This window comes from Pleuronectes platessa, chromosome 7 (assembly GCF_947347685.1).
Source record: "Pleuronectes platessa chromosome 7, fPlePla1.1, whole genome shotgun sequence".
Taxonomy (NCBI): Eukaryota; Metazoa; Chordata; class Actinopteri; order Pleuronectiformes; family Pleuronectidae; genus Pleuronectes; species Pleuronectes platessa.
In genome coordinates, this window is record NC_070632.1 from 5,187,978 (window position 1) to 5,320,550 (window position 132,573).

The 132,573-nt window shown below is 44.2% G+C and overlaps 1 long non-coding RNA gene across 4 annotated transcripts; it reads right to left on the reverse strand.

Annotated features, from left to right (window-relative positions):
- Positions 1-9,831: 9,831 nt before the first annotated feature.
- On the reverse strand, positions 9,832-107,671 carry LOC128444847 (uncharacterized). 4 transcript variants are annotated; one of them, XR_008339190.1, is made up of 4 exons: positions 107,549-107,671; positions 52,960-53,193; positions 23,568-23,615; positions 9,832-10,058 (listed from the first exon to the last, which is right to left on the reverse strand). It is a non-coding gene; the product is annotated as an uncharacterized LOC128444847 (long non-coding RNA). The 4 variants fall into 4 exon arrangements; XR_008339192.1 differs by lacking the exons at positions 9,832-10,058; positions 23,568-23,615 and adding an exon at positions 11,005-12,500; XR_008339191.1 differs by lacking the exons at positions 9,832-10,058; positions 23,568-23,615 and adding an exon at positions 35,994-37,872.
- Positions 107,672-132,573: the final 24,902 nt, after the last annotated feature.

Sequence of the window (132,573 nt, forward strand, 5' to 3'; positions counted from 1 at the left end):
TCTCACTGAAGCTGCTACATGCGGGTCGATGGTTTATTTCTTATGAATGAACGGCCCCCGAATGAAAGTGCATTCCTGCCGCGGCCCCGAGAGGAAGCAGCTGGCTGTTTGGTGACTCCGTGTCAGACGTTGGTGGTCTGCACAAGAGAATAAGATGAAGTAAATGATTGAGAGTGCAGATATAGACGATGGAGGAGGAGGAGGAAGAAGAGAAAGAAGACAAACACGAACAAGAAAAACATCAACAACTAGAAACGGGGGCCCCCGGAGGATGATGTGCAGAGAACTGCTGTGGAATCGCTGCCACGCCACCTGAGGTTGCTCCCTCTGTGAACTGTGCGCCGGGACAAAGGAGGAATTGAGGTGGATGTCAAGGCGGAGGGGTCAGAAGGCGGAGCTAATATCTGCTGGGATGAGTTGGACACAAACAAGTTTCACATGTCTGTGTCAAAGTGGCCTCACGGACAATTCTGCTTCCTGTTCACTCCATGGCGAACGAATTGGGATGTGCAACAGTCTTCGACACACGACTCAGAGCAAAGGTTTCAGAAGAAGTCGGAGGCCTTTTCCTGCTACAGCCCCCGGAATGAGCGGCAGGGCTGAAAGGATCCTTGTTGTTGTGAAGTCTCCGTTGTTTGTTTAGAGATGGTATTTGCTGTAAATCTGTGCAGAGAGAGTTTGGCTCCGGTGTGTCGCGGGCTGCCAGACGCAGGCAGGCAGGCAGGCAGGCATGTGGGGCACGCAAGTCCCTCTCCATTTCTCTCTCTGCCAGCTCCTAATTATGCCCAATTACACCTTTAACACAAGTGGGCCGCTGTAGACATTTCTCAGGGTGTGAGGTCAAGCATTTCCTGTGTCTGTGAATGACCCAACGCCAGGGGAATTGTCTTGCAGGGGCCTCCACCAGCCCCCCCCCCCCCCCTCCATCATTCACTCTCTTCATCTTTACGACCCCTCCTCCATAAAAGCCCAGATCCCAGACCTCCACCATTCTCCAATGAGTCAGATAACTGGGGCTTAACCTCTGCGACTTGCTGGGGCTCTCTTCTCTTGAACACAAACAAACAGGAAAAGGCATGCACCCCCCCCCCCCCCCAAAAAAAAAAAATTGCACACATGCCTTGACCATGCATGTGCACTCCTGCATGAAAATAGAGGTTGCACCAACAAATCAGACGTGTTCTCAAAACAACAAACACACAAAATGCTAAACTCATTGTAACTGAAAACCCCAATCGGAGTTTTGGGGAAGCTTCCACCTTCTGAGAGCCGTGTCCTGCATCCTGCTCGACGCTCATCCTTCTCCGGTTACACACGTTTTCCGACTCCAGTTGTTTTCCGACGGTTCGCTCCATTCCATCTTTATCCTTCCACTGTCAACACAACACCTCAGGGTGCAGCCGGCGTGGACCTGAATGTTAATTACATATCTTTTTTTCTAATCTCTTCCAACACATGTGAGTCACGGCTCCAGCGGTAACAGCAACCCACCTCACAATGGTATAGTGTACCAACAGGTTGGGTTCCCACACCCAGTAGGAAAATAAATACTTCATAATCACCACCTATCAAAACAGGCAACGTACGCGGGATGAACCGAAAATGGTGCATTCCATGGGAAATCCATAGCGAGCAAGTACACGCTCGCTCCTCCACGCCGACATTTCAGAGACACAAGGGAGAGATTAGAAGCACATATGGGAGGGCCACAAAAACCAGGATGAAAGATGGCTGAGGGATATGGGGGTTAAGCCCCATATTTTTACAAGATGGATCCGCGGTTGAAGTGACACTACGATGAATGAATTGTCTGCAGGTAAAAATCAGCGAGTGGCTCAAGTGGGCAGGTTGGACTCGGGTGGATGATTTATTTAACATGAAAGATCTGGAAATTGCAGAGCAACAGTATGTAGGAGGTGACAGTTCTGTAACATGTATGTTGTATTGTTTCTGAGTCCAGTGGCTGCACGGTCCCCTGCAGGAGAAATCCCACATGCACCAAAAAAAAGAAAAGAGCCTGAGTAAGAAGTTGTTTCTCCATGATTGAAGAACCTCAGTGGCAAAGAGAGTCTATGTTTTGAAGATCTTTAAAAGCAGCCATCTGCCCACCCACCACCTCACACAACCCTGCAGGCCACCAGGCAGTGGATACAGTTACTGCAATGACCTAGCAGTTCACTCTGCCAAAAACACAGGAGTGGAAACAAATACGAGAAAAAAGTCCTCCGAGAAAAAAAAATGTCAGGGCTCCTTTTTTCCTTTTTTTCCTCAAATGCTGAGTAGAGGAGTTCGGTTGTTATTGGAGGTGGGGAAAAATGAAAGAGGTCATTCATGACAAAGAGCCAAGATATGAGGAAACCACACTTGTGTCTGAAACAGGCCGAGCAGAGGCCGAGCCAAGTCTTAGTCTCAGCTGTTGTTCCAAGCCACACATTTATCACACAGGCACTTCCCCAGCAAGCAAAGCCCCCTCACAGGCAGCCACGGAGGGGTGCAGGCTCGCTTAAGTGACTAGATGACCCCGAATACCGGAGAGTGGCAGGTCTGTGGGATGAAAGGGGACCTTGTCTTGGCCTCTGTCCGTCCATGGGACTTTAAGGGCTGTCCCACGTTAAGGTAGACTGATCCTGCCGAGAGACACAAACTAACTTTGCAAATATTTGTGTGCTGGATCCACATTGTGGGCCCCGCATGAAGAGGCGGAAAGCCGAACTGGGCGGAATATGGCCTAAAGCTATTAAACACACTGCGTTCTCCTCCTGCACATTCTTCACCTTGGAAAAAATGAACAGGATAGAGAAGGTGGAAGCAGTGGGTGAGAGAGAGAGAGAGAGAGAGAGAGAGAGAGAGAGAGAGAGAGAGAGAGAGGAACAAACTCCTCTATACTAAAGAGCATTGTGTGTAGCACGTCGGCGGGCTAACGATTATAGCAAAGCTTTTCCAGGTTTTCGCCATCTGTCACTTTTATGAACGCTGCCGTAGGAAATTGGGTCTTTGGGTTGTTTGGCCTGGGAATAATGAGCCACTGAAAATGATTGTTATAGATGACCTCCTGGCACTGTTCTCATATGGAGCCAATCGAGGAGCAGCTCCAGAGGCCTCCTAACAATCAGGGATAAATCAATTGGATGTTACGGGTCAGGGGCACGGGTGCCACAGGAGGAAGCCCTGGGAACAAGGTAACAATGTCTTTCCTGCCTCGGCTATGATGTGTTTCTGACAGGAAAAAGGCCCGGTGCCAATCAAAGCAGCCGAAAAAATGCTTTAATGCGATACCTGAACTCTTGACAGGCGCTGCATAAAACGACTGGGGAGGTACTCCTCCAATTAACTCCCAGACAGGGGGAGAAGAAGGGGGTCTTTAATTTTGGGTGAAGTTAAGAAAAAACGTGGACAGATGAGGGATGTGAGGGGAAGAAAAGGGGGGGGGGGGAGAAAGAGAGAGAGAGAGAAGGCGAAGGAGGTGGGGAATGATACGGGATGAGGGGAGGGGGTTGTGTGAGGAAAGAGGAGAGAGGTGTGTATTCCTAAAAGCCTATCAGCGGCAACGCCAAGCCCTCTTCGGATGCCCCTCAGACAAAACAGACAAAGCACCTGATAAGGTTGATTGTGAGAGACATTCCTGAGCTGAATGTGTGTGTGTGTGTGTGTGTGTGTGTGTGTGTGTGTGCCGATGAGGGCATGTTGTGTGGTCAACAATGTTCACACAACTGATACCACAAGTCCCCAGAGAGTTTGCAGGCGAAAAAATGTCACACAGGTAAAATAAACACAAAAACAACTCATCGATACAGAAACTTTACTGCACGTAAAAAAAAAAAGGCAAATTTCGTGAAAATCTAGGGTCTTACAGAAACACTGTAAAGTTTACCTGAGATTATGATAACTTTCCTTCAGACATGAACTGAGGCTGTGTGTGAGAACGCAAATGTCCGAGTCAGTTGCTGCCGACATTTTCCTGCAAGGTCCCCGAGTTAGAATCCCGGAGAGCGTCCGAGTGAGTCTGTGTGAGAAAACTATCTTTAAAATTCACAGCAAAGTGAGTTAAATACATAAAAGAATACAAATATCTCAGGATGAAAAAAAAGAGGAACCATACGTGTGAAGGACACGGACGTCATAAGGGAGTGAATGTGCTATAAAACAAAACAACACATGATCTCTGCAGTTGTGTAAATATATAATGTCGTAAAGGCACCCCCCCTACCCCCCCCCCCCCCCCGACACACCCTTCCTGATGTTTGAAGATGTTTGGAAATTAGACATTACAAGTTTCACTTTACTATCAAGTCATGTGATCACTACTTATAAAAGTACAGAGTAGTGGTAGAGACCTATTTGAAATTCTGTGCTTCAGTCCCACTCATGCTTTGTGTGTATTGGACATGTTGTTGGTCTGGGAGGTGTTAACGTGGCCAAACTGGTCTTCAAACATGCGTCTGACTCGACATCACCATGACCCCTGGGTTCAGTCGACAACCTTACATGTAATAACAATGTAAGACTCCACTAAAGGGCAAATACACATACAGTCATCTGTAGTGAATTCCATTTTTAAAAGTAACCCTCACAGCCCTGATTGCATTACCATCATAGCAGATTTTTTGAGATGATTACATTCCTGTACAGCAACTTCCTGATTCTTGGTTAAGAAGCATCCGGAACACAACAGGGCTTTTTACGTCTATCTAATAAAAATGGATAAACCAAACCCCAGAGGGCGTTGGAACCCGGTCGGTCGTTTCCTCGTGCCGCCGACGTCAGGTTGGTGCGGTTCCTCCGGTCATTTTAGAATCGGTTGGAACATCCTGAACATCACTTGGCTCTCGGTGAACTTCCTGATAGTTTCCTACCTCGGGCCTTTTGCATGAGAGCTGGGACGGCCAGTATATCCCCAGGGGGATGCAAATTTCGGAGGGTAATAAAAACGTGTGATTTATTGTTGCAGCAGCTCCTCCTGAGGACAGGGATGGGTTCCTTATTTCCATATCTCTTACTGTCCCAGATACCACGTGTCCAGATTTCTATCTCATCTCATACCTCGTCTCGTTGGAATCTTTGATCCTGTTGACTCTCGAAAACCAGTAACTGGATCTGTGTAACTACTGGTCTGCTGCAACGAAACGTCATTATGAAGTAGTAAGAGAGGGAATACCTTGTTTTGACTACTTTAAATGACACCTCACTGGGATCAGAGTAACCTTTTTGCATTTGGAAGAAGGAGGAGGGAGCAGGTGATGAGATTACTTCTGTTCTCTTCTCTGGTTTCTTCCTCATTCTTTCTCTTTCTATCTTACGTGCTGCTCTCCCGGACGGCGTTCGTGAAGTGAACCCATGACGTAGCCATGTTCTGTGTCCAGTGCATGATGGGAAACAGACACCAGCCCAGAAGTATTAAGCCCGGCGGAGAAAAACGAAAAGAAAAATAAGCTGCTAAAAATCGCAGGAGGATGTTTGACGTTTGAAAATGAAACGAAAGCGGGATCGGGGTCATTTTTGAATGAGAAACTCTCCCCAGTCCGATGGGCGCTCGAGCATTAAGTATATCAAGTTCCTCTCTCTCCCATTCTCTCGCTGGAGCTTGAGTTATGAGGTGCCACAATCACTTGCTGCATGAGGACAGCTGCCCTGGCAAACTGTCACAAGCAGGGCAGTGTACGCAGCGTCCTGCTGGAGGGAGCAGGGGGATAACTGGCCAGGACGACAGGGGTGCCGAGTTAATCCAGCATAACAATTTGATAAACACATAAAGGATTGTACGAACAAACACCTACATGCGAAGACGCTCTCTCTCTCTCTCTCTCTCTCTTGCACGCACACACACACACACACACACACACACACACGCTCACTTGCAGCTGGTCCGGACATGAAATAAAAAAGAGCCCTCAACAAGCTGTTGGCTACTTCTGTCCTACACGTTGACCATGAAAGACACAGATTAGAGGCCACTGTATAAAAGTGCCTGTCAACAGCACATTGTGTTCGCGTCTCAGAAAAAAAGCCCATATGTTCAGTTCCCATTAGCACGGTCACTCTGATGGATCCCTGTATATACATGTGTGTGGACCGCAGCATAAGGAGACGCATCACAACAACTTTGAGGACAGTTTCACAGGGATGTGCATTATGTGGGTTTATGGACAGGAGCTGGAGGAACATGTTGCACTGGAAACCAGTGGCATTCAATACAGTGGCTTAAAAAAACAGCAACAGACGCACAATCTGTTGTTAGAGTTGGCAGGAGATAGTAGTTTATGGTGTTTTAAACGTAAGGTAGCATGTGAAACACAACAAAGAACAAATGGCTGAGTGCATCCCCGACACCAAACTGTGCACCTCTGCAGCCGGTCGGCTCCGTCAACAAGAAAGCGACATTTTCTGGTCTTACAAAGTAAGTTGACAATGTGGCTGCGTCTTTTCTGAAGGAAGACGAGGGAACAATCGGCCCGAGCAGAGCGCGGAGCCGCAGGGAGCGTGTGCGTCACGGTGGCAGCTGTACAGCGAGATTTTGTCTAAATTTTGAGGGGCACATGCTTTGTCTTTCGATTATGTAACCTCCAAAGTTTGCTGCACGTCTCTCCGGCGTAACGACAAAGCAACGACCACGCAGCGGGGCTCGAGGCTTTCCACAGGATCCTTTGAAAAGAGGAGCTGATGAACTGGAGCTAAAGGAAAAAAAACATTCCACTTAAAGCTCAGAAAACTGTCTTTACGTTTGAGATTTGTCTTTATCTGAAGTCTGATTAGACTTTAAAAAGGTTTGTTAATGAAAACACACAAATTCAAAATAATAAAAACAGCTGTGTTGGAATTAGAGTCATTATTTACGCCAGGGTTAAACTATTGCAAATAAATTCACAAACACACGCTTAATCAATTAGCCAGTCTTTAAATGCATATTTTGGAATGTGTGTCTTTTGATTGTGATTGTCTTTAATGAGTTGTTCTCTATAACTGCCATGACACCATGTTTTATATATTTACCTATTAACTGTAAATCTGCACGCTCTGAAAGGACATAGGACAAATTCCTCGATTACATGTGGTCTGCTCACATGAGGTTTCCACCAGCAGTCGTGCAGATGTTAGGTTTTAGACACACAGACAGTTAGACAGACAGACAGACAGACAGACAGACAGACAGACAGACAGACAGACAGACAGACAGACAGACAGACAGACAGACAGACAGACAGACAGACAGGGAGATGGGAACAGTCAGAGAGTAAGAGAGAAAGTAAGAGGAGACGAGGGGAAGGGGAGGGCGCTCTGCACAAAGGAGAAGCCTGGATTAAGTCATGAGTGGCAAGCGACATAGGTTGGATTTTTAACGAGTGAGATCACATCCTTTTCCCTAAACAGAGGAGGAACTCATCCTCTGGTGGACAGGACGGCCGCGCTGAACCACTGTCTGTCTGTCTGTCTGTCCGACTGTGTGTGTGTGTGTGTGTGTGTGTCTGTGTGTGCATGTGCGTGTGTGTGTGCAAACGGGACATCCATTACGGAACTGAGACAGTGGCATGCAGCTCTGGCCTCGCACACAGGAGGCTCCACACATGTCAGCAAGCTGCACACTGAGGGACACATAACCAGTGTGTGTGTGTGTGTGTGTGTGTGTGTGTTTGGGGGATCCTGTGTGTGGATGTGTGTGTGCTTCAACATAGACTGAGTGTCAGCATGTATTGTAAAATGAGTATTTGTTAAGAAGCATGTAGAAGCATGTAGAAACATACTGACTGTTATGTCATGTGAGTGTTGTGTCACTGTCTGGATGAGGCGATGTTTGCATTACCGAGCAAAAGTCTTTACTTCAGCTCCTTTATGAAAACACGACCATATGGTGCAGTTCAAGTTAATACACATAAAATAATAAACTGTTAAACTATAGAGCTGTGAATTGACATCTCTTAAAAAACATGCTCAGCTGTGATTGTAATCAAAAGGTCTGTTCGGTGAACCTCATCTGACTTAAACTTGAAGTTTGCATTTAATACTCAAACTTTGTGTGTGTGTGTTTGACAGTCTCAAAAAGTAGTGACCACTTAATACAATGCCTACACTATTGTCTGTCTCTGCATGAAAACAAGGGAAAGATAGGGATTATTGCAAAAGTTTAAAACAAACTTTAAGATTATATCAATATTGAAAAAACATGGATATATTTGGTATTTCTAAAGCAAAGATCTCTGAGTTGAGATGAGGTATTTGACCTTTGAAACTGGACAATGTATTACTTTGTCCAATGGGTTGTCTGAAGGAAATATAAAATACATTTCAGTTAGATTTTTATGAACCGCAAACCCTTACCCTCCTTCATTTTGCAAATCTACAAAGAGTGAGAACATTTTCTTGTAAATTAGGGGTGTTTTGTGAATTCCCAAAATATGACACAGTAATAACAATGTGTTTGGTTACATTAAATGTGAAATGCAGCTCTGTGACAGTAAAGAACTCCAGAAGTTCTGTGTGTCCAATATCCATAAGGTCTTGTGTTTTACTGGCACCTTTATGTATGTAACCACAACCTGAAGTGATACTTTAGAGCTGTGCCTGAATGCATCATGGGTGCACACTCAGAGGGCCGATGCTGTTCTGCTAACATGCTACTTTCACTTTGCTGCTCATACTTTGTGCCCTGGCACCATAACGAGCAGCGCCTACCTAATTTCTCAGGATAGTCATCTGGAAAATAAATAAAAAACCATCATAAAATGCATTAAATGACCTAATTACAAAAACGCTACATAATGGAAATCTTTGGTTCCCAGTGCAGCACCTGTCTTTTCACTATTGCTAAACAAACTACTCATGCAAAATCCTCTCACACTGTCCTCAGCCGTAGAGGTAGCAGCACCGAGCCATGGATGCAAGACAGAGCTGTGGAAAACGCAGGCAGAGCTACGACTTTCCTAAAATATGGACTCGCTGATAGATCAATCACTCGTGGAAAAAAAATATTTCCCATCCTGACTTTGTGTCCCAGTGAAGCTTCTGGGACTACAAGGTTCCCACTGTGCTTCTTCACTTCTGATGCTAGAAACTATTTGAAAAGATCAGTTCTTAACTTTCCTGGAAAGCCGGCAGCTCGGGGTTGTCAGGTCTCGTCGTCTATAAATCTCCTTTCTTGAGGGAATTTTATCACTTGATCGGCCTTTTTTTTTATTTCCTAAAGATTTATGTGAACAATATGGGCTTGTTTTTTTTTGTGATGCAAAAAGACAAATGCAAAGACGCTGGAACACACCAGGAATGCAGGTCTAATCTCGATCCCTGTCACACATGTTAGTTACCTATCCATTTCAAGACTATCAATCACGCTTACTGCATGGCCTACAAGACGGAACCCACACACACAGCCCGTATACACTGCTGCCATTCCTCTTCATCTCCCACTCTCAATTCTGATGTAAAGAGAAACAATATATGAAGCCGCCCCATGTTTCTCTTCCTCCCACACACTCATCCCTCCCCTCCTTCCTGCAACCCACCTCCCAATCCCCGACCAGACGTGACCCCCGTGTGCAGAATGCAGGGTGGAGTAGTAAAAGTCTAGGCCTGGTGAGCTGAGGGGAGATGGTGCACAGATGGAGATGCTCTCCCCTTACAAGCCGGGAAGAAGAAATTAAAAAAAGATAAGAGGAAGGAAGAGAGAGGAAGGAAGAGTTAAAAGAAGAGATGGAGGGAGGAGGGGATCGGGTGAGCCCAAAAGAGAAATAAAAACACTTGCAGCTTGTAATGGGAACTTTCCTCCCTCTTGGAAATATTTCCTGCATGACTTTAGCTGAGTATCGCTTTCTCTCTCTCTCTCCCTCTCTCTATCCACCCGCATTCTACCCTCCCTCCGCCCCTTCATCACCCCTCTGCAGACTGGGCTTTCACTTTGGGGGGCCCTCCGCTTCCCTCTCGGCTGACCAGGGAGCTTTCAAGGTACCCTGATGGATGCTAATGCTGGACTCTTTCAGATCGTTTTACTGCCGCGGTCTTTGATCTGCCAGCAGGCCTCTCTCCACGGGCTGCCTGTCCTGAGAAAATGTAAATCCCCGCCTTACAGACACCTGTGAAAAAAATACAGCAGAAAGAGGGTCGGAGAAAGAAGTTACTCTAAAGAAAAAGGGGGAAATAAAGGATACAGTATTGTGACATTTTGAAAAAAAGGGGGGGGGGGGGGGGGGGGGGGGAGACATAGTTTAGATTGCGGCAGAGCCACAAAGAATGAGATGGAAATTCTGCCGGAAATAAGAGCGATTGGCGGAAAGAAAGAGTGGGACAGAGCTGCAGAGAAAGGAGCGAAGAAACCGAGACATGGCGAGCAACAAAGACGAAAAAGAGGAATGGGCCGCCACACAACACAGAGACAGAAGGGACATGGATGGAGGCAAAAGAAAAGCTACAACAGCAAAAAGGAGGAAAGTTCATCTAAAGACCCAGCATGGAAGACAGGAGGAGAATGGGCGAGAGGAGGAGAAAGCAGGATGGAAATAGCGGCGTAGAAAGTTGGTAAAAGCAGAGACAGATGGACGATTTGACTCGAGGAAGAAAGAGAGAGAAAGACGGAGCGGCAGCCCAGACAGACGTATGAGGCCTGCTGCGCAGCTCAAGGGCGGATGTGTCTGTACGGTTGAAAATTTAGGAAGGAAGAAGTGAAAAAGAAAGCGTGTTGAAGGGGACTCCAGTCAGCAATGACCGGGGACAGCAGTGAAAGAGGCCTCCCCTCTCCAGCGGCAGCAGGGCCACGCTCTGAATAGTGGGACTGCTGCTGGACAGCTGGGTGCAGCTGATGGGAGGACAGACTCTGTGGAAGAGCGCTTGTCTTCCTGCAGCCAGCTGCTGTGTCCAGAGGCTCGCAGTGACAGCACAAGGCTCAGAATTGATTGCCAGAGCTGGCAGTTCAATGGGGTGGAGGGAGTGCAGCGAGGTTGACTTCTCTGAAGTAGCACTGTACAGCAGCAGCAGAGCACAGCTGGCACTTACTGTATCCTCTTCCCAGAAAAAAAAAACAGAAAGAAGAAGAAACAGCGCGGAGGGGAGGGAAGAGAGATTATTGTGATCTTCCCCTTCTCTCGTTCTTTCATTCTGGGTCTTTCTTCTGCTCCTCCAGCCACTTGTGGTCAGTCCACTCTTTCTCTTCCACCTGAGAACGATGGAGGACGTGTCCATCTTGTCTTCCAGTGGAGACAAACTGCATTGAGAGTATGCACATTGCGTTGTGTCACTGCGGCTCTTCCTGTTTGAGGCCCTACGTCTACGTTCAGCTGATCTCAGACATGCACTGAACTCCCGACTCTCTCCTGATTGGTTGCTCTTCCTGTTTGAGGCCCTACATCTACGTTCAGCTGATCTCAGACATGCACTGAACTCCCGACTTTCTCCTGATTGGTTGCTCTTCCTGTTTGAGGCCTTACATCTACGTTCAGCTGATCTCAGACATGCGCTGAACTCCCGACTCTCTCCTGATTGGTTGTATGTGAGAACGCAAATGTCCTTTCGATGGAGAATCTCCTTCAAGCTCCCCAGTAGTTCACCTCCAGTGACTGGGGGTATTGATGGCCCTCTACACACATGGTATTAAAATCTGTCCAGAGAGACTTGATCACGAGTGGCCAAGTATGAGTTCACACCTGATACTAACATCCCTCCTGAACGTGTCTCATGTGTCCACTTGTGATAGAAATCTCACCTCCATGCTGTTATGGCCCGGGCTGAGTTTACAGATGTGTTCGATGTCACTGTGTGTGTGTGTGTCTGTGTGTGTCAGGAGGCGCTGGATGAATCAGTGAAGACGGATTTCACCAGTTTTGAGAAAAGCATCAGTCACGATGTCGTGGTCAATGCACTTGCACAGATAAGAGTAGAAAGAGGTTCAGTTCATAGTGAAACTGGAGCCGGTCGGAGGAAAGTCCCTCGAATGTGGCCCAGACCACCTCCGAATGTGGTCTAGTGTGATTGGATCTGATTCCGAGTGCGTTCACACCTTTACCCAGAGCTGTCCGCTTGAGATCGGATCAGAAAACCACATGTTAATACCAGGGTTCCAGCTCGAGGCTTAATTTGCTTCACTGATTTTATTACTTTATTAGATTCAGAAGAAGAAGAAGAAATATGTATGTGATCTAGAAATAAAAAGATTCAGTGGGTCACATCAGAGCCACCTCCACTTGCATGAAGCTCCGCCTCCTCTCTGATCAACACTTGTGTTTCCCTTTGTTTCCTCGCACTCCTTCATACTCCTGCCTGCACCCCCCCCGCTGCTCTCCATCTCCCTGCACCTTCCTGTTGTCCTATCAAAACAGCCATGATCTCATCCTCATTGTGGCTCCGGATGGGAACAAAACCGAGCCCAAAGTCCACAGTAGCCGCAGCATCCTCCTGTCTGCATGTCTGCTCCTTGTCAGTCGGTCCGTCCGTCCAGTGTGATCGGGGCACATCCGGCCATCCTGACTCCCCCGTGACTCCCCCAGGCCTCTGTGTCAGGAGGAAGGAAGGAAGGAAGGAAGGCCCTGCGGTCACACAGGAGGGAGGGTTAGGAGAAAGGGAGGGAGGAAGTGTGAGAGGGTGTCTTAGCTGGAGCGGATCCACTCCATTGGAGGCGCTCACTATAGAGGGGCTGTTTGGACAGGGACAAGGCCAAGGCACGAGTGTGTGTGTGAGTGTGTGTGTGTGTGTGTTGTGTGTGTTGTGTGTTTGTATGAGTGCATCTATGGCTACAAACCAAGATCATCACAGGAAGGGAAGGAAAATTGTGTTCTGTTGAAATTATTGATGGCTCTGCTGAAAAAAAATTCAGCGTACAGTGCAATCCATTAGGTGTGTGTGAGTCTCTGTGTGTGTCTGTGTCTGTGTGTGTGTGTGACTCAGTGCTTCTGTGAGTTCACTGTTCATCGGAGAGTGACTGCTTACCTCAGTGGAAAATCAACTGAGTCATCATGTTCAGTGACTGCGATGAACATGGAGGGTTTAACACCTCTTTCTTCACAGCCGACATACAATTGCACACACACACACACAAACACACATATGCAAACACACACACACTTCATCTTCAAAAGCTTTTACCCAGCTCTGCGTGGGAGAACTTGTCTGACCTGTGTTTGTACCATGCAACGAACAAACGGCCCGGAACGTCGCCACCTTGCAGATTTTGCTGAGCGATCTCATTTTCAAAGCCGCATTTGACACCTGCTGATTTAATCTTTAACATTTCTGCAAGAAGGAAAAAAATGGAAGTTTGCGACGTCTCGCCCCAGCAGCTGATCTCTTTTACTCTCAAGCATTTGTTGCTGGAGAGCCGGTCGGAATTAAGTGCACCGGAGACCGAGTTGGAAAAAGACATTTCCTGGTGTGAGGGGAGGAGGAGGAGGAGGAGCGGCTGGGAGGAAGACAGCTCAGTCACACAGGCAGCCACCGTCCACCACTTCACTTCCCCGCTGCTGCAGGTGCTGTGTCTGTTTTCAGATCCCTGGAAGGTAGGAGCCGGATGCGGCCTGGTAATCGAGGAACGGCTGGCAGCTATGCTTGGAGCACGCTGCTGAGGAGCCTTTGGGAACAGCACTTAACCCGGCCTGTGGCTCGGCCTGTGATTGGATCTCGAGTCGGGAAGTGCATTCGCTGTGGGTGGTGCATATCATGCATGTGTAAATAGAGAAATTTGTGATCAGGTGTCTCTCAGAAGGGGGGGGGGGGGGAAATCCAGTTGGTGGAAGGCTGGCGTCGGCAGCTGATCACTTAAGACGCCATGATCACAGCTAAAAGAGTACAATGCCATTTCTTCTTTTCAAGCAACAATAAAAAGTTTATGACACCTCTACTGCGTGTGCAGCATCCGAATTGAAAGAGAAAACAGAGATTAGCAACATTCTCTTCCCAACATGTAGAGCAGCCGCCCCCTTGCATTGTGTGCTTTACAGTTGAAAGTTAAACCATAAATCAACACATCACTTCCTGCATCGGGGTCATTATTGTTTTATTTGATTTATAATTTCTCTGTGTTTGTTCCCTGTGTGCTCAGCTGATAAGACTTACAGTCGGGGCTTGAGAAGGCAACACCCTTAGCTGCTCTTGTTCAGCTACTAAAAATAAGCGGTGAAGTAATGTGAAAAACACTGCTCTATTTACATTCTGGTAAGTTACAGCCTCGACGCTGCCGGCCTGCAGTGTTGAATCTGGGCTAAATGACTGAGGGGGAATTTCGCTGCATGTTTTATTTTTTTTTTCCCTCTGGCAGAGCGAAAAGGGGACGGGGGGGGGGGGGGGGGGGGGAATGGTGAGAAAGTTAGAAGAAAAAGAAAAGTTAAGAATTACAGAAGAAAAAACTGACGGCAGGAGGTTTCAGTTGCCTCTTGAGAGAATATTGTGTTTTTAAGAGATGAAGGTGGAAACCGAATAGTCGACATGAACAGAAGTGAGAGGATATGCCAGAGATGCCGGAGCGAGATGCCGGGCGGAGACAGACAGCTGTCACCACCCCCGTCGGACGTGAGAGTGTGTGTGTGTGTGTGTGTGTTTGTGTGCGTACGCGCTGTGACATCCCATTCCTTCCTAATAGCCACAGGGAGGTGGAGGAAAGAGATAACAGACACCGCTGGGCCGACGGCAGATACAAATCTCCCTGGCTGAATTTATGAATGATTGGGATCAGAGGGGCACGTGGACGGATGTGCGCGCCCGGGCTCAGACCCTGCCTGCCCCCCCCCCCCCCCCCCCCCCTCTCTGACGACACCGGGGTCCTCGAACGCGCAGAGCGAGGCAGGCAGAGAGGGGACACAGAATGCCACAGTCACAAAGCAGCTGCTATGTTTGATGACGTAGATTTGTTGCATATTTTTTTGCTAAATACCAGCAAAATGTTTTCCCCCCCTGGTGCACACATCACACATGCACGTACGGCTTTTGTCCCACGGTGACTGACTATAGCTCGACACCAAAACAATGCACTCGGGTGTGAAGGTGTGGGCGTGTGACCACAGTGCACAACTTATTAAATGACAGAAAATGACGAGTTGGGATTTTCTCCTCTGAGCTCAGGTGTTACAGTAATGCTGTCAGAAATTACATCTACGGGAAGTCTTCTCTGCATCATTAACTGTAAAAATGAAATAACCCCAAAAAAATAAAACGTGACCAAAGTATTTGTTTATGTAAATTTGAATGATCTCCTTGTTTCTGCAACGACCTGCAGCTTGGGGTTGTGCACAGGTCAATGACTCCTTTCCCATTGCCAGTTGAGGAGTTTACCTCCGTTTATTTTTCCCTGGTGAGTCATAACACATGTACTGGGAACCAATGTTCATGTTTATCTTGCACAATAAGAGAAAAAATAAATAATTAGATAAATATATCCCTGTTGCACTTTGTTCTCAAGATGTAATAACGTTCAACGGCTGAAAAGTCGCCAACGCCTGGAAGTTCAATGAGCGTCATACAATAAAAGATGCACAGTAAGAATCTAGCCTGACAAGAAAAAGAAGAATAAAAGAATCTGTGAGTAATGTTTCCGAAACTGAAGAATTGTTGTTTGTTACGTTCTGTCGCCCTTGTGATGGACAGGCGATCTAGGGCGTTTACCCGCCTCTCACCCAATGTTCGATGGGACCGCCCCCCCCCCCCACCGTGACCCTAAAAGGATAAGCAGTAAAGATAATGGATGGATGGATGATAAGAAGGATGGAAGGATGGATGGCTAGAATATACACCCTCCTCCAACCACTGACCATTTGAACATTTGCACTAGACTGTTTTTTTTTTTACTACTGTATTATCCCACCTATAGTGTATTCATATTTATATATATTTATCTTGCTCATAGTGTATTCATCGTTTTTATATCATGCTATACCTCTTAATACTGTACTATTCCATATATATTTCCTACTGTACATATCTTATGTATTTACGTATGCACAATACTCTGCACTTTTACTGCCTTTTTTTGCACTTCTGGTTAGATGCTAAACCGCATTTCTTTGTATAAGTACTTGTACTGTGCAATGACAATAAAGTTGAATCTAATCTAATTTTATCTAAAATGTGCACTTGCGTACATTCTACTGGCTAACACGTTAAATCGCTGGATGACACTGCACAACTTCTAAAACTAATCCTCGCATCTCTGGTAAAAAGATTTAACACAATCGACCACACGGTCCTGATAGCTTGATATACAGAGCGAGTTGTTCTGATGAGGGCTGCCCTGACAAGTTCAGATATGTCGTGTGTCTTGTTTTTGATAGATGCTCGATGGATTACACGAGTTCCTTTGAAAACACAGGGTTGTATCGGTGGCGTATCCGATGACTGACAGATGATCTCACTTACATTGGGTGATGTTATTTTAACCGACTTATCCAAACAGAATTTTTTTATGAAATTAGTAATAAGGTTCTCCCTCGTGTTCTCGTCACAGTTTATTTCAGGCACATGATTCAGATTTAGGATTTCTAAAAATTCCTTCTCTCTGATATCAAAGAACATTGAAATCCAGGGATTAATTTGTTTCTTGGGTATTTTCCAGAAACAGCGTCAACCAATAGAAATGTTTGCAGCGACAAAGTTTCTAATCCCTAAATCTCAAAGTAAGACAATTTGTGACAACGGTGGCAAAACAGGAGACCGAGTTACGTGCAGCATGAATATCTTACAAGATCTCCCTTTGAGCTGGAAACCATTTAGAAGGTCTTGGGTGAGTAAAATAATCGTGTAACACAGCCATGATTAAGCCACTTTGGGAGTGATGGCGGGCAAAGTGGTTCGATGTGGATAGCTCAGAACTTCAAATCATTCCGTCTCCACTTCATCTATCACTTCTCTGACATGTTTTAAATCAGTCCAATGTGACAGCAGGCACGGTGGCAGCTAGTAAAGCCAAGCAACACCCAACCAAGCTGATGATGAAACAGAGCATGGACTCAATCACGTATTTCACCACGGCTCACCCTTCCCTCACCTCCCAAACGTCTGATGGGGAAAAAGAAGTAAAAGGAGCTTGTTTGCATCTTATCTGCAGGAAATAGCATTAGCCAAAATTGGACTCTTGGGTTGGGTCTTGAAAGGGATGGCATGGCTCGGGCCATCATTAGTCCTGTCCCCCGACGTGCGGCCTGCCTCTGATCCAGAGCCAGGGCTGGGCAGGAAGGTAGAAGCTGGGCAGGAGAGGGTCTGCGGCCCTGGGTGGGCTCCACCACTTGGGCCTGGCTAATGGTCCCGGTCGACCATCAGGCTGGTATGTCGGTATGCAGCCGCCACTACTCGTGCCGGCAGGGGATTTTAAATCGGCTGGGAGCAGACGACTGTAAGAAGCGAGAGCGGCGACCCGGCCCACCTCGTCACACCCGCTGCCACGATCACTGACCATCCACTTCTCATCTTCCCCATCTCTGACTGAAGCGAAGCCAACAGACCATAAAGTGCAGTAAGTTAGTTCTGCTTGGACGGGTCTAATCTCGGGGCTTTTTGTGTCAATGTTTCCATGTTTCCTCCTTCTCAGAAGAAGAAAAACAGTCTTTCTCAGCTCGCTCACATCCCACAATGCCCTGCACTGCTACCAATGAGAACGCAGCCTTTTTCCCAGCAGTTTCCACAATGACAGCTATTTTTCCCATGCTCTCGTTTCAGAGAACCTATTTGGGGCATAGAGGACATCAAACTAGATGAGAATTGAAAAAATAGAACTCTTTGAGAAGTCAAGGAATGAAAACGTAAATTTAACAACCCTATTGTTTCTTTTTGCATGTTTTCTTATCAACTTTCTCCCAGCATAACTCTCTTTTTTGTTTATCCGTGACTATAAACTGAAAGTGTGACATGATGTTTCCTGTGCTTTAACAAACAATGAGCTAATCGAAAAAGCAGAGCACCCGTATTCACGGCTCCTTTTGTGACCAACGTGTCGGGGTAAATGCTTCATCAGGCCCTCAGGCAAACACACAACCGGCCATTCAGGCCAACGGCTGTGTCAATGACAGAAGCATATCACCTTTGCTCCAAGTATTTCTTTTACGACACAAACCTCCACTGCTGACACAGCTCTGGGGCAGCGGGCGGCATCAAACCCCCGACGGAGAGCCGAAGACAAAAACGATCAAAGACGCAGTGTCAAGTGTCTATTGAAGGGACACTCGAGTGCTCCCTGTTGTACTTTAAAAACGTTGTAATGTACAGTGAAGCATGAGGGGCTGAACAAAAACAGGAAAAGGCTCAGAAATGTATATTCTATAAGAGCCCTTTGATACCAAAACAAGAGGTTCTCACAACCAGACGAAAGGCTGTGACACCACAAGGCAGCGTATACTGGCCCGGCTTATCACAGGACTACTATTAATACCAGCGAGACTTTGTCCCTCTGTCCCCTGAGGGAAAATGATGGAGGAAGTCATCGATTCTTCCCACCATAATCTCTGGGAAGGACAGACCTTGCCTTTTCCCTTTTGGGTGACGAGGGTTATTATTCTGCAGTTTTTGAAAGGCTCCACACAAGAGCTATTTCTGTGTCTCAGTGACGGGCGAGTCGGAGCCACGGCAGCGCCAACAAACAGGCGTTGTAATGGCCTCGCAGCACTGTGGCCTTAATCTGTGAGGATCGTTTGACTCTTTAGAACCTCTGTCCATCCAAACACATCTAGTAAATACCCTCCTGTCCAGAAAAATAACAGCTTTGGTTGTTCATGCTAATGCCAGTGACCCACGACTAGCTAACACGGACCTCTAGTGGCAGTGTGAGTGACGACAGTTGTCTCTCAGTAGTAAAATGCGCAGCTAGCATTATGTTATAAAAACCGTAAGACCTCGTGCTTAATGTCAAATATCCACGGATTTCATTTTTTCATCCCGTCCATTCACCCAACCCTCACGCTAATGTGGACGTCTGTTTCTTTATACCAAGTCACCTGACTTCCTCCTTTGCTCGCGTCATAATTTATACGACTGGTAGAGGTCGCCCAACAATAAAACGTAACTATGAATCGTAATGAGGTGCTTGCACAGACGACCTGTGACCATTACTGGAGGATAGTCCAATACAAACACGGTCAAACACATCTGTGACATACTCTATTCATCTAGATGAGCAGGAAGTAAATCAAATATATAAATCATGCAACTCACATTCTACCTTAAACTCTTGAATATGATGTTTTTACATTTTTATTTATGAAAAAAAAACAATACCACACAGATAACTGAACAAATTTGTATCACTATCTTTTCAAAACACTGTACAAACTCTTCTAAGTAACTTCTTTTAAGTCATAAGTGTTATTACTTTCTGTGTTTGCTTCATCGTTGTACACACATTCCGAGTCACATTTATTTTTTGTGCTAACCAACAAGTATCACTTGTTTGGTTTTTTCTCTGTGTGTAACAAAGTACCTAAAAAGTAAAATTTGAGCAAATCTTGAAGTTATTCACATTGACACTTTGCCTGTGAAACACAGACAGAGAACCAGCCTGATGGATTTGCATGCAGAGCAGCTGTCAGAGCAGGTCCTGACAGCGGAGACGGTGGGTTGGAGGACAAACTGCACAGTGGTTGTTACAGGATGAGGATGAGAGGAAGACGCAGGCTGCATCTGTGAGTGCGCTGGTGTGTGTGTGTGTCTGTGTAATTATCAATGCATGTGTGTGCTTTGTGTAGGAACACTCTTCCTTTGGCACCACTAGGACTGCCTGTTTGTGTGTGTGTGTGTGTGTGTAGATCTGGAGCAGTTAGAACAGCAGTAAAGCAGATGTTTCCTCTGTTTGGCCCTAGAACATGAACATGAAGAAAAACAAGGGCCTAACCTAGAAGAGGAAGCTCGTACTACAGTAATCACCACGTTTAATCTTTAATACATATACGATAAGATACAAAATAAGCACGTTCTACATCTTAATATGCAACTGACACAATTCATCAGTGATAGATCATCTTATTTTCACCACCAGGGATTAACATAAAAGCAGTGTTACTGATTATACCAGGCATTTGGAAATAGTTTGCCTTAATATCTGTACACACACACAAAGCCACACAGCCACACACACACCAATTACAGCAGGGATCATATAAAATTGTTTATTAAGTATTGATGATATTTCATGCTGCGCAGTTTACTTATTTAATGTTTGCTCGGCTAATGCAGGGAAATTAACCAAACAGGTTTTATGTCTATACTAAATTCTCAATTGAGTTATAGTGAAATAATTAGTGGAGCTGGTGGTTATGTCATAATTGTGTATCACCAATAACACAGACTAATGCAGCCACCCTCTCTACAATAATGTTTATTGATTAGCACTTGTTAAAGGTGAACTTTCTACTGAGCATTTAGAATAGTTACATAATGTATAGAAGGAGCTAATTACTGTATATGTAGTGCTGACTTCTTACACTGCAGGAAACACTCTGTTACAGGTGTGGATCAACCAGTAAAAATGAGTCAGCACTTGTTTGTGAATGAATACGCGTGAATGTGGGTGAGAACCGCTGTATGACTGGAAAGTGGTGCACGGCAAAAGATCCACTGAGCTCCACCTCTGTCTTCATAGACCCATGTTAGGTCAGCTGTGAGCAGCAGGGCAGCTGCACAGTGCTAATCCCAACAGGCAAACGTTGTGAACACAAGTGTTGTGCTGCTGCTGCTGCTGCTGCTGAACGGTCAACCACATGTCAAAAGTGTCGAGTCACCCTTAGAGCGGCCACTTGACCCAGGAATGCTCTCTCACACTGGAATACACTGTATGCATATGTATTTCACAGCCTGTGGCCAATTAGCATTGAGAAAAACGTTTGAAGAGATAAAGTGTGAAACGAGTGATGAAGATATGTTTCTTAATGTACACGCGAGATAATGAAAGGTGAACTGGTTTATCAAACTCCCTTGCGGAATAATTTAAAAGTTTTTTACCTCTTAAGAAACACAACCAACACTGTATTTAAACATCTACTATTTACCTACTATGTATGTAAATATAGCACTTTCAAATTTTCTGTTTGAGGAATAGGGTTTGATCGTTTCTGCCCGAGGACCTTAAATCTTGACAGGTGAAATAGAACTAGAACATAGCCTGGGGGAAATGCACACACGTTTAATCATCTCCATCTCAGCTATCTATGGACACAATGGGCCTGAGTTTAGCAATATTTCCTACCTGATAGAAACAGATCGATGTCTGCGCAACAATGGTAGGAAATAGTGTTTAAAAATAATAATCATCTGCCCAAGAGGAAGCAAGTACAATGCAAACAGCATCGGACCAAGGACAGAAGCCTGGGGAACACCGCAAGTCACAGATTCAGTGGCTTTTGGCATAATTATGAACTGGAACTGAGAAAATGTACAAGGAGAACCAGTCCAAAGAAGATCCAGAGATGCACCCACCCCAAATACCCAACTCTCAAAAGAAATGCTATACCTGTAATAGTAATATAGTTTCAGTAGTGCAAGTCAACATGGAATAACACTAACCAATTGAAAGCGTATTAAAAAACCTTTAAGAGTTACAACTAGGTAGTAAATAACATAACAACACAGATTATCCAAAATGTATCCATTTGTTTTAAATTAAATTCAAATAAAATAAATACTTTATAATAATACTCGTGTATCCATCATGTTTCCTCAGTCGGACATTAGTTGTTCACTCCATCTGATTGTTGTGCTTGTGATATACCATCGTGTCTGCACTGATAGTGGAGGGTATAATAGTCGCTAAATAAATGATAAATAAATGCGTATTGTTTTTATTTCAATTGCAAAATTATTTTAATAGCATTGTCCAATTTATGGTGACTTGTACATTTTATTTAAATGTTATAATACATATAAAAGATCATCTTATCATCATCAAATGTGGCAGAGCAGCATATCTTTAAAAAAAATCTGAATCAAGACAAAAACAGGTCTTGCAAAAGGAGCGCAACAGAGAATCATCAAGTCAGGGTCCTTTCCTCTAACCTCACGTCTGTTAAAAAGCACAATGCAAGACGATTGTAATGCAGCCTGTCAGTGCAAAATAAGTTTTGATTAGCAATTCAAAAAGTAAATCAGTCATTGTGCATGAGAAGATAGCGATAGAGAAACCACCTAGAGCTAACGTTTACAGGAATCCGCGCCTGTGGGGTTTCAGCGGCAGAGAAAGACACAGTCGCGGTATCATATCACTGTGATACTGAAAATGACAGTAACAAGGTCAGTAATAGATTATGTGCTGACCTTTACCTGAACTGAAAGCTACTTTTATTTCCCTCTATCAGGAAACCATACACCTGCAGATGGCCCTGGGAGCAGATGCAGTGTTTGTCAGTGGAGCACAGCGTGAACTGGGTAAACCTGAGCAGGAGATGACACCGGTCCAGAAACTTCAAAACACCACGGTGCAGCAAACGTCAACACCAGCACAACTGCAGGCAGCGTAATCCCAGCAACATTAGGTTTCATTTCTAAAGTAAGATCACTTAAGAGAGCAATGAGCAACAATTTCCACTACTCCCTCATGAAGTCTTTTTTTTTTTTTTCTTTCTCTTTGACAGAAGACGACTTGAAGCAGGCAGAAGAAAAGCTTTTTCAGGCTCCTACACGAGACAGACAAGCCAGCAAGACTGGTTCCAATCAAAACACAACTACAAGCCCAGCAGTGCTATGAATCTATTGTTAACAGAGGTGGTGGCATCTATACAGGGGGGGGAATCTACACTGACAGAAAACGACAGCTTCATCTGGAGGCATTGCCCCAAAAATATGATTAATTTATCTACTGTAATGTATCATCCTTAAGCCCATTTCTGCCACAGGTCCTGTGAGTTGTTATGTTGTTTTTATAACGACCTTGAAAGACTCAGAGTAATGACTTACTCACTCAAAATAATAATGATAAATAATGATTTAGTGTCCCAAAATACAGACATAGTATCTCAAAATAATGACTTAGTATCTCAGAATAACAACTAGTGTCTCAAAATAACGACTTCATATTTTAAAATAACAAACTAATATCTCCAAATATCTACGTAGTGTCTAGAAATGACCACTAGTGCCTTTAAAATAATGACTTAGTATCCCAAAAAAACATCTAGTCTCAAAATGACATCTACTGTCTCATCAAAACAACGACTAGTGGCTCAAAGTAAGTGAATCACTTAAAAAAAAAAAAAACTAATATTTCTTAATTATGACTCAGTTTCTCAAAATAAGAATTATAGTATTAAGTAATTTTTGTAGCTCATAATTTCGATTTACTATCTCATAACTATGACTTACTTTATCATAATATTGCTTACTTTCTACTATGCAACTTACTTTCTCATAATTATGATTGACTTTCCAATCTCATAGTTTTGATTTAGCGTTTCTCCTTTTCTCTCACTGGCAGAAATGGGCTTCAGACTTCCGCTTCAACAGACCAGAACAAGAAACGCACAGCTTGACTCGTGTCTGTTCACACACATCCAGCGACGCGTTCAAGCCATGTTAACACAAGCTAGTGTGGCTTGAGGAACCAGCAAGTTGAAGCCCAGCTCAGATGAATACCTGCTCACATGAATCATCAGCCAACGTGATCACAGTGGAAAAAAAACAAATGTAATCCCTCTTACCTGAGATCACCTTCTGAGGCTCCTGAGCATAACCCCGGGATCCGGCTCCTAGGAGACATGAGACAAATGAGACGTTGGATGAAAGATGTCAAGTGAAGTGTGAGAACAGGACAAATGACTTCAGATAAATTAATATTACTGACACTTAAATAAGCTCCAACACATTCTGAACAGTTTTTGTAATTGTTTATTTCATGCAAGTTGAACATGTCTTCTTCTTCATCCTCATATAAACCACATCAGCTTTTTCATAATCTGATTATTTGTATTTCCTCTATATCAAAATTACATTCATGGGAGTTGTGGGTGCTGATCTCCGTCATGGCAACATCCTTTATAGAATCACTTCCACATTAGCGAGTTGTCTTCAAAAGTAAAAGCACAGCGTTCGTCTTGTTGCTGTGATAGTCTCTATCGGGCCGAAATACAGAGCTTTTACTTTGAAAAGTTGTGGTTGTGGGTCTGAAGATTGTGTGGATTGCCTAACAAACTTTTAAAATAGACAAGACGCAATGTATGAACAAAATAACACATCATTCAAACTTATATAAACCACAAACATGAACAGGGATGAAGTTTAAACCTTCATCGTGGATAAACCAGGTAGGATGAACACATTTTTTCACAAATTTCACTCTGCAGCAAAAACCGCTCATAAAAAGTTCTGCACACAACGTCCGACACATTATAAAAAGCAGGCCTTTCAAAACAGGCAGGTTTAGGACCAGTCACATTAAAATAAAATGGAACATCAGGACAGAAGCTGCATTAAAAAAACTACTCTGCTATTTCTGTTAGGGTTATACACACTTGAGGCCTTATCACTCATCACAATGACTTGGATGGGAGGAGCGGATTATTCCACAAAGGAACCAACTGACTTTATTATAAATCTCCTTCCTATCACGTGTAATCAGGTGTAATCTCCAGCTTCCCCCCCCACCCCCCCCCCCCCGGGAGCTCATCTTATGCAGCGAAGCCCAAGGGTCCTTTCACCACGACGGGTCAGAGAGCTAGCTTCACTTCCGAAAAGGTAAAGCCTCACCCCCTCCCTCCCTCACCCCCTCCCTCCCTCCCTCCCGCAGAACTTCATTTAACGGCAGGACAAGGTTGGATTCACTCCGAGCGACCACAAGGAAGTGGGAGAGGAGCAGAGGGGTGATGGAGCAGGGGAGGGGGGGAGGCGAGGAAGTTGTAGCATGAAAGCCAGCGAGATGTGAAGTTGTCAAAACACATATTCCCTTCTCTTTTTTCTCACACAAAGTGACTAGAGTGGGAGTTCAAAGCATGTGAAAGGGAGAGAGGTTTGAATTACAGTAGATCCCCTCAATCTTTAGAAGTCAGGAAATGGGATCAGATGAATGATGAGCAAGACATCCAGGACTTAAGATCCTGCATTGTCTGAGATGTTTTTTTTTAAACGTCTTCCATTATCCGACCTTGTCTTTGAAACCTGAGCTACTGTCGGAGGCCATCAGTTACCTGCCTCGGCATCCACGCCCGTCGCAGGGCGATACCAGGAAACATAATTCAGTGGAACCCGACTCGACTATAATGTTTGCGTTGGAACCGAATAGAAACCAGTCGGATTGTTTCAGTGACTGAATAACAAATCATAACAACTTGCAACTTCTCCTTTTTCTATTTGCTGTTATTTCCCTCTGTCTCTGTCTCCCTGTCGGTCCACGGCAGGGAGAGTTTGCTCAGAGCGCTCTACCAGCTTTGATGGTCTGCGTCTTGTCCTGAAATGACAGCAGCTGCCGGGACGGGCCACACCGGGAGCAGCCGAACGCTTCAGTGGAAGGGGAATCTCCCGCTCTGAACAATGCCACACTCCTTAGTGCTTTAAAGAGCCTCTTCTGGGCCCCATTCAGTCCCGGAGCAGGAGATACAAACAGCTGCATTTTATCAGGGTATTCGAAAGTTTCTCTGGCGAATGTCCTCGTCTTGTTTGGGGGCGTTACGCAACGCTAACAGCTCATCCAGGTGGGTGACAACAAAGAGACAAGGGTGCAGGTAGAGTCTCAGACCTTTTCTGGCTCCCTAATCTCTCCATTCTGACACACACTTTGATTTGTGAGTCAGTCCAAAGCCTGAGTAAACAGCCCGTCCTGTCGCCACCCGGGGAAAGACTGCAAGTAACTTTCTATCGACTCTTTGGTCTCCTCAGGATTTGTTCAAGGTGGTTCATTTATCTTTTCAACCCCCGGGTTAATTGAAAACAAAATTCAGTTGATTGGCAGACCACAGTGTTCTCCCCGCTCCTCATTGTGGAGCTGGTTGTCTGAGGCCTGTTAAGAATCTGCCCTCTCTGTTTGCCCCATCGCGAGCATGAGCAGACAGATGTTCCCACACAGGTCAGGACACACACAGACACAAACACACACAGAGAGGTATAAATGCATGAAAACACACAATCATACAATGTTAACAGAGATGTTTCACATCATCAAACACAAGAGCGAGACAATGACGACAGATAGTTTGCCAAGAAGTAAAGACAGGTGAGAGGAGAGTGAGAGGAAGGAGAGACGCTGCAGGTTCAGAAAAGGACAAAGCAATGGATTCCTGTCCTGTTTTTGCAAGTTAGTGTCGACATGCATCAATGCGTGTGTAGTGTTCTGTCTGTGTCCTGTATGTGGTGCTCAGGAGAAATAAACCAATCTTCCTTCTGATAAACATAATCATATCACAATTGAGAAGAAGTGAGTTTATAGTGTGATTATATTATTTTTAAAGTCAAACTAGTAATTTTCTAAATAGCAGAGCAATGGAGTTCTAGCAGACACAAGCACGAAGGTGTAAGTGGTGCATTTTGTAGTCGACTATTTTCAGCAATCACACAGTAATTAGTATTTATATTGCTGGGGGGGGGGGGTGGATGTGGGATTGACTCTAAAAATACAGTGTCCATGTCTATAGCATTGAAGGGAAATGTCACACACGTTACACACAATCAGACTCACTTGTGTGTTTTGAAAGTTTTTGGTGGTCTGTGGCAGAGAGGAATAAATAGTCAGCAGTAATTATACTGAATTAAATTCATGCACAAATCCATTGCTGAATTGAATCGCTGGTTATTACATATAATTCCATTTTTCGCAACAGGAACTTAGCAAAACTTCACTTCAGGTTAAAATCCAGCATCATTAGTGACTGTGTAAAACAAACAATGCCACTATTGTTCTTACAATCCCTAAATGAACCTGAAAGGCAGAGGAGCTGTATGGATGGGCCCGATGATGCAGAGAGCAATAGTGTCACATGGAAACCGAATGGGAGAGCGCCAGGCGAGACAGAGGGAGGTGAAGAAGTGATGGAGTAAAAAAGAACACAGAGTTCACGGTGATAATAGCAATAAATCCGATGTGCTGTGACCCCACACCGAGTCCTGCAGTGTCTGTGCATTCCGCCCCGATTCCTCACAGGCTCCACTTAAGACGTGAAACCTGTGCTGACAGCTCAACCTGCTGACCCCCGTGACCCCGGCTATCCCTTCCCCCCCGGGGTGGGACACCAGCGGAGAGAGGAAGTGCCACGGCCGAGGAGGTGAGAGGTCGATTCAGAATATGCATTTCGAACGTGAGAGAACAAGATGGATGGATGGTTGTGACAGTTGTGGAAGCAACGTGTTTTCACAAGTCAAAGAATCTCAAATAGGTAGTCTTTTTTTACTGTGTATGACAAATGTGTCTTGTTGAAACAACGGCGTAGTGACAAGGAGACAAGCGGACAAAGGACCTGACATGATGAATTATCAGTCAATAAATAAAGAAAGTAGGAGAACGTAGTCAGACTTATTTAATCCTGACTGACTCGGTACAGAAGAGACTCAAAGTGAGCCAGTTCATTATTGTTGTCATCATAAACACTGCATCTGTGCAAAGACTTGAACACTCACATATCTTTATGACACCGAATGTGAGAAACTTGACATTCGAGGTCAGTGGGTTGTGATATTGGCCTCGTTTCGCCCTGGGGCTGGGGGAGACTGATTGTATGAGGAGATCCAGGGTGGTGACAAACAAATATCTTCACACTATCGGTCTGACCTTATGGTTGTGTGTGTGTGTGGGGGGGGGGGGGAGAGAGTAAAGGGCCTTGAGTGACTTGCAGTGGGAGCCCCAGACCTAGTATTAAGAGTTTTCTACCCCATTGCATCCATTTTCAGGGTTTTCTTCAGGTTTCAACAACTTGAATATAAGACCCTTGAAAGACCATAATCAACGAAAGGTGAAACCTAGAATCTGCTTGTCCCCCCCGCCCCGATTGGCTGGCAGATGCCTTTTTCATGTAGGGAACCTTTCATATAGAACACTGAACTGATTACAGCCCAAACAGACTATTTAAGACCTGTAAGGTTATAACTGAATATTTTTAAGACTTCTTACATATCTACCTAAAATAAAGAGGACTTTTCCAGATCCACTGAAACCCAGTTTTTCTCTCGATATTCTAGATCTTCTGTTCTTTGCTTCAGCCGCTGTTCTTACCCTTATGCAAAACAATCAAGAACATCTTCCTGCGTTTATAATACCTTTTGGAAAATGTTTTCCAAATACACAGCTTATTGATCTGATGATATCAGACGTTTGGAACACCTTTTACCTTTTACCGTCCTTCTCTGAATGTTGAACTGACAACGTTCATTCCCTTTTTTCTTGATCTGCTCCGTTTCAGGTTGTAGAATGTGTGCCAAATGTTTTATTCTCTTTTGTGTGTTGTCTTTTTTTTTTTTTTTTTTCTCGTTAAACCCACAAGCCATTATCAGCTTTATGCTACAACCCAACAGACCTTCAATCAATGCCTGTCAGAGTAAGTGGACGTACATATGGGACAGCCAGTTGCAAAGTCTGTTTCATGTTTCCCTACGACTTTACGGGCCTTCTTCTTTCTCTATTCAACCCCCAGCTGTCACGGTTTTGGCAGCAGGCGCAGGCACACCTCTAACGGTAGAGGATTCCAAGCCAAAGAAGGTTACCAGAGAAAACTCGACTTTCCTTTTTGTTATTTATCTTAATGCAGTGTCTCTTTTAGGGAGCAATCTGTCGGACATGACGTTTTATGCAGTGAACATGAAGCTCAGTAAAACTTTTACTGCAGGCTGAAATTCAAGGAATGCTTTTTTGCCCTATTTTTAGCAACAAGTTAATAAATATTATTCAGGTCAGAAAACTATCTAATTAGTTTTTCAAAGTGGATGCATCAAAACCAGGAAATGTTTTTATACCTCTGCATTTGTTGTGCGTCTGTCCATCCACCCTCCCACCCCTTCTTGTAACTCAGGAAAAAATAAACCTGTACCCCTTATTAATACTCTTTTATTAAAGCTTTACTGAATATGTGTATATGTGAGTGTGAGTTTGGACAGATTTTAATTCAACTTGATGTTTTGAAGGAGGTACAACCAACTGCAAGGATGTAATTCTAGTCTAACTCTATACCTGTGAACTCTGGCTCTCTTGAAGACTAATGATACACAAAAATTGCAACACAACTTCAGAACTTCATGAGCCATCACTTTCTTACTGATCTTACCCTGTCATGAAAATATTTCTCAAGCAGAAGCTTTAACTTTAAGATCATTGTGATTATTCAGGATCTGCTTTTGAGATATTTCAGGGGAAAACGTTGCAAAATCTCTGCTGGTTAACAATTCGGTTTTGTTTAGTGGATTATATTGTCATATCCGTCTATCCCACCGCTTTCCCACACTTTCAATAAGGTATTAATGACGATACAGTCACCCTAATATGAGTTGCTTAAAAGTTTTGGAAAGATGACTCATGGGGAAGGTGTGGGAAACTCAACACTGAAAGAAAGTATATGATGCAACCACACAGTATTGCATTTATGAAGTAATCTAAGTATATCAATTGAAGTGCCATGTGGAGTTTGCCAAAACATGGATGGGACCTTAACCCTCTGCAGCCCCCGTTTGAGCTCTACTCCTCCACTTTCATTAAATATTGTTGGTCTATTTTAAATAAGTTGCACTGTGACCTAGAACTATGTCAACTACACAACATAGATCTTTTTACATTTGTTACAACTGCCGACATTAGCGACGTTGATTTATTAACATAAAGAACTCTACTTAAAATACATCTGCCAGCTGAGGAGTGGAGCCGACATGCATTTAATGTTGTATAGTGACATTTTAACAGACATCAGATTCATTTCTTAGTCTTAAAATATCTTTCATGCCCAATAGCATGCCTCATATTCCTCTGTCTCTCTTTCTCCGCCTTTTACACACTGAATAAACGGAAGCTGAGTCTGGGGCCACATTCTTGCCCTTTCCACACTCGATTGCCAACACAGCACGTGGCTTTGTGCTGGCTTCGCCGATGGCTCCTTTTAGAAGCTCTTAATGGGTCACACACACAATATACTTTGTGTTACCGAGCAGTGAACCTCCACTGAGGGGATCGGGGGTGTCACCAAGGTTCAGGTGATTGAGAGGGAGAGAGGGAGAAGGAGTGAAAGAGACCCACTGGTCTGATGACATATCATGCAAACCTACCGGACCCTCAGCTCCTCAGTGTGTTTAAATTCAGATGAGTAATAATTATAGTTACACAGTCGAGGATTGTGTGATTTTATTTAGTTCTTTGGAAAATGGCCGTTCATAAATTATAAAACAGTTTTATGATAACCAAGGATATTAACTGTCAAACCACTTCTGACACATGGGGCTTCTCAGACAAGTTCTTCAATTTGTGGCGAGGGGGAAAAAAGAACGGTGGAAAGTTTGAATAGTAGCAGCTCCTCTAGAAAGGGCTTCAAGTCCTGGCAATATATCACCTTCAAAAATTCAACTTCGAAAACGTGCAACGCAGGAGAGTCAACGGGCAAAGAAATAAAGTGGGACTTCAAGTTCAAGTTGGAAGGAAGATCATCTAAACACAACGTTAAAGATGTACACAAAAGGGGACGAGGCCCCTCTGTACGAAGTTTGCGATCAAGTTACCGATGTGAGCAAAACAGAGGAAACAGAGCAGTACCACAGGAAATCATGGGGGGGCAGTGTAACCAATAATTCCAGCGAGACGACCATAAGAAACTAGCTAGAAAATTCAACAATGGTGGATCTTTAAGAGAAGGTGAGAAACTACACTAGACACTTCTTTCTTTGCTCCGTTTGTTGTTGTTTAAAGTCTCGACTCTGCGCTGCCCTCTAGTGGATGTATTGCTTGACAACCCTGCTTAAATTAACGTTGTGGAATAGAGTGTTGAAATCCTCTCTGTTATCATAAGTTACAACAACATAAATGGGGCGTATGTTTCTATCTAACATCGTAGAAACATGTGGGACTGGTTTTGCTCTTCACTTGAATTTCGCTACAACCGTTTTTCGCTGCATTGTTCAGCAGCTCATTTGCATCTACCACAGCAATGTGGTTGACAATAGTAGCGATGGCTTAGATTAATAAATAACATAGAATTCATAACAATATGCATTTTATATACATTGAATGGGAAACTACACATAAGTGGAATTTTGTGTGCCATCCATTTGTCTGATATTCGCGCTGATATATTTTCAATGTTTAATTTGCAGTAATGTGAAAGGAATCCAAGAGTATTCAGGTCAGATTCTATATTTTTTTGTAACACAATGGATTGCGTTACTAATTGCAGAAAAAATGGCCATGTCATTTCCATTCAGTAACCGACATTTCTTAGTAATCTGAGCTAACTCTGTACAGTACATGCATACAGGCACACATATACACATGCACCCACGCACATATATACACACACAGACGCACACAAAGACACACACACACATCGATATGTCCAACAGTGGTGAACAGCTGCATGGGTCGGTCTGGAGCGAGACCAGCCACCTCTTGGCCACAAAGGGCTGCTTGTGCCCCCGGCTCGCTAGGAACATAAAACACAAGAGATAAGACCAGACACTGTTTGCCAGGACCAGTGGACCTCCCCAAACAGGAACTGCAAGTGCAAGTGTTTGACACACAAACACACACAAACACACACACACACAAACATGCACGGAGGGATGCGAGGAAGCACATACATGCATGTGAATTACACACACATGTACAGGTTTGAGTGTGTGTATGTGTGGAGAACATGTAGATCTGTGGATTGGTCGAAGCCTCCTTCTCCTGACATTCTTTATCTGCTCTGTATTTACTTACAAATCATGTTTAAAATACTTCTGGGTTGTTGATAAAGTTACTAATCACTGACAGAACGTAAGTTTCATTTCATGAGAAAGGGTACAACCAATCAGGGACTGTTGAGGGAGCTTTGTTTAGTTTTTTTTAACCACTTGTTCTCCGGTGCAATCTACTGTCCATTTAACTTATAAAAAACACACACTTGGAGGTTTTGTCACTACAACTTCTCTCAGTCAGAAACTTTTTGGTGGCTAATGTTAGCTCATCTTAGCAAACTCTTAGATAAGATTTGTTGCACAACTGACATCATTCATAACTGGCTAGACCAACCCGCTGCACTTCTGACATCTCGTGACTCGTCCATGTGAAGTTTAATCACAAACTAGCAAACGAGTTGTAACAGCCACAAGTTATTCAAAGTGACTTTAAAGTGGTGCGGTGATACTTTTATACAAAAAACTACTGCAAAGGAAGAAATCTCCAGCCCTGTGATGTGAAAGGACTCCGGGATCTATTGTGTTCTGAATGGTCGCTAATGCGAGGCTGAAGAAACCTCCTTCAACAATGAGGCCGTGCTCCATTCTTTCCTATGTGGCTCTATTTCTGCCGAGTCATGGTTGGTCCAGTCACCACTCGCAGGCCCACACAGACACAGGGCCACACACACCATGACACAGTAGAGTCTGTGTGGCTTGGATCAAGGTCCACTCGCAGAGGGGGGGGGGGGAGGGGTTGAGGGAAAAGCCCCTAAACGTGACTGATGTCTTTGTCCTTATCGCTGCCCTTCTTCTTCCTCTCTCTATCCATCTGTCTATCCATCACCAGGCCTGTCTCTCTCTCTCTCTCTAACCTCCCTGTCCCTGTCCATCTGTCCATATCACCACTCTTCTTTAATGCTCACATATCTGTCTGTGGTCTCGGTCTTGTTCTCCTTTCTGTCTTTGTCGAAGCTCGTTTCCAATGACCTTGCAAAAACATCACTCTTATAATCTTGTGCTCTTCCTTTTAAAATGCAAGAACAAACTTGGTGGCCTCTCTCGGGTCTTGAACATGTGTGTGTTTATCGCGTTGACAGGGTGTGTGTCTCTGTGAGGCCAGATGTGTGAGGAAGATACTGGACCTGCTGCATCAATGTTGCCGCGTCACCCAGACAGTTTATTTTATTATTTATTATTATTATTATTATTATTCATCAGCTGTCCATAATGACATTGGGCAATACAGCTGTAGCTCATTCATAACCTCAACTGGCCTCACACACACACACACACACACAAACACAAACACAAAGATATATAACAAAAGCAAAATAACTTAAATCTCCATCGCGCAAAAGAAAAGATCGACATATGCAAAATAAAAATATAGTGCACTCAATGGCCTCTTGAGTGAAATATCAGGTTTGCAGGGTTTAGAATGACACTTGGGGGATTTTGCAGAACTGCAGGATGTCTACAGAAGGTGGAAGCTTCAACATCTGTGTACGCAAATAAGAGCGAGAGAGGATGATGTTGTCTGAAACACCTGGGACTCAGGGTCTCTTTTGGGAACGGTCTCAGCTTTAGATCCACAGAGGCAGCCTATCGTGAAGGAGATCACTGATATAAAAGGCGGGGAGGCGTCGATGGTCACACATGTACGAACACACATGCAAACACACAAATATATAACTGCTTCTTTCTTTAAATACATATATCTGAGACTCGTGCCCCAACAATTTTACCAGAAAAACAACAATCTTCAGAATCATTGTGATGGCACACAGATTTTTTTGATTGGGAGAAAGACGTGTGTACCTGAGAAGTGGTCATCTGCTTAAACTACAAAAAACACACAAGGCAAAGCAGGTTCAAGAGTAAACTGTCCATCCGTTAATAACAGTGTTCGTCTGCAATACTGAGTGAGGAATCTTTTTAAAAACTGTTTAGTGTGTTTTGTTCTCAGAGCTGAAATCCTTCAGGAATGCAGGGATCACGATGAATATTCAACAATCTGTGGTGTTTTTTGTTCAGTTAGTCACAGCTTCGGTTGAGCGATTGATGGAGTTTATGATCAGGAAATGACAAACGCTCAGAAACCAATGATTTCAACTTGTTACTCAGGAAAAGTTACATAGTGTTGCTTGAATCTCTGGTTCACTGAAGGTCGTTAAGACCTGAGGCACGACGATTAGTGAGAGAAAGATTTTTAAACAGCCCGGGCCTGGACTCTGAATGATTCGGTCACAGGACATGCACATTGTACAAAAGAGAGACGTGCATCCATGTAGGGTTGTTTTCATACCAGTAAAAAAAAAAAAAAACTATGGTGTTTAAGTGAGTGAAACTGAGAACATCATTATGTGACACTATGTGATGTTCTCGGTCTTATGCATAACAGACATCATGGGTGTCTGTAACCTGTAGGGCAACTGACTGCTGCTGTGGTCGTCTGTTGTCTCTGGGAGGATTAACTGGAATGTGTGGCCTGTCCATTGCAAACTCATCTACGGGAGTGATGCTCACATTTATAAAAAACATACAATATGTGTTGGTGTAAAAGGAATTATGTATTTCAGATATGATTCATACGTATTAGCAAATTTGGTTTTACTGGTTTTAAATTTCCAAGGAAACAGGAAACAGATTAGAAGTGGGTTCTCAAGAATCCAGTTTCCCATGATTAAATATGAATACTTATCAATACTAAGCAAAGCGGTGCTGCAGCATGCAAACACAAGGTCCCAGACGCAGACTGATAAAGTACCATAGCTTTATTTATTGCTATATGAGCGTCAGAATGTAGAATACTGTTGCTTTAATGATCGACTGACTCTCGAGGGGGTTTGTTTGTGATTAACTCACTGGCAAGCGAGCAGCAGCAGCATTCTCCAAGTGTTTCTCTGATCAAGGCTAATTCCTCTGTCACCTCCTCGTGCCTGCAAGACATTCCATCGCCATTTTCTATTCTGGATTGTGGTATTTGCCAGTTTCTCTCTGCATTTGGCCACTTGAGACGGGTCCTGTGAGTGAGCTGCTTCGCTCCCAGAGGAGTTTGACTAAACTTTAACTTTAAAAAAAAAGAAATCCCCGGCATGAGGGGGACTGATTCACATGTGATTGGTTGATAATTGCCATGTTTGGAATGATGGAAAGATTCTTTGAAATCTGTGTCAACAGTGTTAACGGGCAATGTAGTGTAAGTGAAAGAGGAAAGGCATAGGTATCACTGATTAACAGAAGCCAGTGTGTCAGACGACTAACTCTACCTTTGGTGAACCCTGATCCAGATACAATATATTAACTAAGCATCTAGACCTAGAGCCCCTCACTCTTTTCAAATGCACATTGCGGATTTAGCTTTCCTGCATTGAAAAGACAATAGTCGTGCAATTAAAGTAAAAGTAATCAAACCTTATCATCGTTTAAAGGTTTAAAACTTCAACTTCAGTGCTTTCAGTTTTGCTATGACACTAAAGACAACTTCCTGCTAAAACCTGTCAAATGAAGGCAAGAGGACACAATGGTGCAGAGATGGCCTCTGATCCGCAGCAAACAGGATGCGTCTCTGGAGGATGTGTATCTAAAGGTGAGGTGTGGCGAGCGGCGAGCTGCAGGTTCTAGGACAGCTGAGAGCTTTCGTTCTGACTCATCATGCCGACGCTTTTTTCTGCTGCATCATGAGCGGAGCCTCAAGACCCTAAGACTCTCAGACCCATGTACACAATATAGGACTATGTGGGGATGTGTTGTAAAAGTCCTGAAGTTTGTTATCTAGGCATCATTAGTATCTGGTTATCAAGTGAAGTCCTTTTGATCCTTTGTATTATATTGATTAAATTATCTACTTTCTCTTTCACTTATTACACGATCTAAAGACACCGATACTTTGTTCTTGCTCAATAAATCAATAAAAAGAAGCAATATCTTATACAGATACAGATAAGCTGAGCTCTAAAGTGATGTGAAGACATTAGAGAGTTGCTGATCTTGAGCAAGCGCTGTTTATAATTGTGTGAATCCACTGTAGGTCCTGGATTGTGCAGCTTCAGAAGAAGTAGACTCTGAAGCACTGTACAGCAGCCCCGCCGGTCTGACTAGCGCCCTCTATGGGCAACAGGCGGATGTGCTGGATGTCTGTGCACATTGCAGGAGAGCAGCTGGACAGGGAGAAGTGCAGCACAGCCACCAGCGACAACCGGGGCATGAGCAGCGGTGCAGCCCCCAGGAAACAGCTGCTCGGCCATCAGTCACACTTACGCCACAGACACGGGATGGAGCACTTTACATTTCTGGAATCATATTTTCTGTGATTTTAGAGGGGGGGAGGGGGGGGGGGGGGTTAAATGGTTTAATGATAATGATGTGTGGGAAGGTTTGTGTAAAATGTGAGGTGTGCAATGGTTTATCAATAACATAACAAGGTTGTCATCTTATATAGATAATTGTCACATTCTGTGCACACAGCCCACCCTCTTATTGTGTGTGTGTGTGTGTGTGTGTGTGTGTGTGCCAGCTGTGTGTTAACCGCAGAACAACCAGCCAACTGAACAACAGCACAGAGCAGAGTTTAGGACGTTTTCAATCAGAAACCTGTGGCCGATGAGGGTGAGGACCAAGTGGAGGTGTGACAATGTGAAAATGATCAAATTCAAAACAGGAAAAACTGACTCGGAAACATGGGGGTGATAGGAAACACACCGACAGTCTTATTATGTGCAGAACGTGGGAGAGAGAACATTTGAATATAAGGATTAAACGTGTGAGCGGTGGAAACTTCAAACTCACTGAATCAAGATTAATTTCTGAAAACACCTTTGTCTTTTCTAAACACAAAGAAATTCCCACAGCTTAACACCTTAAGAACGAGAGCATGTGATTTGAACAGCAGCTTCAGTTTCTTTCACCTGTTCACAGACTTTAAATTACTGATCATACTTTCATGTCCTGGTTACAACTCATGTTTTCACTTTCTGGACCTTCAGGGGTAAAACCCCCATTTTCATTTAAGTTTATGGTTTAAATAAAAAATACGTGATCGTCTGTTTCCATTCATCGAACACAAGCTTCAATTGTGCAAAGTCTTACGTATCATTATGAAAATCTTATCATAAAAAAGAAACCTTCAGACTGTGAAAGACCAAACTGTGGGGCGTTTTAATTGTAATAAAGTAGGCGGGGAAATTTGCTGCTTGATTTATTCGCTATGATTTGATTTTGATTCATTTGAAATTGTTAATGCATGATAGACGGGGGCGTGTGTAAAAGGAGTTCATAAAAACAATTGCATTGAAACAGAAATATAAAAAATCAACAATTATAACCACGTCAGAACTCAGCTAAAGGTCAAACTAAGTACGTGTGCAGCCCTTGAAGGCTGTGTCGCTGATCCGCTGCCTCTTATTCAATTATACTGTAATAATAATCAACATTATTTTATTGCCCAGCCCTAATGTGTCATCTCAAACTTCAGTCGTATATCTGTTAAAAAATTAGCCATCTGTTATCAATAAAGCACGAGACTGGTGCTGAACAATTAGGACCAGAGTTGATAGAGGCCACAGCGGCCTAATCTTATCAGCCGGGGTGGAGAGAGGAGAGGACGGGCGGCTGGTGTTATTTCCGTTGGCTCCCTTTCACATCAGTGTTTGCAGTGGCATGACCGCTCCACATCAACCGCGGCAGGGAAAGGTGTGTGGACACTTATCAGTCTGAACGCAGCGCCTGAGACCAGGAGTGTGACTCGTTCCAAACGGAAAATAAAAAGTTTGAAACGGTTCCTGTGATTCAAAGCACGACGGTTGACGTACAAGTCATCCATTCATCTTTTATTTGACGTGACATCTCGGGTGAATATGACGGTAGAGTCAAGGATTAGTGAAACCTTCCCCCGTACAGCGAGCCTATAAAACAGCTGTGTTAAATTCTTTAAAAAGCACGAGCCGCTGCTCATGTGTTAACATGTATTTTATGGATAACAGGCCCGATCCAGGTGTGTCTCTGGGAATGTGGGGTCCTGGTGGGGCCACAGTTAATATCAGGAGGGCAGGTGGGGAGACAGGGTGAAGAATAGTGGGGTTTCATTTCATTGTCTTCAATCTGTGTCTGTCTGACATTCCTGCTCCAACAAAACCTGGAGTTCCCATCCATCTTCATTCAGAGGCTGGCTGCCACCTACATAGAATATACACAATGCCACATATATGTCCTTGTCTTTTATTTTCTTTAACACACGCACACACACACACACACACACACACTTCATTAGTGTGAGAAAAAAAGTGTCTAACTAGGGTCGCACCCATTAGAGCACAAACCTCCATCCAAGACGAACTCTGCACTAAATCAGTCACCTATGTGTGGACGTGGTTCTAATAATATTGAATTGTATGAACTGGTGACTCCCACTAAATGGTAATTGTCTCATCTACCCATTGGTTGCAGTTACATGTTTCTAGTCCTATTTGTTACCATACGGTGGCAACAAAATTGCCTAGCGCCCCATTAATATCATGTTTAACTCCAGATCAGCCACAATTAAATGAGTTAGTTGTTCGCCCATCCTTCAAACAAGTTTAATAGAAATCCATTCAGTAGTTTGACAGTAATCCGTCAGACAAACACACAAACACAGAGACGAAAACATAACTTAACAATTCATACGTATTCTAATTCACCAAATTGTTGTGAAATACACTTAAAAACTTCTAGAAACTAAACTACTGTTCCACTGAGCCCCCCCCCCCCCCCCCCCCCCCGTCTGTCGTTTCTCTTCCAGGCTCAGTTCATCCCACTACGGCCTCATGAAGGCCCACACCTCACTTCTGGACTTCCTGGCTACTGATTGCAGCATCTGACTCACAAAAGGCAAAACATAAGCTGCTGGTGTCTGTACCAGGTACCATCTGGGTCTGGTTACCCGGGGGTGAAGCCAGTAAAGGAGGAGGAGGAGGAGGAGGAGGGGGCAGACAATGATGGCAGGGCTAAATGTGTTCCCCCCCTCTAAAGCTAACCGAGGGGCCACAAGAACAGAACCTACTGAAGACCATGGCTGCACGTGAAACACAGTTATAATAACTTTATTATAACTTTAATTGAATTGCTTTCACATCAACCTGCAGCTTTTTTTTTTTTACGCGCTCAAAATCCAGTTGCATGAAGAGTTCCTTAGAACTGGCCCCTTTAGAAGGAAGCTGTAGCTCATCACAGGCTGGATGTCACTTCATCATATCTTCACGCCTAAAGAACTGTCAAACATTCCACAGAAAACCAACATCACAGATTGACAGGAGATTAAAAACATACAACCCATGTGGGCATCATCAGCAGAGTGACACATCGCTGAAGAGTAACATGAGCAGCTTACATAGTAATTCTCTGGAAAAACGTTCACACAAACATTCATGAACTAAGGACTGCACATACCTTTGCCGATGCCCTATCTTGCCGTGAAACAGAAAGTGAAAGAGCCTCAAAACCATTTATCTGGATCATCTCCAAAACTTGAGGTGATGTTGTTCCACCTTTCCTCAGAATTTCTTTGAAATCAGTTCTGTAGTTTTTGATTAATCCTCCTGCCAGACCGACAGCAATGAAAACACAACCTCCTCAGCGAAGGTCCTATTGTATCTTTACCACCAACTGGTGTGTCAATGTATGTGTGTGTGAAATAAAGAGACCAACACTGACAAAGACACAAACAGAGAGACAGTGAACAGCAGTGCTATAGCTGCTCGACACTCTGTCCACTGTCCTGTCTGTGTGACCCCAACACCACCTTTATCTCCAAGTCATTCTGTCGGGGGACATTACTGGATGAAGGATGTCCTGGACAGAACCGATAACACGTTCCTCAATACTGAGGTAATTTCCTCTACCCACAATGCATCTTGGCCAGCTGGGGAACTAGTTTGTGCATGCTACTCCTATAGCCCGCTCACCAACCTCAGGTGCTAGGCTCTACGAGTGGACCAGAGGTTCCAGCACCAGCACTATTAAAGACAATCTGGGTCATCAGGGAGGTGGAAGATCAGGTAGGACACCAGGAGAGGAATATCTGCGAGGAGGTTGAGGGGGCAGACAATGATGGCAGGTTCTTGAATGTGTTGCCCCTCTAAAGCTAATGGAGAGGCCACAAGAACATAACCTACTGAAAACCATGGGTGTAAGTGAAACACAGTTCTAATAACACAAAAACTTTGTTGATGTGCTTCTTTGTCTTGGGTTTGAAACACAAGTTTGTCTGGTGAAGAAAGATCTAACAAACGGGTCTTTAATATACTTGATTTCACATTTATTTACGCTCTCAAATCCAGTTGGATGAAGAGTTGACGCAGGTATCTACATGTAATTTAGAATTTGTTATGAACGATAAGCAGTTTTCCGATTTGTTTTCAATATCCTGGCCCCTTAGAATGAAGCTGTAGCTCATCACAGGCTGGATGTCGCTTCAATCAATCTTCAAGCATAAAGAACTGTCAGACATTTCACAGAAAACAGACATCACAGATTGACAGGAGATTAAAAACATACAACCCTCGTGAGTATCATCAGCAGAGTCACACATCGCTGAAGAATAACATGAGCAGCTTACCTAATAATTCTCAGGAAAAAGTTTAACACAAACATTCATTAACAAAGGACCGAGCATACCTTTGCCGATGCCCTATCTTGCCATGAAACAGAAAGTGAAAGATTTATCTGGATCCTCTCCAAAACTTGAGGGCAATCTGGGACATCAAGGAGGTGTGATGGGAAACTATGGCCATAACATGGCTTCAGGTTCAAACCCAGAACCTTCTAACTATGAGGTGATACCAGTTAGAACAACTCGACCACAGTGCCATGAACATTTAAGCCTGGACATTTAAATATATAAGTTGTATTTGAGTTAACAGTGTGATTAAGGCACCAAAACATTGCGTCACATGACAATAACCGTAAGGAAATTAATCTTAAAACATCTTTTACACTTGACTTGAAAAACAAACCTTTACTTTTGTAAACAAGTGATGTTTGCACTGTTGTGAAGCAGCACCATGCTAACGTCCTACCCTTTGCCTGGCTGCTACTTCAACTAGAGACCACAAACACAGGACTGCCTCCACCTCTCTGCAACAACTCCACCACTTTAAAAAGTGATGACCACCGCAGCTCCTGATTTGACCTGGAGATAAATTTAAATGCTAACACATAAATGCATTCAGGTGATGAGCTAATTAGTCAACGATACACTGACTGGATTGACCATATGGACTGTATGACTGACCGGAGAGGGGCAGGGGAGGGTGGGGTTTTTGAACTGGAGGCCAGATCGAGAGGAACTGCTGCTGTTGGCTCTGAAAGGAAAAGCCCAGTCAGGGTGGCCGAGGATGATTCCCCTTTTGTTCCATCCCTGCCACCTAATCAATTTTCTTTGGCAAGTCCTAAATAAAGTCATATAGTGGTACTAATGTTTTAATATAGCGCCATGTGTCTGTGGCACAGTTATGGCCCCAGACCTCCTGATCCCCCCCTCTGTATCTTGATTCATTAGCAGGCTAAGGGAGGGGGGGGGGGGGGGGGGGGGTGCATTTGTTCTGCGGTTGGGATAGAAAGAAGAGGGCGAGGATGAGCAAAGGAAGAATTTTGACCTCGGGAGGGGGTGGAGTGGACAGGGAGAATAGAGCAGCAACTAGAGAAAGAAAGAGAGACATAAAGAATCAAAGAAAAGGCAAAGACTGACAACGTGGTCCATCCATTTTACCCACCATGCAGAAGAAACGAATTATCATCAAAAGCTTGAAAGGAAAAAGGAAGAAAAAGAGGGATTGAGAGTCGAAGAGGGAGGAGGAGGAGGAGGAGGAAGTAGACGAAGCAAAAGATGAAGATGACGATGATGAAGAAGAAGGGGTGAAAAGCAGCCCATCTGAAGGGGACTGCTGGGCTCAGCAAGTTAGCGATTACTGATTAGCCAGCTCGGTCCTGTCGGGAGGCCTGTCTGTCCTTGGCTTGGGAAAACAACATAAAAGGGAGCCGGCTGTTTTGTGACGGGACTTGAAAGCTTGGTAGCTATCGGTAGACATTAGCCTTATCAATGGCCGGTCACTAGAGCCGAGCTATATGAAGCAACAAGGGCACTGCTTTTCCAGAGGGAGATAACCGACGCATACCTCGGCCCACATTTGCATGCACCGGGGCAACAGGCAGACAGAGACACACACAATATGACAGAGGAAAAAAATCACCAAAAATTGTGTGAGGCTGGAAACGGTGGCTCTGCCAACCAGCCAGGCAGCCAGTCGGTCAATCAGTGAGTCCTGCCCAGTGCCCAGATGGGTGTGGTAAACTGGCAAGAGCTTTTTAAAACCCACCCAGTCGTCTCGTGTCCTGTGCTTCCACGTGCACGAAAGTGAAAGGTTAACAAGTGCAACGGCACCTTTCAACCACTGGAAAGGACACACTGACACTTGGTGTTTGTGTGAGCTGGGTTGGTTTTGCTGGGAAGCGTTTTCCATTGCCTTATGTGCAGTAAACCAATCTGATGAACTGGGGTCAGTGGAAAAATGAAGCTTTGAAAGTGCCGGCATGACGATGGTGAGCTTTGACAATATGACAACAAAAAAAAACATCAATAGTATTTCTTGAAAGGTCTATGCTCACGGTACATAACACATTGGACCGGCCACTTGAATATGTGCACGGAGCGAGAGACCCTCACACACACACACACACACTTCCCCGTCTTTACCGCACAACTACCCCACAGTAGGTTTGTGCTGATTGATTTTCGTGGGGTAAGGTCATTCTGAACAGCTGCTGATAGACATGCTCGGGTCGGTCAGTGCCGTTACTGTTTGTACTTCACCGAACCGCAGCGTCATCACCCACCCTGTCTTGTCAACAGCGTGGGTGGCAGGGCAGCTAGTCCGTCTGTCGGTCGATCCTCTATCTGCTGTCACTCCCACCTAATCAATGCAGTGAAGACACAGGATTTCATAATAATATAATAGTAGTGATTCTACATGATCTTAATTGCCCTTTCTTATCGTCACTCAGCTTCATTATCTGTCTATGACTAACCGGAAAAAGTGATAAAGATCAAAGAGATGTTGGATTTTAGTTCCGTGGACATAATACACCTGCCACACACCTTCAGCTTGTACCCGTGATGTTATGTTTGCAATATTTGCGGTGCACAAACATCTGGAACGTGCTTCAAAGCAACACACTCCGCACACAGGCGCCACTTTTCTGCATTCGCCCCTCTCTCCCTCTCTCTCTCTCTCATTCTCTCACGCTCTCCCTTGTTTTCTCTGTCGTTTCCGTCCCAGTTCCGACGCCATGGCCTGCTTCAGACCTTGTTGTCCTCTCTCTCTCAGCTGACTGGCTGGCACACCTTTCAGGGGACAAAGTCCCTGAGTGAGAAAACAGAGGAAAACCCACACACACACACACACACACGGGAGCACAAGTGCACATATATGTAATCATATGCAAACACAAGCATGCGCGCAGGGCTGCGGAAACATCTTACACACAAGCCAATAGACAGATGAATACACGCACAGTCAGGCAAACCTGCCGCAGACACACACACACACACACACACACACACACACACACACACACTTCCAAAGTCCTCCAGCGTCATGCCTTCCCACCCTACACTTGATAAACCCTTGTGTGAGGCTGACAAAGCAGGAGAGGGCACTCAGCAGCCTTTGAACACTGGAGCATGTTGCATAAGCTCACTGTACCAATGGACTGTATTTACACACTGGACTGTAACGTACTGTATTCTGCACTGTGATGACTCAGGAAAAACCCTCAAAGACCTATATCTCATGAGGTTTCCTTAAGCCTATTAATTATGATCCAAATATTTGGGATTAAAGTTTGGGAAATTCATGTTAACTCAAACAGAAAGAGACAGAGAAGTGGCAACTAGCTAGGTAAGAAGGATGTTTTGAATCTTTAGTTTTAAAACAATGCTGTTCATTTTTCTCTGATTCGTGAAACAATTTAAACAAGTTTTTGGATTCAACCATAAAAACCAACTCATCCCAGAGAAGCCTTGTGTGTGGATTCGGTAGCTTTTTCCCCATCTTTGGTCATGAGCTGACAAGAGAGGTTGGTTGTCCTGTCGCCATCTTTTACAGATCCCAAGTAAAATAGATAAAACATAAAAGATAAATAGCAATATTCCAGCAGTAGTTTTCCACAGTTTCCGGTCGTAAAAATCTAGGTCTGGCCGGAAGGAGTGATAAAAGGACACACAGCTGTTTGCAGGTCAGCAACAAGGTAATAAACAGCATATTGTGTTTTGCTGTATGATTGATAACTGATAACTGAGAGATAGTTTTATACAACCGTACAGTTACCGGCCGTAAATCGCTTCGTCTGATCTCACCGTCTAATTCCCTTTCTATTGTTTTGAAGCATTTTAATAGTCGTGCATTTACTGGAATTGCTTGTCTGTCACACAGATTATGAGGGGCTGAGAGTTCCTAGTATCTCCATCCATAAGGAATGAATGGAGAAGTTGTTGAAGTTCAAAGCAGCGGTTTCCAACCCCGAAGAGGAAACCAGAGTGCTCTGTTTGTCATTGATGTCATCGCCAGCAAACCACACTTCAAACTGCTAATAAGGCAGCAGGGGTATTCACTCCAAAACACAGAGGGCCTTATTTGTTCAAGCCGCACACCCCGTGTGTGCCTCCATGCTTCTACTGACGCTGTGCACTAATGGTTCCCACATCAGACTCTCTCAGTGGCCTCAGTCACATATGACTGCCATGCATCACCATCTCCATCCACCTCACCTCACCCCCAAAGGGCTCGGTCAATTAGTACGTAGCATGGAGAGCGCGGAGCAGGCTTCCGAAGGGGCCTCCCAGTGGGGGGATGTGAACAGGCTGAGGAAGCAGAGCAGTGTTTACTGAAAATCACATTTGGGATGCACCGATAGTAATCTGACTTTAATTTAACTGGTGAAATGGGGATGTGAGTGTATGCATGTGTGTGCTCATATGTGTGTGTGTGTGTGTAAAGCGATGGGGTTGTGGGAGCCCCGCACTGCATAATTGAGACCGTATTTTCAAACTGGCCAGACCAGATCTTGACTCAATCACGTCTGGCCCCATGGATGGGGTAGACGAGGGTCTACATCTTTGTTTGACAACGTGTATGCTGCAGATTGATTTTCTGGTTCTGGTGGAACGGAGCAAACGGATGTGAAAGGGAGGAACAAGATTTTTTGCCTCATGAGGAAGGAAGTATAAGGAAGCGTAGCATTACGAACACGTGCTGCGCTAAAAACGTTTTTTTTCTGCTATTTTAAGGATGGCCCATTCCATGAGTCACCAAAAAATATTTACAACACGTTCCCATTTGAAGTAATATAATATCTTGTCAGCAGGTTTGTATGTTGCTGTCTATAACAAGATCAATGAAATGTGAAATGGTCGGGGGAAGCACACCAGTAAATGTCACAGGTGGGATGAAGAGAGTTCGGAGGGTTGAGAGAGAAGCAGTGAGAACAACTTATCTGGTAAAACTGGGCCTGGTGTCTACTGCACAACTTATTAATTATTATGTAGATTTAATCTAACACAGCCACTGATTTTGCTTCTGTAACTAGGACTCTGGTTTCCTATGTCTTAAAAACCACATCTTTCTAGTTTAGTTAGTGTTTTGTTGACTGGGTTTTACAGGACTGCCTCTTATACGTCACACGACCTAGTTTTAAACAGATAGGATTAACACTGAAGGATGAAAGAAGCTACTTGACACACTGAATCACTGGATAATGCTGGAGGATCCTTGTTTACATCAAGAAAAAAATCTGTGATTCTATTACATAGAGTATAAAGGGATTCAGATCTATTATCTAAAAATAAATACTTTCCAAATGTCATATCTGTTTTGCTGGTTAAACTAGTGTACAATAAAGTTTATTTGAATCTTTCTACATTAAATTCAAGCAGCTTGATGATCACTAGATGATCGTCTATTTGCAGCCGGTTGCTCAAACCAGCGAAGTCTCCTTTCGTGAGCAAAGTGGTCGTGATCATCATTTCCAAATGTCTCCGTCTCTGTCCAGACACAGCACAATGCAGACAAGACGTGTGGATGTAGCCTCAATGTTGTTTTCATCCTTTATCTTATGAAAACGAGGGCATTAGCTGTGTTTCTTTCATAAATAACACAACATTTTACTTCTTCCTGGTGAAGCGAGACACATTTCAAGACGTTCTTTGGGTATTTTCTCTCATGAACTACTGCACTGGGATTGAAACAATCCCATACTTGTGTGTGTGCATATTCAGCAATGCAGATCTATTATTATAATAATCTATTACCGTCATAAATTTAGGAGATTGTTTCAGTCTCTGTATACGAATGCTTTCTCCCACAGTCATGTCTATCTGCATCTGTTTTTGTTTTCTTCAGTTTTTTTTTTGTGATGCCACAGCGGAGCGATGCTTGGTTTTTTAGAGGAAGTGAAGAACTTAACATCACACACACTTTCCAGTGAGTCTCTGGAAGGTCTGACGTCAGCGCACAATTAATTGCGTGCCACAATGAAAATATGATTTAAGCATTCATCAGCTCATCACTGTTGATTATCTCCCAGAGATGCCTTTTCTTTAATAACAAGACACATTTTTACACAATTACAACAGCTGACAGAAATGTTAGCATGTCGTAATTTAATGTTACCACACTTGGCGCAATTAAAATTATACAATAAAACCATTTTTCCTCCTGCGTTCTTGGGAGTCACCACATATTCACCATCTGATGTCAAACTCATGATCCAAACCAACACACAACTCGAGTTTGAGTTTCACATCTTCAGGGATCAACCCACACGGGCTGGGAAACTGAATGTGTGTGTGTGGGTGGTTCATACTTCCAGTTTAACTGCTTTACTACCTGTAGGCCTTGGAGTTTTTGTTCCCTCCCGTGTTTGATCTCTGCGCCATTGTGGCAGAATGACTGACCTCAGTCAGACCTGATAAAACAGTCCCCACCTACAATCTCTCTTGCAATTAACACGAAGAGCACGTTATTCACAACAGGATCTGGAGAGTCGTGTAAAACCTCCATTAAATCCAGGCGTCGTATCAAATTTCAGCTGCCGGGTGAAAATGCAATTCACTTTGCACTGCAGGAATGCAGCACAGATGCAAGTACTCAGCGGGATAATGTACAGTATACAATGTGAAACCAAGAGAAATAAATATTGTACAAAAGAGGGTTACCAGTTTTACGGGAAGTTAATTTAAACTGAAAAAAAACAAAACATAAAGAAACATACAAGCGGCAGCCGGGATGAGATGAGATTGAATATATGCATACGTTACCCACGGTTTTCATAATGTCGAGCAAACATATGAAAACAGTTTTGCTCCAGTGTGACGTCAGATTATAATACACACACAAAAAAAAAATACCATAACATCCTGAATGCGCTGTGCACTCAAGGAGCGGGCCGCTGTACTGACTGGGGGTGCAGATCAAAAGCGGTGGCCTGGGGCCGATTAGATCCAATTCCACTTTGGTACCAAGGCCTGCATTTATTCGCTGACATTTACCATACAGTAAAGTCAGACACAGCCCTTGTGGAGGAGGCCCCTCGGTCGGAGTCTCCTAAACCTATCAGCGGACAAAGAAAGGAAAGGGGCGACTTTAGACGGCCAGAAAAAAGCAAGGGAGCATCTGACTTCCATTGCCGAGCTCAGCCTGTGTGTTCCACTTAGCCACTGGTATTTTGAGGAGATGCAAGGCACCGTTACCAGAGCCCCGCACTCAAACGCTCATGATGTCATTGAGGTTCTATCATTATAGGCTGCAGATGATGCTGCACTGAGGCCGGGTTAATTCCCACGCTTGTTTCTGCAAACTTTACTTCGGGAGCAGTAATGCAGAGAGGATTCCGGCTGAGACTTTTGAGCTGTGAGGAAAGAGATATACTTTTATTTTATTTAAGTTTCAAGGTAAAACAAAGCAACTGGGGCTTAATGCATGTACATTTTAGTTTTAACGTAAAACAAGCTCCATCCACACAATCCCCGTCCACCTTAAAACACCCATCACATGATCATTCACATACAGCGGGCATGTGGGTGCCGGTTTAAACAGGAAGCAGATTGACTGCACTGCTAAGTTACAGAAAGAAATACTAAACGAGGACCAGCATTGTTGAAAAGTAAGTTGAGGGATTTCTGATAACTGATAAGATCCAATGAGAGATGATTTTCTAAATGTCTGTCCACACTACAAAGCAGCCCCAGAGGTTTTCAAACTAAAACGAGGATGGCAGCAGTTCCTAAACTTCTCTGTCTTAGTTATTACAAGTGAGTAGTGTTAACGACAGGTGTAAAAGTAACAATTCTTAAATTCTTAACTTAAAAATGCCCATTTCTTGTTTCAGCTGCAGAACAATTGAAATCTGCCCCAGTACATAACATATACATTGTGAAAACATGAGTGTTTTACAGATTTACTGTATAAGTGGGTGTTAACTTCCAGATAAGCTCAACTGTGGCGCACTACATCCATAATGTGGACAGGCAGCTTTCTTGAAACATCTGAGCACTTGCAGTGAATTCTTCACTTAAGATAAGGAGTATAGGTAATCTGGTCCAAATAGGCCATCTGCTGTTCCCACAGCCAACAACAGAGGCTAATAACATGCTGCATCCAATCAGATTGGACCAGAGTCAGCCGAGATAAAGGCAAAGCAATAAAATGAAACAATCTGGTGCTTTGACACTACAAGGAAGGGAGCTTGCTATTCCGCTGCTGGGCCGGGGGCAGGAATGTGCTCTTTGAACCAGCTTTCTTTAACAGCGGAGCAGCATGCGCACAGCACGCCCTGAGTCTCCGAGCTGGCCCGGGGACCGTGTGCTCCTGGCGTGGGTACGTCATACGCGGGGGCCACCAGGTCAGAGAGCTGGCATCCTCACCCCTGGCACAAGTTGCTCCCCTTGGGGGCGTAGGGGCTGACACCGGGCTCATGGGGAGCACCAGACAGACAGGGGCCTACCAAACAGCTTGTGACCATAACCAACAGTGGCGGAGAACAATGAATGCAATTATTTACAAGAACACAGTCCAAGTCTCTTTGGGTTCTCTCCCTATTACGCCTGTTTACTCTCACTCTCCTCTTTGCGGAGCAGCGTGGAGGGGCTGTGACCCTGTCGCTACAGTCGTCAGCCGGACTGTTTCATAGCGCCCAGGGCTACCCCCGCTATTCATCCTCCATCGCCATCAGGCCCGATCGGTGTGCAGCTGCAGCCTCTTCCCCACCAACTGTACAGTTTGATGGAAAGGTCGAGGGAGACACATGAAACCAAGTGGAGCGGAGTTTCTTCAAGCTTTGTGCAGGAGAGAAAAAAAACCAAAAGTTTTTCTTTAGGTGCAAACGTTGAGGTAATGTGGAAAAGATCCACCGCAGGTTCAAACAATAATATTCTGGTGAATCATTACTTTCATGCACCATTAGGAAGGAATTTTTTTCTTTTTCTTTGGGTTTTAACTGCTGAGAACCTGGTGCAGACCCGAAAAGGTTCCTGTCAGCGCTGTGGCTGCGAGGTGCTGGGAGGAGCCGAGGCCTGAGCGGGCAGAACCGACGGCCCAACGACAAGACGCTATATATTCAGCCTCGTAAAGTGGAATCATAAAATAAAATTGAGTGCAATACTTGTAATGTAATATTTTTTACACAGCACAACCAATGAGTGGTGCCATTGACTGAGGTTCCTTTTGCTAACGGAGAAAAAAAAACAAATTAACGACTATTAACACCCGACAAAGGTCAAACCCAGTGAAGTTTCCCGGAAAGTGCTGCTAATAAGTGAGTTTTCCAAACATCTGCAGACTCTTTTTAAGTAATAGCAAAAATCCAGCTCTGTGATCACTGCACTAACATAACAGGTTATTCTGGTTTACCTGATTTCAATATAAGATAACACTTCCCTTCTTCTCCTTCACCTACTTTTCCATCAACCGAACACACAGGGGCATCACACGCACACACATACAGTAGATACAGTAGGTTCCATCTTTCCTTTCCCCCCGTGGCTCTTGGCTGTGGCCCTTGGAGTCTCCAGATGAAGAGAGCGTGGAGTGTGGCAGAGGGTCCTTCCATAAACAATAAACAACAGTTATCTTGTGTGCGGCCGTCTGTGTCGAGTGGCACACGAAGCCAAGGCCCCGGCATCTGAGGGGCGGCATCTCTCCGCCTTTGGTCTTGTCTCTTTCAATGGCTTATAAAAGTGTGGATGTGTGTGTGTGTGTGTGTGTGTGTGTGTGTACGCCCAAGGGTGTGTGTCCACAGCACAGCACAGGGCTCCTCTGTATTGTATTCTGAAGCTGGCTGGAAGTAAAAAGGCAGAATTAAGAGTGGCGGGGGCAAGAGGAAGGGAGCTGCCAGCACACTGCAGAACTGCGGGGAGCTCCCCCAGATCCCAGCTGCCCGGGGCTGGCTGAGAGCATCAGGCGAGTGCCAGGCTTCCTCGGCCCTCGTGGAGGTCGGCCAGAGAGAGTGGGAGGAGTGGGAGGTGCACGTCAGAAAAAAATGCCAAAAATAATGTCTGGGCCTATATAAAGTTGGCCTTGGGAGACACAAAATGCTGACATACACGAGAAAAACTCAATCTGTTGGCCGGTGAGACCCACCGGGGGCAATTTGTTTTCAGAGAACAAAACAGAGTTTCAAGTAATAATTGCTTATATAAGGTGTTCATATTTTATGAAGCACTGGAACATAGAAGGCAAAGAACTTCCTCAGTAGCCCAATAAAATGCTCTTTCATTATTGGTGGCCTGAATGCCTCTCCTCCTCCTCCTCCTCCTCCTCCTCCACACGGGCTGGCAACAACGTGGAAAACAAAGTTTATCTGGAACGGTTTAATGCATTATTTGTCTAAAAATCAAGGAAGTGAGTTTATTTTGCAGATAATTATAGCTTTTGTTGTGTCGATGGCCAAGATAAGCCAGAGTTCCGAGCCATTAACCGGTCGTGCTTTTTCTGGCAGACGCCACCGCTGAGTTTGTAACGCACAATGCTCTGTTAGAGCTCTGGCAGCGAGCTGGAAGATCTTAACTGTAGTGGGCAGGGCTCCTTCCACTGCACATTGCAAATCAATCAATCAATTTAATATATGATTATAAATATAATTAGTATAAAACATGTTTTTCAGCCTTAATAAGAGCGCACTGGTTCCCACCCTCCTATCTCTTGACCCACTGACATCAAATATGACTCAATGCAAAATCAAAGCCATCAACTATACAATAGTCAAACCATATGTAAAACCTAAATGTCTTATCCCAGTACACACTGTATGTCGGCCCCTCATTCTACTGTAAGCAGCAGTACTAACAGCGCAGGGAAATCCCCTGACTGGTCGAGACCCTTTTCGCCCTCGGAGCTGACCCAGGAACAGGCTGGGGGCGCTAATCATGGCACTTGGCCCACATCAGAATTTTTCCATAGGTCCTCAGAGAAATGCCCTTCCTCTGCAGAGGCAGGTAATCACAGCGAGAGCACATCCCGCCCAGATGAGGCCGATGAGCGCACGCCTGCTTTGTGCCGTGCAGGAGGAGTCGGGGACTATTTCTGGGCTTCTGACAGAAACAAATGACCCCTGTGTCACCCGGCCTGTCAGAACTGCCTGCCTGCTGGGGAGCTAATGTGGGTGTTGTCCGTCATTGTGCGTTCCAGCCCCGGGGCCGGTGACAGGAAGTGAGCTCCGACATGACAAGGGAGAAATCCATTTACATCTACAGGCTGTTTACTCATGAAACACTATGTGAGGGCGTTGGGCAAACTCAGCCCTGAGGTGTTGACAATTCAGGAATGAGGCTGCATTTGGCATATTTTGCATGTGGGCTCCTCTGATTCAACAGAGTAAAATTAGTCCTACAAGTGGGAAAGGAAAAAATAGACATACTGTATATGCAGGCCTCCCTCTGTTTCATAATGTTTCCTGCCCTGCAGGATTACAGCATTACCTCCAACTACAAGGGTCCCCAGGTTTGCTTCCCGGGTCAGAGTCCTGACGTACGTTGTCTGTGTTTTCCACAGCGGAACCTTTTCCTCTGGACACCTGAGGTTTATTATCACGTCCAGAAGGGGCCATTGGGATGCATTTCATTACACTGTTCTCTCCAACACCTTATTACTGCTACGGTAGCTGCCCTGTAAATTTGAAAATGACTATGTCAGAGATGCTATTGTTGGACTCATTGTTCCATCGCAGGGAGGAGACGGAGAGTGAAAACATCTGACAGTGTGAAAGAATACTTGGTTCTCTGCTGTGTTACACGTTGTCTGGTCTGAAAAGGGACAAAAGTGAAATTATAAATAAACTACAGAGAAGTATCGCACATATGTCCAATTATAAGCTTATTTTAAAAGTTGTAGAAATTGATAAATGTTCACCACATTCTTGGATTTATCATTTTTGCACTATAGGTGAGGATGTTAGGAAAGGATCACAAAAGTTGTGTGTCTCGCCAAGACGAGCCTGAAATATTGGTCGATGCTGCACCAACTGCCAACAGTTCCCACAGTCTAAACAGGAGGTCCCAATTTAAGTGGCCACCAAATGCTTTGGTGACATAAATGTGGAGGACTTAGCAACTGTTCTCATGCCAGACCACTTTTTCCTCTTTATCCACAAACGTGACTGATCTGAGTGATAAATGTTCATGTGTGCACGGGCGGGCGGAAAAACTCATTTCCTCTGAGGGCTGAAAACCAGAGACAAGCCCAGAGCAGGTATATGGAGATCAGGTGGGGTCTGACGGGGGGGGGGATTCGTTCCCATGGTTTTGATGTAAACACAAACTTATCAGAATGAATCCAGATCTACTGGAGGGACGATCATCAACAAATTGCACAGGCTTCTAAATATATAGTCCCCAAAATATGTTTTTTATTTCCCCATCAAGATCCATTCATTATTCTCTGGGAAATCACCTTCTTGCACATGTCGTCATAAAAAGTTAAAGAAAAATCCTCGATCTTTGTTCCTTAGTCGAGATTCAAGCCATATTTAATGGGTTCTTCCACCAAACCCTTCCAGGAAGTTACAATAAAATTGGTTTAGTAGTTTTTGCGTGATCCCGCTAACAGCCATGAAAACATAAACCTCCTGTGCAGAGAGGAGCTGCTCAGCGGCGGGACGCGACCTGGTGACTAGTTTAAAATCCAAAGGTCAAACACTTGTCTTCATAAATTAAAAGATTAAAGCTCTATGACTTACATTGAAGGCTCACACGTGGGGTCAGATCTTCTTCTTCGCTTATTTCCGCCATGTTTATCATGACACCCAGGTGTGCCAAGAGGGGGGGGGCGCTTGACCCAGGCATGAGCTCCTATGGGGGGTGAGCCACAACTGGCTGGCAGGCTCTTTGGTGCTGCTTATCCTTCTGCTTTCCATCATATTATTCCTCTGTGTCTTCATGAATACTGGTGTTTGATTTCACATCTGGATTGTCTGTGATAAAAGAATAAAGAGAGCAAAGTTAAAATACAGAAGAAGAAGAAGCAATTCCCTGTTTATCATGTGCCCATTAAAGTCCTCTTTCCTTTATTTGACGTGTGTGTCATTTGAGGCTGGCCATGATCAAGTGCCTCTGTGTACATCCCCCCCCCCCAGCCCTCCAGACTCCCAATGCCCACAGTGATCGACTCCCACTCAACCAAACGCAACAGGCCTAGCCCACCATGGCTATTGGCAGTGGCACAACCAAGCTGACATTTATTATCTACCTCACTGCCCTTGCTAGCAAGCTGACGGGATGGGCACCATTTGTCTGGCTGCAGAAGAAAGCATCTGTCCGCGCCTGTGAAGGGTCAACGAGGGCAAGATGGTGCCCGGTCGACCCGATGTTACTTTAAATCCAAATCACAACCAATATGTTTGATTTGGTCTAAAAACCCTAATGCATTGCATTGTTTTTTTGTTTGTTTTGTGGAAATCAGATGAAAAATGCAGCAAGTAAACAGCTTATAATAGACAGAGACTCAGACCTAAGCAGTGTTGCAGATGTGTGTTTGCAGAAAAAAACCCACGACAACTGACAAGAGCTGAGATGTGATTCATGCTGGGATCTTCTGATTATGTGGTCTCCCCTAAATCCTCCTCCACCTCTCCAGCTCAGCGCTCAGTGATGATAAACCTGCTTCCTGAAATGAACCACCGCCACTTCCATCGCACCGAGCTCTGATCCAGTCATTTTGTACCTTTATGACTCAACCGCAAGTCACAAACTGTTCTGACCACAGCGCTCTGACTCAACTCTGAGTTTATACAAGAAAAATCATTTCTACCGCTGTCACCGAAGACGAGCTCATCCACCCGACCTCTGTGACTCATCAGGTGGAACGCAGCGACGGGGACAGGGGGACACAGCGGAATAACACCAGCAGCAGCACCATAGGGAAAACAATAAAAAGGCAGATAATGACAGATCTGGCCTGTGACACAGATGGGCCAGGACTGTTTTAGATAGACACCCTCCTCATCAGGCGGAAAATTGCAGAGCTCCCTTGAAGGAAACATGACTGGAATTGAGGGATCAAAGAGGGAAGACTTATGGACTTGCATTATAGCCTACAGATGCTGCAAGCTGGTGTTTTGGTGTGGCTCTTAGTCATATGTGGAGGTGGCTTTTTAAAATTCTATTTGTGAAGGATCTTTTCCTGTTGTTTGTCATGCAACCTTCATGCCTGTCACAAACCTCGTTATACTTGTACTAAAGCGTTTGGCCCCCGAAACTATTAATATCTGAATAGTCTCCCACGGCACATATGTCTGTTCTGGAGAATGTTCTGGTTGCACGCATCATTCTGCTTGTTTGTATCTCTCGCATCCAATTAATCCCAGGGCGGCGCTAAACCAAGGATGCAGAAATGTTGCCCGTGCAAAAATGATTTCAGCGGGGACTTGTTGTGGTAGAACATTCATTGTCAATAACATGGCAAATTCTCCAAAGAGAAAACATTACAAAAAACAATACAAAAAATACAGTATATCAGCACATTTGTGATTGCACCAGTCAAATCCGTGTAGGTTCTCGCTTTTTTCAGATTTCTTAAATGTTAACAGGTTGGATGCCATGTTAATTAGCCAATAATAACAATAATCAAAGAATGCACCAACACTCTTGACTTCTAAGAAACACAAACCCAATCCGCTGCACACAAACATCCACATGAACCCGACTGTTCTCCGAGGCGTGGCACCAGTGGTCTTTCTAGAGGTTTTTGGGGCTGTGGTGACGAGTGGGTGGCCCGGCCCTGACCCCTATTCATCTCAATGAGATACAGTAGGCAGAGTTGTGAAGGGACGTTCAAAGGAGTTGCATCCCCACAAACACACACACACACACACACGCGCGCGCGCACGCACACACTCCGAGGTCAGAGAAATACGTTTACCACAGTAGCAAGACTTGTTTTAGACCATTAATCTAGTCCCTCAAGCATCTCTGCATACGTCTAGATATGGGAAGTGAATGCTAGATAAGGAAATTCATCTAAAAGAAATGTCCCTTCTTTTCCTGCCCTTTACATGCCCCTTGCACACCAGTCCACTCTCCCAATCCCACCATCACAAATTTACCTATGACCACTGTATTATTTGTTTACGATGACGTCTTCTCGACAGATCCGTGTGTTTATGTCAACAACTGAAGCGCCTTCTGTCTGCTCAGTGGTTCAATGCAGAAAACTCTGGTTTGATTTCTCATGGGGAAATTTCAGAGACAAAATGGGAAACCTTGCAAAAGAGACGAATTTGTGACGTGTTAGATGATTTCCCCGAGACAGTTCATTCAACTGTAACCGCACTATGTCAACTGGAAAATATTCTGAAATCACAACTATACGCAAAACACCATCTCGGCCCACAAGCATCCCCCATTCATGAAGATGCAACACCCGTGATAACCCTTTCTGTGTCGCCCCATCTCCAATCTTTCAGAGCTGAGACATCAAAGCTTGGAGCGGTGCCGCGGTCTCAGGCAGAACGACCACTTGTCTCAACTTGGACGTGATCCTAGAGAGTTTTTGACGTCGGTGTCCACGGGACAGACAGGCTCATTCACACGAGCTCTCTCCTTCCTGGCTCGGCCCTCTTGTTCTCACAGGATCCAATACATTCATAACCAAACAGTGGTCAGCGGCACAAGAGGATCAAGAACATCCAAAAAAAAAAAAAAAAAGAAGTCTGTGTTTCATAAGCAGTGCCAAAGGGTTTTCCATGAGACTCAACACTAAATTGCAACAAATCAATAGCGCGCAGCTGGTAAATATAATTCACAACTTTAGTCGACCATTGTTCCTGATGCAACCCCTCGTGAACTCCGTGTCCTCAAAACATGTGAATGCTATTCTGTTCTATTCCGTTTGGTTTCATTCTATTCTGGTGGTTCCCCGGTTGATTCATTGGATAATGCATGAACTACAATCCCTTCATCACTCACAGTAAGCTGAAGTTTATTCGTACCAAGCAAATGTCCTTCTGGAAGTAATGATTAATTGCAAATTAATTAATTGACCTGTCCATATCTGTAATTATCTGATTAATGGTTTTAACCAGACAAACCATAGAGCCGCACTGACACATGGGTCTGCACCACTGCATCAAAGATAAGCCTCCAGTGTTTAAAAGGCTCCTGTAATAAATTATAATGTTTGGTATTTGACTTAATGGATAAAATTAGGCTGCAGATTTGTCGAGAGAAATCACCATTAGCTACAAATTCATTGACCTTTGAGGAAAAGTATGAATTATTGCTTCCAGACGTGGAAGTCTTAAAACAGTGCTTGACAAAGGGGTTTCCTCCTCCAGCAGCCTCCTCTTGTGGTCTCCTCCAGCAGTGAATCTTAGGCCCTGTCTCGTTTCCTTTTTGTGACCTGCCCCTAGGTCATGACTTTTGTGTCCGATGGACATTCTACAAACAATCAGTTCTTCAACCAAGACCTGGACAACCAGTCTATATCATATCGAACCATCATATCTCCTTCTTTTCATTACCGGTTTCCTGCAGTTTTTTGATTATTTATTTATTTAAGCCTCGGAAAACACATTGAGGAATAAGACCCTCATTTACAATGGTGCCAAGGGTATAATGAACAGTTAATGCATTGAGAAAATAAATAAATAAATAAGAAGTAATAGTAAAAGTTTACAAAAAATGTTTTATCTGCGGAACGATTTCTGAACACATGTTGTTTCTTGCAGCTTCTTTCATATTCTTATGAAGGTTGACACAAACTTTTCTGGTCCCACTTCATGCTGAAACTTTTTGTTTTTACAATGTTCGACTTTAAAATTATATTGCATAACATAAATTTCATTATAATACATAAATATAAATCACATATTTAATCTAGGTCACACGTTCTCCCCTTTTCCTGGACATGGATCCTCCGCTATCCGTCACTCTCATCTCTTCCTTTCTGCCGCTCACTGGCCCCTGGCACCATCTTGAATATTCATAACTGTCCTCTGATGAGCATGCTAAATGGGTGTCAAGATGATTTGGCCACATGACAGAACTGGATTGTCTTTGATAAGCCCCGACTTGAGCCAGAACAAGGCGGCAAGGAGGAAGAGAGCGACAGAGAGAAAAATAGACATTGACCCCAGAGGGGATTCGGGGGGTTCTGTGTCGGACCAATCAGAACCACGTAGCAGGACGGTTGGAGAAAGGCCTGGGCAGCAATGGAGAGGTCAGTAGGGGGGCGGACCCCCGCGGTGGCCCTGGGGGTGAAAGTCATTGTCACCCGGCTTTAATGGGTCCTAAAATTCCTCAACTGACCGAAACCTGTGAACGATTGAGAAATGAAAGACATTTGTGATTCAAATGGGGCCTCTGGGGGATCCACCATGAGGTCTGCAGTTGGAGAAGCTTCTCAGAGGAAACAAACACTCTCGAACCCACAAGGATAAGCCAACCTGGTTCCCCCCCCCCCCCCCTTTTTTTGCTACAACTTCCCATTTTCATGATTTTACATCACAAAACTGCAGGATTTAGCTCCATTTACTTTGACTCGGGCACAAAAGCAGCTTCCGTTTTGAACATAAATTATTTCATTCGTATTTGGCAAATTGAATAATTCAACGTTCAAATCACGGTGGGAAAGGAAGCACTGTAACGTGATTTGATGTCTTTCCTGCAAAGAGAATTCCATTATTAACAAAATGAAGGAAGTCTTGTAAAATGCAAAGAACATTGTCAAGACTTGAATTAATTCTTCTGCAGCTATAAATAGAACAATGTGTAATTTCAGAGGGTAGAAATTCCCCTTTCTTTGTTGATTTATTTATTATTCTGCTCTTATGGGTTTGGCCTAAGCTATAGCCTTCAAACCGCCGGCAATCTCCACAGCAGCAATAACAGGAAACACTGATTTCTTAATTCGATAGCCCCGTCGGAGAAGTCCAACTTTCCTATAGGCACTTGAGAAAAGGGCCAGAGAGCACGGCTGTATGTTTGTTTGTTGTGTATATGTTGCACTTCACGCTGCTGCATATCCATTTCTAAAGGAAAACACTTCTTTCAACTGCTAATATGTTAATTTGAGGACAGAGTTTTAATAAAACGAGTTGGGCCCATGAGTCGTTATAAGGTACAGTGGGAGCTGAGATGTGATTTTTATTACGCATGTTCTCCTGAAGGTTTACACGTTTTTCTGATTTGTATACCCAGCATTGATTTTGTCCATCTGCACATGTAGAAATCCTGGACACATTTAACTTTGGCCGTGTGTAAGCTGTGTTTACTCGCGGAGCTACTATACCCCTGCTTGTTACATAAATCTTTTCATCCCCCGGGAGGCATGGAGGCCTGGCACTACATGCATTGTTTCCTCTGTCAGCACTGCAACCTCATCTGGCCTCACTGTCCTGGCACACCGCGGACCCTGCCCCGGCCCACATGGCAGACAAAGACCCCCGACCACCCTCAGACCACCTTACACCGCCGCCTCCTATTGGGCACCCCCGCGTTTATCAGGGCGCATATAAACATGTGCGTGCACACTCACACATGACACAAGCCTCAGTGGAAATCTCAAACCTGCTCACTAATCTTCACTAAATCTGCCCCCCCCCCCCCCCCCCCCCACACCCCATTTGGCTTTATCTGTCTTTTGTTATCAGTGCTGGAGCTGGAGAATGGGAGGGGGTCACAAGGGTAAGACTTCTTTTCCAGCATCTGCCTAAAGAGTGGGGGGGGGGGGGGGGGGGGATAGGAGAGGAGAACTAGGCAGGACAAGGGGCCTCCCCTTACTCAACTCCTCAACCCTCCACACCCCAGCCCCCCGGCTCTGATATATTTGGAAGTCTTTTTTCCTTTTTCCTTTCCTCTAAAACCCAAATAAAGTGTGTGATGGATGAGTGAGCAGGGGCAACACCTCCCCCATCAATCTACAGCCAGCCGGCTTTAGGAAGGAGGGGGAGCTCTTCCCTTCACATGCCTCCAGAGGACCCAGCAGCATGCCCCCCCATGTCTCCCTTACACACACACACACACCTCCACAATCAGCTTTCTTTACATGCACAGTGTGCTAAGATATCCGCTAAAGGCAAAGGCACGATACAAACCTACAATATATAAGCTAGCAATTACACATGAGCAACACTCTCCACCCTCAGCCCACCACAGCACAGTTTAGTATCCCCTTAACAACCCAATTGCACCCCCCACCCCCCCCCAGTCTGCGGACCCCCTGTGATTACAGGGAGCCTGATTTCAAACCAAACACGTAAAAATTGCCACAGCCCAGACAGGAAAGAGAACGAGCGAAGGAAGAAAAGTCAGAGAATAAATGCTAACAGAGAGAGAGAGAGAGAGAGAGAGAGAGAGAGAGAGAGAGAGAGAGAGAGAAGAGGACAGGAGGGGTAAAGCAAAGAGTGTGGAGAAAGGAGACACCAACTGGTCCTGGTTAGTGGCTGCAGAGCACAAAGATCTGAACAACACAGTCTCTCTCTCTCTCTCTCTCTCTCTTTCTCTTTCTCAGAGCACCACCAGCACAAGGAGTGAATTCCAAGAGCGTGTCGTCACCTGGAGCAAGGGAAAGGCAGGGAAGTGGTTTTAGAAGAAAAAAGGAAAACCCTGGTTTAAGCTCTGGGTAAGTTAGTGGGTGGTTTGTTGGGTGGTGTTGTATATATGCACTCCGTCTATATATACATATATATATTCTCGGTGTATGTGTGTGTAGGTAGACTTTAGGGGGTTACATTGCATGGGAGCTTGCACATGGAGACGCAATCAACTTTAGAAAATCAAAGTTGTGCATCATGAATTACATTGAAGACACACAATCCGCAGGTCAGTGCAAAAATAATAAGCTGACGACAACCTCGTGACTGATGGACCGACCACTACCAGCATCTCAATATCCTTACGTGCCAGTCTGAACACTGTACAACAATTTAACACAATCCAATGCAAAATACCTGCATCTAAGTCTTCCTTTGTGAAATTTGTTGTTCTTGTAACAGGGTTTGTTTAACTTTATGGTAATTTTGTTTGAGGTCATAGTTGGTAGTAGTGTTGTATTTGGATTTCATACCTAAATCGGGCATATCCTGATGTCTTACGTATTTGGCTGCAGGTGTTTGGAGGATTTATTATCAGGACACCTCAAACATCACTGTTCCACACAAATCATAAATGGGGTTGGATACAAACATTAGTATCACATCTCAAGGCTGTAATGGACCCACAAGCTCCTGCAGCCGAACCACTCAGCTCCTCTTGCATCTTTAGAAAAACAAAACCGATAATCAAGGATTGTTTTGAAGATGACAAGAACGAGGAGGCAAGAAGAAAACAACTGCACCCAATTAGTCACTGTAAACATTGAGTTCAGCTGTAGATCAGCCACAGTAACACCATCACTAGCGCTGAAAATGGATCTAATTATCCTGTTTATTTCAAAGAGTTTATTGTAGATTATTACATTGTATTAAATAACATTGTACAGATATACCTGTTAGATGGAATTGGTGCACACACACACCAACACAAACACACACCCACACACAACCTGTTGGTCAAACATCTGCAGAAACATCTCAATGACCAAACTGACTTGAATAAACAGGAGCAGATATTATATTACACCTGTGTGCTGGTTTCATCTTTCAGGGAAGGTTTCTGCTGCTGGGAAGTGTGACGCGCTGCACCTGAGGTCATGGTTATTGAAGTCCTTTGTCACAGAAATAGTTTTCACATCATACCCCTAACTATCAGAGAGGCTGTTATGTCACGTGGCCATTATGCATGAGCAGAGAGGGGTTGCTTTAAAGAGAGAGAATTTAAATGTTGTAGGTTTTCAGGCAAATCAGCAGGTTCCACTTTACATTAAACAACTTGTTCAGTTCACTTGTCATGCCCTGAAACCTCTCGTCAAAAGCCTGAAGGAGTTTCGTGAACTCACCAGCGTATCAATTAGCTAAAGCATTTGTTTCTTTGGTTTGTTGTTTTTAATTTATCGTATTCTTGCAGCTTTGCCAACAAGACACAACTTCTCCTCCTGAATGATGTTCCAGCTTCGCAGCTACCAGCTAGCTTACCACAGAACTCGCCCACATAACCTAATCCGGACATGTGCCTTTTCAATCACTGTGAGCATGTTCAGCGCACTGCAGCACACTACATCGTGTTTTTACTTCAACACAAATACACAAGTGTTTGTGCGTTTCTCTTGGAAAAACATTCCCAATCTACTTTTTCTCTTCCTGACAGTTGCCAAGATACTTCTCAACAACGACACCCGACAGCTACATGTGGGCTTCATTCACCCGGACTGTGACACGCAGCACACAGACGGGGGGGGGGGGGGGGGGGGGGGAGACCACCCTGAAGTACACGTTACTCCACTATATCATTGTTATTTTCTTACATGAGAAAATATTTGCTGTCATGAGGATGTTTTTTGCACTTCTAAGATGCTTCTTGTGTTTTTATGAAGTGACTTGCGGGCCGTGCACAGCTCAAAGGCCAGAGGTTCCCCACCCCTGACCTAACCCTTTAACCACAACCACTACTTGCCTAACCCTAAGCCCCTTAACCTAAGCTTCACCACTGACCATAAAAAAATCATCTTTTTCCCTAATTGGGTACGTGCTTTTGTCCATATTTGGAAAAGCCCTCCCCAATTAACCAGCCTTGAAATTTTGCATCCAAAGGCAGAGTACACACAAACACACTCACACAAATAGTTTGCATTGTAGTGTGAGTGTGTGTGGAGCAGAACCTCCAACCAGCAGAATTACTGAAGCCGGGCCTCTATCGCCCCAAACATGTGGAGATCCAACTCGTTTGCAGCCAACCAGACTCATCAGGCTCCAGACAGTTTGATGTGGTGACGGAAACCCCGTGTTGTCGTTGTTGTTGTCATTTTTGTTTGTGGGTCAGGCGAGGGCTTCCGGTATTTTCCATGCCACACATTGTCAAGTGTGTGGTTTCACAAACGATGTTTTCGGATACAAAATACACTGCGGGCCGTTAGCTATCGGGCACCCACATGAAAAGACTGCTAATATGTGGAATCGGCCGGACTTCCAGGACAACACAATAAAAAAAAAAAATATCCCATGTTGGAAAACTGATGAGTAGCCTGTGTTGTGTGGGATTTTAAACCCAGAATTCAAGGAAAAAAAACAATGAACACGAAGCCACAGCGGAGCTAAAAATACCGTTTGTCATGAGCACACAAGGAGCTGAGCTAAGCATAGCAGCGAGCGACTGACACAGTGAGAGAGATGGATAGACAGAGATGGAGAAATGGAGTGAGAGAGATAGCCTAACTAACAGCTGTGAACATTTTCCATTTGAAGTGAAACATTCCTGTGTGCTCACAGCCCTGCACACTCCCAGCGGGGCTTCCTCTCAGCTCCATGTGGTATTTGTCCCCAGCTAAGATCCAGGGAGTGGGAGAGCGAGCTGCAAACTTTCCACAAGGATACCAACCAGCCACATGCCACTCTCGCCCTCCCTCTCCGGACAGCACCGCCTCTCCTCTCTCCTCTCTCCTCCTCTCCACCGCCTCCTCGCCACCTCCTGCCGCTAGAATAGTCTCCTGATTGGAAGGGTTTCTATTTATAATCACAAACAACACGGTAATACTTGACCAGCGCTGAAAACATGTAGCCATACCACAAACACGACTTTATCTATATGTTGTGATATCTCATGGGAGTGATTCATCGTCTTTCTTCAACTGTTCGGTGAAATATCTCAGCATCCGTAGATCTAGATAATTCATCCCAGTGACATCACGGGTCTGCAGCCCCGGGATTGTTATCGTGCAATATTCTCATTTGGATCTGCATGAAATTTCACACACTCATAGATAAGATTCCGCTTAATAAGACTCATTTATTTATCAAGATCAGTGTATCATTTCCTGGTGAAAAAACACCCTCTTCTCAATAGTTGAGAAAGTGATGACAAATGTCTGGTTCTGCCTCTATGGGTCTTTTCCAACCAACCAACCAACAATCAATCAAACACACAGGGGTGAAAACGTAACCTCCTTAGCAGAAGTAAGAAAGGCTGGGGTGACCATGCCCTAACTTTCATTTTATTGTCATAATCAACATTTTAAAATATGGAAAACTACTTTCCCCCCTTTCCCTGCTCTCTCAGGATCTATCCCCTTCCTGAATTCTTCTTGGCTGCTACTCGCTGACTAAAACACGTCCTTCTGTGAATTTCCTTCCAGGAACATTTTGCCTCTTGGTCCCACCTTTTGTGTCCAACTTCACAGTTACTACCCTGGACTCCTTCCTGCTCTCCTCGCTTCTAGAGCTCACGGCCGTTACAGTTGTGAATAGCATGAGGTGTGTGTGTGTGTGTGTGTGTGTCCTCGAGGTTCTTGGCTGTGCTTGTGTGTCCTCAGGATCATGGGTCCTCCAGTTGTGTGGGTAACATGACGCTTCGGCCCCAGCCAGTTGCCGCAGATGGTAAGAAGCACAACAAGCGGAGCGCGAGAGGGGAGCGGGGAGGAAGTGCTGTTATCACCAGCTGGCTCGGTGGCTCAGCCCGAGCCCTCGGTAAGACGAGTGCAGCAACAGGAACGCGTGGGTGTGCATGAAGGCTGAATGGAGGCCCACTGAAGTCTGAGAGGGCAAGTGTTAGGAGTGTGTGCATGTGTGTGTGTGTGTGTACATGCGTGGTGTGTCTATAGGCGCAGTTTGTGCATCTACATCTGCTTGATGTGTGGGTGGGTGGGTGTGGGTGGGTGTGTGTGTGTGGCCTTTAATGCTCGTCGACGCGGTGGCCCACACATGACGTACATGTAGCCCGGAGCACTTACTTTTTCGACCTTCATCTTGTTTGTTTGTGCAGCCTTCAGAGCGGACGCGGAGAAACTCATTCTTGTTGCTGTGTTGTTTTAGTCCCTGATTACCCAGCAGTTAATGTTTAAATGCTACAGCAATTTGCAAACACATGAGATAAGGCCATACTGCCAGGAGAGAAGATAATCTGTACTTTTACTTTTCTCATTTTAAAGATGATCGGGTAAGTTCTTTTTTTTTGTTGATTTTTTCTTTTCAATGCAGACAGATGATGAGCAGACACATCAGCCAGATTTGATTGGAAGACCTGAAGTGTGAGTTATTTTGATGCTCTTCATTAACGCCTGTCTCCGCTGGTGCGTCTCACAGTCTCTGAGGGATTCAGACCTGAAGGAGCAGGGGCCTCTGACAGTTGGGAGGATGCAGCCATGAGACCTTGCCTTCCAGTAAAACTAAAACAAGAACACATTTCCCGTCACATACATTGATTCCCCCCTCCCTCATCTTTATTTTGTGTGTGTGTGTGTGTGTGTGTGTGTGTGTGTGTGTTTCTGTGTGTGCGGTGAGTGGCCTTGTGGTGTCACTTAGTTCACACACTCACAACCCATGCAACATACTGTATGAACTTCTCTCGATGACACAGAAAGCTCCAACATGTTTGCCTGTTTTACAGTTTGAGGATGGCTGGGACTCCCCTGCACGTCTGTGACAGTTTGATAACACATCATTTTCCAAGCACGCTCTCGTCTTTCCACATCGATAGTTCCATATTTACATCTCAATTAAAAAAAAAAAAAAAAAAAAAGCCCAAGGCCGACATTCCCTTTCTCTCATCGAGCCATCCCACCCTTTCCTAAAAAACAGTCATTGTTAGCACGGGACATGATTGCAGCTCTGGACAACAAAAGGGATCCGGCCCCGCACACGGACATGAGACCAGAAGCTGACATCATCATCTCTTCCTTGTCTCTTTTAATAGCCGTTTGATGTTTGAAAATTCAGCTGCACCCCTGCACACTACATCTTTAAGAGGCTGAAGCTCCTGTTAGGGAAGGCACCGTTACATAACAGACACCCCCACCCCGACCAACCACCCCGGCCCCTTCCTTTGCACATGTTTCCGAGTGTGACATGAGTTCAACAGTGAAAAGGGGGACAGAGGACCCTCTGAGTGATCAGAGCTGGAGGAGGGAGGATAGGGAGAAGGAGTGTGCGTACTGGTGCGATGTCCTCGCACTACATCATTCCTCCCCTCTCTCTCTCCCTCTCTCTCTCTCTGACGCCCTCCACCCTCTCCCCCAGGCAGCCGGCCATCCCCAGTCCACGGACAATGGGAGTGTTACACCAAAATAGTACCTTGCTTCAACCAGGCTTCCTGCCTGTGTTCTGTCCTTGCGATTCTTCTCTCCCTTTATCAAAAGGGGATTCCAGCGGATTGCTGACTCCAAATGGAGAGTGGGGTGGGGTGGGGGGGCACAAGGCCCGCTCAGCTGAGCACACAGGGGGCAGGTGAAGAGGTGAAGATGAAGAGACTCAAGGATGAGGAAGGACTTACAGAGATACATCACACAATGGAGTCAAGGGAACAGAGGAGAAGACCGTGTGGACCAGGGCTCTGATAGGTGGAGGCTGACGGACAGACGTCTCACAGCTGACATGAAACCCTTATGAGATCTGTCAACAGTGAGACAGCAGTGTCTCATGTAGGAACAACAGTTGACACACTTGCCGTCAAAAACAGGCTAATCTCCTCCACAGAAAATACAAATGGTTTCTTTAAAATAGGCTTATTCACTGAAAACTCCCCTTTGGCTCATGGCCTGGGGGGGAGGGTAAGTACTGCAACAGTCATCAAGATGCACTGTGTGAGAAACATTTGCATTATCTTCTGAATATCTGTTAAGTCCCGGGTCAAAAAGTCAACCTGTTCCAGACTGATGTGTTGTGCAAAAAGCATGACGTCAACACCAAGAAACCAAACAGCGGTACACAATAATTTGGAGACAGAGGGGGAAGATGAAGTTTCCCTGCTGGTTATGTGGATTTTTTTTTTAACAGAGGCCTTATTTGTTCCAGTGTATATTCAAGAATTGAAAATATACCACACAATGAGAAGTGGACGCAGGAAAAGGTTTAAGGCTAAAATACTTAAAGCCGTTTAAAGGGTAAGAAAATATGATCATTAGTGCAACCGTATCGAGTTCTGAAATCTTTGATGAAAAACAAAACAAATGGCGGGTCGCGACTACAACAATTACAAAGTCTGGGTATGTTTATGTCTGAAGAGTCAGCGTCTTGAGCTTTCAGCCAGGGACGTAATTGCAGAAATGGGGGATAGCTGCTAATGTGGCTATTAGGCAGGCACAGCTTTCTATTCCTGCTTTGCTGCTGTAGGTCTGTGTTGTAGCTGTCATATTCACGTCTGGCCCTAATTGGCCACTGTTCAGTCCAGTGTAACACAAACTGAGAGAGATGAAGGAGTCGCTGTCTCCATCACAGCCAGACCCACGACAGTTTTTTGATTAATTATCAAAAACAAAGCATGTATAAAAACAGCTTTGCAGAAGGCAAGTTTGCAAAAAGAGCTGAAGACCACATGAAGCACTGAGAGATATGACTTTGCTCTCCAGATTTCTGAGAAAAGCAAAGCGTCTCTCTCATGCTCTCTCGCTCACTCTCTCTCTCTCTCTGAGGCACTTCTAGGCTCTTGCAGCCTGAAGACAGGCCGCGTCTTCCCCAAGGGTTCTGCTTGGTGCAGACCCAAGAAAGAGATTTTCCCTGCATTGTCTCGAGGACATGTTGTGAAAGGCTCTGGCTCTGACCGTCCGAGGTCAGTGGGGGCTGCCTGTGTGAGGGCCTCATTCATGGCTGTCGAAATATGATGTGGTGAGTGGATGCATATGAGGCTGTACATCTCTCCCCCCCCCCTCTCCGTCTGAAGTGCATTCAAACAACATGGTCCTACTGAGGGCTTCATTATGCTGCCCAGGGGACCGCGTCGTCTCTGTGGCTGCATCGTGGATTCCTCTGCAGACTCTGCCTCTCTGGTTTCTTTCTCTCTTTTTTATTACACAGTGCAGTGACTGACTGGGAATGCACCTTGTGTGTCCCTGGAGGACCACTGGGACCCAACAGCACGCGTCCGCTCATCAGAAAATATCCCTTTCCGCAGCCAGGCTTGAGTTCAAACTGTGGGAACTCAGTGGACAATATATTTCCCTGTGGCTATGAGGACTTTAAAAGAATTGTTTCCCACTTTCTACTGTATATCAATTTCAATAAAAGTTTTTTTCTCCTATATCAGCTGCAACGATCCCTGCAGACACCTTGTGTACTTGCAGGATAGCTACTACACGGGACAATGCCGATGGGAAATTTTGAACCGGGTGTCAAAGGGTATCAATACATTTTCCTTCAAAAGCACATTTAGGTGTGTGAATGGACCAAAGCCTGCAGCTACCAGATTAATGAACAGACAATCTTTGAGGGATGTGAACACGTGATGTCGTTACATGCGAGCGTCAGAGGACCCACACGACATCAACTGGGAAAAAAAGAAAAAAGGCGCAAATCCACAAAACCGAAAATGACTCACAAGAACAAAACAGAAGCATTGATCATCAGTAGTTATACTTGTCTCACCGATTCAAAACAAGTAACACATACCAGCGGCACTTGGGATAGAATGCGGTACCCATACAATTAACCAAACAATTGGTTGCATCCCCTTAAGGACTTTCCCAGACAAGAGTGCCTCGCCATATCAGTGCTGTCCCTAGCTGCCTCCCTCGCCTGCAGTGCTGTGGTATCATATCTGGCCTCTTTGTGCGCTGGGGGATTTCCAGCCGCTGAAACGGTGAGCCGGTTGGGAATGGGCAACCGACCTCTGGGCAGCGTTTCTTTAACCGTGTGGGAACGGAGCGCTGCGTGTGGGACAGGAGGACACGGTGACACAACTGCATACATGCTTTTTTTGGGGGGGGGGGTTGACACTGCCGCTGTGACCGTGTGAAAAGCCACAGGGCAGATTGGAATTGGTCGAAATTTGAAGGCTCTGTTTTACCTTTTTTTTATTAGAAGATTCTTTTTTTTTTAACTGAGCCCTGAATACAATGAAGCCTCAGTACAAGTCCTTCAAACCAACATAGAGGAAACATTAAAAATACATAAAATTAAACACATAACATCTTGCAAATCATAGGCCTAGAAAAAGCAGAGACAGAAGACACATTCAACCAAGGAAGGAAACAATTGCAAACTCAAAAGCCTCAATCACGATCGGCTCATCGAGCTGTAAATCAGTCTGCAAATGGTTCCCGGCTGCAGAGAGGAGACAAAGGCCCGTCTGCCAAGCTCAGAACGAACCTACAGGGACAGTCAATGGAAGAGTGTCATCACACCGCACAAAGTAATTACTGGGTTTGGCGTGAGTCGGACCTACAAAAGGTAAGAGGACGGGCCTTTTTCCTGTGTACGTGACTGTTTGAATGTGTTTCTGTGTGTGTGTGTTTCTGTGTGTGTGTGATTTTTTTGGCTGCGAAAGCGATACCAAATACGTGACAATGACTTAATCTCCACTACCACAAAACCCTGACTCAAACAAAGCCAATTAATATCGACAGAAGGCGGGTCCCCCTTCATAAATCTAGAAGAAGGGACTTTTGCTTTGAGGAGAAGCATAACAAATATTCCAACTGACAACAAAACATTTGAATGAGTTCTAATTAATACAATGACACTTCTTTGTGTCTTCTTGTGCTTATGTTTCTCTTTGCAGCCTCGGCCAGCTTCCAAACAGCGAGCACTTTGCACACATTAATATTACAATGTCAACTAATGAAGAGGTTTTTTCATATCTCAACATTCATTAACGCCCCATCGCAGAGGATCACACATTTAGAACACTTGCTGGGAACATGAGTTTCTGTTATATGTATTTATGAAAATTAAAACGTGCAAGGCCTTTTTTTGATTTAATCATTTCCCCACATATTACTGCCTAGCGTTACCCCCCAGAGATAGCCACACATACATGGACAGACACACACACACACACACACACACACACACACGTCCTGATCAGCCACATTAAAACCACCTGCTTGATATTGTGGCGGTCCCCCCCCCACACTGCCAAATCAGCTCTGACCCGTCGAGACGTGGACTCCACAAGTCCTCTGAAGGTGTCCTGTGGTATCTGGCACCGAGACGTCAGCAGCAGATCCTTTGAAGGAACCTGCTGCATTTCCCATAAACGTGGTTATGGTGGTTCTACGGGTCGTGCTAACTTTGCTTTCGACACCTCCGCTGTGGGGATTCAGGGAAAGGAGGATTCTGCACGAGCGAACCAGCACGAGCCTCCGAGGGCTTTGAAAATGAACCCGACGTTTGAGTCAATCACTTTCAACAATCCTCTCCAAGTCTGAATGAAGGTTAACACGGATTGAAGCCCCTTGGAACAGCCATTACTCCAACATATACGTTTTCTACATCCAGGTCAATGTGCTCTCTGATCATATTCTTATGTGTAAATCATCATATTCACATGCTTAATCTGTGGATAATAACCTAACAAAGCTCTCATTGTAATTTCAGCTCATGGAGGCTCCAGGAAAATGACCAGATGAAAGTGTTTACTGCTGGTGGGAAACACATACTCTCTCACGTAGGGCTTGATGTGTTGCAGAACATGGCCCGGAGCTTCTCACTGCCTCTGCTGGCGATCTAAAGGATTGGACTCATGAGGCCAATTGTGGGGTTTTATGATTCTATTGATCAGGCACTAATTGATTGATCTCCTACTGAATAATAAACAATATATAATAGTCTACGTATTGTCTCCGTCAGATATGAAGTGTTGTGAAAGCTGCTTGTTGGACACCAGACCCCACTGAGGAGCATTTGTCCTTGTGGCTCATCTGGTTAAACTGCATGTTTCCAGCTGTAAAGATGCTCGAGATGTGTCTTTGTCATCACTGTGAACACGTCCCCACAAACTAAGCAGCACAGCGGCGAGAAATGCAACGTTTCACATTTAATTGTCTTTTTCTTGATAGTTGCCTTGATGCTTGTCAGGGTTGAAATGTAACACATGTTCCCCATGTCGGTCCAACACACTTCCTGCTGATCCAGCACCTCAACGGTCACACACACACACACACACACACATCATTCTATAGAAACGTGATGAAGTTGAAGTGTGGCTCACGACTCTATTGGAAATGCTGTGTCATGACTCAATTAAAAGAACTGATATTTTTCTCGTTAACTTGCACTTGCAGGGATTAATCAAACAGTTATTACGTTTGAATTTATTCTTGTACGACTTCTTTGTGAAACTTGGCCACACTTTTCAGACTTAACGCCCCATTATGTGTGAGCTCTTCTTTCAGGGGCTGATTACTTTAATTTAAAAAAAAACTTTTCTGGATGATTCACATGTTCTTACACAATGTGGAACAAGTAGTAAATTGGAAACATGTTCTCAAACCAAACCTTATCTAACCTGCTACTCCCACCACAACATAATACCATTCAAAGGAACAATAATAAGTCAGACATGCAGTGAAGTCAAAGTACTTTAAATAAGACAAACCTGGAGGGAGGGGGTTTGAACCCTAAATTGCCTCTGATGGCCAAACAACTGAACCCCCATCCCGAGTGAAAAGGTGTACCTGTGTTTGTATTCATAATCTCTAATATTTACACACCCTTCTTCCTTCCCTTGCTTTCTTTAATTCATGTACACCCTTAGATTTGGAGGGGCAGAAGCCAGCAGGTAAATCTCATGTATAGCGTTTCAAATCCACGTGCCGGAGGAGAAAGTCGAAGAGAGAAAATGTGTCACGGACTTGTAATCTCCGAGAATCAGGTTTGGAGAAAAAACAAATTGTGGTTTGTGTCCTAATTGGGTGTTTACAGGGCTCCGTTTACACATGGAAACTCGTGCATGTAAACAGGTACCAGCATCGAGGAAAATAAACCGATTGTCGATGGCCACTCAGCTACGAAAACACACAGCGCTAATTGAGTTACTTCAGCAAACTTCTCCTGTCATATAAATGTTATCGTCGGAAAATGACCTGTCTGTGTGTGTGTGTGTGTGTGTGTCTGTGTGTGTGTGTGTGTGTTTGCTTCTCAGACGGCTACACGATTTAAAAAAGCCTGAAACGCTCATGTGATTTCTCCCCAGTGTGACAAATTCTTTACATTCTTTCTGATCAAGGGAATTATCATTAATCAAGAACTTGATCAAAGATGCTTTTGAAGCCGATACTCGAGCAGACTGCGAGGTGTTCACTAAACTCACAAATGAGTCAGGGAATAAAGAAAATGAAGTAAATCCTCCTCAACGATAGAAAATTATCAGGTACCTCGTTCAAATATAATACGAGAAGGTATTTACAGTTGAGGACCTTGACAAAGAACCTCACACAGAGTTTGTGACCTCACACAGCACGGCTCTTGTACAAGCAAAAAACCTAAATCGTGTGTCTCAATGACTGCATCCCTTAGAAAAAAAAAAAGAAAAACATGTCTGGCCACTGGTCAGCAGCGAGCAGACAGAAGGTTAATCAGATCTACTCGACAAACGCAGAAAAACCCCAGCTGCACAGAAACCATTCTTCTCTTAACAGACTTGTAATTGCAGAGACAGACAGACAGATGCGGCTTACAAAACAACTCGTGAAGAGGAATGCCAGCCATTTGGCATGTACAGTACAACAGATGAATGGCTTTTGTTGAGGGGTTTCACCGGGCCGAGTTGACAGAGGGCTAAAGTCAGTGCTCCAGCTCGGCAGACAGACGGGACAAAGACGGGCCAGTGTATTTCACCCGCAGTTTTTTTTTTTTTTTTTTATCTGGGGGCCTTTTCACAGCTAATCCACTGGGCCTGAGAGGAGCAGCAGGACAGGCCAGTAATGCTGCTCCACCTCTGCGGAGGCCTGAGTCTTTGGCAGCATTATGGAGGCAGATAAAGGAGCTAGCCGGTGCCTTCTGTGTCTCTGAAGTCACTCCTGTCAAGCCGATTCTGATCCCTGACATCGGAACCATTGGAAGCGAGGCGTGCAGGTCATTGGCTCGGTTTGATGGCCAGGTAAGCTGCTGTAGAGCCTGCTGTTACTATAGTCTGCCCCAGCTGGACACTCGCTCTATGGCCTGGCTGTCGTGAGATCAGGAGCACACATCCACTAACCACCGTCCCTCCCTGTTTGTGTCTGTCTCTGGCTCTTTTCACCTTACGTCTGGACACCCTAAATAACCCAGACCACCTTTTTTTATGTCAAATTCCACATGGTTTCTATCTCTGTGGTGGCAGGACTTTCTCACAAAACTTAAACCCTATTTTTCTTTGAATGAGAGTACTCTATTGTTGCTCGAATTGTCCATCCGAACCCTAGCAACTTCCCCAAATCGGTATGCCGCAGGAATTCCTGGCTCCACTGCCAACTCTAGCTACCTGGTAAAGGGGATTAGGGTTGCTTTATCCTTTAGTCAAGAATGCGGAATGGTTGAACTTCTGACCAAGTCAGACAGGCTTGACATTCAAAGCCTGTGTTCCAGGGTGATGCCTCCAACCTCTGTTGTCCTTCTCTCAACTTCAATTTCTATCAGGACAATTTGACATCGACGGCACTTAATAAACCGTTTAACCCAAAACCCACTGTATCTAATGAATAGTGATGTAGGGAATAAACAGGGTCGGGATGATGACACACGCACTTTCATGGATCGTGTGAGATCAAACGCTTTACGGAATAGATGAACACCCCTGCGAATGCCTGGCAAACAGCCATATCCTTAATATAATTATAATCCTAGCATTCATGTTCGAACACCATCCATCCCCAACGAAGATGTTGAGTTTGAACAGGTAAAATCATGTGCCCAGCCATTCGTCCCAGTCCTCCCCGACAGGTCTCAAGGCTCTCATGTAAAAATAGCTATCATCGATAGCATTCCTAAGTTATGACACGGTGCTCAAGGTGACTGCCACTCCCGGTAACCCAGCAGCAAGTCTCTCAAACTCAAGCCCATTCATGAATACCATCACCTCGCAAACCTCCTCATCAGGAAGTAGCTGTGGTGGTGGCACATGGTCCCATCAAAACATAGAAAAGAGAGAAAGAGTCAAGGCAAAACAAGAGGCTAAAATCAAATCACGTGTGAAGACATCTTCCAAACATGTCAAATACATGTATGAACACAGGTAGAGGAGACACTTTCAGGGAATGAACAATATTACCTCATTAATTGTCCAAATCATTGACTGGATATGAAAAGATCAATATCCTCTGTCTCCCGTTGTACTGAAATGAAACTAAAAGAGTCACGATGTGGAGTGGTGCTGTGGTATCGAGGTCCTGATGACCAATCACGAGTCAGTCTCAGCTCTCAGTCCCGTTATTAAAGCACTAATTAAAACCAAATTTACTTTGTTACTCAGTGGGATATCAACTACCTCAAATGACACAAACCATCTTATTTGATATGTATTTGGACTTTTTAGTTGTGTCCTTGCCCCACCCACGAACATGGATGAGGCCTGGTTTATGCCCTTATAGTTTGGCTTCACTTTTTTCTATATTGGCAAAATTAGTCAATCTTATGAACAGACGTAGATCTATGCTATGCAAGAACAGGACTATGTGCTGCAGTGTGTATTGAGGCTGAGCAACTCTCCCTTGTATTGAGAACAACTTTAAATACTATTATGAATTATGTAAAGGCCTCATTATCACATATCGTAAAGACGTCTTTAAAAATATAATTGTCTTCTGAAGTCAGAGGGGTGACTTACAATTCTAAGAAACTGTCGCGATGGGAATCAAAAACCCAATCTTGTATTTCTCTCAAATCAAAACCTAGTGGGGCTTTTCCACTTTTGGTTGCTGTGAGTTCACATGAGTGATACCACATAAGACAAATGAAGAGAATAAAAAAAGGGTGAGAAGTCTTAGAAAACAAGGTGTGTCTTGGGTTTGGCAAAGTAAACGTGTCTTCCTCTACAGCAGAAGACGAGTAAACAGGAACTTCTCCTGTAAATGTGTTTATTTTGAAGATAACGACGAGACAGTGCACCAACAGGTTTGATTCTGCAGAACTGTCATTTAGAAAGACCTGTCACACGGCTTCTGCAGCTGGATGAGGTGTCTGTCTGGTTTTTTAGTTTGCAGCCTCTCCCTCACTCAGCTTCACGACCCAGTGCTGCCGTCCTTCACAGGGGATGAGAGGCACCTGTGAGGGGGATGCTGCAGTCGGCCTTGCCCTCCTCTCAGTTCTGGAGACCAGCTGACTTCTATCAGACGGCCAAGTTTATCAAGGACAACAGCGCTCAGGGAAATTAACTAAATTCCTCCACCAGTCAACTACAGCTCTGGAAACAGACACTGATCTCCCTTTAACACATGTAACACACCTTCACCCCTTTACATGCAAACCTGCACATATTCTGCTTCATCCTTTGGGGGATCTCACCGGCATTTTCATTCCTCGAAAACCCCCGAGGAGGCCAGAGCAGCGAGGCCTGAGGCTGTGGGCCGACACCTGATGCCCTCCTCCTGGCACCAAGGGCCACTGAAAGATTCCTCAGGCCTGTGAAACCGGCCGGCTGTGCACAGGGTTCAAAGATTCAACAAATTCCAGGGCAGCTCTCGGGGGGGAGTTACTTTGTGAAGGGCCACACAGAAATAAAAAACCCTCAAAATATTTGAGAATGTTAATTATAGGCTCGATAAACTTACCAGGGACTGTACTTGTTCCCTTTGGATGAAATCGTGTATGGATAGAGTTATTTATAGTTTATTTATGACCTGCAAAATTATTATTTCGTTGAAAAACATTATCTCAGTGCTGTGATCTTAGCGTATCGTTATAGAGCGATTGCACAAGAGAAACAAGTATTAACTTAGTGGTTGTGTTATTATATCTGTGTGTAACTGCAATGTGGTTGTTATAAAGTGGTCACCTGTGGCCATCTGCAGTGTGAGATGATGAGGAAGAAACCATGTGCAATCTGGGACTCGGAAAAACTTCCTGTTGGTGTGGGAAACTGGGTAATAGACGATGGTGTGTGTGTCACTGTGTGTGGGTGTGTGTGGGGGGGGGGCCTGTCCAGATGGACCGAGGGCCAATATGGACGGAGTGGGGTCATAACAGAAACCAGAGTATCAAAGCTAAGAGGGCTTATTCCAGAAACTTGGCACTTTCAAGTAGCACTTATCTAGGGGTATCATATAAACTTAACCCTGCTGTCAGAATGGCTGCATGGGAGGAAATGAGTTGAGGGTCATGACCTTGAAAGCACAAGTCAAACGTCGCCGGGCCGCGGCACACAGCGAGTCACAAGGTAAGCTGCACGGCCCCAGCCTCGGCCCGGCCAGATGGCTGATGGAAATCTCTGTAGACCCGGGTCCGGTCTCAGGCTCCTCCACGAGAGCGGCAGGCTGACACATAAGTAACACAGCAACTGTCACAGGGCGACCACACACCGGCTCGGACCACGTTTCCCTCATTTATCTTTTCACTGAAGCAAAACAAAAAAAAGAAACTCATAACTGTCAAAATTACAGAAAAGAGGAAGACAAGGTCAAATTAATTACGGAAGCTGTGAAGCCATATGTTTAACTCCTACCCGGCTACATGTGTCCACTACCAGGGCTGGATCCTCTCACTAGTTTGGACACAATCAGTTTCTATTCTTTAAAAGTCGGGTGGTCGTAATATTTGATTCACAGAGGACAAATGTTTTCAGGCTTTTTTTTTTTTTTCCCTTTCTGGCCAGCTATATGCAGCCGAGTGCAAACACTGTTATGTCATTAACCACACTGCCAACAACACAAGTGGGTCACGATGATGCATCACTACTTCGCTGCAATATCACCAGGGTAGCAGAAGTAACAAATAATTGATGCGGCACGTCTCCCTTTCACACATTCTCTCAGCGCTCATACATCAGATGTTCACTTCATATTAGGCGACGCTCACTTCCATTAATCTTCCCCGCAGCTTTGTCTGAACTTTTTTTAAATTGTGCGACTGTCGGCAGCGTCTGTGTGTCTGACGAATGTGCCGCCTGCCATGTTGGTCGCAGTGAGAATTAAGTGGGTTTAGCTCGTGAATGACAAGATAATTTCTGCACGTTCTGGAGGAGTCAATGCAGCGCACATGTCTCTTCAACTTCCCCCCTTGAGCCCGGTTTGCACTGGAGAGGGAAATACTGCTAATGGTCGTTTTCATTTTTTTTTTGTCAGGCCCCCCCTTTGAGTGACAGGCCGGGATTAAAGGAGTCTCACAGTGTGTCTGCTCTCATCCCAGGACCCACTGAACATCCAACCAGTTTAAAGTGCAGGCAGCAGTGGTGGATTGCACACCGGCTTTGCTCAAAGGAACAATAAGTAGATAACTGACTGGCTTGGTTTCCTTAGAACAAGAAGGGCACTTTATTACCATGTGTCATATACATACTCAGATCAGACACATGCAAATTACTATGTAGATCTGCACCGAATTAGATTTTTTATTTATTTCTTGAGAAATTCACAACAATGCTCAAAACTAAAGTGAAAAAAGAAATTCCTGGATCTTCCCCCATTCAGCGAATCAGCTCCAAAACATAAATGGTTCATCCCTGGACCTCACCTGTCCACCAGGTTTCAAGTATCAGTTCTGTAGATTTTGTAAAATTCCTGCTAACAAATAAACAAACAGCAATGAAAACACAACGTCTTTATCTGAGGTAATAACAACACTTGTGTTCTGAAGCCTTCTGCTCTTTAAAAGACACAACTACCTCCATCGATGACACTCTGCAAAATCTGTCAGTACCTTTCTAAATGTTGGTATTTAAAATGACTAGATTGAATCTGTCTTTATGCACAATGATACTGCCAAAGGAAGACCCCCCCCTTCCCCTTCCCTTAATCCTTGGTTTATCACACCAGGACCACGATCTACACACTACAAACCTTCAGTCAGCAGCTCAACCTGAGGCCTCCCGCACAATGCCATTACACATGCACAATAGCTTGTCGAGGTGTCTTATTTCCGAGTCACATTCTTGGATGAATGCAACCCTGAAATCAAATCATGTGGAAATGAGCAGACAACAGAAGGTCCTCCGGTCCACAGGTAGATTGGTGCGTGGTGAGTATATTGAATTTTAAACTGTGCGAACATGGACAACAGGGACTCACTAAACTGAACATGGTCATATGCAGAGGGCAGCATGGAACGTGAGGTGAATAATGTCAGGAGGTGTTCTGTAATTTCTCTCTCGTCAGCAGCAATCGGTGCTCGGAAGATTTTCCCATCATTGGTGAAGCGACCACAACAGTAGCTTGTGGACACAGGCATCCTACAGGAAACCCGAATGCACCGTTTCCAAATCATTTCCTCTATTCAGCTTGTTTTGTGTGTGTTTTCAATGTGTAGCAACAGATCTAATGAAACAGCCTCTTATGAAATCATGTCCCTGATAGAGTCCAACTGTCAAGAATTAGGCCATTTGGACATTATCGTCAATACTTGGTTAATTTGAAGATATATTGTCTGCACATTCGCTCTGGATTGAACAAGTGGCACCATACTGCCTCAAGTTTGACAAGTAACCATATTTGGAGGAGCAGGGGGTGGAGCCTGACTGAGTGCACACCCACTTTCACCTTTGACCCATTTGACGGTAGCTACTAGCTGTCAATCACACCGTCTATTCCCCTGATGAATAACATACTTTTGATCATGTTTTTGCGATACAGGCCTTGTGAAACAAACAAACATGGAAGTGAATGTGAAAGGTGCTCGACCTGAACCAAGCAGATAAAACTAGGATCTGTCTGTGGTCTCACTTCAGTTCTTGTGATCACAACCCAGCCTTCAAAACGTCAGTCACCAGCTCATCCTGGAACTTCTGGTGCCAGTGCCATGACAGAACATGGATGCCCCAATGGAAAAATGCCAAGGAAGAGCTCAAGATTATATTCAGAACTATTAGACTATTGAAAAATGAATATATGGACAGGATGGTGAAAAGAATAACACATCAAAGGGATGAAAATATGATCATAAGGGAGTTACTTCTTAACCTCCTGAACTAAACCGTTTTTAAAAATAGGATGCCTGAAGGAGGAGATCAAATAAACTGCGTCAGAGTTAACTGCAGCAGATAAGGGATCGGAAGTTCTTGATGAAGTCATACCGCAGATCATGCGTGTCGCTGAAGCCTTAAGCCAAATAGACCAGAGCTCTGTCGTCACAGAGGTGATTCCCAGATGGAGCGGCCAGAAGAAAGCATCTTCAGCGCCTGACTCTGGAAGCTTCCGCTGCTTTGCTCCCGCCGGGGGGTTAAACGTCATGTGACACGGGGAAAATGACTGCGAAAGACAACCTTTCTAACCAGTATGCATTGGTTTCGGTCCAGCATGAATCACGTCAAGTAAACAAGTCGATAAACCTATTAACTTGGCCTATTTCACACACTGTCATTGCACCGGTTGTCCGATAGGTGCAATAAAAACACACAATGTTTATCCAAAAGACAAATCCTTCAAGAAGACCTGGTAATCAGCCAACTTGTCAAGTGAAGCATATTCTGACTAATTTGGTTTCTGAAGTTTTCGAGTCTAAAGTGGGCTTTGGTCAGTTTAACTTTATTGACACACACACAGCTTTATTTTCTGAACCTTAGCCCAGGGAAGCTTATTATCACTGTAAATACCTTAAGATAATAAACAAAAAGTTGGAACAATTATAACTAGATTTCATTAGATTGCACGTGCTGTAAAATATACTTTGCTAATATGATCACGTTCACTCCGAGGTGGCAGGTGGGGATTGGCCCTCAGTGTCCTTCAGTGACATGACAACCGTTAAACAAGTGACAACATCAGCTATGTATGGTTATGAGTTGTGTTGCTATATAAAAAGAAGAAAGAAAAAAAATTACCTAAACAGGAAACTGCAAAAAAAACTAGCCTCATATTCCTAGAAATCCTCCAAAAAATAAATACCAAGAACAGGACGTGCCTGCAGTCTTCACTGCGTCACGACGTTTCCATTCTGATGGTCGGTAGCTTGACAACGGCTTCTTTGTTGACTTTCTACACACAACATGCTCTATATGATTGTGAATAACTGGTAGACAATAATATCATTCTGCACAACTGCAACATGCGACTATCAACACATGCTTTTAAAAAAAACATCACAAGTAGTGAACTGCAGATAAAACGTAGTGAAGAGCCTCTCCGCCATGAATGGCAAACGTAAATCAAGGATTCCACAAGGCTGATAATTGTCTGTGGTTTTAATGCGAGTGCCTAAATAGCACTGTAACCTAAAAAAGTGATTTTGATACGCAAAATGAGGTTAACGATTGACCATGTGGCGTTCTAGTGAAAAGTGTGGTTTAAGTCAGGGAAACTACCCGCACGCTTCTTCACATCTGCCTACCAACGGCTGCACAAACAAACCTGTAAACATGGACATTAAGTTTTACATCAAACCACACATGCAACAGGTCCGTCATCGCATGCGACTGCACAGACTCACAAAATGACTCATCCTCCTGTATCGTAGCCCCCTTTATCAGTTTGGTCCGCCACAGGCACACACACATTTACGTTAAACTCAAAACGCTGGATGCAGGAACACAGGGATGCTCAAAATGCAGAGTAGGTGAGATGTGACAGCTTCTTTGGTCGGGTTGGCAGGAGTTGTTCCACCGAGTCTGTTCAACGGTTGAGCCCAGATGGCTGCACACCTGTAGGCCTCAAAGAAAAACACCCAGCCCCCCGAAAAAAACCTCCAGAGCTGCAGGATGCATATTCACAAAGCTTCTAAGATCTGGAATCTGATCCATCCAGGACCACAGATCAGGTTTATGACAAATCAACAAACCTTAATTTCCCTCGTCTGTCCATTAAGCCTGGCGTCCCCTCATTCAAATGTCCCAACTGCTCAAACACAGCTTTTGTTTTGAAATTCTATACATACATATGTCAAATAAAAACACATCTATTCTGTGCATTGTGTTCAGTTTTTAAGTCCGACGCTGTGGTCATCTTTTGTGTCCTTGTAATGATTAAAAAAATGACTCCAGAGCAGCACAGGTGGTTGTGTTGCTGTGCCATATGGTGGAATCTAGAGTGTTGTGTTTGGCTTCAGCAGATAAATATTAAACACAAATCAATTCTGTTTGGACATTTAAATTGTGGCCGAGTTTGTGACCTCACTCTGTAACTTCACACCTGCCACAGGGGGAGGAGATAATTGGTCTCAATGGCGGGTGCAGTGAAAATGGCCAATCAGCTTCTCGTGTTTCACTCCACAGTAAAGACACTGAACGCATCAGAGAATTTCAAAAGATGAAATAAAATGTAATTATTTAATTTCATATTTGAGACAGACCAATTTTAGCAATATAATGTCATCTATTATATATTTATGACATGTTTATTAACGGATTATCCTCATATCAATCAATTATCATAGTTTATTATTTATACTGTATATAAATATATGTATTAAAAAAATGACCACAACATAAATAGTTTAAAGTTTAGAAAAATACATTTAACTGTGTCAACTACAGATAATTAATTAACAACTTAATTATTGAGTTTGTCCATTGATTTATTATTGATCTTCTGTCACTGATTAAAACTAGCATAGCAATTCACTAGATCCATATATCTTGCTCACACTCATAAATATTAATCCCTTAAACATGCCTGGTATATCTCTACAAAATATATTGATATTCTCTGTTAAATCAACTTAAATAATGACAAACACTCTTTTTTACAAGGTTAAGGAAAGTAAAAAAATCCAGCTCCCTGATCCAGAACCACACCATAATTAAATAGGTTATTTTCTAACACCTTCATAACATTTTGAGGAAATCAGTTGCATGGTGTTTGTGTAATCCTGCTAAGAAAAGACAACAAAACAATAAACAAAAGCAGAGGAAAACACTAATTTCAGTATAGCATATATCTTCAATAAAATCAAGCTTCACCAAATTGCCCACAATCATAAATATATGCTCCCTAAATAGGCTGAATATGATTATTTTCAGATCGAGATCCATGAAATAATCCCTGAGAAATCACTGAAATTAAAAACGCCATAAAAACGCCATAAAAACATGAATAAAATCTTCCCAGAGCTGGAGATCTCCCTGCCTCCTACACCCCCGTATTTCATCTCATCACCTCCTGATTGTTCTGTGAGATTCCTGTAAAACACCTAAATCCAGAATAACCTTGATGGTGTCGTCACAGTTATTATTTTGAACACGTGGAGATTTCCTCCAGAGCCTCAGGAGACAGTAAATAGCAGCTGCCCTCAAAGTTTCCAATGATAATATGAAGATCTGTCGACATATATAAGTTGCGTGGATTGTTGTTATAAACCTTGGCTTATGAGTTCATAAATTACTGTCAGGACGATCTTAACTCAGGTTTACCTGTGGGAAAAAACTTTCTCTGAAGTTGACGTGAAGATGATTGTCTCCCTGAGTCCTTCTGTCATTAAATCTGTCACTGCCATCCTATTGAGCACATGTGATTCCCTACGAGCCCCTGAGCGTGTTGTGTTGGAACTGAACTGTCATTGTTGTCTACATCAAATCAGATGGGGGCCATAATATGAGCGATATCACAAATCCACATCACATTCACGAGCCTGTGGGTATTTCCAATCATTCTAAAAGCCCATATGAAGTCATGCACAGAGCACTTATAGGGTTCTTACCCTCACTGTGGCATGTGAGCTCCACAACAGAATGGAGGGGGAAGCATTAAAATGAATGCAGCAGTTCCATCTAAAGGTCAGCGCGAGGTACTGCACGCAGAAACAAAACATCTTTCTCCCTGGATCCTTCTCTCTATTTATACATCTGTTTCTCTCATATACAGGCAGCCTTTTTTCTGCTGCTAACGGAATTCAAACAAGGGGATATTCATTGTGTGTGTGTGTGTAATGCATCCGCAGGACAGTGGAATGATAAAAATTATCTGCGTAGGAAAGCTGCATCAGTGCGACTATTGAGGGAGCTGTACTTTGAGGAATTTAAAAGGTCTGCATGTCATTGACCAGAGGGTTCCTTCAAGCTAAGAGCCCAGTTTGTTTGTTGCATATGGAGATTTTTCATTTTTTTTTTTTTTTTAATGGAATCATGAGCTGCCCCATTATTTCCCCCCCGCGCGTCTTTGCCCGAATGAACGACAGGAAAATGTGTAATCGTGCAGAGATGCACAAACACCGGCGCCTGTGCCCACGTGTGAGCGCACACATGCTCAAAAGTGGCTGCACTGTTTCAGGGTGGGATTTTTTAAACCTCTCCTGGCACCCGATCACATCGAGTTTCCCATGAAGTTTTTCTGTGGAGCAAAAAGTGACTTGAACTGATTGCGGCGGATAAGTGGCCTGAGCAAATAGCCCTTCCACTGTGACAAGGGAGTGGAGAGAGCAATTAGTCCGGTCTTGAGATCTGCAATTCCATAACCTCAGATAAACCTTCTTGATTACCCCATAAAAAAAGATTAAAAAAAACTGGCCTTTTCCTGAATGGCATGTCATTGAGGTAGAAATGGGGCCATGCAAAGTGCAAGGCTGGCAAAAGTCCTGGAGTTCAGCGAGTTAAAACTGAAAGGTGGAACAATGCCATTCGTCCATATTATAAACATGCGACAGAGATAGCTCTGGGAAGGACGGCGGAATTAAAAAGCAACACAAAAAAAAGTATTTAACTGCAAACAAGAGCGGCACGCTGTTGGCAGGTGAGAGGTGTTGTCTGCCAAAACAAAGATGAGCACACGCAGTTAACTGCTTTCAAGCGCTGGCACTCCGCGACGATACTGAACTTAATGCCAATTCTAAGGCTTAAGAAAATGAGAGAGAGAGTCATTACTGATTCAGCAGCAGACGTCAGGGCTGTTGTTGGAAGTTGTTTAACTTTTATAAGATAACAATCCCTCAATGGGGCGACATTCGATTAACACATCACAGTTGATACGCATGAGAAAGTCCCTTTTTATCATATTTTCCTCCTCGGCTCTATCTAGCTGAGCTGGAGTTGCTGCGTGAGCCACGGGCATCTCTCTGTTGAAATTGGCAGCTGGACTGAGAGTGGAACCTCGTGGCGGAGACGAAGGCAGAGAGGAGTCACAGTGTGGAGAGCAATACATTCCAGCTAGCAGCACAATGGCAGAGGGTCGCGGTACCTGGCAGACACACTAGTCACACAGCAGAGGACATTCATCGCATTGTAATTACACTCATCAGGGATCTGAGCAGGAGTGGAGCAGGAGGCACTTGGTACAAACACAGCGCACCACAACGTGGGCTCCTCCAGTAAACAGATAGATCGCAGCCTAACGATACAGGACGGAACATTTTCAGAATATTACAGTATTATGGCATCGTTCACGAGACTTGAGTACACTGCAGATACAAGGGCAGCATGTTAGAATCCACTGGTCTATAGGATGTAACCAAAACACCCAAGCCTGGTCCGTGGTAAAGTACAGTAAAGGGATTCAAGATGAGGGGGCTGAAGGGAGAGAGGGAGGGGAGCAGTGGAGAGATTGAGCGTAACAAGCGAGCACACATAAAGCCCGTCTCATTCTCTTTCTTTTTCCTGCCCTCCCTCCCTCTCTCGGTCTCTCCCTCTCTCTCTCTCTCTCACCATTACAGCAGCATTAGAAGCTGAGCTGCTCAACTGTTCCAAGATGTCAGAACTACAAAGCTCCCTTGAATGAGGGAATGTGGGGCCCAGGGCGGCAAGGGAGTCTGGAACAGCTGGCCCAGTGGTGGGGCCTCCTGTTCCCTCGCTCTGCAGCCGCTCGCTAGCTGGGACAAGACAGGGATGTCTGGCTTGGGGGTGGTGTGTGTGTGTGTTAGTGTGTGTGTTAGTGTGTGTGTGTGTGTGTGAGGGGATCAGGCAATGTTTCTGTCTTCTCGGTGTAGGAGGGATGACACAGGGATCACCAGCCAGGTCCCCCTGACCAAAGCTGGGGAGGATTGGGTGGGTGGGGACCGGGGAGGAAGTGTGTGGCGGGATGAGGATGAAGAATTGCCGCCAGTGATGTTCAAGTTCATCTCGGGCTCCGTGATTTTGGTGAACAGTGGTTGCTGCATTGCACAATGACATGGGGGGGGTGCACCAACAAAAAGGAACAGCGGGGCGTAGGAAATCGAGAGCATGATTGTATAAGTGTATTTCATAACACACACACACACACTCACAGGAATACATGCACACATATGGACAGGGAGCTGCATCTCCATCTGCTCATGCTCTGAGCTCAGGGAGACGTGGAAAATTACAGGGGAGAGAACACTTGTGGCTTCCATCTTGTCTTTGGTGTCAGAGAAGTGTGACTTAAAAGGGAGGAGGATAAAAAGAGAGACAAACTATTTCGGACAACTGTAAACAGGGGAGAGAGCTGCTGAAGCTTAGCACACGGGGAGAAACCGAAGAGCGATATCGTGTAAGGGCTTCGGGTGAGTTCGAGGAAGATGTCAGGTTAAAGGAAAGCTCACTTTTTAGCAGAAGAGAATTTCCCAGAACATGAATGTAGAGGACGGTACGGGTGGTTCACGTGAGCGCGTTTGTGGGCCACCACCACACGCGACGCTGGAAAATGCAGCTCAGCCATTGCACAGAAACGAGCACAATGGCGGCGATGGAAAGGAGCTTTAAGCAGCTACATCTGCACTGGTACAGAAGACCTGCAATTACCAGCTGCAATGGAAATACAGCTTTCTTTCAAAAGAAGAAAACTCAAGGCAAACATTTAATGTAAACCACCAATACAGAAACCAAATGACGTCGGGGTTATACAATGAACAACCGGGCTTCTGTTGTTCATTTGAGACATGGCACCATTCAAGAATCTCACTGGAATTTCATTGTTTTTTTTTATTGGTGTGTGTTTGTTTCCAGGCTATGGGGGTGTGGTCAGCTAAATTAATAAGATGCATATGAATTTTCTGGAGCCTTTTCTTTCGCTTACACATAAAGATGCACCCCCCCCCCCCAGCTATGCACGCCAACACACAAGCGGGTAAACAAGTATATCTGCATGCTTGCGTACATGAATCCAAACCAACACACAAACACACAGTTTTCCTGTTGGGAGTGTGAATACTAAAAAGATTGTGAAGTACACAAACTCCCAAGTAAAACATCTCCTTTTAAAGGGACGGTTATTTTACAGGAGTTTCCGTTTGCAGTCGCCACTCAGTCGACCATGCGCTCGCCCCACAACAACACCATAAAGCTCAGTCTCTGGGCGGCCGAGAGAGGCATCCGGCTCAGATTAGAGCCAGTCTTAAAACCGGATCTTAATTGTGTACGTTTTTAATTATACAACGGTTTCGCCTCTTCCAGTCACGGCAACTTAAACATCTGGAACTGGGCATGACAGAGGTTTCCTCCACCGCCGCGAGAAGAAACAGTGAGAAGAGACGGTGAGAAACAGAGGAGGAGACGAGAGAGGACAAACAAAGTGTGTAGTGAGATAAACTGGTGAGAGATTCAGCAGCTAAGAGGAGACATGCAGACTTTTTCCCTTTCTAGTGTTTCAAGCATGTGAGGTATGTGCTGGAGGATGACACAAAAGATGATTCCTGGAGTTCCTCTTTTGGCACAGGGTCAGTGGACCAGGCCGCCAGTTATTCAATCGGCCAGTCGACCCACCGGTCCCAGCTGCAGCACCTATACCGCTCCTGTGGTCTCCCAGCAGCTTCTCGGGGGTGCGAGTGCTGCACCAAGACAAAGGGTTAAAAGGCTCTGGCGGTAGAAGGCTTAAAGATTGGGGTTTGTGTAGCGAAATTAATGTTACACAAACACATGTTGCAATTTCATGTATAAACTTTGTAAAAAAAAAAAAGAAGCATTTCCCCTTAATGTCCCAGTCACAGCCTCTGCATATGCACAAAATATATTAAGAAAACTATATATTGCACCAAATAGAGTGTAAACCTTCGCCGGGACTCAACAGTCCCCTTCAATTCAACTCTCTGGGAAAAACGTAAAAATGTTGAAAATCTCCCAATGTTACGGAAAGCGAGAAAGACAAACAAACTCCAGAATTCCCCCCCATGTGGCGGGTTGTTCCCTGACTCATACCGCTTCCTTTCAATAAGTTTTGTGGGAATCTGTTCAGTTGTTTCTTTGTGTACTGTTTCTCAAGAACAAACAAACAAACACACAAATCCACCAACCAACAAAACAGACAAGGCTGAGACCTTGGTGCAAAAAGTCCTGTTCTGGAGAGACATGTGAAGGTGGCGCTCAAATTTGCACGATCTCAAGAATAAACTCTGCATTTCTTAAGTAGAAGAAGTTTTTTTTTTCTGCGTGGCTTCATGTGTCATAGGTTTACAGTCGAGAGAGAGAGAGAGAGAGAGAGAGAGAGAGAGAGAGAGAGAGAGAGAGAGAGAGAGAGAGAGAGAGAGAGAGAGCTGCAGCGGCAACCCGTTGTATTTTCATGCAGGTCAAACATGTTGATTGACTTACAGCTCCTTCCTTACTCCTGTCCTGGGTAATTCTTTTTTTTTTACAGAGTCTTTCTGTATGTATCCAGTCAAGGAAATCACTGAGACAATTTCCACTCCGGCGAATGAAAGGACTTATTCTTCTGGATGGGGGTCAAACTCTGCTTTGATTGACATAATGGCATGGAAACAGCTCATTCATCTCTCCCATAAACTGCTGCTGGTGTAGGGCCTGTGCTTTGAAACCTGAGCCGGGGGCCAATCTACCTCCTGATATGTATAATGTTAACATTAAGTGAGGCAATAGCACTCATTTCCTCAGTTTATTATTGCACACACTGGTTACACAAAGAGAGCAATCTTACACAATTCACTTCTGCAGCAGGAATTGAAAAGAAAGAGGAAGCTTCCTTCTGTGGGAATGTAGAGGACAAACACTGATGGTCACAGGGGAGGAGGCGGATAATTTGGAAATGGACCAAAGTAGTCGTTTGTTGCTGATCATTAGGTTTCAATACCGAGTTGTGGTGAAGCACAAGAGTATTTAATACTATCAATGATGAGGACTAACAGCCTGAGAGTTGCCACACTTATTTCATACACCTAAATATGAAGGGATTTAAGGCGACAGACACAAACGAAGATTGATGTGAGGAACGAGTGGAAAACACGTCCAGTTCCATTTTTGATGAACTCACTTTTTCTGCTCTGCCTAAGAGATCAAACAATTATCTGTCTCAGAGGATAAGACTGCACTAAAGACATCTGCTGTGAGTCTTGCTAAAAAAAAAACTAGATAAAAGGACTTCTCACGGCGAAGGGATGGACCGACGAAGACAAGTGGCACCAGAACCACATTTTTTAAATATACCTTCTCATTTTCCCGTCAGCGCTGACAAAGACAGACAACCCATCCGACATCAGATGAAACGCAAACGCAAATGTCACTGGAGTATCCTGAATCCCAACAATGAGTCAATTATCCCTCTCCTCAGTCACTGGCGGAGTAGATTTAGCCAAGACATTTCGTGACCTCAGACTGACTCTGGAGAAAGCCAGGCAGAAAATGACAGTCCGGCTCTGACTCCCATGCCTGTGAGACATTAGCCTTAAACTGTCTTTGTGGTATTTTTCTCTCTAATGCCTCTAAAAGACACCGTCTGGCAAACGGTGACCTAACCTGAAACGACATGCGACACAGTGCTGTGTTGTTACAGCGCTATTAAGGCGAAATATTAACAGAGAATATCAGGTGTGTGGACACGGAGTTTATGCATGTGACTGCTTTTCTTGGCTGGTGGCATTCCCCCCGAGGAAAGGACACACACACACACACACACACACACACACACACACACACACACACACACACAAGTAAACTGTCCTCTGCATGAGATGACTCACATGCCGTGACATCTGGTTAGTGTTGGAGACATTGTTCGGGGCAGCTCGGTGACTTCAGACTACGCATAATCGAAGGAAAAAGGAAAAAGAGAGAAAGCCTTGATGGAATAAAATACAACGTTTTTAGATCCCAGTTCTCCATTGTCTTTCCCCCCCTCTAATGACAATAGGACGACAAAATGCCAGCACAGGGAACAACTGGGAAGGGACAACTTTGACTTCTGGGAAAGGCCGCTTGCACACAAGAGGGTCTCCAACTGTTAACTTACTAACGTGGGAGAAAAAAGACATTACGACAGATTTAACCTATTTTTGAATCTACAAACGTCAGAACACACACTGGAGGATGTAGCCACAGCGTTCAGACCACACACACTCGCCGTTTGGAGGAAATTATTTCACGCTGGTGATTCCAGAGACTTGAGATCTCACAGAAACTCACGACAATCTTCTTCCAGGTCAGCTAACTCTCATTGGCTATTGTGTGTTTCTGTCGGCGCCGATTATCGTTAATAACAAACACTTCAGGATTATTAGGGCAGATAATCGGCACTGATTGACCCCAGGATGGGAACGACCCCCGCGATGGTCGGACAGGGGGCAAACCGGGGTCTAAAATCGGCCCTGATTATCCTCTAGTGTGCAGCAGCCTTCAGGGAGAAGCGATGAGAGAGGTCAAGAGCAAGAAGGTGGGAAAACATGAGAATCTGGGCAGAGAGTCAGTCGCTACTTGAGTTTCGTGTGTTTTACTTTTCTAAAATTAAAGATACGATGAGAAAAATACCTTCACAGAGGCTTTATTTGTTTTTCTCATATATTCAAAACCGACTGTACTCCCCCATTTGCTCTCGTTCGGACAGACGCTCGATCTCCGGGCTGAACGAGGGACACGTCGTCGTTTTCGTGACTGGGGGAGTTGGGTTGATAGTGTCAGGTCTTGTGTAAATGAATCTGAGCTCTTGTCAGTTACAAAACAATGGCATTAACCGTGTATGGAAATGAGCTCGAGGGCCCGATCCCAAAGCACAAAAAATAATCTGCGGTGAATTTATCCTCTCATCCCTCATTACCGCATCCCCCCATGGCTTCATCTGGGAGAGACACTGGTCGAGAGAGGCTGTTGAAGAGACCCACCTCCCTCCTCTCCCAGCGCTGCCTCAGGAATGCTTTTCTTCTGGCCCCCTTAGCCCCATGTGTAGACGCCCTCTCTGCAGGGTGTGTTTTGCATGTAAAGCAGGCTGCAGATGCTGTCCGCAAAAAGGGACCAGGAGGGACAAGGGGGACCAGGACACAAGGAGGCCCCACTGCCATGCCACCCGCCTGGCCTGGCCTCGCTTTGCTGCCACCACCCCCTCCGCGGCTCCCCTCCCACAACACCTCTCATTACTTCACCCCTCAACAGTAACCCCCCCCACCTCCCTCCACCACCACCACCACCGCCACCCATCCCCGCTCCCTTTCCGTTCAACATGCCACCCCTCTATCACCCCATTCCCCCCCCCCCCATTCCCCCCCGGCCATCCCTCTGCCACCCTCCCAGCACACGCAGTTGTGTGTCTCCTGGGAAACAAGCTCTGGTTGGTGTATGGAGGCACGCTGAGCTCAGACACACACACACACAGACGCACACACAGACACACACACACACACACTTCAGTGGATAGAAAGACCTGAGAAACGGCATTTTGGACAGACAGAGAGAAAGAAAGCGAGGAGGGAGAGAGGAGGGAGAGTGATCACCTCTAATAAAATGGTTCTTTACAGTTCTGTTATGCATATTCGGCTTGACATGACTACATTCAGGGGAAATAATTAACAAGTGTATGGCGTACATTAATATTGCATTTGACAGCAGACAGGTGGCTGGCTGGGAGCAGATGTTAGGAGGCTGACCAGAGAGAGAAAGACTGAGTGAGAGGGAGAGATGGTAAATTATTACAAGGTCCTGAAGCAGTAATACAATCCAACATGCAATCACTGAGGCTTTTTTTTTAATACACTTAGTTTCTAAACTAATATATCAATGAGTAGCTGATTGCAAATTAATCTATTATCAATCACTTCTGATCATTATCAAGAAAATAGACAAAAGAGAAGCTTGTTACAGCTTCAGAATAAATGCGGTATTGTTATATTTCACCTTATTAGTCACTTATATTTAGGTTTTGAATGCTAGTTGGACAAAACAGGTTAAATTGCACCAGCAGCCCTTGAACATCTTTGATAAAGTTATAAATAAGTGCGAAACATTTGCCTATAATTAAAGAATCAATTAGTTCTGTAAGTTGCAGCTCTACATCCCTGTATGATACATGTGTGCAGCGTCCACTGGTGCATCCATCCTCCCAGCTCCTCTGTTTGCTGCACACAAAGCACCACAGTGTGGCCAGTCGAGGAGGGTGCAACTGGGATGACATAATGGTGTTTTCCATCCAACCTCTCCCATTCCCAGGATCATGTACTCTGCTGAACGAGGTGTGGTGGGGTGTGTGGAGTGTGATTGGGTGAATTACTGGTGCGTTTGGATAGTGACCTTTCTTTGTTTCTCATACAGTACACACACACACACACCAACACACACACCACGGCCAGTCTTCACATGTGAAGCCATTGCAATGTGTATGTAGTCCACAGGCCTGCCTATATAGGAATGGTGGCTTTGTGGTTTTTGAGTGTGGTTATTCTAAAGCCATTTTCAGACATGAACACTGCAGGACGTCCGCAAAATTGGGTCCAGACTTTCTCTGGAGTTAAAGTTTCACACATGAACAACAGCAGATGATTCTTCGCATGGTGATCACATGTTTTCTTTTACAGCACATTGACACCGGCGTTGGGCCTTATCACCAAAAGCTCTAATGACAGCTTTGTTGGTGTCTTCTTCATGAACGGCACCATTTTGTAACCTGGAGACATTTGTATTCATTTAGTTTCAGTCTTGTTTTCCAGGTGTTGCCCCCTTGAATTGCCGTGCAACAACTTTGAGAAGCTAGTGTGTGAACGTTGTTGTGTGTGAATGGCTCTGATGAATCCGAGTAGCATTAGGGTTCACTGAGCAGGCACCTGACTCAACCTATACAGCATCTACAAAGAGCAGTGCACAGAGCAATATCTTTGGAAGGATTCAAGGCCCTTTGAACGTCCTCCTGCACGGCTTCATACCTCAACAACACAAAAAAAGGAACCATCAAATAACGAGAGTAAACATTCATTTCCTTGGGCAAAGCCTCGGAGCGAGGGAGAGTTGATGCCTCTATTGTGTGAGAGCGGGATAGATGTGTGGCCAGCGCACCAGTTTGTGTGGGCTTTCCCCGTTTCCCCCCCTGAGCAGCTTCAGTCGCCTCTAAATTTACACACTTTCACCTCCTTTCTGTGCTGTGTGATGTACATTAAGCTCTGGGGTCTGCACCACACTGGATCTCCAGCTTGAGGGGGCGCCAGGGTAGGAACCAACACTCGTAGGTACATACAAAGTTGAAAATCAAAATCAACTTCTCCCCTTACGTACAGACATTGTAATTTCTCTACAGTTGCTCATTGTGCTGCTGCGTCTGACTCCAACACGCGGGTCAGGAGGCAAGAAACTCTGGTAGTCCCCATGCCTCGCTCCAGCATTTGGAACCACTCTCGACCTATCACAAATTCCTCTTTCTTGGCAGCCGTACAGTTTTTCCCTCTCGCGCTCTCCCTTTCCTCTTTTCATCAGCGCTGGCAGTGGAACTGTAGTCTACATTCTGCACTAATTAACGACCTTCAGAGGAAGACCACCGAACTGGTGAACTGGCACACTCGAAGCACGCTTACAGTAAGACTCTCTTTCATTCTGTTTTCATCTTCCTCCGCTCTCGCTGTCCACCTCTCGAAAAGGCTGTGTTGTGTCGCGTTAGTCATCACAACGTTCCAGCTGAGGTGGTGCTCCCGACCTCCTCCAGACCACACAAACACACACACACACACACTAACACACAAACACACACACACACTAACACACACTGAAAATGCTCAGTTGACCCTGCCACCAACTCACATTAGCTCACTGTACATTATCACAGAATCTGGATAAACAACCGCAGCATCCACACGAGGGCGTGAGCCAAGTTGGCAGCTCCCCCTCTGTGACAAAGACCAACTGTTGACAATGCTTACCCTCATGCTCTAATATGCCACATTGCGTATTACAGTGCTTCTTTAATACCCTTTGATTTGGATGACTGTCTGTCAAATGCACCTTTACACGAGTCCTAATCCACTATTTAATCCTCCATATTCTTATTTCATGTAATACAAGAGCTCGACGGGAGTGTTACCATGTGTTGAAAGAGACATGTTCATATTTTAAGTAAGGATATTACTTAAAAAACTGAATTAACAGTGCCCATTGCTGCAGCTCGTCTTTTCAGCCTCTGTCGGAAAGGCTTGATTTGAACTCCTGTCTCTTTAAGACCCCCCCCCCCAAATCCCCAAAACGCCAAGTCTGTGTGTGTGTGTGGGAAAAGTTGCTCTGCTCTCACGTCACCTGGCTTTTTTGGGGGCCACACTATTACACCTTGACGTGACATCAACATTCCCCAAAAATATTGGTTGAACTACTGACAAGATGATTCAGGAGCTTCATGTGTTTCAGGAGATTCAGGAGCAAAACTTCTACATCGAGAAAAAACTAGAGAAGAAGAACACGTCAGGTTTAAGGTTCAGGAGCCGGTCTTGCCATTATTCTAAATTTCAAACTCATGCATCCCTCTTCTCAGATCTTTGACATCAACTGGCCCCGAAAAATAAAATCCCGTCCAGAGTTTTGACTTTTAGTTCAGCATTGGATTTCACCTTTTGATTGCAGCCCCTGCAATACCAGACAGATGTATCATTCATGATTGTGCAGAGTTCTGCGTCAACCCTAGTTCCTGCAGCCACAGCAAAGTCTGGAATAGCCCCTGAACAAAGAAGTATAAATGCAGCTTAAGTGAGGAAAATGATGTTTCATGCAAGGACCCATGTGACGTCTTGGTGTCCTTCAGCCGCCTCTACCACCACAGACAGCGGGGTCGAAAGTTTCAAACATTTCAGGACACGGTCAGAACAATAAGGTCACTTATTATGGTTTTGTGGAAAAGATCATTTCCATCGCACTCTTGTTTTTTCCTCCTTAAAAACTAGCATGGGTATATTTAAGAAGGGCAACACGCACACACACACAGGCTTATACGCCAGTATGAACACAAACACACACACACACACACACACACACACACACACACACACACACACACACACACACACACACACACACACACACACACACACACACACACACACACACACACACACACACACACACACACACACACACACACACACACACACACACACACACACACACACACACACACACACACACACACACACAGGCACTCTGCATCCAAACCCCAAGCTGCCTGTCTGGAGCATAAATTGAGTCTCTGTTCGTTGCCCTCACCCTCCTCGTCTCCACTGCCATCTTCCAGCCGCAACATCCACGCCTCATAATATGTCATAGGACAGAACACACCTAGAGCAGACGAGCTGACAGATGATTTAATTAAAATCAGGTACATGTTCTCCTTTGATCTAACACTATGTTGAATAGCCTGGGTCTTTTAGGATTCTCTACTTTCCTCGGGAAAGTTACAGGCTGTGTCCTGGAGTTAATTCTTAGCATTTCTCACGAGTTTGAATTCCTTGATTGCCGAAGTTGCAAGAAAGTACAAGCTTTCAAATAGACGAAGTGAATTACTCATGGAAACTGAGAGAAGTTAGGGAGGTCATCTTGTTCTTGTTGTAATATGAACCTAGAAAAGGTTTATCCACTTTAGGTCTTTGTTGTCAAACATGGATTTCAGCAGAGTGGCATCCTGTTTTACTTCATCTGTTTTGGAAGACAGTGCGGGGAGTATCTTGGCTGTCAGAGCAGTTTCTGAGTTGTGTTTGCAAACAATAGAGGAACTTTATCCCTGACAGGTGCAACAGGATTTTATTTTTCGTTAAGTGTCAGCTTCCCTCTCCACGGGGGAGATAGCCTCATGAGTCATGGATGCGACAGTGTGACAGGAATGAAAAACAGCTCTGGAGGAGCTCTGACAAAAAGGCCCATTAGCAAGATTAAGCAGCTCAGCGCACAGTTCCAAGGTGCGTGGTACTGTGTGAATATGAAACAGGGGTAAATAACTTTGTTCTTCCAACTTTCTTTAGTGTGAATAAAAAATAAAAAAAAGACATGAAAGATCCCTTCTCGGAACCTTCATGAAAAGTAGCAGATAAAGAGGGACAATTAGCACAATTGACAAAAGAGAGGGGGGACATTATGCAGCGACACGATGTTGACACTGTTCAGCTTCATCTGACAAACTCAACCGCGGGTCAAAAGCCCGACCAGACGGCCCAAACATATAAAACAGGAGGTGAGGGCTGAAGAATGAAGGAATTTCCGAGAAGACGGCGAGTCCGGGGGGGAGACAGTGTGCCTTGTTTCCCGAAGAGATGCTCTGGCATGTCAGTGATCACAGACAGCCTTCCATCGTTAAGTGACTCTGAATAGCAGCGGGAGGACGGAACAACAAGACCGCTGGACCAGAGCAGGGCGAGTGGTGCTGGCAGGGCCGGCGCTTTGTTCCGGGGAGCCGAGCAGGAGGCTATCACGGCCGGGGCCAACCGCTAGCCACGTGCTCCTCAGCGAGGCCCTGCTTGAATTATTACATTTCATTCTGTTATCTTTCATCATGGTTCATTACAGACGGACAATTGAGATTCGAGAGAAGCCCCGCACTCAGGGGTCCCCGCAGATGCCCTCAGACGGAGAGAGAGAGAGAGAGAGAGAGAGAGAGAGAGAGAGAGAGAGAGAGAGAGAGAGAGAGAGAGAGAGAGAGTGAGGGAGACGGAGAATCCCTGCACTCTCCGCTGAAAAGGATGGAGGAGGATGGACAAAAACACATTGTCTGTGGATTTAAAAAGGAGGCTTATGGCCGCTATGAAAAAAAGAAAGAAAAAAGAAATGTGCTTTTGGAGGGAGAGAAGAATGAATCTGCCCGCTGATGCACACTCAATGAGACGTACGCGAGTGGAGCCATAGAAAAGGAGCGAGGATTGAAAGGGATGGAATCTGAGGCAAATGACACTCCAGTGTTTTGAAAATAACTGACAGCTGCACAATAGGACACCAAAACAGACTGCAATCTGTCCATAGATGAGATGAAAAGACAGGGACTTGAATAGAAGTGCGACCAAATACATACAGAGATACTGTCCATTCACGGCCGGAGTGGATAAATAGACAGCCGTGAAAATGGACATGAAAGGTGAGGTTTTGCTCTGATAAATGAACCCAACAAAGGGACATCAACAAAGAATTTGTGGGGAACAATTAGACTGTCTCATTTTCAGTACATGAGTGGCACAAGTATGCCGAGTTCAGGCCTTGAGAAATCGTGTTTGCCAGAGGGTCCCACTTAATGCATTCAGAAACATTCAGACTCACAGAGACAAAAACAGAAACCAAAAGCCAATTTAACATTGAAGTGGTGAGTTCAGCAGGGGACGCTGTTATTGTTAGAGCCAATCATAGCTGATTACAAACCTGTCCGAATCAGTGACGTGTCCCTGAATGAATGAGCCGCAACCCTGGAGGAGAAATGCATGTGTGAAATTGTACGATTGCCCGTCTCTCCTCGGGACGCCTCCGACTGTCCCTAATGCATCTGCGTGTGTGTGTGTGTCTGTGTCTGTGTGAGAGTGTGTGTGAGAGAGTGTGTGTCTGTGTGTGCAGAGGTGAGCATCAGAACACACTCCTCTTGTCACTCGCTGTTCGCTGCATAACACAGACATTTTCCATTCTGTCAGCGCGAGCAGTGAGCACACTGGCTCCTTCTAAACTCAGTCGCCACTTCATTAAATGACTTCAGACTCTTGGCAGAGTCAGTGGGAAAAGTCTATATTAACTGTGTGTGAGATCCACGGGGTGACCAACAAAGGCCATAGTTGTTCCTCCATGCTGGGTGCTGCTCGGGGGAATTCTGGGGCCTATCGGGGTCCCCTTCCACGGGGCCCTCTGCCCCACTTATACCTCACACACACACTTCTTCTTCTTCTTCTTCTTCTTCTCCCCTCTCTTTCACACGTCACACACATGCACGCCGACGCTAATAAACACACGAGGACGCACACCAGAGTCACATAAAGCTTTGCTGACCTTTGCCCCACTTTCCAGGAAAAGGGGCTGGGAGAGTGAGTTACTGTAAATTAGCGAGCGCGGGGCTAGCGCCTGCCACGGCAGAGGATAAAGTGCACATGTGTGTGCTTGAGGGGCACAGCTTTGACATCATTATGCACTGTGCAGGATTGGGCCGATTTATGGGTTGGGGACTGGAGAATGGAGAATGGAAGCGAGGGATCGGGGTTGATGTCTCCTCTCACAGCTCGACGCGACAGCTGGCTCGTTTGTTTACTGGACTTTCAGGATGGAAGGAGGCAGTCGTATGTCACCTAGTGGCCGGGGGGAGAAGCTCGCGCACCATTGGCTGTCGCCGGGCCAGGTCGGAGGGCTGGGTCATTTGGGAGCGAGCAGGGGCAGCTCAGCCAAATGGACCAGTCCCCGCTGCAATCAGGACTTGTGCATTTTGTAGTTTAAAAAAAAAGGAAGGAGAGAAGCTTTGCAAGTAAAAGTTCCACCACAAAATATCATTCAAGAAGTATTACAGCAAAGAGGCGCTGGAGTCAGGAGCCAAGAATTGAGGGGGTTCACTGACACAATGGACTTCAGTTTTGTTTCTGAAGAATAGCTGAGCTTTCACTTTCATAGCTTTCATTGATTATATTACATTCATGGCTACTGACCAAACTCAGAAAGCACGAACTTGTATTAGGCCGTTTGGACATGTCATCATCCAAATGTGGACAACTTCACATGTCCTCAGCTGTGTCTCAATTCAGGGGCCGTGTCCTTCACAGGCTCTTTCCATATGTGAATCCTTCCCAGCCAAAAATATCCCATGATTCATTGCGCTTCCGTGTAGAGCTGTTTTAATGGCGGCAAAAAGCAAGGCTGAAACCAAAGTACTCCACCAATCAGCCAACGGTAAAAAAAAACATCTTCCTCTATTGCTAGGCCGAACCACCAGATGAATTTAGAAAACTAAACGAAACTGCAAGTGATAAAGAAACAACAGTTAAAGCCAATCAACTGGGTTCGCTTGATATTCCAGTTTGTGAACGACTAACTTCTGTTTCCCGATCGACTGGATGTATTTGTTGTTATTAAGCAGGTTATCGGGCCACATGCCATCTTGAATTTGGAGGAGAAAAATAGCTATGAAAAAATAGCTAATTTCTTTAATAGAGGGAACTGAAGAACATTTACATCAACACATAATGAATGAATATTTGGATAACGGTGTATTCACACTGTCTCATAATCAAACTTGGACATTTCCTCACGTGTGTGTTCCATATGGTCAGTGTACAACCACTCTGGTTAACAGCATCTGCACCGTACATGATCCTAGTGCACGTATTCATGTTCCTGTAATGTCTTGCATTGTGAAACACTGTGTCAACACAGGAGGCCGAACGTGAGCTGCACATTAACAGAGCACCACTCAGCTCGGCTCCACACAGGAAGCCTTCAGATCACCCGCGTTGTGTGGAAGACCCCGACACGCCATCTCTGTGGTTACGTGCACAAAACACAGGGAAACCGATCTGATGTGTAAAAACACACTAATAGATGTGTAGCACAAGTAAAACTTGACCTGTATGAACAGCTGGACCGATTGTAACAGAACCACATCTGTCTATAACTGTCTTGTAAAGGTTTCATATCGTTTCAGCCCCAAGCCTCAGAAGTACAGAGGCACAGACTTGCAACCTCCATTTCCCCCGGAGGTGATCAAAGCATTCAAAGGATATTCATTTAAAAAAAAAGAAACACCTACAGGCTCATGTCACAATGTTTTCATGTGGTGGTCTCACTTTCACACATATATGGTCAATTTAGAGTTTCCAATTAACCTTTACCTCAATCTTCATAACGGTATAAATATGAATATGTCTGGGATTACCCAGAGAAAACATATTTAAACATGGAGAGCACATGAGAGCTCCACACAGAAACACTATGACCGAGCTGGGATTCAAACTGGGAACCTTCTTGCTGTGAGGTGACTGGTACCCAGCGCACAGAGATGACCTGAGAGGGAACTCCGATTGTGAATTTACACACTGTGTAGTGATGAGACTGTGGATGTGTTGATGTGTGAGTCCAGAGTGTGTGTATAAGTGTGTAAGCTGCTCCTGTGATGTATATCTGTGGATGGGACATAATTGAGGTAGATCTTAAACTTGGGAGCAAAACTTTGATAGATCTATTTCCCCTCTAGGCTCAGACTGTCTTTTACTGATTACGTGTAATTATCCGATTCAGACGACCGTTCATCAAATCCATACAAAGTTCACCTTTCACTGGAAGCTCTCCATATAGGGGGAAGTTTACTTTCAATTAAAGTAGGCCACAGAGACGCTCACACATGCTCGCACACGGCCGCTCACCTCCAGGTGACTCCAGCAGCATCCTGAGCCATCCACCGCATTACACAGGGAGATTCAGTGCACAAAATTAAGGAATAACACCCGGCAACAATATGGCTCAGTTCTTCCCACCACGGGGCTTCACTCGGGGAAATGTGTGGAGTTTCAAAATACTACATCCTTCCTACAGTGTGCGACCATTCTGAATAAGGCCCCTCTGTCTTTAATTGGCGTCTTTTGCCTTCTTATCGGCGTCTGTTTCTCTCTTTCACTCTGTCGGGCTCTCTGAGATACATACCCTTACACACACACCGCATTCCCACCTAATCCACATCCATCCTCTCTGTGGAACACACTGGAGATTGATTTTGCTCCCAGTATAAACTTCCACAGTTGAGGTCAGACTCAGGGGTCACAGGGGCCGACAAAGGGCCAGGGAGCTCCACTTCAAAGGGAGTCAGGCCCGAGCAGGGCAGCCAGCATGGTAGAGCTTCTCTCCGCTCTCTCTTTGCACCTCGCACATCCCCAGCACGACTGTTTACTATTGTTAATGCCAGACAGTCAAGGCTAAGTTAGCTGGCTGCTGCTTTCAAAACGTCTTGACTTTTCTTGGATCCGCTTTTCCTCACAAACCCAGCGTTGTAAATCATGCACTGGAATATAAAAAGGAAAATATATCTGCGTGCTTATATGACATATCTCCGTACATGGTTTGGTAAAATGCCGCATTAGCTTGAGACATTTGTCGTCGCTGACAGGGACCTTTGAGGATGTTTATTGATTTTGTTTGGAACCCTGTGGGAACAATCATGTGACAGAAATAGTGATAACTACTGATTTGGGGATTACAATTTATGATCAATCAGGTTTTGATATATCTTAAAACGTAACTTCATCAGATAGTTCATAGTTTTTTTGCCAGTTTCAGAATATCTAATTCACTTTAAAAGTTTTATAAAGCTTGGCTACTGATAGTTCTCAAAGTTAGGCAACAGAAAACAATAAGAGAGTATAAGCATTTCAAAGAATTCCCAACTGTAAATATTCTATAGAAAAAAAATCTTTTGTTCAGCCCTTTAACTGAAGTGGACAGATGCTCCCTCGTGTAAAAAAAAAAACTCAATTCACTGTGGGACAATGTGTTTTTTCTAAATGTTCCTTTAAAGCCCCACTTTCTGATCCCACCAGTGTGACTTTTCTGCCATCTAGTGGTGAGCAAGGACAACAGCAGCCGTGAGGATGAGGAGCCTTGAAGGGCAAAGCCAAGTTTCATAGAGCTTAAAGTATAAGTACATGTTTTCTAAGCTGTCATCAAATTCTTCACATTTCCTTTTTTTACTGTTATTAGAATATGCGACACAAATACACCTCTGGCACAATAATTCAATCCATGAGACAGGCTCAGAGACAGTTTCATCCCCCAGGCCATAAGACTCTTAAACTCCTCTGAACTGTAATAACTCCACTAAATAAGCAGATTTGCACTATTGCACAAAATTGCACTACTGTTCTTTCTTTCTTCAGCTGTATATATATATATATACACATTTTATTTCATATTTTAAAGTTTTGATATCCTATTTTACACTATTTTATTCAAATCATTATTATTATTTTTTTTTATTCTTGAGCATTGTTAGAAGAGAGCCTGTGACTCAATCATTTCATTGCCAGCGACTGCTTAATTTTATATCTGTGTGCATTTGATAATAAAACTCTTGAATGTCTTGAATCTTGATCTGAAAGAATCAAATGGATGGATTGAGAGATTCAGTAGAGGTGGAGGAATTATGTCAGCATGCTGAACTTTAAACATATGTCATATACAGTGTATTATGTGAATTATATATTGGTTTGTATGCATTCATGTGTTATATATGAATTCATATTATAGCAAGTGTTTCTGTAGATAGTTGTAGCAGAACCAAAAATGAATACCACAACTCAACTATACGTAGATGGATGGAGTTATGGATGGATGGAAAGACGGAAAGATGGATGGAAAGATAGAAGGATAGATGATAGATGTATAGAAAAGGCATAATGGATATACAATGTTTGTTCCCCTAGAAAATAAGTATGAGATTACAAAAATAATAAAATAAAATATGTGATGAAAAAAAACAATGTTGTGTGTTTATGATATCTATTTACATTCTTGATTGGAATATTTTCTCATTAGAATGACTAATTAACAAATGACTTATAATTCATAAAGTGTGGTTTCACATCAGGCTCATACAGACTGAGATTCAGACATATGGCCAGTGTTTGTCTCTGAGTACATATAACAAGTGATCGCTGCCTGCACGTCACAAGTTGTGTTGTGTAGATGCTTCTTCTGACCACTAGAGGTCAAAGTTTTACCATCTATCAGCCAAACCCTGGATTTAAAAAAATAAATAAAGCAACAATAATTTCACCCCCTGTCATGAAGAGAACAAGCCAGTGAATACAAGGCCCTGAAGGGGGCGCTCAGTCAATTACAGCTCCGACTGCAATTAAGTTAAAAGTCACAATTGTTCAAGCGTTGTGCGATTATCACAAAGAAAAACCACAACAAGGGCCACGACACATCTTCAGCAGCGACGCACAAAACGAGAAAAACACACTTTAACAAATACAGGTGAAACTAGTCTGTGTGTGTGTGTGTGTGTGTGTGTGTGTGTGTGTGTGTGTGTGTGTGTGTGTGTTGCATATCAACTGGGTTTAACGAACGCAGAGATAGTTTGCAGGATAAGTTGTAACAGGAAGTGGTGTTAACGTGTGGTGATAACTTGTTGTGATAGCTTGAAACGGGAAAAAACAGGCGACCCAGCCGACTTCATGACATCACTCCTCTGTGTGCACCTCTAGGGGACGTGTGTTGACGTGCACTGACGTTGGCACTCGGGGGAAATTTACATCACCACCGTCAGCAGCTGGTAAACCTCAAGAGATCAGACACACCTTGAAACAGCTGTACAAAAAAAACGTTTCTGTCACAATGACTGCAAAAAAATAAAAATAAAAACGGTTTCTACTTCACTGATCATGAAAAACAGCAGGACAAGCCTCATCGAGCAGGAGAAGGCACACGGCGTGCTTCTGTTAATAATGCAAAGCTACGACTTACAGTAAACACAAGCAGTGTGTAGAGATGTGCAGCTGTGTATGTGACGGATGTGAAAAATCCCAGCTGTCACTTCTTTGGGTGAGAAGCAGCCGACAGCCGCTGAGTCAGACACGAGTCCATCCACACTCGACGTGGAGGAAATTGTTCAAATTAGATTTGTGATATTTGTGTTTTCCTGCAGATATTGTACAACAAACTCTGCACATGCACAAAACAACCCCCCCAAAAAAAGCACCAACAGCAGAAACATGATATGAGAATCTGCTGTATTATAACAGGAGGGTTTAATGTGTAGCAGCACGAGCCAGGATGTTCTTTCTGCAGAGCAGCTGTGGAGTCCCATAGTTGAGCCCGGTCCAATTCTCAAACAGACACATCTGCACACGCAACACAGCTGTTTGGACCGGTTCTCAGATCATTGTCCGGAGTTGCCACTGTTGAGTGTGAGACATGCTGCGACTTACTGAAGGAGGTTTAGTTAAAGATGAGGGAAGGCACCTGGGGAACGAGCAGGAGCATCAACAACACTAACACCTCACTCACTGCACAAGAAGCTCCATCCTTCCATCATCTCTCCTGTTTACCCTCTGAGGGTCGTGGGAGCCGAGCTGCAGCTAATCCCAGCTGACATCCGACAAATCACCATCAGGACGAGAACCTGCTGCTTTCAAACACGGCCTCAATCAAGTCCCTTTAACGTCTTGTTCAGCTGCTTTAAAACTTCTGTTCTCACACGCAGCTCCTCCAGGTGAAGTGTCGAGAAAACTTCATGGTTGCCGTGCACGTGTAAAAGCAGCTTAAGACACCGCGCCGCCTCCTCCACCTCCTGCTGCGCCCGGTGAACACACGCCGGCTCTCAGCCATTAAACAACCGTTTCATTTTTCAACCTTGTCTCGAAGTTCCTCTCGTGGAGCGACTTATGTTTTATTAACGGTTGTCAGTGTTCGTTGTGTCTCACAGGCAGGTTCTTTACACAACGCCACATAGTAAAGTTACAGAGGCTTCACTTTCGTTTCCATATTTAAACTTTAAGGCTATGGGGGGGGGGGACTCTTACTTATTTGCATCATATGTAGTTTAGAGTGACAAATACAGTATTAACTGTGCATATGGATAATTCAAGAAACGTTGTCATTTATCCTCAAGCTTAATTCTCAAGCCACTCGTCACCACACAACCAAATTATGTAAATAAAAGAATGACTCCAGCAACTGAAACCTTTCTCAACGAATTTCTCTCAAAATGCTTCTTCTGGGAAATTAATCTTTAGGAAATGTAATACTAACCACTATGCAGGCAACACACTGACACAACTCGTTCCATTAGAAAATCTTTATCACTCTAATTATATATCTAATCTGGAGACATACCTTTTTTTACATGGTTTCTACTTTAGTCTAATCACATGATTCTGTAAATGTCCATAATTCTTTCATTGTGTTTATTTTGATCATATTTTTAACCCTTTGAAAGCAGCAACAGAAATGGTCCCCAGTGCCTCCACTGGGATTTCTGCTCACTTGTGATGTCATTTCTTTGAGTAGCTTCAAAAGCTCAATGCGTCTTAAATCTGCACAACCTAAGCTAAATGGTTATATAAATCATAATAAATGAAAAACAACTAACGAATAAGTACAAAAAGTAATAATTAAATTGTGTCATCAATAAATTAAATTAAGTAAAAAGTCTGAGATGTTTATTCATCTAATTTGAGAAGGAAAATAAAAGACAGAGACCTTAACTTTCTGTTGGAAAAAGAATAAATGTTATTTACTATTACAGTAAATTTATTTTAGATCGATTCAAACAGCATCATGCAAACAACAATCTCCCATGTTCAGTTAGGGGCTAGTTTATTTAACTCTAATTCAATCTGGTTTATTTCTCTGATCATTTGCACTAGTTATTATCTCTACTAGTATTAACCATTAATTTGCTGCAACAGTAAAATACTTCGGGTTCATTTAAATGTGCTGTATAAATAAATTTGACTTTACTTTACTAAAACTGTGTGCATATGTTTTTGTTTTAAATTGTACACCCCCCCATTATTGTCCTCTGCTCATATTAAATGCATAAAGATGCCGAATGCATGAATAAATACTGCTCTGTGTTTGTTTCCCTCAATATGAGAAGTCGTGTTGTTTTATTCAGTTTCTTCTTATCTTCACATGTGGTACAGTTCTGTATTAATGTTACATGAACTGCGTCGGTGAAAAGTTGATCCTCGCTCTTGGGCAAAAAAAAACAAGCTCAGTTTGTTTCTCCGCAAAACTGCACCCGTGACTTTACTGTAAAGAAAACCACCAAAACACTGCGGTGTGTCAGTCCCAGCTGATCCGAGCCTTGCTGGTGCGTAGGCAGCGCGAGAGGAAGCCATGACGTCAGCATGTTTCATCTGAGACTGTGAGGTGGTTGTCTGCAGCAGCGACAGGAAAACAAACAAACCTCTTCTTGTTTTTAAGATTGCTGATGAGAAAGTAGATTTTTACTGATGATGGAGTGAAGTGTGAACATCCACCGAGGCGATACTGTGACACACGTGATGCTGATTGGTGAAGGGACGATGACACGATGTCTCTGACTCCAAATCTGATCATATTTAGTTTCATATATTGAAATACTTCACAAATTCAATACATTTTGACACCGATCGACAAACGTCTTACCTCAAACTATTCAAATCCTCAAAGCTGAGGCTCCCTCGTAATAAGTCAAACACGTGCGGGACCTTGATGATGCAGCTCCGCTCCACGTTCTCCACCAAGACTCCAAATGACGTCACCAGAGCAAGATGGCAGCACCAGGCTACTTGGCTTCTAGGTAGTGGGAGGAAGGGAGACACGTCCTCCATCTTTGTTTACCGTCTAAAGTCCATCCGGGATCAAGATAATAAGACTCGGCCTCTTTTTGTTACTCAACTGTTTTTAAAATTTTCTTTTTGAGATATGATTTTGCTTTTTAATGACGTTGTGGAAGTATTTTTCTTTCACACGTGTTTTTTGTTTCGTTTTTACATTGTATCGTCTGCTCTTAATCTCACACACACACACACACACACACACACACACACACACACACACACACACACACACACACACACACACATTTCGAGAAAAATACAAACGTGACACAACCAAAAACACCACCAGCCATTCAAAGGACTTTTGGAGACAAACATATATAACCTGAATAATAAGTCTTTACTTAATCTCTGTCTTGGTTAATTGAATTTTGATTGTGCAATCTATCAATCTATCTATCTATCTATCTTTCCATCAGCTTTTCTACAGATTCCTCCTTCAAATTAGAAACCCACTGACAAAGACAACAAGCCCAATCAATACTAAGTAGACCGGCAAGTTCTCCAAACCACAAAATGTACTCTAGAGAAATGATTTGCAGAGAAGCAACAGTGAGCCTGAGCCTCTGCCAACCCTTCAGCCGATTCAGTGTCGCAGGCATTCTGACAGGAAGCCATTCCCTCCCCCCTTCCCTCCCTCCCTCCTCCCCCCCCCCCCCCCCCCCCTCCGAGGTGGGCGTGCTGAGGGAACACAGAGGGTGCAGATGTTGACGTTCCACAACGAAAGCTGTGCCCACATCCGTTCTGAATGAAGACTCTCGTGGCCTACAGCGAGCTGCACCGACCCACAGTGAAGCAGTAGGTGACAGAACGCAGCCCGTCTTCAGGCTGCAGTTCACTCTCAGCACCACTAGAGCTCAGAGACGACACCAGCAGCCACCAATCGTTTAGAGACGAGCCTCCAAGTGGGTGTGGCTTAGTGAGGAAGTCAATTACTTATCTGGAATGTTAATGTCATCAAGAAGGTTTTATTGAACATGATTGAAGCTTTCAGAAACAGAACTGGACCCGTTGTCCTGTCGGGTGTTTTACCTCCTGTCTCACGTTTCAAGCATTTTGTGTCACTTCTCACCACGGACGCATTCCAAGCTGCTGAGGCTGCTGGGTAATAACAGGTATTTGTCCTTCAGTCACTGGGCAGAGCCGAGTGATTCTTTAATGAACTCTGCTCCACCATCAGCCGGCTCGTTGGAACTACTCAGACAAATCAACCAAAGGCTTGTTACGTCAAAAACCATCAAGGTATTTCCATTATTCTAAGCTACCAAGATCGAATCAAGATTTAAAAAGATCTAAAATCTGTCAATAACGATATTTTTATGACGATAATAAAAGAAATAACGGTAACTGTTACACTATTATTGATTTTTCTGTTTAAAGAAAGAAGCTCATGAGTGAAGATTCTGGTTTTGAACTATTTTTACAAGGAGAAAAGGACAAACACTTCTGAGGTACATAAATTACAAGTTATATTTGCTTATTATTCTTACACAATGCTTTCACCTTATAATCAATACACATCGTTTTTAAAACATGAACAGAAACTGGTCTACCTCTGTCAATCAGGTCAATCTAAGTCAAGCCATGACCTCTGGAGGATTTTCCGCAGAATTGGAACCGGACTTTCTCCGGACGTTTCTTTTCACACATGAACAACTCAGTTCACAACAACAACACAAAGATCTCGGCAGGATTCAGGCGACTGGCTGTGCAGGAAGTGACGTATTGAATCCACTGAGGAGATCAAGTGTTTGTGTTGACAGCGGTGTTGACCCTCATCCCCTACTAGCTCTTTTGACCTCTTTGGTCAGAGTACACTGCTGTTTCAATCCAGAGATGTTTGTTTTTCTTTTTGTTGTTTTCATAGTTGCATCAATTGCGTCTTTAGAAACATCATCAGCACGCCCACTCACATCGTGGTGAATCTCACATCAGCTCCTCCGGACTTCCTTCAGACATTCTACCTGGGGGCTGATTGGAGGAAGACCACAGGAAGTCCGGAGGCTCTCACACGGACATGTATCTACATTGGACCTCATCACTATGCTTTGTTTTATTGCCTTAATATCTTAAAGATATTAAACAACATAAAAGCATAGAGACACATGGGTTCCATATCTGAGGTATAGATCAATTATGTGTTATTTCTTCACAGTGCATAAGCATTTTATTATCTATCCACTGTGAGTTGCTAATTAAAATTGTGCAGAAGACCTCATAAAAATATATAATCAAAATAATATAACAAAAATATATATTTATTTATATTGTTGTAATTATTGCTGTTACTTTATTGACCAGCTTTAATATCTCACTGGTTGAGCTAAGTCATAAATTAAAGAGTCATAAACAAATCTGAGGTGGATCAATTATGGTTTATATCCTCACTGTGCATTAGCCTTCTATCTATCTATCTATCTATCTATCCTTCTATCTATCTATCCTTCTATCTATCTATCTATCTATCTATCTATCCATACATGCTCATAGTTATGTCTTTATGGCCCAGCTCTAGCGTCCTAGTGGCTCCTCGCAGTAAAGAGACGCAGGCACGAGATGTTTTGGTGCTGAGCCTCAGTCACGTCACCACACCCTGAAAACCTCTGGAATTGAATTAAAGTCTCGTGAGCTGATCCACTGACTCTGAATCGGTCACCGAACGGGACGATGGTTGATTCTCAGACTGATACCGATGTTCGAACAGTTTAACAACAGGTTACAGATCTGTGGCGGCGGGCGAGCAGAGAGTTGTGGAGGGAAACGTTTTGGTTTCTACTCACGACGACGACTTGACGTTTTACTACGAAGCGGCGACGTCACTCGACAACACGTCTTCACACGAGCCGCTGGAAACAAAGTAACACGTCGAGCCGCGCGACGACTTTGAAGTTAGGAGAAGAAACAGACCCGCAATGTCTCCTGCTCGTGTTTCACTACACAACAGCTGTGTAGCAGAAGCTCTACCACCACCACTACTACTACTACTACTACTACGAGTCACGAGAGCACACGCACACACAAACACGGACACACACACGCACACACGCTGCGGACACACGGTCCAGATGAAAGCCCAGCTGCTTCTCACCTGTTCTCGGAGCCGAGGGTCGCTCGCCTGCGTCATTTCTCGGACTTTCCGCACGCGAGGAGCTTTAAAGCAGCGTGTGAGACTTGTTTACAAAGTTTCATCGTGACTTCTCATTGGTCCCGTATGGAGCTCAGGCCACGCCCCCGCACCTCGGTCACTGGGCCGAGTCTCAAACCTGTTTCCTGCTTCTCGCTGCCTCCCTGCAGACAGAGGGAGGCGAGTTGGAGCCAGGAGATTCAGCTTGGCTCTGATTTGAAAATAATAATATTAATAATATGCATCTTCTTATAAAGTTGCCCTTTCAAAACTAGTTCGAGGGAACACTGAGTTGAAATAGGGAGAATGTTTCTTCTGGCATTCCCACTCAATCAATCAATCAATCAATCAATCAATCAATTGTATTTGTATTTGTATCATGCATATTCACGCATCACATTTTGTATCATAGAGCCTAACAAAGTGGGAGATCCTCTGTCCTTAAAGGGATAGTCCAGTGGGAGTTGTGTTTGAGTCAACAAACACTTCTGGAGCGTCAGGGGTAAACAGCGTTGCAGCCAAATCCAACACAATTGAGGAAACTGATGACCACAAAAAAAAGAAGAAATAAACAGAACATTCCTCCATCCTGCTCCTGTGGTGTCATCCAAGTGTCCAGAAGACCCAACATTCAAATTGGACTGGAAATGGTGTCGTTTACAACAAGTTTTTAACAGGAAAGTTTAATCCTAGTAACTGGGAGGAGGATATCAGAGGACATTTAGACTAAAAACATGGTGTAAACAACGCTGTTTCCAGTTGAATTTGAAAGTCGGGGTGTGGTGAAGTGTTAAAATATGCTCCTCTGGTACCTTATCACCAAACTGAGTTAACTTGGTCTCTGAATTCTACACACTTCAAATTTCTCTTGCAGGAATTGTTCAATCAAAGCCAGATAAAGTATTAATGCTCATTAGGTCAGATTGTGATGCATCATGCAAATTGAGCATCATTCTGCAGCACAATATACACGACTACAGAGGTATACATCACCTTTCAGGATACTGCACATTAAGTGGAACAATGTAATCCCAGTAAATTCATGTAAAGCTTTCATTTGATTTTGCCGATAGAACAATAAATCTCTTGGCTCACATCCCTCCTTCCCAGCCGGCATGAGGAACTTCTGGGGACTCTCCATAATCTCTGCATCTGGTGGCTTCCTGGCTGATTCACACAGCCACACCTTGAGCGCCTGTATCCTCCACACTGGTCATGACTCCATACTGCTCTACAGACACTGGCTGTGGGTTAACATTTAAAAAATCAGTGATCGGTGCCGACTGTTACTCAGCATTCAATATGTCGAAGTGGAGAAAATTGTCCTGCAGAACCCACGGTAGGAAATAATGAAGTCAGTTGGGAATAACAAGTCACTTAACTGGTGTTGTGCTGTGTCACAACACTGCTGCACAGTATGTCACCCACTGGGCCACGAGTCTGCCAAGAGGCTGTCACGCTGGGATGAAACTGTTAACTGTCTTTTTTCACTGACTGACGTGTTCACCCCGAGATGTCACAGTAGAGTTCTTGATTTTTATTAACGTCAGACAAAAGTCACACGAGAGCAGCTGGTAACTGGTTTTTAATATGGTGGCAGATCGGTGTGAACTACTTTCTGCAACACCAGGATATTTCCTCTTAAAACTTTAATTTGTCACCTGTTTGTTTATACATGAATCTTTTTAGGCAAAGTTAGAAAAAAGATAATGGTCATAATTGAGACATGAAGAAGTCAACATGTAACTTTAACTTGTAACCAAAATATTGTTTTACCAAACCCCCACCAAAGAGTGTTTGTTTTGTTTCAGTACTGGAGAATGTCCTGGCAACGCTTATTGTAACTATGCTATCAGGGAAAAATGATAAGTCTTACTTTTATTTCTTTAAACCAGTCACAATTGTCTTGGGTGGAGTTTAGCCCAGAAAGAAGGGATGTTGGTGACCAGCGATGAATCGGGGGTGGGGGGCTCATATTAGTGGAACATTTGCATGTAGGGAGATGAGTACATATCTTAATATAAATATTCTCTACAGATCCACTGTGCTTTCATATTTCACGATTCAGATCTTCATCCAATCGTCTCATTTTCAGAGTTCACGATGCATCAGAGTTTGTCGTTGTTTCCCGTTGTGAACTTGCACTTTGTGCGACTATCATCTCCACTAATCACCTCCCTGCAACAACATGCTCTACATTTGTACCACTTTCCATTATACATAAAACATTTCCAGGACATAACCATATAATTCACCCTGCAATTATATTCCCCTTCAAAACATAATTGGAAAAACAAATTAGCAGCACATGAAGTGACTTCACGGGAGAAGAGGTCATTATCAGGACAACACTGACTATGCAGAGAAGTGTAACTGTGAAATAAAGAGAGTTGGACAAAGGAGAAACCAAACATCCTCAACACAAATCAACAAAGTGATCACAACCTTGTGTTTTGTGTTGTAGATTTTGTATTAAATGGATACAAACTCTTTTGCCCATCAATCCACAATCAATAACCCATAATAACAATAAGCAGCAGCTACAGCTTCAGGTCTTTCTTGGATTCGTCTCTACGAGTTTTGAACTCCTGGATCTGGGCAGTTTATCTTCCCAGCAGATTTATTGGACTGGAAGTGAAGAGTCTGTGAACTGTCGTCCTCTCTCCACAGATGGTCCATGAGGTTTGAATCTGGGCTCTGGCTCGGGCCGCTGAGGGACAGTCTGTGATTTTGCCCAGAAGCAAAAACCAGTGCTGAACTTTCACCTCATCACCAGGACACATGCTCTCAGAAGAACAGAGTCAGAACAGGTTCAGTGAAACAAAGGAGGATTGTGTTACACATGCATTCAAATGATTAAATGCGTTGAAATAAACCTGAGCAAGCTTTTTAGAATTAGCTTGTGCTAACCACTTACACTGCCACGTTGGGAACGTTGACATGGAGATGTAAACATTGTCACATGACCACAGCTATATGTTCATCACATGTCACTTAAGTCATGTGTTGAAGTCAAGGATAAAGCTGGTTCTGTATTTGTCCCCCGACCATGATGCCGAGAAAATGTCCTCAACTCAATCGCTGCCGTTCATTGTTTTCCCACAGACATGGTTTTACATGGATGAATGAAATCAAGTCTAGACATTTCTTTTTTCAGCTGCCAGAAAAGTGTTGTCTCAAAGATTACCCACAACCTCGGTCCACAACTGTGAAAACAAGAGAAACAAATGAAGACAACAAAGACACAAACAACAAGTCTCAAATCTGATATACTCATATATATCTTGTAAAATCTCACTGATGCATTTTAATGACTTCTCCTCCGCTGCAGGCTGCAAATGTGGGGAAAATACAAATGTTCATTACAACAGGTCATCTGATCCTTCCTGTGTCAAAGGAGTGTAATGAGAATCCATGTACCTATGAACATATTCACACTTTCTTGTCTAGTTTAAGGTGTCAAGGTCGAAAATAGAATTGGCCCCCTTGCTGAGTTCACATAATAAGTCTATTAGAGCGCTGGCTTTAAGTGACGGGCTGACTTTGATGAGACGGTATGATACTCTTGAAAAAAGACAGGACAGAGTGTCTGTCTTCACAGGCGTCTGTGTGAGAGAAAGCAGGGAGAGACGGTGTCAAAGGAAATGAAACAAACATGTGACTTTTTAAGTTTCACACAGTAACACTCGGTGTGGTTACAGCTTCGGGTGTTTGAATAATTCATTTTTCCTTGTACTGCTATACACAGACACACACACACACACACACACACACACACACAAACACACACACAAAATGAACCTGCTTTGGGGACGACATTTTCTGAGGTACTCTAGAGGGAAGACACCATTTTCAATAGATTCTAAATACCGTCACTACATATTTTCGATTATTTTATTTTTCGACATCTCTAGAACCATGTGAATTATTAGTAGTAAGTGTTATCCAACCGAACTTTGGGGAAACTGGGGACGGTAATTATAAAATGCATCAGGTCAGAAAGCGAAAATCATAAATGAATCTATTGATTCTGTTTCTGATGTGATGTCTTCAAACTGCTCAGATGAGACACTGGACTGACTGGACCTGGGCCAAGTTAAATTTAAGAAGAATTAAATTGAATGCCATTGAACGTCAAGCGAACGTCGAGCGTCTCTATCCTGTGAGTTGCTCTCTCCGGCTCAGTCTATGTCCTGGTTCATCAAGCAGGCAGCCTGATGATGTACAGTGGAAGGATTAGTTGGGACCAGTTGCACAACTTTCACCGGAGATGAAACATGTTGATAAAACAAGTTTGAGGGACTGGAAAAAACAAACAATTTATGCTACATTCTCCCGAGGATTTGTCTCCTGAGCCTGAAGAACAAGACTCGCAACTTTCCTCCTCTTCTGTTATCTTTGTTCTCACCAGATCTGTGACAATTAAGCAGATGCTGCACAAACTGCACAATATACAAGCTGTGACATGTTTCCACAGAGCTTTGAATGCACAACGCACAATGCAGACAATGATCGGACTCACAACAACATGTCCTTGTCCTTCTCTGACAGGATTATGAGCAAATTTTTATTGTTTCTTTACCTGCTCAACATGTTACGTCTATTTTATTTTCTATTAATGTGTAAATGAAAACAGCAAAGGACAGAGATATGTTGTAGGTTCTTTCCCATCCTCTTTCAAATGTAGATTTCTGTTAATAAACAGATGATTTAAATGCAGCAGCATCGTTACTGTTGAAAACCTGCAGCTACCTATAAGAATAAATCAAAGCAAAACATTATTTATTCAAAGAAATTTGCCCAAAGACATACAGGATAATAAAAATGTCCATGGCACTAAAAGATATGAAATATGATCATGTAATGGAATAAGATCTCACTGTTTCACACATTGTTTATTTTAACCAGAGCTAAAAAGAGAAACTACATAACTGAAAAAGAAAAGATTTTGGCACCGACATAAAACTTCACTTTAATTAGTACAACACTAAGTAGTTAGCTTATGTAAACAACATTTCTTTAATTTGCAAAAACTTAATTGAGTTGTTGAAACCAGTTTCTTCTTTTTTACTGAAAAAGTTATTTATTGTTTTTGTTGTTTTTGTGATCCACCCAAAGCTTTGCTGTACTTGGATCGCTCATTTCCCCCTCCAATCAAATGTGTGTTCCATAAAAACAAAGATACAATCCAGTCTAATCTCCGGGTTTATTAATCATTTTAATCACCAGCCTCATTTGGAAATCATGACTCAAGTGCGTGAATAAACAATTAGCCGGCTGCAACAGGAGATGACTCCACCACCTGTAAACAGCCACATCACTGAGACTATAAGGAATATAAATGAGATCATAATAATAATGATAATATGAACCGTTCTGCAGGGGAGTTAATTATTCATCATCAGGTTTGAATAATGGTGACACAGTTTGGTTCATTTATAAAAACTGATATCTCTCAAAACGCACATGTTTAACATGACTCAACTACGGTGGCCCTGAGAGTCAAAACACATCCTTCTTTTCAAAGAAGACAATGACATTTCAGAAAAACACATTTCCCAAAGCATATTGACATTGCTGATATGTGTTTGTCTGAAACGCTGCTGTGATGCCTTTAATATTAATGTGTTTAGACCTTCAAGGCCACCATACTTCACCTTTATATCTAGTATATATGTTCTGGAAGGTCTTGTTTGCTCATTGTTCTCATGCAGCTGGTTCACAGTGAGTGGACGTTTCCTTGGACAGATGAAGCTGGACGTGGAAAAGCAACAGGAAAGCATTTCAATATTCTGTCGATACAGCTTTTCATTGCACGACGGGTGATTCCATTAGGCGCAATTCAAACTGTGCGCACTCATAGAAAACCTCCACACCTGAGTAATGTGCATTGAATGTGTTGAACAAAAATGTATTGAATTCTAAAACGTTAGTTATAATTATGGAGAAAATGTGTAAGGCTGTTCATTAGTTGAAATAACTTTATATTCAGAAGAGGTAATTAGTTTTCGGCTTTAAAAAGCAGCTGTAAATTACCTGGAGGACGTTCGAGGAGAGAGCTGCAAATTCATAACTAGGGAGAAGGAGAGAGAGAGAGAGAGAGAGAGAGAGAGAGAGAGAGAGAGAGAGAGAGAGAGATCCATGAGGTCATCTCATGAAATATTAACTGATAATTATCGTTCTGTTTCATTGTCTGCTTTGCTATAATTTGAAACCGTTCAGAAAGACCATTTGTTGACTTGACCTGTTGAATACCGAGCGTTAACTCTCCGGGCTACGTTTGCAGTTGCTCACAGATTTGTGCCATTTAAAACTCATTATCTGTCACTGTCTGTTTGTTTCACTGCACTGGCTCAGAGGCACCAACACCAGTAGATAACTGGTTTTATCCTCAGCAGCTTGAACAATCAGGGCGTTTTCAATCTCTCTATTTGTTTTGGTTGTTATTGAGAATCCAGGCATGAACCGACATTTGCTATTAGGTGTTAAATTCATCGTTACAGGCATCTGTAACATTTTAACTCTAATATTTTTGCACAAATGTTTGCACAATTGCCCCGAGCTGAGAGGGGGCCCATGATTAATGCAGCTAATTAAGATAGTCCACGTTAATATTATGAAAACACTGTTAAATTCTATACACGGCCGTCCTGCTCCAGCACGATGGTGGGAAACCCTCTAATGAGGCCCCTTGCCACTGGTGTTCTGCCAAAAGCGTTACAGCTTTAGAGGTTTAGCTGGAGACTATAGAGCGTCTGCATGTGTGTGCCTGATGTGTCTGGGATGGTGTTGGGGATTCGCACATACATTTTAGCGTTTGTGTATGATGCACTTTGTTTATAATTTAGATAATAGAAGAGTTGTTTGAAGACTTGAAATTACGTGATTAGGTTCCAGGTCCCTTTTCCCCGAGGGCCACAAAGTCCTTCAGAGCAAATGTGGCAGTGACTTCAACAAAGATAAGAGCAGAACCTCATTATTAGTTGTTTAGATACCGACAGGGAGAGAATTAGTATTATGGGGCGGGACTAGATGAGCAAGAGAGGACAGTAAATGGCCTATTCCATCAAATTAATGAACTAAATGTCCTTTTAAATGCTAAAATAACTATTTATTTAAAAGAGGGATTCTTCTAAAATGGCTAATTCACTTTCCCCGAAGGTGACTGCAACCTCCAACATGTTGAAGTCATTTTCTGTTTCCACATACGTTCGGTGTGAATGTGTCCGTCTCGTCCTTCCATTAGAAACCATCCTTTGTTGTCTCTATTTAGCACAGAAATTAAAGCGTCTGCCCCCAAAGCTCTTGATATTGGCAGCGTGAATAACAGAATTATTCATGTTTATCTGTGTTTTCCCGGTTTCTCTCTGCAAGAAAACACTAATGGCTCCTAACAAGAGCCGGCTACCTGTCTCTGAGACGGTTCTACCTGCACGCTGACTAATTGGAATGAATGAAAATAGAAAAAGGTGTTTTTTATTTTGGAGGGGAAAACAGTCTGCAAACTGGTAATAAAAAAAAAGAGAAGAAGAGTGAGATCTAAAAAAGTTACACGTAATTAGTTCCAACAGTTTTGATCTTTGGTTCTAACTATTCCGAGAAGATGCTGCAGGTTTTTTTCTTTTTCTTTTTTTGTGGGTTTGCTTAATTATGATGCTTAATCCATCGGCTCTCCTGAGGTTACCACACCAGCACAGCGGTAATCAAATCAAAGCAGGGAACGGAAATGAGGAAATGTTTCTCTTTCTTTCTTAATCTTTCTTTCTGAAGTAGAATATAGCTTTAAAAAAAAAAGAAACGTGTTCATGTTTCCACGATTCAGAGGATGTTAATTATTTGCGGATTTCAGACTCGGGACGAGAGAACCAGGGACAATACATGAAAATATGAGAATGACTATGAGAGAGTTGCTGGTTTGAGAAAGACAAGGATTTAAATATAATATATAACCTTGTTTGTATCAGCTCTGTGGAAAACAACAATGAACTCCGACCATGAAACTATCTCCTGAATATTTTTCATCTGACTGACTCTCATCAATGCTTCATGAGATCAAATCAGCTTCTCATATCAACTGACTTTGAAACTACAAACACAGATGGAAAAAAACAAGTGGAAGTACACAAACCCTCCTGCTGGATTCAGTCAATCCTGCAAATAAATGGACAGAAGTAAATATATTGATTTTGTTGCTTTTGAAGTTAAATATCATTAAAATCACTGTCAAAGCTTTTGAGGTCTGGATTCAGTTGAAGAAGCTGAAATGAATCAGATCATTATTCTGTTTTCATGATGATTCATTGTTATAAAAGCACAATGTGTTATATTGTATTACACTCTATTCATATACACTAAAACAGCCACAGCATTGAACCTGGTCACTGGTTTTAATGGTGTGGTTGACCAGTATTGAGCAGCTTTCATAGTGTTAAGTAGAAAATAGCTTTGTTTAAACCATAGACTGGTGAATAAAGATGGACGATGCATCTCCACTTCCTCCCATGGTCCGGAAATAAAGCCAAAATATCCCTGATATAAAAGCTGCCAGATCGTATGAACCCATTTTTATTATTTTTAATTATCAATTAACTAATCAACACCAAACTGCTGATACAATGAACTCTGAAGCAAACATCAGTCTGATGAAAACGATCTAAACTTACAGAAAACAGCTTTGAGGGGAATTTATTTGACTTTGACTTTTTTATATGATCCGTGTCCCCTCCACTAACATTGAGGAGTTGTTTAAAAAATATATATATATACCACAAACCAGCCACCAGGAGGTGCTTTAGCTTCACTTCCGGGGGGGCTGTCATGTCGTCCATCTTTATAAACAGTTAATGGCTTAAATCAACAGTTAGTGCATCTTATGGCACCGTTAGAGAAATGAAGTATTTAATGATACATCCGTCACAGAAGGACGGGTACTTTTACTTTGAACTTGATACTATATTTTACATTTGTACATGAAGAATTCACATGTGAAGCACGGTGATATATCTGAATTTCCCTCGGGATTAATAAAGTATCCATCTATCTATCTATCGATCTATTAACATATTGGAACTTTAACTTCCATCAACGTCTAAAAGGACTGAATCAAAAGAGAGCTGGGGCCCCGACATCAAACCAAACCAAGAGAGGATACGTCCTCCACCGCTGAGCAGACATGACATGTTGTTCCTTGATAATTAAACGCTCCCCAGCAGGATGTGGATCACATCCCCCTCCACTCCCAACACGTGTGAACGACAGCTGAGTGTGTGGCGAGCGCGTTGGCAGGGAGGTCAGAGGCCAGATGGAGCCGTGGAATAAATGCCCTCCCGTGGTCGATGCCTCTCCGTCTGAGGCTCACATCGGGAGAGCCAGCGCCAATTAGCCCAGCGCCAAGTGCTTAATCCCCATCTCAGTCATTAGGCTGCGAGTCAAACTGTGGTGCTACGATTGAAGGTGATTAAGAGCGATCCCTGACATGAGCCTGAGTGTTGGACCTGTCGGATTCTCTGTCAAACCAGCTCCTTAGCCTGCGTGTTTCCTCCTGTGGTCCTCCCACAGAGCCCAGTGAGCCCCACGCTCCTCCCAGTCAAACCTGGCACAATGAACCCTGCAGCACGACTGTTATCCCGCTTTAATAATTGCTCTTTTTCCCTGCACTCCTCTTCAATCATAATGCTTTTTCCTTTTCCTCTAATGTAGGCCCACTTTTCTCCCGCTGATCGGCTGCTCGTGCCTGACGCTCAACACCATTAAATTCAACTGCCTGGATATTACTGCGTTGGCCGTGAGCAGGTGTGTTCGGTGGGAACACGTCTTCCCCGAGCGTCTTTGTGAAATTTACGATTCACAGTTAAAGGCAGTTCCGGTTGAGTCGCCTCATTTAATTCTTGTTATCATTACTGAGTAATTTCTATCAGTCTCACCCCAGCGGCTCGATCTCAGTGTCTAAACACCGACCCTGCCCAGTAGGCACACACACACACTGGGAACAGAACAATCACTGGTTTAAAACATTAATAAATGCGTCGACAAACACAGTCTCAAATATTCTTTTTTTTTTGGCAGATGGAAAAGATGCTCGGATATAAATTGCATGATTTCATTGAATGTTCTTCATGGGCCAGTCCCTGCAGATATTGATGTTTTTTCAGGGAAAGATGCCATTTTCATTACATGCACGTTTATTCTTATCAGTCAACTGTTACTGGTTTGCCTCGATTGTTGCACTGATTGTTTTTTAACATGACAAGACTTCTCTCTCTCTCTTTGTGTTTCTTCATATGTGTAAATACAAACAGGAGCTCGTGGCTGAAAACGTCTTTACAAAGAAAAGTGTTTAGATAGATAGATAGATAGATTACTTTATTCATCCCCGAGGGGAAATTAAGTCGTCATTTGAATACAATAAAATACAATACAATAGAATAAAATATAAAATATAAAATATTGCGGTAGAAAGAATAAAAACAGAAACAAAAGATAAAATAGGTAGATAAGGTGCAGTGGCAGATGATGGTAATAGTACTGATGATATGATGGTAATGTTATTGTTAGACAGTATATAAAAGATAGTACAGTATATATAGTATATAATATATATTTATATATGATAGCAATTATACCAGCAGGGAATTGGCATTTTAATCATGAGTCTGGTTCTTAACAAATGTTTTTTGGGCATAAAGATCAAAATCATAATCATAGGACATTTTTGAGTGAGACATTTTTCAGGGCCACAGTTCCGGCTCCACAGAGAAGTATTCATGTCACACCTGTGGCTGAGCCCTGTGCACACTCACATGAATCTGTACTAATAAGGCCGGTGGCAGCTCTGCACTCTCCTTTCTGGAGCCACGTCCATTTTATGGCGGTGCTATAGCAACAAATGGCTGTGTTTATGATGTGGGGATCTGCACCACCGCCCATAGGGGGCCTGCAGGCGCGCGTCTCTGCCAGTAGGGGGAGGAAGAGCAAACACAGTGACGGACACAAACAACCTCGTTGAGCTATGAGGCTTCACAGAAAGCAGATGAAGTCATCCGTCTGAGAAACACCAACCCGGAGAAATGGAAATGTTTCTTCCCTCATCAGCGTGGTGTCTGCTCCTCACAGGCAGGCTGGAGGCATGTGGCAGACACAAATATAAACACTGCATTTGTTAATGTGAAAATCAGATGCAGTGGGAAAAACAACAACAAGAGGAGCCGCTAAAGACACGCTGCCGCAAACACATCCATGTTCACACGGGGAGCAGGAGGAGGCTCTGCACAGACGAGATGCTGAGTCGCCTCCCTGGTGGTTAACTCTGCTGTTAGAGTAGAGATAGACACCGTGTCGGGCACCTTTCAAAGGTCCTTCATCTCACCGGGGGGGGGGGGGGGGGGGGGGGGCGCTCCACCACAGCAGCACAGCTCAGGTGTACTGGGACCACCCACTGATCCATCTGGGCTGCAAGGACCCACGTGTAGCATCCTTGACTCTTGGTAAACAGAGGAGGAGGCTGCTCGTGTCACTTCGGCCTCTCTCATCACTAGACTCAGCAGAACACACGACAGCACATATGGATTTTTATATTGGGGCAAAAAAAAAGAAAGGTTGTTTATTAGGAACACCTGTACACCCGCTTATTAATGCAATTATCCGGTCAACCAATCATTACAGAGCATAAACAAGTGCAGATACATGTCTGGAGCTTCACTTAAAGGGAGAGTTCACTCAAAAACTCACTACTTTATCGATGGAGGGGGGGGGGGGGGGGGGGGGGGTGAAGTGTCCACAAAACACTTTTGGCGTTCCAGGGGTAAACATCGTGGTGAGAAGAGGATGAGTGGCCACTAGGGGTCTCTCAGTCAAAGCAACTACAAAGCATGGGAATCATGGGAATTGTTGTCGTCACCACCAGTGCCGATGACAATCTACCTGACGCGACTCAGGTGCAACTCATGTTCACAGATTTAGTTTATTAAAAAGTTTTTTTAAAGGTTTATTCAAGTCAGGCACCAAACGTTGATGAATAATCGTGATCGATTATTTGAGTTTGAACATTTTTGGGAATAATTCAAGATAAAGGAAGTAGTCAGTAAGTTTTTTAGACATTGTAAAAGACAATTTTCACAAAAAGTGTTTGCATCAAACCTCAGAATCAATCAAAAAAAGGTGACTGACATGATTGTTGGTGCCAGACCGGCTGGTAGGTCTCTCTCTCTCTCTCTCTCTCTCTCTCTCTCTCTCTCTCTCTCTCTCTCGCGTTTATGTGCAAAAAGTAAATCTTCCTGTGAGTTCCGTCACATCAAGGCCTTGACAGAGGTGAGAGGAGAAAGTTAACACAGTTATGTGTTTTTAACTGCTGAGTTACAGCAGGCTTGCATTTAGCTTCGAAGTGAGACAGATGTCTTTCCACCTCAAACAGAATCAAATTATCATTTAGAACTTTCACATCACCAGAGGAAGAGACGTGTCTGTCTCGATTGCCCAACTCGGAGCAACAGATAAAGTTTGGTAACACATACAGAAGAATAAAAGTATTTCATTTTGTTATTTTTTTTGCATTTTCATTTTCATGGGGTGAAATCGAAGGGTGGTAACTTGGGTCCGCCTTCACTGACTGCATGTGCTCACTTATCCCTGACAGACAGTGGGCCCCTCGCCACACTCTCTGTCAGGGATAAGTGCCGTGAAAGTGCTTCCGCCCAATCAGTCGTTGTCCTTGTCATAGCAGGTACCTGCCTTTATCTTAAAGTAAATGTCATTGTGTTTCACTTTTTGTCATTTTAATTTTCCTCTTCGTCGTTGTGTTCTGCTGTTTGTCATTTTAATTTTCCTTTTTGTCTTTTAGTTCTGCTGTTTGTCGTTGTGTTTCTCTGATTGTCGTTGTGTTCTGCTGTTTGTCGTGGTTCTCTGTTTGTCGTTGTGTTTCTCTGTTTGTCGTTGTGTTCTGCTGTTTGTCATTTTCGTTTTCCTTTTTGTCGTTGTGTTCTGCTGTTTGTTGTTGTGTTTTGCTGTTTGTCGATGTCTTTTTCCCTTCAGTGCCACCGTACTGATCTGACCCGTGTGCGATAAAGAACATTAAAGCGTCGTTAACATTCTACGTCACACGCAGCCTGCTGTCGTGTGGAAGTAAATAACATGGAGGCCAGTGAAGTCATCGTCTCAGCACGTGCAACATGTCGAGCCTCGAGGCGGACGGGCCACAGCAGCAGAGGAGCACGTCAGGTCACAACACATAAGAACAATCTGCAGCTGCAGAGGACAAAGACTCAGCAGCACTGAGCAGTTAAAGCAGTTAGAGCAGTTAAATGAAGCCTGATCCACGCTGACAAGCTTCCACATGTGACAACATAATTAGACAGAGTGAGAATCTGTCAAACAGAAGTGAAAAGAGATGAGAAGATGTGAAAAAATTATCAATCCGGATAATAACCTGTAAGAAATATGATAATACAGTAGCATATAGTGAGTGTGAGGATATAAAATCCATGCAGGTGTATTTCTGTGACAGTTTCTCTGATCACCAGCTGAAGGTCAGCGTCATATCTCTGGAGAGGAAGGAAGGATTCAATTAGGAGCTGCAGATTAGTGAGGCAGGATGCTCTGATCACACTGAGGTCACTCACTTGAAACTTGTTCAGTGCACAAAACAAATTCACTGAGGTGACATCTGAAATTAGACGGGGGATCACATTCCAGATGTTCCATGATTGTCCCTGAAATGAATTCAAAACCTTCTGGATTATATCAAAACCAGAGTAAGTCGATTTGATAAGGTAAAAACAAACTAACAGATACTCTCTCAGGCTACCTCCACTTTAATATGTTTTTAATCTGAACATGATCTGTGTGATGAGGAGCCTTTCAGCTGTGTCTCTCAAGTCAGCTCCGATCGTACCAACACACCACTAGCGGTGATGTTGTAAACAGGAAGCTGTCTGGTTGCTTAGATGCAGAAAACACAGAGAAAGAAAAACAGCGACGGTGAAAAGGTGAAACTCAGTCTGAGCAACGCTTTGGTTGTCGGATCACGACTGATAAGACCAGGAAGTGCTTTCAGATCATGTATCTGGTGCAATACAAATAAATCTAATCTGATTTGAATTTGAATTTGTCTACGTCATTGTTTCCAAAAGTCTTTGCCTGTGCATTCTAAACCATAATGGTAGCAGCAGCACTTCCAAACGCCAAAGTGTGAACGAAGCCTCAGGCTGAATTCAGGCTGGTGGTTTGAACAGCAATTTAACAACCTTTGAAAGTCGTGTTTTTGCTGCCCCCTGGTGGTTTAACGTCCCCGTCCCCCCCGTCCCCCCCCCCCGCTTCAGTGATTTACAGGTGGTGAACTGAAAAGTATCTCATCTCATGGGCCCACCACCTGTGGGAAGACCCGTTGGGGTCGGGTGCGCAGCCACATGGGTGGCAGCGAAGGTCAGGGGTCTCGACGGACCAGACCCGGGCGGCAGAAGCTGGCTCTGGGGACGCGGAACGTCACCTCGCTGTGGGGAAAGGAGCCGGAGCTTGTGAGGGAGGTGGAGCGCTACCAGTTAGATCTGGTGGGGCTTACCTCCACGCACAGTCTCGGCTCTGGTACCGTACTCCTGGATAAGGGTTGGACTCTATTCTTCTCCGGAGTTGCCAAGGGCGTGAGGCGCCGGGCGGGTGTGGGGATACTCATAAATCCCCGGCTGAGCGCCGCGGTGTTGGAGTTTACCCCGGTAGACGAGAGGGTCGCCTCCCTGCGCCTAAGGGTTGTAGGGGGGAAAACTCTGACTGTTGTTTGTGCGTATGCACCAAACAGCAGCTCAGAGTACTCGGCCTTCTTGGAGACCCTGAATGAAGTCCTGCATGGGGCTCCAGTAGGGGACTCCGTAGTTCTGCTGGGTGACTTCAACGCCCACGTGGGCAACGATGGAGATACCTGGAGAGGCGTGGTGGGGAGGAACCGCCTCCCTGATCTGAACCCGAGCGGTCGTTTGTTATTGGACTTCTGTGCTAGTCATGGATTATCCATAACAAACACCATGTTCGGCCGATCGTCGAACCTCAGATTGAAGAGGAACAATGCGGTTTTCGCCCCAGACGTGGAACTACGGACCAGCTCTTCACTCTCGCAAGGATCCTGGAGGGGGCCTGGGAGTATGCCCATCCGGTCCACTTGTGTTTTGTGGATCTGGAGAAGGCGTATGACCGGGTCCCCCGGGAGAAACTGGGGGAGGTGCTGCGGGAGTATGGGGTAAGGGGGTCTCTCCTCAGGGCCATCCAATCTCTGTACTCCCAAAGCGAGAGCTGTGTTCGGGTCCTCGGCAGCCAGTCAGTTTCGTTCTCAGTGGGTGCTGGTCTCCGCCAGGGCTGCGCCTTGTCACCAATCCTGTTTGTGATATACATGGACAGGATATCGAGGCGTAGTCGTGGTGGGGAGGGGTTGCAGTTTGGTGGTCTGAGGATCTCGTCACTGCTTTTTGCGGATGATGTGGTCCTCATTGGATCATCGGCTTGTGACCTTTAGCACTCACTGGATCGGCTGGCGGCCGAGTGTGAAGCGGCTGGGATGAGGATCAGCACCGCTAAATCTGAGGCCATGACTCTTAGCAGGAAACCGATGGATTGCTTACTCCGGGTAGGAAATGAGTCCTTAGCCCAAGTGAAGGAGTTCAAGTACCTCGGGGTCTTGTTCGCGAGTGAGGGTACTATGGAGCGTGAGATTGGCCGGAGAATCGGAGCAGCGGGGGCGGTATTGCGTTCGCTTTACCGCACCGTTGTAACGAAAAGAGAGCTGAGCCGCAAGGCAAAGATCTCGATCTACCGGTCGATCTTCGTTCCTATCCTCACCTATGGTCATGAGGGCTGGGTGATGACCGAAAGGACGAGATCGCGGGTACAAGCGGCCGAGATGAGTTTTCTCAGAAGGGTGGCTGGCGTCTCCCTTAGGGATAGGGTGAGAAGCTCAGTCATCCGTGAGGGACTCGGATTAGAGCCGCTGCTCCTTTACTTAGAAAGGAGTCAGCTGAGGTGGTTCGGGCATCTGGTAAGGATGCCCACTGGGCGCCTCCCTTGGGAGGTGTTTCAGGCACGTCCAGTGGGGAGGAGACCTCGGGGAAGACCCAGGACTAGGTGGAGAGATTATATCTCAACACTGGCCTGGGAACGCCTCGGGATCCCCCCGTCAGAGCTGGTCAATGTGGCCCGGGAAAGGGAAGTCTGGGGCCCCCTGCTTGAGCTGCTCCCCCCGCGACCCGACCCCGGATAAGCGGATGACGATGAGATGAGAGATGAGGAGATGAACTGAAAAGTGATGTCTGGAGTTTCCTCGGTTTCAATAGTTTTACTTGAGTGAGATAATTCAAGTTCAATACAAGTTCTTCTATTTTCTGCGGAGGTTGTCTTTCTCATGTGAACAAGCAGCTGCAGGAGATTCTTCACTTAGAGTCTTTCCCAAAAACGCTAAAAGCAGCAGCCGGAGACAGGACCTACTCATTGTGCTGTGGAGATCAAGTGTATTTGGAAAGGACAGGATCTCCTGCTGTGTCCACACTGATGACTCACATAAGCTGACTTGGAAAGTATTCCGAGTTTTCACCAGGGGACTGGAAGGAGAACACTCTGGCTCCCACCGGAGAATGTCAGGAGATTATCTGGAGTTCAGCTCATATCTGGAAGCAGCTCCGGTGATGTTTGCTCTCAACCTTTGTCGTAAATGTGAAAACGATGACTCACAAAAAAACAATGTCTTCTAAATGTGCTGGAGTTTGCTGAGTTGAAAAATACACAATTTATTTAGTATTCTTTTTCTTTTGTAGTTTTTTGTTTGTAGACATATGTAAATAACCAATTTGCTTATTTCGTTTTTGGGAATGTATTCAAATGTAAAGCCACATGCACCAGGATGATTGACACCTTGAGTCTGAACACCTGCAATAAAGTAAAATAAATAAATAAAATACATACTTAACTTCTCTCCAGTCTTTTCTCAGTGTTTGAATTTGAAGACAGTCAGATGTCTGCAGCCATCAGTGGGTCCACACGCAGCCTTTATGTACCTGATTACACCTCCTGACCCATCCAGGTGGATTGTGTGTCTGTCAGCAGGGCGCCTTGTTACCACTGTCCTCGTGGCTGCAGGGTCCAATCCTCGGTTCTGATTACTGCTCTGTTGTCTCCTCTATCACCTCGCTCATCAGTGAGAGTGTGGAACTGACAGTAATTGTAATTGTCTGCTTAGCGGCCCTGTGCCTTCTTTCTTTTCGGTGCTCCCATGGCTGCCTGTTGTCTCCGATAATATGAATTAGCTGGATAATCTTTGGTCTTCAGAGCTTGTTTTGAAAATTCCTACATCATTTTCTTCTTCTCTCGCAGTGAGCGACACAAAGCTCTCAGCTCTCCCACGGAAGGAGAGGACAGAGAGGTAATTAGAGGATCTCAGACCAGCGTGGTTGTGTTTTTTTTTCCTATCATGCTTTTCTCTACTCTCAGAGTTTACAAAAGTCTGTTTTTAAAAATAAAGCTCAATGAAAGGTTAAAGTATAGATGGAGGAACAGATATGAGATTTTAATATTTTATTTCCAACAGAATTCTCATTAAAAAGTAAATCTCAAAGGGGCAACGAGGAAGAGATAAAAACACTGAAATGCTCTTATATGTCAAAAAAGGGACCAAGTACTAAACACAGATAAACACACGGGAAGATAATCTGCTCTGTGGTCGTCTGAAGCCACTTCAAACCAGACGGAGCGAGGCCGGGCCTTTCAAGCTCGGTTCTTAAATCTGACTCACAAGCCAAAGAGTTGCAGCACAGAAATATCTGATGAACCTGTTGGTGAAGCTCAGAAACTCTTATGCAAATTAACTGTGCAATTAACAAGAGTTAAATGAAGTTTTTCCTCTTCACTGTTTTGACTTTCACGTCCGGTCACGGCTCAAAAAGATTCTCGGAGCTCAAGAGGGTGAAAGACCAACCAATCAGAAAAGAGTCACATTCACACGTCAATGCAAATGTATAAATAAAAGTTGGCTGGCAGTTATATGCGTTTAATTCCTGACAGGGTGGTGGTTACAGATATTCAGATTTCTGTCTAATGAAACAAAACCCCCACCTGTCTCCTATTCAACTGAAAACCTGTACATGTCTGTTATTAACTACATTAAGCAGATTCCGCTGGATCCAGATCTTTATTCAGATCTGCACTTAGTTGCACTGATCAGTCACCGATATATGCTTTTTTCCATCAAGATCCATAAATTATTACCTGGGAAATTGGAGAAAATGTCAAAACAACCCCGAACCTTTGACGTTTTTGTGGCAAATCCTTCCTTCGTGTCTGGTGAGAATCCATTCGGTAGTTTTGTGTAATAGTGCCGACAAACAAACACACAAACCGATGGACAGTGGCAAACACACATCCTCCTTCATGGAGGTTCTCCAACGAAATTGGACTGACACTATTGATTTTGCACTCTGAAAGAAGAAAGAGGCTCCGGCAGTGGTGGTGGAGGTAATGGTGATTGTACTGGTAGCTGTGGTAGCTGCAGGTAAATCTGATTTCTAGACACAGATTTACAGATTTCAAAATACATGTTTTTCTACGTAAAATATAACTGCACAACAGCTGTTAGCAGACACAACAGAAGAGTAGTGAGAACGTATCCAGATCAGAGTTTACAAATTCAAAAGTAATATATTGATTAGGTCTTACATTTGTTTTACATGTTTGAATTCTAAACCAGGCCAACTTGAGCAGGAAAGAACCGAAGTTCAGCAAGCAGGCGTTTCAAACTTGTGGTTATTCTGAGGTCAACAAAGGCAGCAAAACACCAAAACACACACAGACACACACACACACAGACACACACAAAAGAGCCCCAATGTCATGCATCGTAGCCAGAGCTTCTGAGAAACACCAGAGGATTTGTGTCCACCACAGTGTTGCACTTTAAAAATCTGGCAACACGCGATAATACTCGGTTCACCCAGAGGATCACATCCACAACAAATAACAGCCGAGCAGCACAGTGTATTCAGGGAAGAGCAGAACATTAGTGGCACCAAACCATCTCTTAGGCCAGGACTGTGTGATTCATAGCCAATTCCAGTTCACCAGCACCGGGCAACAGTTTAATGGAAGAGATTCGTGCACATCTCAGACCTGATGGTTGGAAAGAGGCATCGAAGCATTAGTGAAGCGTTTATAAACTTTTACAAACTCCCACAACGGAGCTGAGAGGGACCTCGGTATTTATCCAACACCTCCAGACTGAGATCTGGTGCAAGGGAGATGTGAGGTCATATCCAGATGACACCAAAACACAAGCATCCTCTGAGCCGGAGCTGTCCACCACAGCCTCCACAGAGCTCATAGAGGTGTCACCTGATGACAGAGGTGAAGAAGACGAGAGAACAAAACACGAAAACGTCTCTGATTGGGACTTTTCAGTGACTCTGATGCATCGACAATCTCATTAAGTGAAATTATAACATAATTTACCTCTGACTCCGAGTGGCAGTAATTGCAGGTCCAATTTACTAATGATTATTGCAACCAGTCGCAGCCGTAATTATCAAGAGTCAGTGAAGCTGTGAAATTGTCGTCTGGCTTGTTGCTTCATGTTCTGCAGATTCAAAACAGAGTCCAGGTGCATGTTTGTTTAACAGATGAGTCTTTACATTGCAGTTGGTGAGCTACTGGTGCACATGAACACGGGTGTGTGTCCTCTGCTGGTTTAATGAATTAGGATAGATATAGTTTTAAGAGGAAATACACAAAGCATATTGTTGCTTTGTGTATTTTCAGGCTTATTAAAATGTGCCAAATGGACCGGACAGTCCAAGACTGTGACTTCAGTGCAGGAGCCAGATTGAGAATCACGTTTTTAAAAATATGACTCTGTGGACCAACGTGCAGCCTGGTGGTCTGTTGCTTTGAAAACCAAATTATGAAGCTGAAGGAAAGAAACTGTACATGAACAATCCTGAAAACAACATATTTATATTCTTTAAAAATAAGTATGAATCCTTTGATTCTCCACATTTTCCACCGATTCACCACAAACATGTTTTGGTCTCAGTGCTCATCAGACTCTTCACAGCAGCAGAAATAAATTAAAAACATCTCTCATCCCAATCGACGGAGGATTAAGAAGAAAGGATTAAGATGTTTACAGATTTCATTAAAATAACCTTATAAGGCTGGAAGAGACATTAAAGGGCTCCTGTTTCAGTTAGTTTCAATATAACGTCATATACATGTAAAGATATCTTTATTATTATCCTCAGCATCATCAGCAGAGTAAAGAGAGTAAACACAGAGTCAGAGACGAGACATAACATCAACACATCTATCACAAATATGCAAATATCAGATCTGTTGATTCATAGTTTCCATTTAATCCAACCAGCACGTCTTTCTTGAGAGGGAATCACACACAAACACTGAGAGAAGCTGCAGACTCTTACTGGGAGGGGACACGGTTTACCACTGAGCCGTTTAAAACTGATTATTTAAATACGTCGTTTCTTGAAGGGGCCCATTATCATAGAAGTGTGTGATCACATATGCAAAGATTTGCTCACGTATTATCCCGGCAGCACAAATCTTGTTTCTGGTTGTTGTTTCAATCCACTGAGATGTTAGAGATACTGAACATATCTCTAATCCTCAGCTGCAAACCACATTGAACACCTGAACATTGTTCGGTGAAAATGGTGAAACCAGCGACTGATTCTCTTTTAGGCGTCATTCAGACACACAGAGAGAAAAGGGGTTTATTATTATTGATAATGATGGTATCTGTGTTTTCTGTGTGGTGCCTCCCTACCTGTTCAGTTTCAACCCACACTGTCCATGACACTAATCAGCCACTTAAATACCTGCCTAGGTCTCTTCTGTCTGTCTGTGTTAATGTGATTCTCAATCTCAAGAACCATTCATTTTATCAGCTTCACTATTAGCATGTATATTGTTAAGTGCCGAAGGAGGAGCCGGGGGTCCTGAGTGGAGCTTCCCTGAACCTCAGCGCTCGGTGGACGGGACCAGTCGCTGTGGTTCGATTCCTGCAGGTCACTTTTACAGATATAGAATAGATACAGGAAGTGTAGGAAGTGTGAATGGACACGGCCGGTCTCTGTTCCTCTGTGCGGTTCCACATGGGTCCGGCCGTCCATCTGACCACAGAGCAGAATTAATGTGATGAGGGAAAAGGAGGGAAAGAACATAATGAGGTTTATAATTAGCCTGTGGGTTAGAGGGGTGGCCGCTGGAGGTCAGGCCTGAATGCCTCTGTGCTGTCAGGTTAATGCATGTGTGTGTGTGTGTCTGTGTGTGTCTGTGTCTGTGTGTGTGTGTGTGTGTGTGTGTGTGTGAAGGGGGTAACGACCACCAATTAATTCAGATTCATGCAATTTACATCAAGTTCAACAAATACTGAACTTTTGGGGAATTTCCAAGTATAGAGGGAGTCCAAATGCCTGTGTTTTGAATTTGTAAACAAAATGGTTGTTACACACAAGCCGACAGACGCTATCTCTCGTCTCACAGGCTCGGACACAAGCATCGATTAGCTACACAAACTCGCAACGCCCTCCGAAATGGGGCCACAGTTCATGTTGATGCAGGCTGGCCGGGCTGTGGACTGGTTTAAGTGATCTACACAGAACAGGAACTGGTCTCTGGTTGGGTCTTCAGAGGACTGCTGTCAGCCTCTGTCAACACATTTGGCACCATGTAACCGAGCAGGGGAACCGATTTGGCACCAGCACGGTATCTCCATCACGCTGGAGCTGCAGCACCACATACCCCCCCTCCCCCCCTGCCTCAGACTGTGGCGCTGGTTCCAGTAAATTCCCCCGCAAAACACACTGGTGCCCCCCCGTCCTTCACTCTACGGTGTAATCATTAAACATGACCTGGATTCGGCGGCTCGTGAACCTTTATGGTCGGAGGGGTTACGATATCACAGGGGAAGACATTTTTCTGATGTGAAGTCACAGCTGTTAATGTGGGATCTGACCCAGAGTGATGGCTCTGCGGTGTAGAGGTTATGAGAGCAGTAAAAATAATAGACTGCAAAGCCAGGGTTTTGTTGGTTGGTCACTAGCTCCTGTCTATACGGCCGTCCTAGTAAAACACCCTCAGCGTGTGTGTGTGTGTGTGTGTGTGTGTGTGTGTGTAAACAGTAACGACACAGGGTTCATTCCAGGATGCCGGTTTTACGACCTTGACTCGTGTGCACAGGTTGGATCTGAACAATTACCGGGCAGAAACATGGTTTCAAGCAATAAAACATGTTGGTCGGTAACTTCTGAACTGTGCAGCTGCAGAATTCTTAGCTTTCCTCTGACCCCCCCCCCCCCCCTCTTTTACTTGAATCCATACGAGCACACACTTGTTATCATTTTTTTCCCGCCCTGCATACTTTTCTGCCACTTTGCATTTCTGCTAAACACTCCTCGTCTTCTCTTATTCCCAGTGGAACCACTTTGCATGAAATCTCCATGATACCCTGCACCACTGTATCTTGACATCCTGTAAACAGCATCATGACTCTTCTGTGACCTCATCCAGTGTCTGACTCTAATGAACCAACATTATGATTCTCCAAGTGCAGATGGGGACATTCTTTTTAATAAACATAACAAAAATACTGAGTGTGCCGGCTGCATTTATATCATTTGGAATACGGAGCTGCTGATGAAGCTGATATTGGAAAATGCCAAATCTAAAAATTAAATGTTAGATCAATCACAAAACTGGGAGGAAAGATGAGAAATTATGTACGAGTGGCAACGTTTCAGTAATTTCTTTTGGCTTAAAATCTCAAACATTTAACAAATGAGCGTATTTTGTTGATTTGTGTTGTGGAGCCTTGCATGTTTCTCCAGGAGCTGTGGTTTCTACTTCCCAGTTACCTTCACACACACACAGTGATGAGATAAAGAAAGAAATATATCCTCTGATGTGTTTCCATTAATGAGCCTCAAACTGAATGTTCTGAAACCAGACAGATCACAAAACACTTATATCAGTTTTTTTGGGGAACGCTCATTTTTGGAGGTAATGAGAAATTTGCAATTTTGTCATTTGGGAAACTGGACTTGTTGCTGCATGTGGAGATTATTGTGTTATTTTGGTCTGAATGTGCGTGACGGCAATGATGAGTTGGAGGTTTTTGTACATCAATCTAAAAAGGATGTTTTTCCACCAGCAAGTACCAGGCAAAACTTATGAGTTCATTTATACACCAAACTAAAATATTTTATAATTTTTTGGCACATTGGTGGTTTTCTGACTCTGGTGCCATTATGAGATGAACTTTTTTTTAGTTTTTCAGTCAGACGTCTTTATCATTGGATGATTTGCTCTGACATGTGATACAGACGGGTTCCCAGAGGATGATCCATGCGTCAGGATGAACCACTTTCCTGAGAGTTAACAAGAACGTTTGCACTTTACATTCAGGTTCTCTGCTGGAGGGATTCTTATAACTCTGCATCAAGCACCATCATCGGGCCCAAATACTTACAAAGACTCACATAAATACATAAATTACAATTTCATTTTAAATAAAAATTTAAATAAAATCGTACTGCCTCAGTCGTACTTTTTCATTAGTACTGATAAGCAAATATTAGCATGATAAACTAAGATGAAGCATTACAGCTGCTTAACATCAGCCTGCTAGCATCATCGCTATTATTAGCATGTCAAGGTTACGGTTCGATGGTTTGATTGACAGGTCGTCTTGGCTTTGATTAATAGAGACTAACATTGACTGTTTGGACATCTGTCTCCACAGCTTTCAGTGGGAAGTCACATGGTTTAGACCTAAGTGACCTAAACGTTTTAAGCTGTTTGGTAGTTTTATTACAACGTCATCCTTTCTCATATATTTAAATATCAGTCCAGAGGTCAGGGTCGTGTCAACATGTAAACATGGTTCATTTTATGCTTTGTAAACAACTTCTTTGAAAAATATCTTTTCATGTTGACGACAGGCTCCATTTTTTTCAACTTGCATCAGTAAAACGTTAAATTACTGTTGCATGCTGGGGGATGAAGGAAGCTGGCAGCTGGTGTTAAACTATAAACACGGTCCATTTCAAGCCTAGTTGAACATCCACCTTAATCCAAGGTGGGGACATTTTTTTGAGGAATGTTTTCCCAAGTAAAGATGCTTTGCTGCCAGCAGCTATCTGATTCTCTGTTCTTGAAAAGCAGGTGATTTTCCATCTGGAAGAAATAAAAAAAAAAAAACTTGAAAGGGGGGGTTGAATGAGCGATCCTTCAGTGGAGAAGGAGAAGTGTGAGGATTATAGCTGGCATGCAGATCAGTCATATTGCAGTACTTCAGCAATATGGCTTGGAGATTAAAGTGTGTGTGTGTAAATGTACATGTGGGGAAGGCAGCAAGCTACACAATAAAAATGAAGTGGAAGATAGTTGAACATCAAAGAGAGAATCACACAGGAGGAGGTGCTGAGGAGCTTTTCTAAAATCAAGAGACCTGCTGAAGTGTGTTCGGTGGCGTGAGGGAATCGTGCCGGCGTCGTCAGAGTCAAGTCTTTTTGGAATCAACACGGCAGCAAGCAGCTAACATCTTTCAGAGGTCGGTGTAAGAAGATTGTTTCACCAGCTTCTCCGCCGCTATCATTTCCTCTGGGCCCCTGATAACTCATCACCGGGCTCTCGTTAATATGAAATCATGCAGCAGCCTCCTGCTCCCTGGTGTCTGCTGCAGCCTGAACCGACTCTTTAGTCTGGTCCATGTCCCAGCTGCACACATGGAGGAGGCAGGTTGTTTATCAAAGAGACACATTAAGCAATCAATCAATAATTCACCACTAGGGGGCAAAGTAATACACACCTACTGTAATCAAATTGGTTTATGATGCAGCTACAGAGCAAAAAGTTGATTCACTCGTTTTCCCATTCTCCCACTCTGCCTCTGCTTTACTGAACAGCACCACATCACAGGGTTGATGCCGATCAGTCAGGAATCTGTCTCAGAGCTC